Here is a 110149-nt window from a genome sequence, read left to right as displayed (position 1 = left end):
CCATCGGTGATGAAAACAGGGAGAGAACTGCAGAGTCAGAGTCTGCAGTGCTGGGGGGACAAATTAAAACACGCAACAGAAGAAAAGTGGTCACACGACCAGACTGATGGAACATTTCTGACTGACAAAGCAGAAACATTGTGCTGACAAGCATAGTGACAGGCTGAAAGAATATTGAGGAACTTTCTGGCAAAGCAGTAGTCAAGAATAGCCACTTGTGCCAAGTGTCTTTCTTGGTCAAAGCAAAACTGCGATACTGATATTGATAAAAACCTTGATGACAGTCAACACCATTGTCTGCCTGCAGATCTGTCATGGTGGCTAAGGTGATGCCTAAACACCTTTTGAAGTGTTTGAATGTGTGTGGGGTTTTTTGTGGTATGTTTTGTTTTTGTGCGCATGTAGCTGCTGACAGCTGTTGGGGTCAATGACCCAGCAGAAGAAACCCATAACATGGGCTTGTATTTTTCCACGGTTGCTTCATAAACAATATATACACAGCATCACATCTGAGAGTTTCATTATTAAACTAGCCTAAAGTTCTTAACTGACAGTAGATCTGCAGTCTGTTACAAAGCTGCAGTTCTGAAGAGGCGATGGGCATGAAGATGGTTTTAAGAGCATTGTGATAATACAATAAAAATACCCAGTAGTGTGTGTACTTCATAGAAACTCTGTTGGTTCACAGCATTTCGGGCCTCGAGTTGGTTCTGATTTGCCACAAGAACACACAGATGTTTAAGCAACAGCTAAGAAAAAAAAAAAGAAAAAAAAAAGCAGTGTACGCACTCTCACACATATGCAGACGCTCAAAAACACGTGCAAGTGTAGACATCTGAAGAAAAAGTTGCAGTGTAATTCTTAAATATTCAGTAAGACACTTAGTTTTAAAATAAAATAAAAATTGCAGGGGACAAAACAAACGAGAGGTGAGAAGCAGAAATATGTAAGAGATGAAAGACAAAATAGGAGCCAGCCTGTTAGGGATTAGCTGTGGCGGATTTTGCAGGATTAAAGCTGATGAAGTGTCCTGTGAGAGGGAATTATTGGGAATAATGGGATAACTGTTTCCTCACATGACATGCCAGTTCCCTTGTCTTCCCTATTTTTTTCCCCATTTTGGTTTTTCAGTTCGTTTTGGCTGCCTTAAGGACAAAGCGCACACTTTTGTGCATGTATGCGTGCATTTCATTATAAGCGAGTGAGCCCTTTCCCAGGGCCCTGACAGACACACACAGAGTTGATAAACAAAAAGATTCCATCCTGTAACATAGCCCTTCTTTTCAGTCTTCATAACATTGCTATTAGGCCAAATAAGCGCATGTCAGCTGATCCATTCTAGCAATAAGATCCCCATGAACTTTTTCCAATAACTAACACAGCAGGAGCTGTGGGTGTCAGGTGTGTGTACGTGGTAACATCTGCACCTGCGTTTCTTAAAAAGCTGCTGGTGGGGAAAACAAATTCCTGGTGGACTTAACACCAAAAGGAGAAGCAGGTGCACACTACACAGCAAGTAATAATGTGTGCAGTAGTCTGCTGTGACTATGGTATTTAGTGTGTTCTCTTTGTGACAGCGGGACACTGACAGCAGTGTGAATCTCAGGAGAAAGCTAAACTTCTTCCCCATCCAACATAAATGTTCAGTCATGAAACTTACAGTACACACTGGTTTGTTGACACCCAAATTTCCCTCCCTGAATTTCAGCCTTATTGGTTTACTTTTTATCATTTTTTAAGCTGTGCATCTAGTTATTCGAGGACATCATGGAAGAAAAAATACTTTAAAAAATACGTTGATGATGACTTATGAAAGTGTAGAGGGGCAGGATTGTTATAAATAATATCAAGGGGATGGCAGATAACGAAAACAGGTTTGGACAAGCTTTTAGAATAGCACCCTTAATTAAGGGGAACACAGAGCAACAGAGAATGGAAAAAATATGTATATGTCGGTATTAAAAAAACCCTCCCTTTTTAACAACAACAAATAACAAACTAAATGTTAAATAGTAATGCTGGACAACATAAAGCATACGTCTGTGCTGGGAGTGTGAGGTGTGTGAAAGGACTGTGTGCCAAGCGAGGTAAAAATCAAATACATCAGCGCACACAGACCCCATTGCTCTCCCATACACACTCCTTGAAGGTGCCCAGTGACATGCTTCCATTAGCCAGTTAAAAGTATGTAATACTCTCTACATAGCAGGTTAATATTACTGCACTTATCACCTTTGTAACTAGGTTGAAAGCCATTCTATCTTTAGAGGAGGCAGGTAGGACTGTTGTTGGGTGAGGCAGAAGATAATACTACTGTATCTTCTTGGTTAGAGGACACATGTGAGATTACAACGCTAATGGGGCAGAAGGGTGATGTAAAGGCTGTAGTGGCCCAGCGGTGTTTGAGCACCACACTGAGATGAAGGCTGGGGGCTGGGAACCTGGCAGTGAGATGTGTCCATAATCACATGGTTTGGAGACTGCTGCAACTCATGTTCTCTTCCTGGCCACCTCCACGTCCTGGCACTCAACAGCTGACAGTGCTATGAGCATCTGGGCAGCGTAGTAGGTGGCCATGATGATGGCTCGCGAATGGGGCACAGGGAAGCAGAACTTGTTGACTGCAATGGTGAGGTCGGAGACCATGAAGAGCACGGCACCCAGGCAGGCAGACAACTTGGTCCAGGTCCACAGGTCATTTGCCAGCTGCAAACCTGCGATGGCCCTCCAGCCCATGAAACCAATTAGGGCGATGTAGACGGCCACCAAATAGGTGAAGGGGCCAGAGAGGTAGGGGTACAGCAGGATATAGCACAGAAAGGATACAGCAGTGATCACCAGCCCAGCACGCACGTTAATGGGCTTCATCCCAAAAGCAGAAGAGTAGAGTATATGGGTAATGGCAAACATCAGAAGGCCTGTAGAATATTAAATAATACATGAAATCATAATTAGGTTTTAATACAAGTTGCTTCCATTGAGTTTTATTTAGTCTTTCTAATGGTTCTGATTAATGTTTTCAACGGGCTCAAAAGGCCAAGAAGCCAGGGGGAGTCAGGTGATAAAACAATTCCTGAACCAGGGGTTATGTCTGTTAATATTTGATGGCTGTTTACAGAGATGTTTTTAAATGGACACACCTAGACATTTATTGTTATATGGTTGAATTACATCTGATGAGATAATTGTTAAAATGCAGAGCTTTTCCTCACCATGGACAAAGTAGCCCTGCTCCTGCCAGATGAGAAAGGCATCACCCAGAGCAGAAAAGATTAGACCAGCCAAGATCTTGCGGGCACTGGAGTGAGCACAGAGAAAGGTGAAGCCATGAGCCAGCAAAAACACCCACAGGCAGAAGATGGGCAGGCATTTGATCAAGGCGCTGAACCAAGATGGGCTTGAGGTGGGCAGCCACAGGACAAAGTATACACAGGTTGCTTTGAAGAATGGCACCAATTTAGGGCCTTCACTCTTGACCTGAAAGTAAAATGAATAGTTACATTAATAACTGAAATATAGTTGCAAATACATGTGATGCTCTTATAATCATCGACTTAACCTCTTAAGCCCCAAGCCTACCTGATGTCCTGCCTTTTGCCCCCGTATCTGGGGGCGTTGGGGCTTACGAGGTTAAAATAGATGCATTTTCTGTTTGAGCTGCATAGTGTTATATTTGTGAATAAAGGAGGGAAAAAAACAAGTAGTGAGATTTAAAACTGCTGACTTTGTGTGGCCATTAGTTTCTTGCCGTCAGCCATACGTACACGTGTCACTGAAACCAAACTTTGTGGGAAAAGGCTGTCGAAGGAAATGAGAACGCTCCCAAACTGTGACTCCTAGTAACCTTTAAATTTCTCCTTTTTGCAACTAATTTTATTATTTTGTTTTTCTTTCTCGTCTGGTTTACCTTCTTCCTCGTATATGAAGTTACTGAGAACTGTGAAGTGTAATCATCACTCAAGTTCCTCTTTCCAACTGTGTTACCAGTCATATTTATTTTTGTCCAAATAGATGAGGCACACAACACGCATACAAATCCAGAGTATGAAAAAGTTTCACAAAACCCCTGGAATGATGAGCCACCGGTGATTCTGAGAATCACTTTTGAGGCAGGCCTGTGGGATCAAAAGGCAAAAGAAAAAAGAAAGTGGGTGAGGTGGAAGGGAAAGGCACTGAGTGTGGGTTCACTAGAGGTGAGATCGCTGGACGAGAGAAGAGTATATGAATAAGGCGGGAAGAAGAGGAGGAACAATGTGTCACGGCGGGGTGCGCCGATGTGTGCGGAAACAGGACCCAAAAGCAGATGATGACGAGGAATAGTAATGATTAACAGAAAAGTGAACCTTTATTGCGATGACGGCAGGAAATGAACCAAGAGACCAAAGCAAACAGGCAAAACACTAAGAAACAAAACATTGAAGGTACTAAGACCAAAAACTATAACTATGACCAAGGTGGAAAATAAACAGGCTATGACTATGACTGTAACTCTGGTGAGAATAAACAGACGAACTGACAATGGCATGAAGAAAACAAAAGGCTTAAATACAGACATGAGGTGATCAGGGGAAGTGGCGACACATGAGGAAACAGCTGACTGACATGAATCTAATGACAGGACCAGGAGGAGTGAAACTAAATACAATGACCAAAGAACACATGACACTGTCAGAATAAAACAGGAAACACTAAAACTAGACATGACAATACAAACCTAACATACCAAATACGTGATGAATAATGCAAGAACTCAAACAGAAAACCCAGGAGCAATAACTGCCTAAACTAAAGGCAAATAGGAAATAACACAAAACTAACAACATCTCAAAAAATAAGAACAATACAAAGAAAACTCAAAGTGCTGGGTCGGAGACCCAGCCTGTGACACAATGGGTCATAGTGCAGCAAGGAAAAGTTTCAAAAGACTGGGCAAGAACTGCTGGTTTGATGTCCCAAAGGGCTATTTTACAGCGTGTTTTTTTGCATCCTACCCTGATATATTCAGTGGTAAGCAAAATGATGTAAAAAAAACCAAAAAAAACCCCCAAAAAAAGCCCTGGCATGGTTGCAAAGTTCAAAAGAGAAAAAAAAAGGAAAGAAAGGGCAACTAGGACAAAGAGAAAGGAAAATAAGAAGAAGCACAAATAAAGAAGCCTTAGGGGGGGGAAAAAAAAAAAAAAAAAAAAAAAAAAAAAAAACAGTGAATGAGCTGGTGTACCACCATTCAGATGACAGCTGGATGTAGTAGCAGAGGAGGAGTAGGATAGAGACTGAAGGATCTTACAGTTTATTTCTGTGAAGGAAGGTAGAAAGGAACAGACCAGAAATGCACAATTCTTCAAAAAAGTAACAGATCAAATGACAGTACAGGATCAACTGAAGTGTTCAGTTTATTTTAATTCAATTTTAGTTGTATACTGCCAATTTGCAACAACAGTAGAATGAATGAGACTTATATAGCAAGGTAAACCCCTACAATATTAACTGGAAAACCCTAATGATCAGACGATTCTAGACTAGACATGACAATACAAACCTAACATACCAAATACGTGATGAATAATGCAAGAACTCAAACAGAAAACCCAGGAGCAATAACTGCCTAAACTAAAGGCAAATAGGAAATAACACAAAACTAACAACATCTCAAAAAATAAGAACAATACAAAGAAAACTCAAAGTGCTGGGTCGGAGACCCAGCCTGTGACAGAGCCCCCCCCTTAAGGGCGGATACCAGACGCCCTAAAACCTCGAAAAACAAAACCAAAAACAACCCACCAAGGGCGGGCGGTGGGGGTCCAGGACGGAGGGCCAGAAACAAGGCCAAAAAAAACAAAAACAAAACGTCCATCAAAATCACAGGAGCGCAGGGAACAGTTCATGACTCCTCAGGGGGCCGACCCGGAGGGTGACGGTCCAGAAAATCATAGTTCATGTGATCAGGGGGCCGGCCCGGAGGCCGACGGCACAGAAGTCCATGGTCGAACAGTTCCGGGGGCCGTCCGTGCGGACGGCAATGGTGGCGACATGGAAACCGTTCAGGGGGCCGACCGTGCGGACGGCAACGGCGTAGAAACAGTTCAGGTGGCCGACCGTGCGGACGGCAACGGCGTAGAAACAGTTCAGGTGGCCGACCTCGACGGCGGTGACGTCCAGCAGGTGGCCGAAGATTCCCAGGTGCAGAGCGAGGCTTGGGCGGCGGCATAACAGCCGTAGGACCAGGCGACGCTGAAGCAGAGGCCGGACCAGGCGTAGCAGAAGACTCTGACGAGGCCGGACCAGGCGAGGCCGAAGACTCTGACGAGGCCGGACCAGGCGAGGACGAAGACTCTGACGAGGCCGGACCAGGCGAGGACGAAGACTCTGACGAGGCCGGGCCAGACGAGGACGAAGACTCTGACGAGGCTGGGCCAGACGAGGACGAAGACTCTGAGGCTGGAGCCGGACCAGGTGGAGCAGGAGCAGCTGATGCAGAGGCCGGACCGGGCGAGGATGAAGGCCCTGAGGCTGCAGCTGACGAAGCACAGGCTGGAGCTGCGGCTGACGAAGCACAGGCTGGAGCTGCGGCTGACGAAGCACAGGCTGGAGCTGGTCCGGGCGAAGCAGAGGCAGAACCAGGTGACAGTGAGGCAGCCACAGGTGGTGAAGCAGAAGGCGGCCAGACGGGCTCCTCAGGCCCCCCAGCAGACGTGGCGTGAGGCCGGACGGGCTCCTCGGGCCCGCCAGCTGACGTGGCGCGAGGCCGGACGGGCTCCTCGGGCCCGCCAGCTGACGTGGCGCGAGGCCGGACGGGCTCCTCGGGCCCGCCAGCTGACGTGGCGCGAGGCCGGACGGGCTCCTCGGGCCCGCCAGCTGACGTGGCGCGAGGCCGGACGGGCTCCTCGGGCCCGCCAGCTGACGTGGCGCGAGGCCGGACGGGCTCCTCGGGCCCGCCAGCTGACGTGGCGTGAGGCTGGATGGGCTCCTCGGGCCCTCCAGCTGATGTGGCGTGAGGCTGGATGGGCTCCTCGGGCCCTCCAGCTGACGAGGCATGAAGCTGGCTGGATTCTTCTGAACCTCCAGCAGACGAAGCATGAAGCTGGCTGGGTTCTCCTGAACCTCCAGCAGACGAAGCATGAAGCTGGCTGGGTTCTCCTGAACCTCCAGCAAACGAAACATGAGGCTGGCTGGGTTCTCCTGAACCTCCAGCAGACGAAACATGAGGCCGGACGGGCTCCCCGGGCCCTCCGGCTGACACTGAAATTGGCTGCACCAGCTGTACCTCCGTCTCCGGCTCCAAACCGGCCTGGATAGCAGTCCCACAGCATCTTAGCTGAGCCTGATGGCTAGCTTTTCCAGGGCAAACAGTCTCTGTATAGCCGGGTTGCGTTTGTGATACGGGGCGTCGGTGGCGCGCACGCCGCTTTTTCTTAGGAGTGGGAGACGGCGGAGCGATGGGCGGAAGTCCCTGGTAACTCCGAGGTCCCCCGAGAGCCAGTCGAGTTCCCCGGAAAGAGTGCTCGTGCTCCGGAATGAGCCACGGCTTCCACCGGAGCTCCTCCTCCAAGAGAGCGCAGAATATAGACTGGCGCTCGTCGTCGTCCAAGTCTATGGTGTGCGGCGCTTCCTCGCGCTGAACTGTGACAGGAGTATGGCGAGACTGTGATGAGGGTGTGGAAACTGGTGAGCTGAGAGGTGGTGACGCTGCGGCGAATCTCAGCGAACCGACACGAACACACTCAGGTTCCGGAGGCAGCAATGGAGATGACTGATTGTGGGGTTGTTGTGACTGGTGGGTGCTGGAAGCCATTTCCTGACTCGACAGTCCCTGGGCCTGCAGCATCTCCTTTATCCTCGTAAAGGCATCAACTATGGCAGGTGAGTCCGGGAGCTGGAGAAGGCGGGGATCCCTCTCCATAATAGCTTCAGCAGCGTTAATCATTACCAGCTTGCTCTTCAAATCGGGCGCTGTGAGGACGCGGTTGAGGATCGCTTGGATCTGAGCCATCTCCTCCAGACACTCGGTGAGAGCAGAGTCTGCTGGGTCCATGACTGGTCAGTTCGTTCTGTCACGGCGGGGTGCGCCGATGTGTGCGGAAACAGGACCCAAAAGCAGATGATGACGAGGAATAGTAATGATTAACAGAAAAGTGAACCTTTATTGCGATGACGGCAGGAAATGAACCAAGAGACCAAAGCAAACAGGCAAAACACTAAGAAACAAAACATTGAAGGTACTAAGACCAAAAACTATAACTATGACCAAGGTGGAAAATAAACAGGCTATGACTATGACTGTAACTCTGGTGAGAATAAACAGACGAACTGACAATGGCATGAAGAAAACAAAAGGCTTAAATACAGACATGAGGTGATCAGGGGAAGTGGCGACACATGAGGAAACAGCTGACTGACATGAATCTAATGACAGGACCAGGAGGAGTGAAACTAAATACAATGACCAAAGAACACATGACACTGTCAGAATAAAACAGGAAACACTAAAACTAGACATGACAATACAAACCTAACATACCAAATACGTGATGAATAATGCAAGAACTCAAACAGAAAACCCAGGAGCAATAACTGCCTAAACTAAAGGCAAATAGGAAATAACACAAAACTAACAACATCTCAAAAAATAAGAACAATACAAAGAAAACTCAAAGTGCTGGGTCGGAGACCCAGCCTGTGACACAATGGGTCATAGTGCAGCAAGGAAAAGTTTCAAAAGACTGGGCAAGAACTGCTGGTTTGATGTCCCAAAGGGCTATTTTACAGCGTGTTTTTTTGCATCCTACCCTGATATATTCAGTGGTAAGCAAAATGATGTAAAAAAAACCAAAAAAAAACCCCCAAAAAAAGCCCTGGCATGGTTGCAAAGTTCAAAAGAGAAAAAAAAAGGAAAGAAAGGGCAACTAGGACAAAGAGAAAGGAAAATAAGAAGAAGCACAAATAAAGAAGCCTTAGGGGGGGGAAAAAAAAAAAAAAAAAAAAAAAAAACAGTGAATGAGCTGGTGTACCACCATTCAGATGACAGCTGGATGTAGTAGCAGAGGAGGAGTAGGATAGAGACTGAAGGATCTTACAGTTTATTTCTGTGAAGGAAGGTAGAAAGGAACAGACCAGAAATGCACAATTCTTCAAAAAAGTAACAGATCAAATGACAGTACAGGATCAACTGAAGTGTTCAGTTTATTTTAATTCAATTTTAGTTGTATACTGCCAATTTGCAACAACAGTAGAATGAATGAGACTTATATAGCAAGGTAAACCCCTACAATATTAACTGGAAAACCCTAATGATCAGACGATTCTCTGTGCTGAAGCACGCGGAAACATGGAGAAGGAAGAAGGGGGTGAGGCAGTGGCGGCTGGCCCATAGGGGGCGCTCGGGCTCCGCCCCCCCAAATGTGGAGGAGTAAAAATATATATTTTTAAAAAATTCATCAATGATAGTTTTACTATGTGTGTGCCCATATACAGCCAGGCGTATTTTAACATTTTCACCAGCTGACTCATTAAAGTTCAACCAACAAACGGTGTTTTTCTTCTTCTGGGGCGCTCGTCAAAGCGCCCTTGATATGCAGCGAAATAGCCTATCATTAAATGGTTGCCAGGGGAAAATAATAAATATTTGACCTATCAGCGTCGCTGAATTAAATGGTTTGGGGGCGCTTAAAATTGCGCCCCTGCAGAAAACGCGCGAAGATTTGCTGTTCTAGAATTTTACCTCAGTCAGTAGCCTAAGTGAGCTATAAGGTCAGAGAGAGACGATGGCAGCGGTATTGTTAACGGTTGAGGCACAGCCTCCCCCAAATTCGGTTAGATCGCTTCTAACCTACCCTTTTGCCAGAAGGACAATGGCAGAAAAACTGCAAGTTAAAGAGTTGGGACCTGACAAGCCCGAAATTCAACTAACCCAGGCAACGAAGGAGAAGTCAAAAGCATACAACAGGACTTTTTGTCGGAGTTGGTTCCAGCGCAAGTCGTGGCTGACAGGCCACTCAGAAAGACAGACGAGCAAAGTTCTTGTACAAATAAGAACCCTTAACCATATTTACTCTCTTTCTCCATCCCCCTCTCTTTCTCTCTTTAGCCCACCCCCCCAATCAGTTTACAGTTGTTGTTTTCAATAGTTATTTTTCATTCATTCATTCAAAAAAAAAAAAAAATCTGTTCATGTTCATTTTTACAAATCTATACAAATGGCCAGAATATGGTTGTTCATTTTAAATTTAAATTAAAATTGTGTTGTTTGATGTACTCATTAAATGGGTCATTTTAGTCGATATCATAAAAATTGCCCCCCCTGAGATTTTTTTCAGGAGCCGCCACTGGGGTGAGGTTTAAGTGACCGAGTTTAGGTGACACCAAACCTACTCTAGAGTACCTGATAGACTACCAGCAGGAAAACAACAGGGATCTGACGCACAAGTTCATACAGTCATGACCATATTGAGCTAAAAGTAGGACAGCAAAATAACTATTGCCTGGGTTCTCCAGTATTAAAAGCAGGATGCTGAGAAGATCATTTGCATGTTCCCTGAAAGCATGCCAGACTAGGAAGGCACTTTGACCATTTTTCTAAATGTAATCAACAGTCTGCTTCAGGGAGGATGCAACAAACACATTACTTCCAAGGGCTTGTGTGGTGCAAGGACATCCATTGAGAACGAGACAATAGAGGAAAAAGGCAGTAATGTATCTGTCTAAATTTCCTGAATTATATGGTCTCCAGGAAAGCCCTTGCTTGGAAACAGGTTTCCATCAGGTAGATATGCCAGGAGTGTGTTTTAGCACTCAGCTATATGTTTATCCACTGCTTACATGTGTTATATGATCCTCCCAGGAGCTCTGCAGACCTACTAAAGCTTCATACACAACATTATTTGATATTGTTCCATAGTCACAATATAAGTTTTAGCTAATTTTATATATATATATATATATATATATATATATATATATATATATATATATATATATATATATATATATATATATATATATATATATATATATATATATATATATATATATATATATATATATCCATATCCTTAAGATGTGATTGCAGAGTGTATGAAGATACCTAGCACACGCACACAGAGCTTCTGGATACCTAGTGGTCTGCGTGCCAAGATTGGACATTTACTTTTAAACTCACCTCTTAAGCCGCTTCAGCATATGGATTACAATACTAAAATTACCCCTGATTATTACTTCAAATTCTTGCGTTATAAAGTACTTTTAGTTAGATGTATCCTGTAAAAATAAAAGTTGTTTCAGTCATTTTTCTTTGAATATTTAGGTTTCCTACCAAAATGGCAAAAAGAGAAGTAACAATACTTGCTCTGCCACTTTTTCACTCTGACAAGATTAAGATAAATTTCAGCAGTTTTGTTTTCTGCTTTCACAATACATTTAAGATTAATATCAGTCTCCTCTAGGTACAAGTGTAATGCTGTTTTCCACTGCCATCAAACCAGGGCTAGGTATATAATGGGAACTAATGCACTCCTTTCCATTATCCACTTTGCTGTACTTGTACAGTGAACCTATCTATCACATTAAGGCCACATAGGTGGCGAGGCAAGGAGACGGCCCTGGCAACACTCCCAGACTAACCGATATGAAAATTCTACTTAAAAGCCAGGGTTGTCTTACTTCAGGACAGAGCACAAGAAAACACCACATGCCATATCTGTTACACTCCTGGGACTCAAGGATGACTTTAGGTATTCTCATTACACATTTAGCAGTTAGTTCTTATTAAATAAGGTCCAGTGAAAACAGTTTACTATGCTCAATAAGGCAGTGTCAGTTTGATTTCTATCTACAGACAAGACTAATGATTGGTTTGGCACTTAAGAAAGGAAAGGAAGTTGGGAGGAAGTCAGTGACTCCTATAACCTTTAGTCTGTTCTATGCTGGGTTTGAGATACTTTTCAGTTTCGTTTTTTATTCTTTGCCATCCAATCATGGCATGTACACGCTAAACAAAATCCTTTAAGAAGGAGAAAGGCATAACTAAAATAGGATTTGAAACATTTATAACATAATCCTTTAAGTCTTCTAATACAATTAGGCTTCAATTTTGTTACAGTGTTCTATAAAAGAAGTTTCATTTTGCAGACTTAGATATGAATCCAGATTATGATAGTATCAGGAGTTCAAGTATTAATTTCTGTCATATCCTAAACAATTGCTGCTGTAATATTTCCCCACCCCCATTAAAATGTGATTGCACAAATTTTTCCATCAGGAAAGCATAATTGCTTGTGGGAATCCATAAACTGCTTTATACCAGTTTTAATGGGTTTCTTGCTCAGATGATCAGCATTGTTCTCCTGTTCAGTTTCTTGTACTTGACTGAAATTGGTGGAGTTATGTAGCACACTATCATCTCAACTGTAAACCAGTCCACTCTTATTCGTGGAGGCGTCAGTTTGTCTGTGGGAGCACTGAAGACAGGGACATTAGCGATGGCTGTTAGTCCTGTAATAGCCGGCTGTCGCCAGAAAAAAAAAGGAGAACATAATACCTCACTTAAGAAGCAAAGAAAATGAATCATTTCGTCATCATTTATCTGTCTAAATGATCACATTATAAATAAAGGATGTTTGCAAAAGTGCAGGACCATATAAAGCTGAACAGCTACACACACCTGCTCCTGTCCTCTGTTAAACAATAATACTGTTAATGATTGACTATATTTGCATGATTAGTCAATACACATCGACTGACCTTTAAAAGGCACCTCGTATCCTAAACCAAAGAAAAGACAATTTGTTCTTTCTTTTTTGTGTCCTTTTGAAGTACAGAAATATGGCGCCTCTAAAGTCTGCACAGCTGGCATGTGAGTCTTATGACAATGTTATTTCTACGAAGCATCACACAACTCTGTTTTTTCCCATCTTTGAGCTGCTTTAGCTCAACAAAGATGACTTGAAGACATTTGGGGATGCAGACTAGAAAGGAATACAACCTTACTGCTGCACTGTATGACGTCTTGAGTTCCTGACGTAAGAGTAAAAACTTCAGTTTCTGATAAATAAAAAAAACAACAAAACAAAATCCCCCCCACTGTGGGCACTGGATGTGCTGATGCCTCTACAGATGATCAATATAGCCAAAAATAAGCAAATCAAGTTAAGGCAAGCAACGTGAGTCAAAGTCTTTGGGCAGTACAGATTGGTTTCAGACTGCATGTGCTCTGCCTGTTTGAATGGTTCCTTGACATATCTAGATTTAAAAATGTTCATAGAGTCCCTTATAAGGACAACATTCTGCTCACTGTTGTAAAACTGAGTGTAGTACTGTGTTTAAAAAAAACATACCAAAGAATCAAGCAGGAACTGTTGAACTGCATCTAAGTAAAACTGAATAATAGCAGCCTCCAGTGGGACAATAATCACGTTTACTTCTGAACAGGTACTGGCAATTATCAGACACTAACACACCAATATATTATAATTTTTCAGCATCAGAAAAACAACCCTGAATAAAAGCATACATCTTTTTCTCAGCAATGTTGGGACCCTAATAGAAATAAAGGAAAACCAGGACCTGCACAGTATCTTCTTCACTAAGGAAACTAGTCTGTATGGCAGGCATTCCTCCACACAGGCTTACACACCCGGGTTTTCTACAGGCCAACTTACAATGAACCGTCCTTCATGGCCCCAGCAAAGGGGGTAAAATTTCATAGCAGCTCTGCTAGAGCAAGATGATGCTCCACCTGCTTAAATTATTCATGTAGTTATCAGCTTTTTTGTCAAAATGGACGATTTCCAGGTGAGGTCCATTATTGAGCCAATAGATACGCCAAACAATAAACTCTATATAAAGCACAGCTACAACAAGGGAGATGAAAAGAAAGCCAGAATCGACCACAGCTCGGCGCATGCGTTACTGGAGGGTAAGGAACGGGAAAAAAACACAAAAAAGGTCGTGGCATGACAGCTTTTTCTTTTTTGTCAGGGATAGCCTTTCGAAATTTGTGTATGTTCAATACCGAGAAGGAACAAGCGAGCAGCGTCGCTGCTGTGCCAAAAAAGGGAAACGGCTAGACGGAAACAAGAAAGTTTCTGCCTTGTGTCTGCACAAACACATACAGAGGGACACTATTTAATGACGAGAAAATGAGATAGCTGCGTGAGTTACCGCGAGCACCTGACCGAACGGTTTTTCATTTAGCAGACGCGCTTATTTACTGGCAATTAAATAATGAACCAGAGAGCATGCGCTGGCCTTCCGAGATAAAGTATGACAAGATATGAATAACAACGAAAATGCCCCAGTAAATGCTTGAATCGAGGCAGTCGACAATGCACACATTAAGGATGTTATCTTCGGAAGTCTCGTTATTGTATCACTAGCTTAACTAGCCGCTGTTTATTCCTGAATGTTTTAAATGGCCATTTGAAACTGGTACTTACCACTGTTACTGGAGAAACCATTTCTCCCTCGGTGCTGCCCGTGCCGCTTAAAAAGGATACACTGATTCGTTTGAGTCTTCTTGTTTATGTTTTACTGAGGAAGGCGAGATGCCGATTGTTTTTGTCCTCGATCCTGTGGGCGGTCCGACATCAGAGAGGCAGTGACAGGCCTTTCAGTGTTGACCAATAGGTGCAGAGACTGGTCTTAGAGGGCGGGATTAGGCGTCAGGCGACGCCCTGATAGGAGGAGTCGGGGTTCCTTTTACATACCGGAGCAGATGGCCTTTATTTACATTCTACGGAAATGGAGCTTGATTTGTCGAGCTTGGTTTTTGATTGCACATTGACAGTTCAGCGTTAATTGATCATATTGAGCGTTAGAGATGAGAAAACATTACTGCTGTATGGATGATGAATTGAAAGCTATTAAGCTATTAATAACCACTTTTCTGCCGGAGCATTTTCAACTCTGACACCTTACGCTCCTCTTTTTTTTTGTTTTAATTCAATTAAATTCAGTTTTATTTAGTGCCAAATCACAGAAACCGCTGCTTCAATTTGCTTTAAGGTCATTGTCTCCAAACCATACGCCATGACAGGCCTCACTACTTTCTTGTCAACCTTCACTGTTGCTGCTGTCCTACTGTCACAAACCACTCTTGTCACTCCTCCCCACCTGCTCCAACCTGTGTGCGCTCCCTTCTTCAACTTTCTTGTGCACTGTCAATTGCTTTTTATGGCTGACCCCAGGTATTTAAACTAGTCCACCTTCACTACTTCTACCCTCTTGCATTTACTGTAACACCTCTCTTTCTCTAATTCACACATGTATTCTGTTCCAACTTTCATTCTCTTTTCCCTGGAACATACCTCCACCTCTCCAGGATCTTGTCCACCTGCTCTCACTACAGATCACAATCTCACCCACACTTTGAAGTCATCTATCACCCCTACCACCTCACTACAGTCTGGCTTCATACATGTTCTCCACCACCTTCACAGGCATCTCTGCGACTACTTATGTGATACCAGTTTCTCATTTTCTCTAGCTCCACAAAGCTACAGTGCAGCTTCTGATCTTCTCTACACTTCTCTATCAACAACCTCAAAGCAAACATATTTTATTTATCTATCATTTTTTCTCCGCTTGAAGACATACTGCTACTCACCGATTGTCAACTCCCTTCTTAACCAAGCTTCCACAACTGTTTCCTAGCTAGCTAGCTGTCGTGGCTCATCAGCTTTATGCCTCTGTAGCAGGGGCGATTTTAGCCCATTTTGGGGGGTGCTTCAGCACCCCCAAAATGAATCAAAGCACCCCCAAAGATTTCTGCAAAATAAAACGGACTGCTCAATTATCACTGCTCACTCAAGAGTGGAGTTCTCTCTGATATTGGGCCACCGTTCCGTTGCTTTGAACATGTAATTGGTTTTGTTTTCTCGATTGGGGGGCTGAAAAAAATGTAATGCGTATTTGCGTAATACATTTTGATCAATAAACTTTCCCTATTTAAACATGCACTATGGTGGCCTTTCTTTGCTCATAACTCCTTGATGTTGGTAAATACAATAAGTGAGCAATATATATAATATACATATGATAATGCACAGCACATTATGGAGTATGCCCCTGCTGTGAAGTCCTGCCTCCATCTACTTGTCGTTTAATCACTGGACAGCTTGACAGGTTCATACAAAATATTAGATTAGGCCAATTGTCCTATACATATTTTTGACCTAGGGGTGGGATTGATTGTGAACTGGAAAGGGAAAATGCTTAGGAAGCTGAGTACGGCTGCATCGTCACTGATTTGTAGAATCATTTTGATTCGATACAGGATCCGATTCAATTTGATTGGAATCTGGAAAGTTTTGCCTCAGTCAGAAATATTACAATTCTGATCATTTAACAGTATATATCCATAATTTCGTATCTATTAAAAGAAAGCTGACACATGTGAGACTTAATTAGAGATGTAAACAGAGAGTTATGAAACCTGCAGCTGCAGAAGCCAGCGAAGAAAAAAGAGGCAAACACAGCGCGGACCTGACGACGCACCAAAATCTGACTCTGACGCGTCGGGTCCGCGCTCTGTGTTCACGTTTGTATGCAGAATCCGTAAACCTGCTCCCAGTTACTGTTTTAGCTGCATGGTGTTTGACGACATGTTGTGAGGTTTAACCTGAGATGCTGGCGTTTCAGGCATAATAACGTTAATTTACAAATCGACACGGGATTTTAATGAATCAATATCACTTTATTCAATTTAGCATGGATTGTAATCAGAAAAGCGATAATCAAAACCCATCCCTAATCAAGAACTTGCAAAGTAAAAACATGATCAATGTAAGGTAGCCCTTTTGTTATTTACATTTAAAAAGAGGATTAGTGTTACTGTGCGCTGGCTGAGTCTGTTTCTTTTCTTAGAAATAGTTTCTCCTGCCCTGGAGAAAATCCACTTGCATGGAACAGAAGAGGCTGTGGAGTGCAGGAACTACACTGCAAGCTGGTAGATATGCAGGTATTCCTGGGTCCTGCAGACTATCACCTAAAAACAATAAACAAAATGATTTTCTAAACTGTGTAGCAATGTAATGTACGTATAGTGTCAAATACATTTTTGTAGTCTTCATTAGCTTTAATTCACATGGAAGTGTTCCTAAAGTCATATGCTGTAATGATATTTCCATTATGAAAACATGATTTTGGACATTTCAAGTTTTTCACTTCGGCAGATAAAATGAATTGAGCAAAATCAACTCAAAATATTCCCACACGCCATAACGTCCTCTCTTCCTCGCTGGCTCCATATCTGTCAGTGGAATGATCACCTCGTCGCTATCTGTCACCATCAACACACTCCACGAATCCCGTGGATGATTCACTTCCTTATATCTGTTTGAATCAGGTACCGAAGCAGTTACGTGCGTAATGAAGCTTCGGACGTCACTGGTCACGTGACTTTTGCCAAACGAAGCAAGCCTCGACACAGTGCTTCTGAACCAGTGTGTTGTTTTTTTCGACACACGCTCCGGAGCGTCAGCTTCAAGCGGGCCATCACTAGCTGCAGCGGAGGGGAGGTGGAAGTTCCTTGCAGGACATATTAGCTGCATTTAACTTTCGGTTACTCTTTATATAGTTAGGTAGGGGTCAGGCCATGTTTCTTTTTAGCTGAAAAACATTACACCCAGGTAACCTGCAGTGTTGAAAACTTGTTTTCCAATGATGTTTGCTACCCTACAAACCGTCCTCCTCTGTAGTAACATCAGCGATATTTGACTGTCCTGTTGATCTCATTGAAATGTATATAGCCTATTTAAAATCTAAAACTTAACATTGTCCGTAGCCTGCCGTTGTTACCACTGTTGCTACAACTGTTTGAAATGTAATGAGAGAAACTGTTTTTTTTGTCATATGTGTATGTACCGATATTGAACCCTAACTGAAAACCTAACTAGCTAACTGACTAGTTAGTACCTTGGGTAATGTTGGATCAGTGTTTCAATATTTATATCCTTTATTAGATGTACATGTGGTTTGGTTATTTGCCTTTTGGTTGAAAGTACACTGAGAGAGGACTTTTTTATTAGTGATCTTAATAGTATTTTTTTTATCTAATTGAATACAATCTATTTGTGTATGATTGTCAGTCCAAAGAGGGAGAGAGGAAAGAGGGGAGCATGAGGAGAAAGTACAAGGTCAGGAAGAACCAGGTAAGAAAACAGACAGGGAGTACTAACAGACAAAACAAAAACTGTTAAACTGGCAAAGAAAGAAAAAACCCAATTAATTTTACTCATACAATCTGGAAGTTGTGTTCTCTCTAGATTAAAGCTGCTATACAGAATCTGCAAAACAAACTGGGTTGTCAGCCCTGGCACTGCATTACCATATTGGGCTTCAGTCAGAGGAAGTCACGGTTGCCAAAGACTTTTTGAAGCTCAAGAGTGAGGCTGGTGCCATTCCAGATATGTTAACATTGTACAATCTTCTGGATAATCAGATCTTCCCCACACTGAAAACTGTTATTCAGGTTGCCCTAACAAACCCAGTTAGCAGCTGTGGTTGTGAGAGGTCTTTTAGTGTCTTGAGTCAGCTCCATACCTGGCTGAGAAGGACCATGGGTCAAAGCTGACTCCAGCACCTGGCTGTGATGTCAGTTGAGAAAGAGATGCTTGAGAGACTTGACCACCAAAATGTGATAGACAGATTTGCCAACCTCAAGGTGAGGCGACATAGGTTAAAAGAAAAGAAAAAATCTGCAGAGCCATAGTAGTATCTGCAGTAAAGATCTTTTCATACATTATACCATAGGCCAAGGTGTCTCAATTTTCCTAATTTTTTAATAATATTTTGTACATTTCAAGGACTCTTTTATTTTTGGAGTGTATTTTTTATGTATCTGTATTATATTATACATACACTTTAAAAGTGAATCTCTGTCCAAAAAATGCACTCAGTTTACTTTTTACTCACTATGAGCATCATTTTCATCATCAGTTTTTTTTAAAATTCCAATCCATTCTTCTTTAGCAGCATTTAAATAACCTTTATCAGATTTGATGGTTTTGTTACAGACTTGTCAAAAAAGTGTTTTGCTTTTCTTTCACAAATGTGGGGATTAAATTGTGTTAAAATGTACAAAACAGTGATGTCATGTTTTGTGACGAGGACCCAGGCACAGAGAGACTTGATGAATTTAAGAATCTTATGATTTAATAACGAAATTTGCAGACTTGCACAGAGAGGGTAAAATTATGATGACTGATAATGGAGATGAAGACAACAGACGATGAGGACAGGGAGGAACAGGGGTTTAAATGCACCAAGGAGACAGTCAGAGGGAATTTGGGACAACTGGAGACATTTAGGGATGCAGGGACTAAAAGAGACAAGGAAGAAGTCTCATCGTGATGAGTAAAGTTTACCTTGCCTGGATGGGCAGCTCTCTGGGTGCTCAGCACCCCCAAAGCTCTGATCCTTGAATCGCCCCTGCTCTGTAGTAACGACACCTCTGTACGTACGTCACACTCTTGTTTTTGAAAAACAGTACCAATACACTTCTTCTCCATAGGCATCCACTCACTCTCCAAGATTGTTGTATTATCTTTTGTAAGCCTGTCCTCTTTTATTACATGATTTTTATTGTAAATATTTCCAACACTGGAAACAAGTTGTAGCATTCTCTGTGTTCTTTTTTGACCCAGACATAAACGTTATTTATTTATTTGACGAGGAAAGAAAAGACACGTGGAAACAGCTCTGTTGATACCTCGCATCAAATTTCTAGTGTTCTAGATTTCCACAGTAGTGGCGACACCATGTGGTCTGCAGCTGTCAAAACGTGTTCTGGACGGACATTGCGTAAGGAAACTATGGGGCCGAAAACGGAAGTGCTCCTCATACATGTATCCGGCAAGTGTATGGAGGAACTTCTGGAAGTCCCGTTATACGAACAGACAGTCGGTTCCTTTATCCACGATCAAGATGGATCACCGCTTCTCAAACAACGAGTTTCTATAAGACTGCATCTTATAGTGTATATAAGATGCAGTCTATGGGTTAGGAGGACCATGTGACATTTTCAGAGTCATCGTCCTGTCTTCAGCGGACACGCGTCAACAAAAATAAATATTTGTATTTGGAAGTTAATTTGTTGGGTTATTATTTTGTTCGTGAAAATGAATCAAAAACTCGCTCACATATAAAATATTACACGAATACACTTCGGACTAAAACGTTTTCTGACTCGTACTCCCACAAAGCCGGATATACGCACAAGTGAGTCATCTTACTTCCGTTAGTAGCTCTTCGGACCTTTAATTTTCGTTCTACCCAGCTGCTAGTCTCTACTAACACCCGGCGTCGGTTGTGCTCGATTTATTTATTTTTTTGTTATTTGGAGGTTTTTGTCCATCTGTAGGTGCTGAATACGCAAATTTGGATGGGGTTTCCCTTAGTTTGGTGCGTTATCAGCGCAGAGCGGAAGTTCGCCTTTCGGGCTTTTTGGTTAGCTGACGTTAACGTTGCCAAACGTTAGATTAGCTAACTTTGCTAACGCGTGCTATTGTGAAGAAAGTAGGATTAACTACTCTGTTTGCAAATGTCCTACAGTAGACTGTTACTGATACAGTCGTTTGTTACAGCTGTCTGGCTAAGTAAAGTTTGGAAACGCCTGAAAGCTAAACAGTCATTCAGCACTCCTGCTTGAGTCTTCAAACAGCCAGCCTACATCGCCGACCGAAATAATGGATTTTGATAACATATTGAACATCGCCTCACAAAACCAGGGCCTCAGCAGTGTACAGGTGAGTAGAAGGCTCTCACTGGCAGACGTTTTACTCATGCCACTGAGAAAACTTAACATCTGTGGGTATGTGTGTGAAAAAACAGATCAGGGAGGGTCTGTTAATGTAGCCAACTTTCATTGTCGTCATACTGTATAGACGTGTACAAACATGCTACATTTTATTGTGACATTAGATTACCATTTTTGCTATATCATTATGGGGAGGACTGTAAATGTTAAACAAGAGTGTACACTTTCCCCATAAACTACAACTTGTATTGTATGTGTTCTTCTCTTTGAGCAGAAGAGATACAGTTTACAAGCTGGACCCCCGAAAAAGGACCCAAAGTCAAAGGGTGTAAATCCTGCTGCTGTGCAGGCACTTCTGAAGAAGCAAGTCACTGAAAACAAAAAGAAAGGTATTAATGATTTAATAACTGTTAAGTTTCTAATGCAGAATATTGGGATTTATTAGTTATGGACTGTTGTATACAGATTGTTCTTCATTCATTTTGTGTGTGTGTGTGTGTGTGTGTTTTTTCCTAGAATGGGAAATGAAGAAACAGAAAGAGGAGCTATTAGCCAAGAGGGTTGAGTTAAAGTCAGACCGTAAAGCGCGTGCCATGGCCTCCCGAACTAAGGATAACTTCAAAGGCTACAATGGTGTCCCAGTGGTAGAGGTTCCCAAAAAGAGGAGATCAAAACATGATATGCAGGAAGATGACTTGAATGGGGGAAGTTTTAGGAATAATACAGTTGACCCAGAGGATGATGAGGACAACTACGAGTATGAACAGACAGATTCAGAGCCAGAGTCCGAGCCCGAGCCACTGAGGCCTGGGAGAATAGCGGGAAATAGTAGCAGTAGTAGTGGCAAAACCTCTTCTAAAAAAAACAATGGGCCGCCCAAGCCCCCTGCACCTTCCATGAACTTTGCTGACTTGCTCAAATTGGCAGAAAAGAAACAGTTTGAACCAGTTGATCTAAAACCCAAAGTAGTGAAAAAGGAGGAAAGGCTGCGCACAGCAGATGAGATAAAGGAACTGGAGATTGAGCGCAAGGCTAAGAAACAAGACAAAGACAAAAACTCAAAGGCAGACAGAGGAAGAGATGGGAAGTCTCAGTCTGGTTATAGTTCAAGTCAAAAAAACACTTTTGAGAGGGAACAGAAGAACAGCAGACCACAAAAGATCTGCTTAGAAAAACAAAGTGTGCCCAGTGGGTCAATAAAGAAGTCACAACCAACAGTATTTAATGATACAGGCCTCTCTTTTTCCAAACTCTCTGGTAGTGATAGAGAAAGAACCAAGCTGTCTTGCAGTGATAAAGAAAAATCCAAGACAAGCTTGTCTAATTCATCAGGTGTCATAAACAGTAAAGTACCTTCAAAAGCCATGTCATCTCAGGTTTTAGCCAAACAAGGGGCCCCAAAGCCCTCGTCTAGCCACAAATCCAGCACCTTAAGTGACCTTAGCTTCAGAAGAGAAAGCTCGTCATTACTTCAAGGAAAAGTTTCAGGTATTCCTGGGAACAGGCCCTCTGGTACAGCTGGCACAGGCCAGAAGTCCAAACAGGTGAGTTCTCAACAGATTAAGCCTAGTCAGGGTAGCTCCTCAAAGCAGGGACCCACAAATGGAGACCCCAAGTTCGGAAGGGGAGAACCACCACGGTCTGGAATGAATTCTGCAGCAAAATCAGGTGGAAATTCAGTGATGAGACCTTCTTTGAGTGGCCCCCCTAAGGCTGGGAGCCAGCCTCAGTCAAAAACTGGAGGAACATCTGGTAGTGTGCCAAAGGCCAGGCCTGGTGGTAGTGGCCTTCAAGGTCATCCTGGAAGTATTGTATCCCGACCTCAAGGAAGTGGACCAGGTCGGCCTGGCAGTGGAGGACTTGTACCAGGAAGACCAACTAGCAGTAGTGGATTAGGACCTGGAAGACCAAAGTGCACTGTAGTGTCAGAGACCATCTCATCCAAGAATGTTGGTGGACCCAGGCCAGGCATGCCACCTCGGCCGGGGATGCAAGGCATGCCACCTCGGCCGGGGATGCAAGGCATGCCACCTCGGCCGGGGATGCAAGGCATGCCACCTCGGCCGGGGATGCAAGGCATGCCACCTCGGCCGGGGATGCAAGGCATGCCACCTCGGCCGGGGATGCAAGGCATGCCACCTCGGCCGGGGATGCCACCTCGGCCGGGGATGCCACAGAGACCTATGATGAACAGGCCACCAGGTAACAATCAGAGTGAAAATAATGATATGAAATTAAGTTAAGTTAATCATGGGTTCAGTTACGGACACTGTTTAGTGTTTTAGTCACGAGGATATTTAGTAGTGTTACAAATAGCCTGACGAACATAATCCAGAAACACTAAGCACCATACAAAGAACTTCTCTCTACATTTTAAATAACATTCAACATTTGAACTCTTATTGCAATGGTTACCTGTAACAAAACAAGCAAAAAGTATTTGTAGGTCAAATGTATAGGTCATATAAATGGTGAGTATTTCATATTATAGTGTAATATATGTATGTATGTATGTGTGTATATATATATATATAAAAAAAAAAAAAAAACACCCAGCACGCCCCTGCGGGCGGTTTATCCTTCAAGCTCGGGTCCTCTACCAGAGGCCTGGGAGCTTGAGGGTCCTGCGCAGTATCTTAGCTGTTCCCAGGACTGCGCTCTTCTGGACAGAGATCTCCGATGTTATTCCCGGGATCTGCTGGAGCCACTCGCCTAGCTTGGGAGTCACCGCACCTAGTGCTCCGATTACCACGGGGACCACCATTACCTTCACCCTCCACATCCTCTCGAGCTCTTCTCTGAGCCCTTGGTATTTCTCCAGCTTCTCGTGTTCCTTCTTCCTGATATTGCTGTCATTCGGAACCGCTACATCGATCACTACGGCCGTCTTCTTCTGTTTGTCTACCACCACTATGTCCGGTTGGTTAGCCACTACCATTTTGTCCGTCTGTATCTGGAAGTCCCACAGGATCTTAGCTCGGTCATTCTCCACCACCCTTGGGGGCATCTCCCACTTTGACCTCGGGACTTCCAGGTTATACTCGGCACAGATGTTCCTGTACACTATGCCGGCCACTTGGTTATGGCGTTCCATGTATGCCTTGCCTGCTAGCATCTTGCACCCTGCTGTTATGTGCTGGATTGTCTCTGGGGCATCTTTACACAGCCTGCACCTGGGGTCTTGCCTGGTGTGATAGACCCCAGCCTCTATGGATCTTGTACTCAGAGCTTGTTCTTGTGCTGCCATGATTAGTGCCTCTGTGCTGTCTTTCAGTCCAGCTTTGTCCAGCCACTGGTAGGATTTCTGGATATCAGCCACCTCCTCTATCTGCCGGTGGTACATACCGTGCAGGGGCCTGTCCTTCCATGATGGTTCCTCGTCTTCCTCCTCTTTCTTGGGTTTCTGCTGCCTGAGGTATTCACTGAGCACTCGGTCAGTTGGGGCCATCTTCCCAATGTATTCTTGGATGTTCGTTGTCTCATCCTGGACTGTGGTGCTGACACTCACCAGTCCCCGGCCCCCTTCCTTCCGCTTAGCGTACAGCCTCAGGGTGCTGGACTTGGGGTGAAACCCTCCATGCATGGTAAGGAGCTTTCTTGTCTTTATGTCAGTGGCTTCTATCTCCTCCTTTGGCCAGCCTATTACCCCAGCAGGGTACCTGATCACGGGCAGGGCGTACGTGTTGATGGCCCGGATCTTGTTCTTACCATTCAGCTGACTCCTCAGGACTTGCCTGACCCTCTGCAGGTACTTGGTGGTTGCAGCCTTTCTAGCGGCCTCTTCATGGTTCCCATTTGCCTGCGGGATCCCCAGGTACTTGTAACTGTCCTCTATGTCTGCAATGTTGCCTTCTGGTAGTTCAATCCCCTCAGTTCTGACTACCTTCCCTCTCTTTGTTACCATCCGACTACACTTCTCCAGTCCGAACGACATTCCAATGTCATTGCTGTATAGCCTGGTAGTGTGGATCAGTGAATCGATGTCTCGTTCACTCTTGGCATACAGCTTGATGTCATCCATGTACAGGAGGTGGCTGACAACTGCTCCGTTCCGTAGTCGGTATCCGTAGCCAGTCTTGTTAATGATCTCACTGAGGGGGTTCAGGCCTATGCAGAACAGCAGTGGGGACAGAGCATCTCCTTGGTAGATCCCGCACTTGATGGTGACTTGTGTTATGGGCTTGGAGTTGGCCTCTAGTGTTGTACGCCACATCCCCATTGAGTTCCTGATGAAGGCTCTTAGGGTCCCATTGATCTTGTACAATTCTAGGCATTCCAGTATCCAGCTGTGGGGCATTGAGTCATAGGCCTTCTTGTAATCAATCCAGGCAGTGCACAGGTTGGTCAGTCTGGTCTTGCAGTCTCGGCTGACTGTTCTGTCTACCAGTAGCTGGTGTTTTGCACCTCTGGTATTCTTGCCAATTCCTTTCTGTGTCCCACTCATGTATTGACCCATGTGCCTGTTCATCTTAGCCGATATGATGCCTGACAGGAGCTTCCATGTAGTACTGAGGCAGGTTATTGGTCGGTAGTTGGAGGGGACCGGTCCCTTCTTGGGGTCCTTGGGGATCAGGACCGTCCGACCTTCGGTTAGCCATTCCGGGTGTCTCTCGTTAACTAGCAGCTGGTTCATTTGTGCTGCCAGACGCTCGTGGAGTGCAGTCAGCTTCTTTAGCCAGTAGGCGTGAACCATGTCGGGCCCTGGTGCTGTCCAACTCTTCATACTGGAGACCCTTTCTTGGATATCTGCCACTGTGATGGTTACTGGACCCTGTTCAGGGAGGTCGCTGTGGTCTGCCCTCAGATCCACTAGCCACTGAGCATTGCCATTATGGGTTGCGTCCTTCTCCCATATGCTCTTCCAGTATTGCTCCGTCTCCAGCCTTGGTGGTGCTGTTCTCTTATTATTGTTCCCTTGCCACTGAGAGTACACCTTTGCTGGTTCTGTGGAGAACAGCTGGTTTATTTTCCTGCCTTCTATCTCTCTGGTGTACCTCCTCAAGCGGCTGGCCAAGGCTGTGAGTCTTTGCTTGGCAGTTTCCAAGGCCTCAGGTATGGACAGCTTGCTGTATTTCTTATGCACCTTCTTTGTCGCACCTTTCTGCAACTCTGTTAGTTGGCTAACCTCCCTCCGTGCTACTTTGATCTTGCCCTCTAGCCTTCTTCTCCATGGAGGGTACTGCCCCTTGTGGCTGTTCAACTTGTAGCCAAGCATCTCACTGATCACTGCTGCCGTATTGTAGATCAGCCTGTTAGTGTCGGTAATAGTGGTTGTAGGTATTGTCCGTAATGCTGCATTAACATCATCTAGCAGACCTTCTGAGGGTACTTCACGTAATCTTGGTAACCGGCTACGGGAGATCCAGGTTTCAAGCTTGGCCATTATCCTATTTTTCAGGTCAGGTCAGTATATATATATATATATATATATATATATATATGAGAGAGAGAAAAAACAACTTCCCGTAACCCACAAGCAACACAATACAAAGGAAATTGTATTATACATTGTGCACACAGTAATAAACCCATCAGCGTAATATTGTGTTGACTGCTGCAAAACAGCTCTTACCCACTGGAGCATGAACATGGGACATCTGGGGGGTGTTACATTGTGTCTGTGTCAGGACACTGACTGTGGATTGTTTGGACCGTGTGGATTGCAGGGTGGGGTCTGTGTGGAAAAGCATCAATTCCAGCAATCCTAAGCGGCATAGGCTAGAATTATTATATCATATTATATTATATTTAAAATTGCTAACATTTGCTAACAGCCTGAAAAAAAACACAACAGTCTGCTACAGGGCAAAGGGTTTGTTTGCCCAACTGAATGAAGTGTCAGCAACACTCACAGCCTTTGTCCTCATTATTGTGTCGCAGAGCTGCGACCTACCTCAGACAAAACATAATTTCAGTGTCTTCTCCCTACTATGTTTATATTGACAAGGGAAAAATTTGATATGCCGCATTTTGAAAGTAATTTCTATATTCATTATCCAGGACCGATGCTGCCACCTATCACATCTGCATACAAGAGGAAATATGAGGATGAGGAAGATGAGTATGACTCAGAAATGGATGATTTTATTGATGATGGAGGTGAGGTGCAGGAGGAAATTTCTAAGCACATAAAGGAAATCTTTGGCTATGATCGAAGCAGGTAAGGCGTGTCACTACATGGTCTGATGTAAGGAAAAATCCATTTAATTGAACTGAAAATCAAATTCTATATTTGTTTTCAACCTCTGCAGATACAGAGATGAGAGTGACTATGCACTAAAATTCATGGAGAGCAGCTGGAAAGATTTGCAGAAAGAAGAAGCTAGGAGGTAATAAGATTTTTTTGGGGGGGGGGACCTCAGTTTCTTTTTCTGTCTGTGTGCCATTTGTCCATAGTGGTCTACTCCTTTAAAAAAAAATACAAAATAATGTTTTGTTCTGTATTTCTGTGATTTGCCACTTTAGCCTGAGAATGGCTGTGCAGGAGGATCTGGAGGAGGAAAGAAGGGAGGAAGAAGAGCTGAAAAGAAAAAACGTCAAGAGGAAAAAAATGAACTGAGGCCTCATTGTCGTTGAGAGGAATAAAATAAGATCATTTTCTTCATTTTGCTGAGAGATGCGACAAAGGGATATACAAAACCCAGTGACTGTCCACTTTGGGTGCTTTGTCATTGCTTCTCTCCCTGAGATTAGATAAAACCTAGCAGCATCTCAAGAAAACTGGAGAGGAAGAATTTTAGTAAAAGAAGGCTTAAAAAAGACAATATGCACAAATTATTCAGGCACTAGGATTAAAGTTCTCACATTGTCCTTTCTTATTTATTTTACCTGCTGAGTGCAGGGATACCTACAGTCCCATCTGTTTAAAAAAACAAACAAAAAAGATTGGCATCAACAACTACAGTAATGGAAAAGTGTGATTGATTTCTTTCTTTCTTCTTTCTTTTTCCTCTTTTTAAAACAAACAAACAAAACAAAACGCTAACATGTTATATAAATGATGACATGCTATTTTTGAGGCGAAGTTGTTGCATATTTTTCCAGACTTTTATTGTAAACTCAGTAAAATGTAGACGACATTACCATTTGATACTTTGTTTTATCTTTGCAAGGATCTGACTGACAATAATGCATTAAGGCTTTTGTTTAGTTTTATGTCTGCATTTTCAGAGTATGACAATCTAAAGCTTTTTTTGGACTGCAAATGCAATGCAGCAGGTAGTCAATGTTTTGCTTTGTATTTCTGTGGAAGAGAGAGCAAAAACGATTTCCTTCCCTAAATTGTGTCGAGTATTTTTGTTTATTTTATTTAAAGAAACTGGCATGGTCAGTATGTAAGGTTGTGCTCATACAGTGTGGTAATGGCGTTACATATGTTTTTGTACCTGCCACTTTGCCGTAGTTGATGTCACAAGTGGGCGGGATCCGTCGCCCTGTGTCGCCTGACTACTCCTTAAAGTTTGCGGAAGTTTGTTTTTTAGAGTTCAAGTGGAAGCAAAGTCTCAGTCTGGTGGAAATCAAAAGAAACGAGGATTATTTTTTATTTTCTTTCGGGGAGTCGTGCTTTAATAGATGGACCTCACGTCAGAGAAAATCCAGCGGATTCTTTCGAAGGTTAGTGATTTATTACGAGCTGCTTCGAAAGATCCTCTTAAGTTAAAACTCAAAACATAATTGCCGGGTAGTATAGCAGGCTAGGTTAGCTGCTGTCTCCCTTCACTAACTAGCCGAACCAGCTCTGTTACTGAAGTCTGAGAGAAACCTGGATGGCACTGAGACGGGAAAAAAGAACAGAATGGTAACTTATTTAAAATAGTAATGAGACAGGAAGGGCAATTAAAAAGTTCTAAACTGAGCTGCTTTCTACTCGTGTCTAACTTTGCGTGGACTGCAGTATTATTGTGCTTCACTTATTGTTGTTTGTGCCAATGAGCATTTCCATTGTAGGTGTGGAATACAGCAATACGCAATGACCTGTTGGACCCTTCAAGAAAATGTCAATATAAAAGTAATTGTTGGGTGTTTTGTTGTCAGAATAAATGTACGATGACAAATGTTCTTACAGCCACAAATAAATTAATTAATGTAAATAAAAGATTACTGTAATGACCCAAATCTGTAGAGAACTGATGTGGTACAATATACCTCATGTGTGTAATATATAACCCAAATACGAAACAGTTAAGTCTTCCTTCTCTGCCCCCTGATATTAGTACAAATTTCGTGATGTTGCTGTTGAGGAGTTGGAGAAAATCAATCGAATCTATCCTGGGATGACGCTATCCACAGGCACATACAGTAAGTTCTTACATTAAACCCATTTACTGCTGACCTTCGCACACAAGAACATTAAACTTATACTATCTTTACTGATATTTCAGCATTTAGTGACAGCACCCAAAAAGACCTTCTGAAATTAACTGGCACCATCCCGGTCCAATATGAAGGTGTGGCTGACCCAAACTCTTCTCACTTGCCTCCCAATTTTGATAGAAAGAGTTGTATAATTTAATAGCATCACTAATTTGAGCATGAGGTCATAATTTTGTACTGACTGAGGTGTCTCTGTCCAAAGGTCGCTCCTACAACTTCCCCATTCAGCTGTGGCTGTTGGACTCCTTCCCATTCACTCCTCCCATATGCCACTTGAAACCCACTTCTAACATGGTCATCAGAGAGGGCAAGCACGTTGATGCCCATGGACGTATCCACCTACCTGGCCTTCACAACTGGGATCATGTAAGATCTTGTACTGTCTGGTTGAAATTTAAAATTAAAAGCGGACAAGGTGCTGAAATGTTGCTGTTTCGTTTCCTCTGTAACAGCCAAAGTCATCTGTGGTGGGTCTTCTGAATGAGATGGTTACCAAATTTCAGGAAGACCCTCCATTGTCCTCAAAGACCACAACAGACAAGAAAAATCCCCATGAGCTCCTGGCGTTTGTCTCCAATTTCCGTATCAGTGATGGTGCAACTCCTAATATATAGTTTTATTATAACTGATGATCACTAATGAGACAAGTAGTTCATAGTGATGGCTTTACTAAATTTCAGGTGGAATCAGCCATCACGATCAACCAATCAACAAAGTCTCAGTTATTGGGGGAGGAGATTTAGGAATGGCATCAGTGATGAGCATTTTATCCAAGGTAATCACCTGATTTTATTGTATTTTTTTTAATAAACTGTTATGTCATACAATTATTATTTCACCAGCTTCAGATGTTAGCAATTCCTATTTTACTATTCAGAAGTGGTTTATCTTGTTATTTGCTTTTCATCCAGTGTAAAGTGGATAAACTGGTTTTCATTGATGTCGCTGAGAGTTCCACCAAGGGTGGCAGTACAGATCTGGAGATTTTCAGTCTGCCAAAGGTTGAAGTATCCAGAGGTACGTCACACTGCACCATCAAATAACCCAGAGATGCTTCTTTGCTGAGTCACCAGTGATGTCAGTTTGATTAGAAGGGAGAGGACTGGCACTGTGCTTGTGTAGAGAGCATATTTGATGACTCATCAGGAAAGAGGAAAAAGAAAACATTTGAACAAGAATGGGAATGCCACAGTCAATGTTTGCTGAATTAACAATGCCTAAGCTTTGTGTTTTTCCTTTTACAAGTTTTGCTGTGACAGGTCTGCAGGAATTAATTACCATTGTCTCTGCTGTGCTAGATATCTCAGCCTCTGCAGGCTCCAGGGTGGTCGTGGTGACTGCAAACGCATGGAGCAGTGAACAGTCGTATGTCACCGTGGTACAGACCAACGTTGACTTGTACAGAGGAATAATTCCCAGTCTGGCACGTCTCAGCCCTAGCGCAGTGATGCTAATTGCATCACAACCAGGTCGGTAACAGCAGCAGACACGCCTTCTACTGACTGCTCGGCTCATTATATAAATAACGTACGGTCACTCACTCTCTCTCTCCAGTGGACATAATGACCCACGTTGCCTGGAGGCAGAGTGGCTTGCCTCCAACACATGTGATTGGAGCAGGGTGTAACCTGGATTCGGAGCGACTCAGTCATGTCATGGATATCAACCTGAACACACACAAACCAGCCTGGGTCATAGGAGAACTTTCAGATAACAAAAGTGAGCCAGAAAGAAAGGACTGACTATTTAAATATTTGTTGTTGTTTTTTTTTTTCCTTCAGTGAGTTCCTGACCTGTACACTGACGGTTTTTCCATTTACAGATATGTCTTAACCCATTTATTCACCTCACGTGTTTTTCCCCCAACCATTTCAACCATAAGCAGTAATGCTGCACTACCGGTTCAACTTGTACTTTCTTTCTATTCTAAGGACTTGGAAAAAAACACCAGTCACCCAAACAATTACGTTTCTGTTTTTGTCTCACAGTTGCTGTGATGAGTAACTCTGGGTTGAACTCCAGTGCATCACCTGAGATTGCCCAAGGATCCAGCTCTACCAAACCACTGTTAGACAGGTACTGGAATGAATTATAACTTTGAACAAAATGTTATAATAACTGTAAAATATTATAAGTGCATTTTTGATCAATTAAGTAAATATTTTTCTTTTTAAAAAATTGTTTATTTTAATTTGTGCCTGCAGAGCCTTTGAGATCATGAAAAATCGAGGCCAGCGGTCATGGTCGGTGGGCCTTTCTATCGCCGACATTACAAATAGTGTCCTGACAGATAAGAGGAAGGTGCACTCTGTCTCCACACTTGCTCAGGTAGCAACACTAAGTGGCTTGTTATTGAAGCAACTAATTCAAATAATGTGAGTGAGTGTGTGTGAGAGAGTGTGAGTGTGTGATGCTTTCAGGGCATTGTAGGAAAGGTCATTGATTATCTTGTTCTAAAAAAAAGCCTTTTCTGTTTACTTTAGGGTTGGGGTGGCATAGCTGTAGAGGTGTTCCTCAGTCTGCCGTGCATTATGGGAGTAAACGGTTCCACACGCCTAGCTGGAGTGTCACTGGGACAGGAAGAAGACTCCAAACTAAGGAACAGCGTTACCTCCCTTTCCAACCTCATGGCTCAACTTAGGATATGAACGATACGAGCGGTGTGGGCGTAGCTGTGCTACTTACTACCCCGTCCTCAGCGGGTGGACTGTGTCTGTGCTGAGGTTGCATGTGGTTTCTCCATGCACTAAAGTTTTTAGGTTACAGGCGTTACTTCTATTTTGAATTTATATAAACCTAATCACAGCATTTGTTCATCCATTCTCCTCAGTGTATAGCAAATCAGTCAATACTGTCAATGTACAGACAGCATTTTGTGTTCCCAGTAACCACATCTATGACAAGCCGTTCATTTTGTCTGGGTAAAAATGACAATTTGTCACAACTTGATACATGAATGTACAGAAACTTTCTGCAAAAACATAAAAACTTGTGACGCTTGTAGCCTTTAACTGTTTTGTCAAGAACAACCAAAGTTGAAGACAAGAGTGCACTTATACCTAAAATGTATGTTTAACCCATTCCAACAGGAGAAAAATCAGGGTGGCTGCAGATAAAATATGAAGTACGAATATTATACGTACTGTAGGATGCTGGCGTTGAATCAGTGGATTATGTTGGAATGTTCTTTCATATTTAATATTAAGGAACTTCTAAAGGTCTAAATTTAAATCTCGTGCCCTAATGTACTTTGTGTAAAGGAATAAATAAAAAAACTAATTTAAGCACCTTGATATTGAGGTATATACACTATATGATACTGTGGGGTGTGCAATAAATATCTGAAAGCAGTTGTGAATTGTCTTTGCAGAAAAGAGGAGAGAGAAAAAAAAAAAGAACAGATAACCTGGGTTTGTCTCTTTATAAAACTCATAGTTGCATAACTGCACAAAAGCTTTGGTCTGAGCCCAAATCTCACTGATGCCAAACAGATCCATAAAAGGAGTACTGATCCACAATTGGTGGGCAGGTCACATGACAGAATACTCCAGCAAGCCAAAATATACTTGTGTGGGAGCTAAGGTCCAAGTTGTTAGACAAGAATGTACAGTGAGTCTGCAAACCTAGACCAAAGACTTTAGCACTAATTTGTAATTCCATAAAAAAAAAAAAAAACCATTAAGAACAGCAAAGTCTGTAATAACAAATGTCAGTGCAAAAAAACAAAACAAAACCCAAAACTGATGTTTACATACAATGTCATAATTGTAAGAACATAAACATGTTTGACTATACAGTAGTTCCTTGTATTTTATATTATGGCTCAACTTCCATTTCTCAAAAAAAAAAAAAAAAAAGTCCTTATAGCAATTAAATAAAACACTAAAGTCACCAATAGCTCTAAAGTATGTGAAGAAACTCAGATGAATTTTTCTTCCTTGTTTATATCAGTTTTAAACAGTGAGATATGGGATTTGCTCATGTATAAGTCTCTGAATATGTGCACATTCATAACCAAGAATAAAAGGAAGAACTATTAACAAGCAGAAGTAGTTTCCCAAAAAGCATCTCGGTCTTTGAATCTATTCTACCACTGAACACTAGATGGCGCTACTCTCAAATAAAGTGTCAATGGATTTTACTGAGAAACTGCTGATGTGATGGAATAAAACCTCATTTTAGTCTTTCCTTAATTAAATTTGATACATGCATGTTTATATACACAGTACATTATTGCTGTGAGATCAAGTATTAGACAAACAGATAACACTGGAACTATTACTTTGAAAAACAAAAGCATCCAAACAAAGAAATTAAAAAGACAAACAAAGTACCCACTGCTACCTGCCTGGGAAATAGCTGACCTGACCAGGCTTCATGTGATATAAACTTCAGTATTTAAAGCAGAGAAGTATCACATCGTTTCATATTGCTGCTGGTGGATACAGCTTTAAACTCTCTGAAAGGTTTGCCTGTGCACTGCATTAGTGGTCCTTTTTTAAATCAAGTACTGACCTAAAAATTCTGTAAAGAATAATAACAGTTTCTCATTACAGTTTGATATACTGTTAGATATGTGAGCCTGCTCACAGTTTGATATAAATTCAGCATAAATGTACAGGCTTTGGTTGCAAGGTCTCATTTGGCAGCCTCAAAGCCCTTGTGTTAGAGTTGCAACCCTCAGTGCACAATGATAAGGTTAAGACACTTTGTTGGGACACTGTTAAACAGAGAGAAACAAACCAATGGTGAAATGCGCAGGTTGTATGGACAAACAGTCTGAAAATTTCTTATTACAATCCAAAAAACTGAAACCTCATTTTCTCACATGACAACAAGAGCAGGCAAGTTAACACTTTTTCTGTGCAGCCAACAGAATTTAAATACAAATTTGACACCACTGCCCATAAAAGAAGGTGCAAGAATCTAATACACGAAGCATGAGCACACGCGAGCACACACACAACAAATTTAAAACTTACTGGCCTTTCACCTTGAAAATGTCTTTGAAAACTAGACAAGCAGTAACAGAGAATCCCAAGCATATTGTCAAAATCAATAACTCAGTAACATTTGTATAACACTTTAAAATGTCACCGACTTGGGCAACTGATGTCCACTTTGAGGCACCCTGCAAAAGTCTGGACTGGACTGGACCAAAGCTACTCCTACTTCTGACTGTCCTGAGGATCTTAAGTGAGTCGGAGGTGACCCGGTGTACAACAGCGGTGCTGGGAAGGCAGAATGGTCTCTGGGGCCCCTGGAGAAAGGCTTAGAATAACCGGGTGACATGGCTTTGTGCGGGTCTGAACAGCTGGCAGTGGTGCATTGGAGGGGACTAAGTCTGTCGGCAAAACTAGGTGGAGGAGGGGCAAGGATAGGATCCTCCACCCAACTGCCCTCTCCTACATATTCTGGTTCTTGTGGCAAACTGGGAAGGGCACATAGTGAGGGAGGGGAAGCAGAGTGATGCATGTAGACAGGAGGTGGAGGCAGAGGGTACACAGCAGGGTCATATTCTCTGTTGTATGATGGGTTGTTGTGCAGGCTAGGAATTTCCTCAGGAGTGGAGCTCAGCACTCTTTCTAGATTACGGTCATCTTCATCAACCTCCGAAAGGTTGTCATACTGTGAGGTGTTAGAAGGCCGTCTATCTCCTGCAGATACCGGGACGTATAGAGAGACTGGGAACTTGGTTGGCTTTGGGGGAATTCTGGGAGAGGAAGACGAATCTGTGAAGGCACGATTGGGGGAGGGTTTTGAGGGCAAAGATTTTTTCTGCAAAATGTCAAGTGATGTCGGAGGTTTAGGGTATAGTTTTGGGGATAGCTTAATTTGATTGACCAGTGGTGAGGCTGAGCGGGGGGAGTGAGAGCACTGCTGGATACCCGGGCCAGTCCTAGCTCCCAGATGGGGCGAACAACCTCCCAGTGGCATTTGGTCAATCTGGTTAGGGAAAATGAAAGGTGGAGGTGGTAGATCAGGGAGATCCATGATTTCCTCCTCAGCTTCCATTGTATGCATATCCAAGGGAGGGGGCTCATAGGGTGGAGGCCAATCCACAGGTTCTTCTTGGATCTCTGTGACTGAGGTCTCGTTTTCCTCGTTGCCCCTCTCTTGACTAACTGCTGGGAACAATTCCTTAACATCTCTCCTTACCCCTACTTTTGGAGGGATCGGAGGATTTCGACAAGGCCTCAGAGAAGATGGTGTCCCTTGTGTGTGAACCACAACAGGGTCTGGTGAAGGCAAACTAGGTGTGTTTGGCCTGGAGAGGCTTCTTGATTCCTGGGGCTCTTCAAGGGAGGGAGGCTGATGTGGGGTGATGCCAACTGTTTCCTGGGTATCTGTACTGGGCTGGCTCTCAGACTGCGGACTTATTTTGACCTTCACAGAAGAGTCAGGCTGCAATGGGAGAAGGAGAACTGGTCTCTCTTGACCCAGAGGCTTCTTGGGTAACTCATCTGACTTGGCTAAAAAAGGAAACAGAATTTGTGGGTTATTACAAGACAAATGCTGTGGACAAAGAAGCTTAGGATGGGGGGGGGAAAAGGCCTGTAAAAGAACATAGGTGCACCTGGAGGAGGTTGGTCCAGCTTTTTACTGCGTAGTTCAGTCATTGCTGTCTGCAACTGTTCAACTACAGCATCATCAGGCATGAAGAAAGAAGCAGCCAGCTGCTCCTGAAGAAATTCTCTCAGGTCTTCTAACTGAAGTTTCTGCAGGCGCTCTGATTACACACACAATACAGACAAAGGAGGAGCAAAGTAATCTATGAGGATAATCTCCATGAGGTGAGGAATAGAAATGTTACTGTTAAAAAGAGTAGTTAAGCTCAGATGTAATGTTTAAAGATACCAAGTAAAGAGATGCCAAGTAAAGAATTGGCCTGTTAAAGGAGTTGTTTTGCAAGAAATCAACCAATGTGCTGAGCCAGTGCTAGAGTATGCCACCCAATGAAAAATCAGCTTTTGATTCTTCTCCACAGCAACCGACTACTTCTGTTATGTAAGCCATCCAGTTAGGAAGCAGCCAACCGAGAGGAAGCGTGCGATGTAATCCACACAGTAACACTCACTCGTGTAGCAACAGCAGCCGCGGCCGTATCTAGGGATAAAGCGCGGCATGGCACAGCCTCATACTCACTTTTGTGTAACTTGAGGATAGTGTAAGCCATAGCAGATAGCATCTTCTCCCCTTCCAATATGTAGATGTCCCATAAACGCAGGGTGAGGGTGAAAGGTGTCTGTTAATTTAAGAGTCAGTCTCATCAAAACATAATAAAACTGCCATAGGTGTAGTTCTAATTTAAAAGTGAAAGTAAAAGAAAGCATTGTGAGGCACTCATTAATGGGACTAGATATAACCCCCCCGAAAAAACAGTGAAGATCTGGAGGAAATCCAAATACTCACTCTTTCAATGAAGCACTGCAGAAACCATTTTGTGGTGTAAATCCCTGTTGTCATCTGCTCCTTGTCCTGTGGAGCAGGAATGAATGCGAAACTCTGCCTTAGAATTTGTTTTCAGTTATAAATCTCGCTTTCCAAATACTCTGGGATCTAAGATCTGCAACATGCGGTCCTTTGCAACATGAATTAATCAAAAAAATGAGAAATGACCTGATTGTTTGAAATGAGTCTGAACTTCTAAGGTTTCAAAGAGCTCAATTACTCTTGTGGATGGAAGGATGGATGGAAGGCATCAGTCATCAGTCTGCTACTCACCAGGTGTTTCTTGAGCTTAGGCAGCATTTTGGACAGGATTAGCTCATGATGAGCCTGGAAACGGTGCAGCTTGGGAAATCCCGGGATGAAGAACCCTAGCGGGGAGGGAAAAAAATTAGTCAGCAGACTATAAATTGTGTATGGCAATAGCAGAGATGTATTATATACAAATTAAAGAGAAAACGATTACTAAAGTTAGTAAAGCATCCTTATATTTTTAATTGGTTTTAAACAGTACAGTTACTTCCCAGACATTAATTAGCTGTGCTTTCCTGTTTCCCATCTCTGTCTCACCGTGCATGGAATGCTTGTTGTCGGTAAGGAGTTGGGACAGAGCCCAGAAAGCATCCTCCTCATTCAGGTACATGAGCAAGATGGCAGCGATCTGACTCATCCCCTGGCAGTAGCTCACCTCCTGGGGGAAGACAGGAGCAGAAATGGCTTTAGTTAAACAGAACGGGCAAATGAGAGGAAGTATTCATAATTTAATAGCGCGCGCACACACACACACGCACACACACACACACACACACACAAGATGTAGTGTTGGTATTATCAGCACTTCAAACCTGGATTGTACAAATATGTACACTAGCCAATCAAAGACTCTCAGTAATGTCATGCATCCAGCTTCAATTACTGACAATATGACTTCACAATGATTCAGTGACTTAAACTAAACTAGCCCTTGGCAAGCACATACATGCAAGCACATACATGCAAACACAGACACATGCTTAGTATTTGTCCATATTAAGGCTGATTTATTGTGTAGCTACCAACGGACACGACAGAATATCCTTCCAAGGAAAAGCATAAATACAGTTAGGGTTATGGTGAGGTTAAACTACACATTCCCCACATTCTTCACTACCATCACATAGGCAAAAAGAACAAACATGCCTCCCCCCCTCCAACTCTCTCTTCCCTTTTCTCTCTTGGCTCTCCTACTGACCCAGTTTCTTCTGAGCAGTGTGTGAGAAGAGGGGAAAAAGGAAAAAGGGAACGACACATGCCCATTTCCTCTGGCTCAAACACCTCTACCACACAGGAATCGACTACAAAAACCAATCAGAAAAACAGACTTTGGCTTGCCTGCGTGTGGTGTACTCTTCAAAAGTCTATTGCTAAATTTCTGCTAGTTGAAAAGCGTAGGAATATTAAAATCTGTTCAATATGAATGCAAATGATAGATGTAAGTGTTCAGACACAGGATACAAATGCATACGAGTGCTGGTGATTCTGTGCATGTGTGTAAACTCTGAATTTCACCATGCAAAGAGAAACACTTGGAAAAATACACTAAGACCCTCAAGCAGATGCATGAAAAACTCATTATCTCTGCCTTCAGATCCACAACTGTGATTCAAAGACACTGGTGCAGAGACACTGTTAAGATGACTGCTAAGTGAAAAGTAACCAACTTGGCTTCTATGAGAAATGAGGATGTGAGGTTTGTTTTTCTAAAAGCTGCGCTTAGCTGGAAACAAGGCATCCTCTTACATTAAGACAGAATAAAATCTTAGAACAAAAGAGAGTGAATTGGCTTAATATTTGTCCTGAAGCTAAAATATTGTCAAAAGGGGAAGTTGGTCTAATAGTGTGAACAACGGTCTATCTGCTACACTGTGTAGCAATTAGGCCAAGCCAGTCATAAATAAAAGATCTCTCCTAAGGCTTTAAACAAGAGTGACAACAGATGGGTCTGGATAGCTCGGCCTGTTTTCCACTGTACAGAAACTAACACTCTTGATGGATGTGCTGCTTGTTCCTGTGCAGCTAGTGTACACAAGACTCCTCCATATTATGCAACACAATGTTACCGTAAGTACGGACACAGATACACGGACAAATTTGCTCACCGTGTTGTAGACAGAGTAAGCAGCTAGTACGTGAAACAGCGCCTGTTGCCTGGAGAGAGAACAGAGAAGCCACCAGTTAAAACAACCAAACAAACTGAAACGCTGTGTCGGAGTAAAGCGGTTCAATTGAACCAATTATTTTATCCACCCAGTCGCTTAATCAACCCTCAGTATTGTTGCTACACATTTAAGTCTTAATGTGTGACAGGACTTCTTTTATGGCTGAAGAAAAAAAAAAAAAAAAGACCAAAAAGTTAACTTTTATGGTTTTCTTTTCGTAATGACCTTGTGAAGTAGAGAAGTATATATTTTGTTCATGATATGTGAAAATATGCTGTCATATATGGAAAGCCCCACAGATGTTCCAGAAATTACATCTGATTACAACTGCTTCAGACCTTGAACACAGGCGGCCAATGTGTGTAGGCTAATGTGTACAACGTGCACACGGCGTAGGGATAGTAACAGATCTAATGTACGCAGATGTAGATAGGACAATGCCCCCACAGGCTTCTATAGTAAATAGATGTCTTATGGACAGGGACAGAGACAGGAAAGGAGCTTTAAATAGCTGTCAGTTTCTCAGTGTGTGTGAGACAGCTGCTGACTTGCAGGGAAGGAGTGGGCAGCCAGGCAGGATGGAGCGGTGTTTTGGTCTATTTGGACTCGGTGGCTTTGAATTGGAGGGGAAGTACATTACAAAGGGCAAAAACAGAGCACTCAGTTACACACTCAGAGTGAAGAGTAACACATAACAGCGCCTTGCCCCAAGCAAATACAATGAGAAACACAAGAAGGTATTTAGTGTTTGGAAGGTAAGTCTGTGTACATTTGGTGATATAAGTTTCTGTTGTTGCAGTGGTATTACAGTACATGTGACGCCAGCGCACATTTCTGTATAATGCCATTTCCTGTGGGGCTTTGCGCACTGACAGGAAGGCTAATAAAATGCAGAGAGGAGGAAACCACATCTTTGGTTTTGTGTGTGTGTGCATGGCACTGTGTGAGTGCGTGTGTAAGTGGGGAGGGGACAGGGCTACTGCAACGTTTAGGTCAGAGGTCACACCCTGCAGGAACCTCTGTCAGGGGAAACCTGGACATGTGACCTGACAAAACAAAACAAAAAAACCTGACAAGGCCACTTGTAACAAAAAAGAAACAAAAAACAAAAAAACAACAACCAAGGTTTAACAGTTTGTATGTGTGTATAATGTGTTACATGTGGATACAATGAAATACTTCAGCTTCCTCCTGAGTGAAGCTAAGAACTCACTTGACTCCAAAGCGATCCATGAACATGATGTGGTTCCTGAAGGTTCTGTTAACATCCAAGTCTATCTGCTTAATTTCTGTGGAGAAGTTACGAGCCTGCTGCTTCATTTTCTGGATAACAGGGGAATGACATATCTGTGTGTAAAAACCAGGACACAGTTTCTCAAAATCATAGAAAATTGCCAACAATTTTAATAGCTTACCTCATATTTACCATCTTGTTTCACCTTCTCTATGTCTAAAAGCAAGGCCCAAGCTTGTCCTCTAAGTTGGAGAGGAATACCTTTATATACACGCTTCGCCAGCTGAAACAGATGTGACAGAAACACATGAACACAGGCTCTTCATGAGGCGGCAAAAACAGACAGAGGGACAGCGTCACGTTTGAATGCTTCTTGAGGTGTACGCCTTTTAGCTCTCTTGATTGACACGGATTCATCTCATACACTCATGTACTTGTTTTTTTTTTTTTAGCCATCTCCTCACGATAGTCTGGTAAGAGGAGATGGATAAAGGAGTGAGCTGTGCTTAAAAGAGGAATGGAAAACAGATTATAAAAAGAAACAGAAATAGTACATCAGATAGCCAAGCAGAAAAAAGGAAGCATGGGCTAAATTAAGACATGTTGGTGTCTGAATGTTGATGGGTGACTATCGACCTTTTCACTGCTCTTGTATTTGTCCCATTTCTTCACCATCTTCAGCCATTTCTCAACTCGCTCGAGCTCCTGCTGCTTTTGCTGGAGAGAAGAAAGACAAAACAACATGTGGTTCAGTGCATGTGAGAGTCGGACATAAATAGATCACTTGAATGGTAAAAATATGGTAAAAATATGAAGTAGCTATACGTTAAAATGTTCATACCTTTTCTTCAAGCACACTTGGTGTTGGAAGCTCTTCCTCACTGGAGAAGGGCAGGAATACACAATATGTATCAAAGCGGTAGATTAAGAGAGTAATCTACATTTTATAATGATAAAAAAATCATCATAATCTGAGAAGTAGCATAGACAGAACGATGGGACCAATTCAATGCAAGGGAATGTGCACAAATTTAAAATAGTGCAAGGTAGAGACCAAAGCTTCAAATGTACTTACTGCAGGAAGCCAAAGCGGTCTGTGATTTTATAAATGCTGTAGTCAGCATCCTCCCACGGATCAATACTGACACCCTCCTGCCTGCCCTGAAACACAAACAGTTCAAATCATGCATATTTGGACAGATCCATTATTTTCCTCTTTAAACCCTGCGAGTCAGTGCACTACATTTTAAATTAGGAGCCTGAGACATGAGCCTTGACATTTTCTGATGATGTTCTGCCTTCCTGACAGATGCAATTGAGACTTAGCCCATGCAAAGGTAGGGAGCGTGTGAATGCTGATCTGTGTAGTATCCTCCAAATGAAACGTGACAATCTTCTGTGGCTACACCTCTACAAATGCATTATGCTTTGCAAAAATATTCTAAGTGTAACCACAAATTGGTCACTATGGAAATGTTCACAGTCACAGGTTTTCCTGTAAACACCTACCTTGTCATATTTAGAGATGATTTCAGCCCGTTCTTCTGCTATTAATGTGTCTATGTCCTTCTTCATGTCAAAATCTATAAGAAAACACACAGAAATAGATTAAGAGAGTAATCTCTCTTAACCTGTGTATATGCCAATGCATTGGCATATACATTGGGCATGTGGAAGAATATTGACCTAATATTGAGGTAAATATTGATTTACTGCTGATTGGTATGGTAGGATAATTACACACTTGATCCATGATATAAAATGTTGCTTGAATGTAAAAGAGATAACTGTAAGATAAAACTGCTACAATCTCCTTGCATTAAACTTAACGAGATCCCTCCATAAAAATATGACACATACAGAAATTGTGGGGTAAACAGCCTATGAGTGTATGCTGGAGTTGGTAGAGGGCTTGAAACAGCACGAAGCAATGCAGCGCAGCAGCGGCACTGACATGTCAGAGCGAGTAGCAAATTTCGAAATTTAAATGTGGAATATAATGGATGAGGCATGTTACATGTTTATGACGCAGTGCAGTTAGAGTTGGCTGTCTGAATTAGCTTGCATGGTATTGTCCAATGCAATTCTTCACATTGACTTTTTGAAGAGTGTTTGTTTTAAAAAGGTTACACAGGAAATTAGTATAATAAGTCAGCTCTTTGGAATAATACTATGTTATACTGATTCTCGACACATGCAGCCAGCAGAAACCTCAGGCAGTAGATTTTTCGTAGCATGCCAAGCAGCAACAGGTGTGAATGCACCTGTCATCTCACACAAAGACCCTTTAACTTTTCCCTGCAGACCCTTACTCATTGTGCTGACAGGAGACATTGCATTTGAAGCGATCTACAATTCACAAAACGTACAAGTTCAGGATGCAATTTGTTTCTCAGGTGTCTTCCCACACACATAAAAAGGTATCCAGTGCTGCTGAAATATGAGCACTTCTTGGGACTCTCCTACAATTAAGCCTAATAATGGAAGAGGTTTGCCACAGTAGAAACAGGTGCTCAGTGAAACCAGACCTCTGAACAAATGGACTCTGTTGCTCTTTGCTTTCCTTTTCAAAATTTCCCTTTTCTCATCCACCTCAGCTTGAGCCATTTCAGGGTTTTGATGGCATCAGCATACTTTCTGAACAGCTGTGTAAACCGTCTGTGAGGTGAGCTCGGTAACCAAAGTCTTATCTTACCTATATCACATGATCAGATAATGTGGTCTTACTAGTGTATTTATCATAGGCTAAATAAGTCGTAAAGAAATAAATTAATAAAAAGCTGAGCACGTTAAGGCAACTATTGTTGTGATCTGGTGCTATATAAATAAAACTGAATTGCACTGAATACTTTAACTATGCACACAATGTTTTTTAACATCGGAGTTGATGTGTGGAGTGTCATGGCACCACATTGTAAAGCTACATAATTGTTTTTCTTAATTAATCGAATTTTTAAGCCCTCTTGATTTAATTGTATTTTCACAATTATCAAAAGTTTAATTTATGTTTCTCTTCTAAGACATGCACTGAATTTAAGTGAATATCGAGGACTAATCTTATTTTAATGCAATGACTTAGTAGGAACGTCACACAACACGGATGTGTAAGCAAGGTTATGCCAAGAGAACGTGCTCTGTTATTATGAGTTCAGCTTTAATGGTACTGCCAGTGAAACCTAATTCAAATGCATGAGGAGTTAATTGATTTATATGCCAACAACTTTAACACTTATGGTCATCAAAGTGAAGATTGCTTTACTGCATTTTCACATGTTTATAAATGTAAGTTGTAAATGTATAAAATATATATATACACACACTCCGAATATGTATAACATTTCATTATGCTTTGTACAATGGAATTTCACTTTTTAAAAGTCCTGTTTGCTGAGGGAATTTCTTTAAAAATAAATAAATAAATAAATAAATAAATAAATAATTAAAGCATCTATCTGTCGGGCTTCATCATTAGGTCTCAGATGCTTTCTTCCTGTGTTGAGTCTCCACACTGCTGATAGCATTGTTTTTGAGCCAGGAAGAAAAGGAAACTAGTGACTGCCACTCCTTCAATAACAGGTTCAAGGAAAACTACAGAAAGAGTGGGACAAAATTCTTCTTCCTCCAGCCATTAAACAAATATTTCAACTCTTTCAGACTTGGACTGTGTGATCAGCAAGAAAGATTTCAGTAAAACTGCAGTTGATCTGTCTGTGTAGGTTCTCAGTCATCCAGGTCAAAGTAATCTAAGGAGCTTGGAAAGAAAAGCGACCGGACTTCTTTAAGTTTTCTGAAGACGTTTCACCTCTCATCCGAGAAGTAAGATCATATCACACTAATACAACTGGTGATTTGCTTATGACTCATAAGCAAAATACAAGAGAAAACAGCTGAGGCTACATCCGTGGCTGCATCAAAGTAATTTACTTTACTGCCCTTTTTAAGTGGTGAACAGGAAGGTGGTTACTTGTGGTCGGGATCAGGGTGTCAACAGATGGAAGCTCAATGGAAAATCTGATTAAGCAACTGAGAAGGTCACCAAGTGGGAGAAACCTCACACGAATATCACACCTGGGGGAGTTAATATGAACAGGGATGTGTCATTTGTCTAACTGTGTAGAAAACAGAAGGAATGAATAAAGGTTATGTGTTTGAAAGAAACAAAATCGGCCGCTTGAGATAGTGAGAAGATAGTGAGCAAACAGTAAGCTGGAATTTGAGATGGTTAACACCGCTGAACATTCAGAAGAAGAAAAACAAAACAAACAACTGTATGGCTACGTTTTGACAACCATGTTGCTAACAGGGTAGAAACTAAGGCTTAGATGACATCATTTCCTGTTATGACATAGGGCTCTAAATTAGGCTCACATATATAAGCTCACAGTGCACAGTTGTAACCACAAAGAGCTTGCAAAGCATTCTGAGTCACAGTCAGCTAATTACAAGGTCTTCAGCGGTGATGCCGTGATGCGGCAGTCAAAACTTCCTTTACTGATTTATCACTAACATTTCCTATCTCTAAATGTTGCTCACATACTCTAAAATGTCATGGATAAAGCCATAACCAGCCTGGCTTTTGCAAGGAAAAAAATTAAGCCAAGTAGCTTTATTTCAAAGACTTACTGGTAGCACACTTTTAAACAGCTCTCCGCACTGAAAACCAAAAGGCCATTTATAGTTCTATCAGCTAACTGCGGTTCAAAAACTAAAAGATATATTTAATCTCACAGGAAACAGAACACAATTCTCAAATGTTATTTAAACATATTTCTGTTTCCCTTGGTTTCTGATCATCTCTCTTTTGGCTTATAATCAATCTTAATCCGAGCGGATTCCGATTTAAGACAGAGGATTATACAAGCGCCAAGTAAGAATGAAAGCTTGGGATTACAAGTAGTCTGGCAATAACTTACCGTAGGGCCCTGGAAACTAACCACAAGCGCTAGACTCCTATTTAGATAGAGACACGATGACATATTTGCAATATGTGCATGTGGGTTGATATCTTGAACTGAAGCCTTCAAGTCAAACTACCTCAGACAGTTTGTACCAGCACAAGGGCAAAAACACAAGGGAGACGAGCTAAGGTCAAATTTGGAAATACTGGAAAAAAGTTGACCTGAATCCCGAAGGTCAGATTCGTTGTTAATATCTGATATTAATATTGTTATTAATATCAAATTTTTACGTTAATGTATTTTATGTGGCTGTCACTCAAAACACTAACCTCACTGCTGATGGCGACGCAAAGCAAAAGACGCCAGATGTTTCGTTCTTTTGAGCACACGATTAGTCAGCGCTGCATGGTCAGCCAAAGGACACTCAGATCAGACAAGCTTGAACCATGCACCAACTCAGCCTGGTTACCTTGCAGAGTAAACTCTCACACTCACTCTTCAGATGCATATTTTATTATAAACATGTACTGTAAACCACCACTGTTCCTGCAGAGGATCTTACAACCTCACTGTCAGGGTACTAATAAGCATGAAGTGTCAAAGACAAACACATTTTTAATGAGTCACGACTAAGATGTAAATGATCTAAATCTGATGCTTTATCAAGGGTTTCTCACTTCCCTACATCAAATGAAAAAGCAATTCAAATTAAGAATATGGTGGAATTATACATCTGTTGCTTAAGTTTATAATCGTATTAATTACTACAGTCATTAGCAGAACAATTTATGACAATTAAATTGAAAGAATGTCCTGTGGTGCATTCCATTTCCCCCGTCATTACATTAGCTCAGTGGTGTAGCTTTGTGGCGGCTGTGAAGAACAAGTATGTCATTCTAGTTCAGAGAAGGGAAGCTTACAAGCAACCACATGGCTTTAATTTCCACATGAAGAACGCTCAAGTCCCAGATGGCAACAGAGCTCCAGTTTTGTAATGGGTGTCAGACACACAGTGTATGCATGTAAGCACGGATGTGTCCAAGAGAAGCAGAAAAGAGCTGGAAAAAGCAGACAGAGAGCAACGGCCACGAGGTGCCCTCCCTACTTTAAGCAGGGGCGAAGAAAGATGATCATCCAGGGTCAAATTAGATGGTAATAGAGGCCAACTGAGAGCACTATTAAGAGATGAGGAATGTCATAGAAAGCTTAGAACCTACTTAGAGAACAGGAATCATTATTACAACAAACACAAGAGTGACTATTTTTGCCTCTAAAAAAATAAAGTTATGAAACCTCCATTAAAGCAAGACCAAAGCAGCTGAAACAAGATTATTGTATACTCAAGGTGAGTTAATCAGAGAGAATTTTTCCTAAGTACAATATAATGGACATTTAGCTACCAAGTCATATTTTTAGAAGCCACGTTTTAACATGCTCAAAATATGATCACATTAATTTAAAAAACAAGCTCAGATATCTCAGTATCATCAACAGCTTCTATATATGGCTCCATACTAACAAACATGTTTGGCAGGTGTGATGGTGCATGGACAAGAGCCATTTGTTTCACCGTGCCCATGCCAGTAGCATTTTTCTCAAGGCTTGCTCATAGTGGCTACTGACTCATAGCAAAGTAAAATAAACTGTGTACTAAATCTTTTCTTGACTGAGCTGAAGCAAACAGCAAGTCCATACTAGGAATTCAAAGGACAATTTGAGACAAGAATAATACCACCCACCTTAGGCCACTTAGAGAAAATCTTACTTTTGAGAAGCTATGGTCTCCTTAACAAAAGATTCCCTGTCTTCCTTACTGTCTGGGCCCTTTCCCCTGCCGCCCCATCTCACTCACTTTTTTGTAGTGTTTATGCATAGAAAATACAGACACAGACGTTGTGGCCCAGGGGGAAACATCCAGAGCTCAGGGACTGAGAAAAAGCACAAAGGCTCAGAATAGCTTGCTGTCCCTAAGGACTTTTTTGTCCTGCTGCACTCTATATTACCCATGTCCCTCTGCCTTATCATTTTTCCAGAGAGAGCCACACAGAACATAGATTATACCAACATTACTCACCATCCAAATGTGCCCTTTTTCCTTTCATGACAAAGAAAAAAACAAGATGGAGCAGGAGGAAGAGGGCTCACCTCACCTTGTATCACTCAGACTGAAAGCAGTCTCTGTTCATTACTGTGGCTTGAGAGCAGGAAGGGGGGGTCTAATTATAAAAATGACCACACAAAGTTTTAGATGCTAGAGAAGCAAGCCCATCGCAGGCCTGTTTCCCAGAGTGCAAGCAATTTTTTGAGGAGTGGTATGAGGAGGACAAGAATGTCAAGGGAAGAATATTTATAAACACAAAACCTCAGATCCTGCAGAGAAAGCCACATTCTCATAAATGGATCCTCATCTTAGGAAAGACACAGTCACAACATAAGTGGTGTAGCTAGAAAAAACCCCAAAACCCAACGTATATCCACACTTTAAATAACTACTGTTGTGGTAATGTTAGTAAACTCATACGTGAAGCTGAATGACTAATAAACAGAGAAAAACAGGTTTTAAAAAAAGCAATGCTTAAATCATGCTGATGATAGACAGATCTCATATTTAACCATTTACAAAAGCAGCTTGCTGCACAACAAGCGTCCTTCACCAAATTAAGAGCAAACGCTCAGGTCACATTACTAAGTTCAAACGTAACCTCTGATACAGCTTCCACTCTTTACAAACCATTATATTTTGCCCACCACAGCACAGTGCTAGGTTTTGGAAAGCCAAATAGATTAAATAATTCAAGAAGGTGAACACAAAGAGAGGATGTTACCCAATGAGGAAGAGCCGACCACGGCCAAAGTCAAAAGCTGAAGAAAAAAAAGAAAAAATGCCAGGCTTACCGTTACACACGGCGCGTGTGATTCAGTCAGTTTTAAGATTGTTTACAAGAACAGAAAGAGAGGATTATGGAAGGGGGACAGCATACACTGGAAGGACACTTAAAGCAGTTCAGCAAAACGAGGTTAAGTATTTGGGGCAAAAACTAATTTAAAGTGGCATCTAGAAAAGACACAAACAGAGCCAATCATAGAGGGGAAATTCCAAGATGGTCCGTTTTAGCCATTCTACAAATGTCAAAAAACAAACAAACAAAGATTTCAGCTATTATCCCATGAACCGACCACTCGTGTCCTCATGGGTGTAGCAGTTTTCAGCCTGAGTGACAATTTACAATCTCAACAGTGGTGTGACCTCAATTTCACTAATGACGGAGTGTGGGAAAAAGAATTGGGATCATTTATAGACAAACTAGCTCATGCAACTGTCAAAATGAGTTCTCGCAGAAACCTAGTTTCTTGCACCATGATTGTGATAAAGTAACATACTGATCAAATGCTAAAATGCTGTATTTGAGACTTAAGGATTATAATAGTGTAAAGTAATTTTATTACACTGGTATCTATAATCTATTTGCCCTCTTATAACTGCCTTCTTAATATGATCATCCTTGTGTATTAATATAATTTTAAAAGGTGCTAACAATCGCAGTCTTCATAAAAGCATCATAAATGCCCCACTATTCTGAGATATTCACGGACTATACTATTAAGTTCCAATCCACTGGATGACTTTGGCTTTTCTGTGCAGAGTTTTCAAGTTCTTTCTAGGAGTGCAAGCACAGGTTTGGCAAATGAGGAACCCAAGTTGTATGTAGGTGTGAGTGTGACTATGTTTGTCTGTATGTAGCCTGTAAAAACACAGAAAAGCTATTCAGGGTGTGCAAAGGTCTATTACGCAATGCATGGTGACACAAACTCCAGGATCTTGTCACCCTGAAAAGAAAAATGTAGAATACTAATGGCTGGGGATATTGAAATATTTTGAGGAAAATCTTACTCAGTTCTGTCCAAAATAGCTTCTGTGACATCTACCCTACCATAGATTATGATTGAATAATACTGTCAGATGAAGGGATTTTGACCAGCCCATTTGTGATATCTCGACCTAGCATGGCTCACAACACAATGTGCGAGACATTTTCATACAGATCAACAAGCAGTGTTGCAGCTTCTGGTTCTGATGTAGCTCTCATTTGAAATAGGCCGGACAGCTTTATGCACGATACAGTAAATAAAAGAAAAACAAAAAATTAGACATTATTTTGTTGGTTGATAAAAACAGACCAACACCTGGACTTGCCTCAAGTGTGCCTCGGAACAACTTTTCATAAACATAGCTATAGCCTATACTACTAAGCCCCCACACGCGATATGGTACACCTCCCCAGCTCTGACCACGATTGCATTGCAACAAGATGATCAGAGATTACCTGTAGGTGGTTTAATCATGTGACAAGGCCACTGAAAACCTTTCACGGGTTACACTATTGGGGTAAAGTGTTTCTTTTTCTTCTTTCTTTAAAAGGCTGGCAAAAGGCTTCACTATTCGGTGCTTTTTGTGACACTGGCCCATTTGTAAGCCTTTGGAATCTATCATAAAGCCGCCATTCAGACCAACAAAAAGACTATTGTTGCTTCTCTGCTGTAATAATATTATCCCAACAGAAAACAATGCAAACTCCTGGCTGAAAACGAACATGTGAACCATAAACAGACGTAAATGTTGTATCAGAGTAAAAAAAAAGAAAGCGTCTGTGTTTATGGTTTATTTGACTAAAGCCAATTATGATCCTTTCCTCCAAGTGCTAACCAAGGGATTTACTTATTATCTATAATACCGCAGAACATAATACTACATAATTGCTTTTAAGTCTGCTAAGCAGGGATATAAAACAGCAAATTTATAAAAGCTTAATGAACACATCAGTGTTCTAAAAAAGGCAAATTCTAGTGAGTCATTAGGAAAAAAAGACAAGGATAATAAAATAAGGGCTCACATGCTCTGCCTCACATGTGGCTGACATCCTGCTTGCAGTCAGAACAATGTTTAAAGGGAAAAGTTTTACTCACACACATATCCTAAAGTCATCATGTGCTGTTGGACTCTAGATCAAATTGACGGTTTGAAAACGATGAGATCCACGTAATATTCATTTTTGAAAATGCCATGCCCTATCTGTAAGTGCACACAGATTTACAGATTTATTTTTCTCATAAGGGAAAATCTAATATTAAAGGGTGGTTGACTTATTGGGACTTGATTTATTGCTATCTCAAAAGCTTTACAACATAAACCAAATGAAATCAGTTCTTAACTAAAATAATTAGGAACAGATGCAGGAGATAATTAAAGAGGCAGGAAATTGTGACGTATGGGTGGGGTTCTCACAACAAGAAGCAAAAACATAGAAACACCTTTCTGATATGAACAGAAAGCAGCATCTTTAAAAAAACACAGCTGTGAAGTGTGAAGTGTGTGTATGAAAACCTAATATAGCACTGACTTAATACGCCTGTACAATACTTCTCATGCTATTACCAAGTACATATTTAAATTAAAGAGGTAATGTGCACATTAGCAATATGCACATCTGTAATATGAGTCTGCAATCCAACACAGGAGAGCTAGAGCTGCTGGACATCTTTCACTTGAGTCTGTCTGTCTGTAACCTCCCCCCACTCCACATTTGAACCAGCCAGACTCCCATTAACCTTCCAGAGGGGGGACCAAACACGGTGTAGCATGACATACAGACCAGCTACTGGCCTACTTTCGGATGCTGGAGTCTGCTTTCTGAGTGGTGGGATATTCAGAGTAAACCCCAGCTGGCTCCAGTTAAAAAACTATGTCGCTTTTCGGACATAAAACGACAGGACATTGTGTCGAACACAACTATAGTTCCCGATTTTGACACTTCTCTCATACCTGCGAAGCATACATTAACACAATGCGGAACTTAAAGATGGTAAGAGCGAAACTGATTAAGAAATGTCTTTGCTTCGTGAGAAAAAACCCCAGACTAGTGGTGTTCGGGTGAAACGCCAGATAATTAAGGACACCGAGTCATCTTCCCTGTTTTTAAACACTTGTCTTGTCACGGTTAACACGTAATTTAACAGCTGGAAAGCTCGCGAGAGTGATGCAAAATCAGAAATTCCCAAAAATGAATACCGCTCCTACACTTGTCTTAACCACAGAGGGTTTGCGAAGTTAGCCAACTTCTCTCACCATAAACCGTATCTGTTCCCTAAAAAAACCCTAAAACATTCACGAGCACAAACCTTCACTTCCATTAACGGTTAACACGAGCGCTTTCTAACAGCCCTGCACGTGCGACTAGTTTTAAAACGAGTGAACAGGGGTTCATTTACTGATCTCTAGCTGGTTGCGCAAGTTGTGAAAACATAACAGGACAGGAAAAGACAGTAACAAACGGGTCGTTTCGTTACAAGCGCTAATCAGATGGAGAAGACAACACAGTGTGTCAGAGACGCTAAAGCTGTCTCCGCTCACCTTTTGAAGTGACTTCTCTGTTGCCGCGCTGTACAAACTACATCCACTATTCTCATTCTCTCCCTCGCTGCGAAGGGGAGCTGTCACACCGACGTTGCCACCGCGGTAAAGGCTCGTCCACGAGTGTCGACTACCTCCGCTCAAATCGATGTTGGTCAAACGGACAACCCCTCCACCCCTTCCTCCCTCCTCACTCAGCCCTGCTCCACATGCCGCGAGCGAGTTGGCTGCAGCTGTCTGACAGGCTCCACACCAGTGACAGCGTTTGACGCACGCGCATGAGCAGCCGTGGGATCCTTACGTCTCCGTGAATCCAAAGTTTGGACGTGTTTTTCGTGTTTGCACGGAGGAACGTAAAGGCGAACACACGGTAGGCTGTCGATTTTAAGTGTATACAAAATGTCAACAAGGGAGCTCTTGCGTCGTTTCCCTCATATTGCGTTCATGTCCTGCGCGTTCAGAGCGGAAATCTCCCCAGCTCGCGTACTGAGCTTGCGTACTGAGTTGTCAGAGACGAATGATGGAAGCGCTAAGGAAGGCTATAACAATAATGCATCTTAACGCACTGGTGTTCTTAGAGAGTTTGTAGAGTATTTGACTTAAAAAGATCTAGGAAAATGAATGTGAGAAACTCTGTCCAAAAAAAGTCATATTGCGCCCTCTGTTGGATAAACAGTAGCTATGCAGGTGATACTGAAAGCTGAGCTGCATCTCATAAATAAGGTTTGGGTTTTTACATATTTAGACAAGCAGACATTTGATCTTCTAAGAAATGCTCAGTGATCAGGGATTTTATTTTTTCCCTCCTTCGGCTGATACACTTTTTTGGAATTGTTGCTATGGTGATAAAAAGCAGCACCAGTCTCCATCTCACCCTGTCCATATCCTCTTCTGTCACACCAACTCTTCTTGACTTCATTCATGAATCTTCTCAGTGGTGTTCCTTATTTCTTTGTGCTTTGCAACTCAATATTCAAGTATATAGTAAATGGACTGGCACTTGTATAGTGCCTTTCTATTTAATTTGAACATGCAAAGCGGTTTATACTTCAAGTCTCACACTCATGTTCATACAGTGTTTTTTTTTATCAATAACTAAGCAATTTTATTTAACACTCACACTTTGATGGATCCAATGCCAATACTGAAGGGTACTTCGACAGGGGTACTTCCAGATTTATTTTTTTAACCTCCTAGGAACTGGCGTCCACATATGCAGACATCACATTTTGGGTTATTTAGACTAAAATACTCAATTTTGCTCTACATGGGCCTGATATCCACTTACAAGGACATTATACTGCTACTGTTCTATCAAAATTCTAAACGAATATCCTCATATGTGGCTCTTATTTTTCTTAAAAACAAAAATAAGGTAAAAAAAAAATCTGGTAATTCTTTGTTTTTACATTGGCCCCAAAATGCCCAAATATCAAAGAGAAATTAAAAATGCATGCTGTGGAAGAGTTTGGGTCTTAGGAGGTTAAGGATAAATAAGAAAAGTAATAGATGGAAATTTAATTATTTAGATCTGTGGTCAAACAATGCCTCACAATATGGCCTCTCAAAAATGTTGTGGATATATGATTCAAGGGAGGAATTTTTATATTTAATGCTTAAATGTTTATTTCTAAGCTATCTGAAAGAACAAATTAATAATTCCAGGATGCCCAAATGCAAAATGTAAAAAGAAGTTTCCAAGAGAATCCCAAAAAAGGTTTATAATGACTTTTGCAGCTGGTTAAGTCCAAGATTACATCAGTTGACATGTATTAGAAGCATACCAAAACAAAGCCTTTGTTGATGGAACATCAGAGCAGAACTTCAGCAATAGTGAGCTCTGGACAAAGTGTCAGAGATGGCAATGTTTGGCAGCAGTAAAAACACAAATTTCTTCCAGACAGAAAACTTTTCAACAACTGTGACACAATGGCAGAAACATTATAGATTGCAGTTGCTTCATTTCCTTCGGAGCTGGTCAGTAAGCAGACTCTGATGCAGTTGAGGTCAAAGCAGAAATAGTTCTTTAGACTGTAAAATAACTCTAAGCACACTAACAAATTAAAAATTAAAAATGACAAAAACAGATTATAATCCCTTTAACATGGTGCAGCTTTTTGGTAGTCTAGTCTTGGTGTTCTTCTTTATTTTTTCCCTTTTTAACTATGTGCAGGCCTACTATATAGGGCACCAGCTTTACCTTTCTACCAACAACTTTGCTGCACTCACTGCCCAAAGCAAATACGAGCATGCACTAAAATTTTCCTGGACTTGAGTAGAATAAAAACAAAGGATATTTGACATTTTTCACTGTGACATCAAAATTTCAAATCTAAATGGGCTGATCCAACAAGGAGAAGGGTGGCAGAGCATCAAGACACACCTCCTGCTGTTACCTGATGATGCATATCTCTTTATATTTTAGTTTGAATAAATAGCTCAGCAGCAGAAGCTACATTCAAACCTGTGATGGACATGGCTTTTCCACCAGGAACAACAGTAATGAGTCTGTTTAAGACAGTGCCCCAACTACTGCCAATGCTTTATCCAACAAAACAACCCATCCACCTTGTCACCTATACAAACAGTGGGTGGCTTAACATAAATTCATTATCAGCTATCAGTACACTGAGAACTGAAGAAAGCAGTTTATTTCTATCAAACATACACTTTCCCCAACATTATCTCCTCATTCCATGTATTGGATATCAGTGTGGGGCATTGAAGCTTGCCAAGAACAAACAATGAACTCGTAGATACAAGTGGCGTTCCCAGTGTGGAGCAGTGAATGGAATAACATTGTTAGTTGAGAGATATTGAGTAAAGAGCCTCTTTGACCTACAAACTTCATGGAGGAATGGAGTTTGATTTCCTGACACGTTTAAAGAAAAGTAGCTTACATGACCAGGGCAAATTTTCATTTTGAGGATGATCATAAACTAACCAGCTCAAAGATCAACAATGAAGAACTCCACCCACCTCACCATCAAGGGCAAATTCCATATTCTGCACCCCAAACACTCATTCAAAAGCTGAAATCAGAGCTCTTCCACAACGGATCTTACAATTTGACAATTTTATATAAAGATAATTTATAACTTTGCCATAAAATTCAGTTGTACACCTGTCATACTGTAATAAGCATTAAACAGCCTTATCAGCTCTAACAGGATTGCACCATGACATTATATTCAACCCCATACACTACTTAACAGCCCACATTTCACCTGTTATGGCATGGTCATGGTGTCACTGATCCCATCTCCAGCGTAATGTCTTTGCACAGGTTACCAGCTGTCATAGTTTCTGTAGAGCGGGAGTCCTCAGGGGGGCGCTGTTTTAACCACCTTTATATACGGAGGCCGCCGAAAATTGAGATATGTGACGTAGCAAAATGGGCAGTCCGTGTATACAAGTCTGCGCTCTCATTCATAAGGAGTGTTAAACGTTAGCAGTTCCTGCCGACAGCCAGCCAGAGTCACATCCTCCTCCTCACAACTGTAAGTTTTGCTCTTCCACGCTGACAACAAAGCTTTGTGCGTATTTTCTTTTTCTTAGTGCGTAGCGGCCTCTCATGACACTGTTTTCTTTCTCCGTCTCTCTTCTGTGCTCCTTTGGAATTAGTTGGGGAAAATGCAGAGCTACGTGCGCTACGGGGGGAAATATTACAGGCTAGACAAGTGAAATCCGTGACTGTCAATTTGTTGCAGTACCTTGTCGGCGTAGTGTGTGGAGCTGTGAGGTGTTTGCATGGCGTTCAGGCCATTTCCCTCACCCACTCACGCAGCTGCAGGTTTTCTGTGTGGCAGCTTGGCCTACAGAAACCAGAGATCAACTTCAATGTAAGCATCCTGCCTAAACCACTGAAACGGTCCATTGCACTCAAAGCTATTTTAACAGCAGGTCATGGGAATGCATGTCAAAGAGGCCTCTACTGCATATCTGTATGAATATAAACATTTCACCTGTCATGACTTTTCTTTCTTTCTTTGTTTTTGATATTGCTTCTCATGTTAGACTCCCCTGGTGATTCCTATGTTCTTGTTCCTAACATTTATGTCGGCAAAAGTCCAAATAAAGGCCTTTTAGTGGCCATCGCATTATAAAACGCATGTAACTGTAATGTAGAGTAACGCGGACGTGAACCTTAGAGAGCAAATTATTTGATTGCACCAGAGGACACATGTAGTGAAGGGTGTGGGTATAAATGTCACCTACCTGTGAAGGTCAGCAAAAGCTGGCTTGTGGTGTCCTTGTTGTAGGAGCGTGTTTACATTCATAAACTACAATAAAACACAATTTATAGGACCGGGAGGGTTAATTATTTGTTATTATAAATAAATAACACGTACTGTGTTTATGTCCAGGTTACACACTGGTGACCTAATTTCACTTAGAACACGTGGGAGGATATTTGATATAATTTTACAAATGTAACCGGCATATGTGGGCCTAGCTTATGAGCCTGTAAGTGTTCGGTAATGACGGTTGGTTTTATGGGGTGAGTGTGGTGTTTGCAGCCATAATGATAATGCAGACAGTAGTACAGTAACTGCATAAAGACAAGGGCTAGTTGCAATGGTTGCAAAGACCTAAATGTTTATCGCCGGTTATACGACATCCACAGCAAAGGCTATGTTTTCAGTGGCTCCTTTGTTACCACATTTGACTGTGCTGGGTGGCACAGGACGATTCTTGAGTACTGTGTTGCCAGTTTTACGCGGCATCTAAGCGGCGCTGTGCTGCGACCTTTCCCCTAGTTTCTGCAGCACAGGGTGGATCATGTGATGTTGGAAAGTAGCTGGGGGGAGGGGACTGGCTGCTGAAACGCTGCTCTGTGGATGCTGTTCCTTCAGAGGAGTGGAAGAAGCGACGTGTACTGCTTTCAGAGTGCTCTCATTGAATGAAATAAAAGTGGACCCTGTAACAAAAAAAGGAAAAAAGATAGAAATCCTTTAAAAGAAGATGGTCTTTGCAGAGAGACATCTCTTTGGAAATAAGGGCTTCATTAATTTTCTGAATCTGTAAAACCTGAATCATGCTCGTCATTTTCAGGTTTATTCCATGGTAAATTTATGACAAAGCAGATGATCTGTGTATTAGAAGAATTATTTGAGGAAGTCTTATAAATTATGTTTAAAATATAACAGAATTTGTGCACAGCTTGTCAAGTTCATTCATGTTTCTTCTAAGCCAATAAAGCATTTTTAATTCAGTTGCTTTCTGTTTGTAGCAAGAAACAATTAAATCTAAATAAAAAATATATATCCAGTGCCCTAGCAACTGGTTCTCATTTGTTCATAAAAAAGCATCATGTTAATTGTTTTCTTGGTTGCCTCATAAATATACAAACTACAATGGAGTCTTTTATAGTAAGTAAGCTGGAAGACCCACTTGTTCAAATACAATAGACCAGACATTGCTTTGGTCAAGGTTACTTCCCAGTGTTGCCTTTTACTGAGACAAGTTAGTTTCAAATTTTTCCAAAACGAATGGGTGGGGTAGATAATTATGGTAGCTGAAAAGATTTACTTTATTTATTTATGCAGCCATATCTTGACTAGGGTTGACGGTTTTAAAACAAGACAGGCCTCATGCCAAACATCAGTTATGTTGGACTACCAGTATAACCAGTTCAGAGTTCAGACATTTGTAAGGGGTCACCCACCTGTGTGTGGCCTCTGATCTCAGTTTGCAGGAGCCTGTTTAGTTAAAAACATACACATGACTTTCATTTTGTGAAGGACACTAATCCAATCACAACAGTTGCTAAAAGGGATACACAGTTTTTTATGATCCTTACCAAGCTGAGAGCAGTGCCCATTGTGAATTCTTTCTAATGCAAAAAAGTAATAATAATAATTAAAAATGATTTGTGCTTTAGTCACAATTTCTATTTTTGAAGTGGGTTTTTAAAAATATTTGTGTCGGTGCTTCCTCACATGACAGATGGATTGCTTTGTGCTTGTGCACAACTGCTCCACATTTAAAACTAGCACTAGTTTTGCCTTTAAACCTAGATTGTGTGAGTGACTGTGCAGGTGTCAGTGAAACTGCATTCAACTGTTTTAGAAGTCCAGCAGCAACCCTTTTAACCCTGTGGCTGATTCCCTGCAGATAAACAGATTACATCTAAAAATGGTAGATAATCGGCAGTGTTGGACAAATGCTTTCAAGACACTGATAGAAGCTGAGGGATAGTTCTGATATTTGGCTTACACCAATCATTCACAGCCTTGTCTAGAGATCAACACGCTGTGTTGAACCTTGTAGTGTGTAACCACTCTTGAAGTTACTATCTGTGTTTAGCTGTGTGAAGAAGAGTTTGTAGGAACAAGAATGAAGATTTGGATCAGTTGTTGATTGACATGGTCCTTAAATCTTTGGCATAAACTTTATTCAAACTCTCACTTTGCTAATATTACTGTTTGCTCTTACTGTCCTCAGTGACCCTGTACATCAGTAGCCACCATGGCAGAAGCGCACCAGGCGGTGGCCTTTCAGTTCACAGTCACCCCTGAAGGCATTGATCTACACCTGTCTCATGAGGCTCTTCGCCAAGTCTACCTCTCTGGCATCCACTCCTGGAAGAAAAGATTTGTTCGCTTCAAGGTGGGAGGCATTAAAATAACCAAAGAGCAAAGTTCAGAGGTTTTATGTATAGTAATGGCTATGCACACAACATTACAGCTCTTTTCTATTTAACATTACAAGATCCCAAGTAATTCTTTGTTGTTTATTAGGTTGCTCACACTAGAAGGTCATAGACTCTCACACAAACAGTCAGCTGTGACACTAACCTTCCTGCCCGTTCTTTGTGTCCTAGCCTTTGGCCTAGTTATCTGTTTACACACCGCCATAGTGAATGACTCAAACCCAAAGACCTGCTAGCATTTTCACACATTCCTCTTTTGTTTCATGTATGTAATTAATGATTTGTCACATGTATCCTCATGACTCATGATAACATGTTATGAAGTAATTTAATTTTATCTCCTTGGCCCTATATGACCTCTTTAATCCCCAATTTGACTTACATTTCCACAGAATGGGATAATGACTGGTGTGTACCCGGGCAGCCCAGCTGGGTTCTCCATAGTGGTTGGGTCCTACATGGCTTACAATAAATTTAAACAGCTGGATCCATCTTTGGGGCTGTTTACCAAGCTGGGTCAGCATATGCCCATCAGGTAAGCTGATCCCACGAGGTGATATCCTGGTATTATATGGCTTTTTGTACATTTTTTTTCCTATTAAAAAATAATAACTTTTATTAGTGTTTTCTAAAGTAGATTGTTTCTAAGTATAACCCTAACTACCATGCGCATTTCTTTACATAGTGGCACAATGATAAGTGAGAAAGCAGGTAAACAAATGCAGTGGGAATTAGCTAGGTGTTGTTTGGCTGGAAGCAGGTATTTTGCCAAATGCGTTGGCAATGGAGTGTGTTTGACTCATACTTAAAGATGTTACAACATTTGCAATAATGCGCATGCTTCATACAGGTCTGTGTGTTACATGAGTCTGTAAACTAGTCTGTTTGCTACACATTTTCTTCCAGCTACCTGCCACAACTGATTTTATAATTTGCCAACAATGTTGATCATGTTTAGTAATACTGTGCAACCATGTCTTGAACACGCAAAGCCTTTAATGTTTTTCTTATCCACAGTGCTCTCAAGTCAAGTCGGCTGTTCTTTGATGGTGTTTTTTTTTTTTTTTTTTTTTTTTTTTTTTTTTTTAAATTTATTGAAGAATGTCTGAAATATTAAGAGTACTGGAACCTTCTTTTTTGTTTTAGTAACAAGTACAACCTGTTGGTGTTAAAATGTTTGAAACCTTTAAGTTACAAATACAGAAAAATCTACTGCATGATCAGATCTGTCCTCATTAACCTTGGCTACACTACATAACAGCGGTTTAGGACTTTACTGCTGACAGTAAATTCATCAAAATGTTTTAGTCCTCCTATCAGAGCAAATAACATACATCATTTATCAGTCATGAGTCAGTCTGTCTTTGCTGACTTTGGACATCGCCAAGTCAGGAAGTAGCTGTGTGACAGTAATTGCCCCATGTTTTCACTACGCTGTTGTAGTGTAGTGCAGTCTTAGATTGCTCATTTGGCCAAGGTTGATAATTAATTGTTTATACAATGACTTTGAACATCATAGCACTTTACTTATTCTTCAGTTAGATTACTAACTTACAAAAACATACTTAGTCTTGTAAAGCCCTATTAAGCAAAACCATAATTTGTGTCCACTCTGCAGTTAAAATTTTAACATTATATTGTCCTTCCTCCTGTTTCGTTCTCTGTCCACAGCCGATATATGTCCACAGACAGCCAGAGGATAGTCGGAGGAATTCTAGTGGGCACGAGCCTGTGGGTTACCATAATAATGATTATGAGGACTGTCCTCAAGTCCTTGCTGTCATGGCATGGATGGATGGGAGAACGTCATGGCTCCTTGTCCTGGTCGAGTCGCATTTGGATGGTGAGATAATGTGCTCCATTGTTCCAGTCACTGAAGAGGAGCTAATTGGTAGAATGTCATAGAGATTGACCTTATTGCCTTGAATAAACAATGCTGTTTTTGCAACAGTGTTATTAAGCACTTGTGAGTGTCTTCACTGGTCATATGCTGAATAAAATGTTCTACATTAAACAGGGCTGAGGTTTTATACTATATTTTAAACATTATTATAATCATGTGTGCTTGTTTTACTTATAAGATGAGTTCTAAACAGCAGGTAATTATTGCTAAATTATAATGCTATTAAGGTTCAAAAATTAGTCACTTGCTATGACAATTAGGTCCAGGCAGAGATACAATGCAAATCTTGTGGAGGCCATACTCAAAGTGCTACTTGTGTCATCTTGTTATTTACTGCTGGTTATGTCTTTGGACTTTGCCTCGTACCTTGCTGGTTTCCAGGTGAAGCAAAACATCACTTCAAACTGCCTTATCTCTCTGCTTATCCAGGTTCTAGTGAAGGTGTTCTCTGGCCGGAAACCAATGCTGTACAGTTTCCAGAACTCTCTGCCACGACTACCTGTTCCTTCTATCAAGGACACCTGCAAAAGGGTAATTTCTTATCTGGTGTTTTTATCTACATTGATGATCATGCTGATAAAGGTGCTAGGCTTTGGACTGGCACCAAAGTTGCATTTTGAAGAGCAAAAAACTTCTAGGTTTTCATTGAGGATACCAGTTAAGATTACCCCCCCCCCCCCCCAAAAAAAAAAAAAAAACCAAACATGCAATATACTGGAACTGCATGTAAACAAAAAAGCCTTAAAGGTACTGATTTAAATTCATTTACACATTCCCTCAGGCTTTGACTCTGTGGTGCAGGGCAGTGACTGGAAAGTGATCTTCTTGCCTGTGATTGTCTGTCTGAGAAGACACTGTGTGCTCCTTTTTTTTTCCCTGCCCTTTGTGCTCTTTGTTAAGTCAGATACTCTTTGCTTCACTCTTTCTTACCTTGATTTTTCTGGTGTTTTCAGTACTTGGAGTCAGTGCGCCCACTGATGGATGATCAGCAGTTTGAACGAATGAAAGGCCTGACTCAAGACTTTGAGAAGAATCTGGGTCCGAGGCTGCAGTGGTACCTTAAACTCAAGTCCTGGTGGGCGTCCAACTATGTGAGTTCCTCTTCTCTGACTTTTCACACTGTCATGATTCTTAGGTCAGTCTTACCCTGAAAAGCAATGCATTGAAAACTTCTGTTTGTTCCCCCCCTTCTCTCTGCCTGTCACAGGTCAGTGACTGGTGGGAAGAGTATATTTACCTGAGAGGCCGTGGACCTATCATGGTGAACAGTAACTATTATGCCATGGTAAGGCAACTCCACCTCCGTTAGGTAATAGTGAGGTAGTCTCCTCATGATGGTCTGAGTGTTTGAAGGCATTTTGTGTGTGGGTTTTTATTTTTTTCCCTGACACCTGGCTAAATCCCAAAAGCTCCAATTTGAGCAGTTTTCATTTTAACGTGACCCGTTTATCACCACTTTGACCCCCAAAAGCGTGGATGGTTGTGAATTGCATACAAACCCTTTTAGCCTTTTAATTATTAACTCTTTGTGTGTGATCTTTAAGTTTTGCAGAGTAATCAGCAGTTATCTTGTGACATACTTGTTACACAATGTTGTAAAAGAAAAAAAACTGTAACGCAAACACTCGAGCAGCTTCACGGCACTATCTGCAAAACGAAACTCAACATTTGAGACTAATTTATTTATTGCTACTATATATATACTGGATAAGAACAGCACAAATAACAAAAAACTACGACCTCTGAGTTTATGATTTTGAATGAATGGAACGGACACTTTCAGTTTGTTTCTACGTGTGAACTGTCTAAAATGTAACTCAACTGTCTTCCTTTAACTTCGATTTTCATATTTGGCTTTTGAATGAGAGTATTTCTGTGCTACACACATAATCTAATTTGTAACTTAGAGTTTAATAACTTGAAATCTTTCTATGTACCCTAATGATATGCATTCTGCAACATTAACCCTCGTGTGTCCACGAGTAATAATATACTTTATTATAATTTCTCAGGGCAAGTTATAGCTGAAGTCTTGTAGTCTTGGAGTTAAAGACGTCAAGTCTTCAGAATCCTGGCAGCCAATCACCTAATTACAGCATCTGTACTTTGTGGATGGGTTGACTGGCCGCAGTGTCTGCATAAATCTAAACCTCCCATTTTTTTTACCTGGATCAGTGACAAAGTCAGGACACTGCAAATGTGTCAGTTGTGTGCAGTTGTTAATCGTAAATCTGTCACTAAAACCGGAACAAAAATGGATCCATGCTCTTGCTTACAAACCCTCTTTATACTCTATGCAAATTGTCTTTGACCAAAATAACTACAATGAATCAAAGGCCAGATTGCATTTGTATCAATTCTAGCTTTTACCTGTTGTAAGAACAACACATTATCTGAGGTTTGATTTAAGCTAGCTGCAGACTTCAAGTTCAAAGACCAATTTGCAGACTGAGTTGTACAATCTAGATCACACCTAAGATCATTTTCTTTGGATTTTCTTTTTTAAGACAATACAGTATGAATAAGCAAAGTGTAAATTGACATAAAAGACACATTTTCTCATCATCTGACATAGTAAACAACTCATCCTCTTAATTAAGTCACAACTCCAGTGTGTCCAAAAATTAAAACCACACGTGCTGCCAGATGTATAGTTTAGTGGATAACACATTCGGCTAACATCTCGAAAAGTCTGTGGTTTGAGACAAGTCGAAGCGCAAATTGCTGAAAGTGTTGGAAACGAAAGGCATCTAGTGAAAAAAAATTGTCAGATGTGTAGATTATTCTCTTGTGAGTAAGAGAGCAAGAAGGAAGGAGTTTCTATACTGTCCCTGTTCCCAGATGAACCATCTCAGTCTTTAGGCTTACATATTTGAAAGACTAATGGTGCTACAACAGGTTAAAACAAAACAGAGCTGCAAATGTTTATGGTATTGTTGTAATATTTAGAACAACATATTACTCAATAAATTAATCAGCTATCAAAAGTACAAGTGCACAGCTTTAGATAAGACGTTGGCAACTTGCTTAGTGTGATCTATCGGTGGAACTACAACAATAACAATGCCAAGAATTTAGCACAGGATTCACTGCACTACGGTACACACCTCACTCCACATTGAGTGCACCTTCAAAACTGGTCACACATTTGTGTTTACCAACGATGAACAAAGATTCAGTTAAAACAAAGCAACAATCTGACTTTTTTTAATGCACAGGTTAAATGTGCAGCTTAAGTGGTAGTTATTATGTTTCTGTTGCCTCACAAGCTGTAGGAAGATGTGAGAACTTCTTATTGATCATCTCTGTTTCTCCAGGATTTCCTGTACGTGTTCCCGACCTCCGTCCAGGCTGCCAGGGCAGGTAACGCCATTCATTCTATCATGCTGTACAGGAGAAAACTGGACAGAGCTCAGATCAAACCTGTGAGTACAGAGCTCCTCTGTTTGACATTTAATGATTTGTTGAACTATGTGAAGCGTACATAGTTGTAATATAAATTTCCTACTCATTCACACTGGCTCCATGTAAATATTTAACTCATACTTTACTGATTAATAGGTATTATCTCAGTGTGTTTTCCTTTTAAGTTTACAATGAAAAGCTGCTTATCTTTTAACGACCATTTCTTGTGTGCTTTGATGTAAGTTTGTTATCCACAGTCTCACGAATTATTATATTTATACTCTGTCACCCTCAGCTCACCGTAACTAACCATGCACTGTGCTTTCTGCTTGCTTGTTTGAAGTGCAGTTGTAATTACCAACAATGCAATATCACAGGCATTTTCTAAAAGCTTAGTAAAGAAACTAACCCACCCCAGTGCCATTTATTCCTGCATCCCCGTCAGCCCCTTGCCTTCACCAAGCTGCATGATGCCTAAGTGCAAATTCTTACACTTGCACAATAGCAAAATATGTTGTGAAAATGCCCACTTACCTTTCACCAAATCCAACTGTATGCATTTATGCAAAGACCATTGCATGAGCTAGCTCTGTTACAGACTCACACTCGATTGTCTCTGTTTTACTGTTTTGTGCCGGACGCTGCGTTAGATATACTTGCTGGCGAACAAGGTTCCTCTGTGTTCAGCTCAGTGGGAGAGAATGTTTAACACCTCCCGCATCCCCGGTGTGGAGACAGGTAAGAGGAGGGCACGTCTCCATCGTGCCCTCTCCCCCCTCTCCCCTGTGACCCTGGTCATGTTCATTGCAATAGCCTTTGGAAACCCTGATTACTATACTCGTTCTCATCAGCACAGCCCTGTGCTGTTATTGGCTTTAATACATAGGAATGTTCACATTTGTTTAGGTGATACATTATGTCACAATATTCTAAAAGCTTTCAAATTTCTCTTAAAAAATACTGTTGCATCAGGGCTTTGCTGGTGTATTTGAGATAGTAAGCCACTGGTTTCTGGACTCCGCTCATGTCTCTTTCCCTGGAAACCTTGCTTATCAAACCAATCCTCATCACTCCCAGTCTCCTGGTCATGTAGGTGTGTGTCTGCTGCGGCTCTCTCTGGGATTTTAGTAAATTAGTTTGTCATCTCTTTGTGTTTGACTCTCCCCTTTTGCTTTTCAGCTCATGCTCCTACACACTATTCCCATGTGCTCAGCCCAATACGAGCATATGTTCAACACGACTCGTGTCCCAGGTGTAGAAACAGGTAGAGTCTTTAGCTGGCGCCTCCTCTACTCCAACTGTACTTTTCCTCAGGACATTTGTCCATCAGTTTGAGTTGGAAGTCTGACCTCTATGAATTGATAATGCATGTGTGCTGCTGTGTGCACATTCTAGGACTAATTTGCATGTCACTGAAATATAGTTCATAAGTTTTAGAAGACAAACAGTCTTAGATAAATAAATAAAAGAAGTATATTTTTCATGCAAATAAAATATGCAGAATATGTATTTACTATAATACACAGTTTACGAAAGAATTATAAGAATAATGTTTTCACAGTCCTGGAAAACATTAAGTACACTGTTACTGCTGCCATAGGAATTAAAGGAGTTAGTAGTAGACAGGTGCAGTTAATCAAATGTGATTAATTTGTCATTAACAAGTGTGATCACCTGTATAAATTTAGAACTTGTTGTTTTCTTTCTGCTTGCTGGTCTGGAATATTCTGCTGTGTGTTAACACAGTCTCACAGTCTTCCCAAGAAGGGATGCCTCAGCAAATTAACCCCAAGATAAGAACGTGCAATGGTCATAGAAAGTGCAAAAAGACACAAGAGCTACATCTCAGAGTCTACTCTTAGTTTGCATGTTAAATGTTAAAATTCATGACAGTGCAGTTAGAAAATAAATATGAAAATAACTGTTTTTTTTTGCTGTGTCAGGACCCAAAGAGAGCTATACATTAATAAAAAATCCTGCAAACTGCAATTAACTAAAACAATGCTGTCAAAAACAGTGGGATGTATTCATTTGTTTTAAAGTACATGACTTTACCTGTTTTTAAAATGACTTAATTGGAAACTTTATAAAAAAATGGATCAGATTACATTGTTCTGGCCTTGTAGATTGAATTTCTGTAATACATAAAATTATTCTTTTTAAACGTAATTTAAGAAGTAAAGTAAAGCAGTGAAAATCAGCAAGTGTTTACTTTGATTCATTCCAAACTTTTTGAGGTGCCGTGTTTACAGGCACAATGACGTGCACGCAACTACTACAAAAAATATAAGCTTCTTAGAAGAGGTAAAAATCCTCTAATCAAGATTACGAGCAGTTAAGTTTAAAAACTCAAACCTGAAAGACTCGAGGCCAAGACAATAATAAATGTACAATAATAATAAATTGTGTTGCTTAGCAGCCACATGGGACCCAGCAGAAGGTATTTAACGCTACCTTTTTAGACTGAAGGCATTTAAAAAATAGAAAAATGTAGTGTGCTTTTAAAAATAAATTTAATAAAATAAGTTGTATTCAGTGTCTTTGTAAGCAGAAAGATCTGAGTTGCTGCAGTGATTAGAACGGCTTTCCAATTCAGCCCTGTGGTATACTGGGCCCAGAATACTCATACTGATGGAGGTCCTTACTATAAGAAACTACAGTAGGCTAAATATTATTATTTGGCTTGTTCTTGGTGTAAGTATTTGTTTCCCTTTATCCTACCAGTACCAAGTACATTGCTTGTTTGAGTGCTCAAGCTCCAAATTTGTAGTAAAATAACACAGTAGCAATGAGATTATGCAAGTAAAGCTTTGAAACTGGCTTCCCACATTTGTTCACATTGTTGTTCAAACAAGCATTGTGTTCCCAACTACATTCTTGTTCCCAGTCCTTCCCTTTTTCATCCCACTTGCTGCACTCCTCATTTCAACCCGCCTTAGTTTTTGTATTGTGTAAATGAATTATGTTTTTCTTTTAAAAGAAAACTGGATATCACATCTTTTTACTTCTGGGGCAAATTACTGTTCACTAACATCTGTATTGCTACCAGAAATAAAATAATGCAACATCCACTTGATATTTGATATTTCTATAGTTATTTCTCCTTTTTCACAAAGATGTTGGCATTAAACAACATGCATTTCTGATTATACACACAAGTCACCCACATGATGTGTGGTATGCAAGTTCTTTTATTTAAAAAGAAAAAACACAACACATGTACAAATATAAATATACCCTTCTCCCCCACAACCACAGATTTTCTTCATCTGTCTTTCTTGTTTTCCTGTTTTCTCTCTTCCTGTCATTGTTCTTTCTCCACTAGACACCCTTCAGCACGTGAATGAGAGCAAACACATAGTTGTGTACCATAAGGGACGTTACTTCAAGGTGTGGATGTTTTATGATGGCCGGCTGCTGTTGCCACGGGAGATCGAGCAGCAGATGGAGAGGATCTTGGCAGACAAGTCGGAGCCCTTGCCAGGAGAGGAGAGACTAGCAGCACTCACTGCAGGGGATAGGTGGGTATCATTGCAGAATAAGCTGGAGCCAGGATTGATGAGGCCACACAATTTTACTTTTTAATCTGTAGCATGACAGGAAGTACAGCAATGTAGGCAATGCGTGGACATTTACAGTGGTCATAGGCTGAATCAGTGAGTTTGGTATTCTTCAAAAACTCCTGGTAGAACTTAAACTTTATTTTGAAAGATATATTTTAAGAAATTAAAAATGTGATTGCAAATTGCTATTTGAAATAAAGAAAATAAACCTGAAATCAAAGAGACATCAAAGTCATGTTAAAATAGGCTAATAATATGGGCCTGGGCATGTATCATATTTCAAGCATGGCAACAAGATTAACCACTAACTTGTTTTGTTTGAAGTGCAGCTGTAATTAAAAAGCAATTTAATTAAAAGCGATTTCACAAGCATTTTCTAAAAGCTTAGTAAAATACATTTTTACGGAGTAATAAAGAGTGTGGTATTGACGGCTCACAGTTTTCTCATACTGACAAAGAAAAATGTACGCGTATTTATGTAAAATGACACTTAGCTCCAGCTTTTATATGCTTTCTGTTAGAAAGATTAAAAGAACATATTTTACACTCATGCAGTTATGTCTATGCTTTACTTTTTGAACATATTTTTTGTTTTTACCTTGTTAGGACACCGTGGGCAAAGGCCCGTGAGATGTTCTTCAGCCGTGGAAAGAACAAGCAGTCTCTGGATGCTGTAGAAAAGGCAGCCTTCTTCCTCACCCTCGATGATACAGAGCAGCGCTACGATGCAAAAAACCCAGTCAAGTCTCTGGACATTTATGCCAAGTCCCTGCTCCATGGAAAATGCTACGACAGGTGGAGATAAACTTTATAGATTTTATGGCCAATTTTCAGTAGGTTTGTGGCATTAACCTGTTTGCAAATTAACCTAATAATATTTTGTAACCCTTCAGGTGGTTTGATAAGTCCTTTAATGTGATAGTTTACAAGAATGGTACGATGGGACTGAATGCAGAGCATTCCTGGGCAGATGCTCCGATTGTTGGCCATCTGTGGGAGGTAAGTCACTGGTTTTGTGGAAAAAAGTAAATACGGTATCTCGTAATATCACAAGAAATATTATATAGTTAAAGCCGTAAATATTTAGGCACAAGTTTTGTCATTTTAACTCTGCACCACTACAGATCAAAAGAATCAGAGCAAAAACTTTAAAAGTAACCAAACCAACAGTCTGATGCATTCATGTCTTAGTAAATGAGTAATTTACTGGTGAGCAACACCAAAACACCTGGACGACTACTAAAGACAACCAGTACAGCCAAGTCAGGAGGTAGACGTGTTATTGTTAAAATTGTTAAAATCTACCATCTAAAGATGCCTTCATGAAGGTAAATGCAGAGGATTTGCAAAAAGTGCACTTGTTATACTTAAGAACAAGGTCAAGTTATACTTGTACGTCATAAAACATCTAAAGGACCTGCACATTTCTGGAAAAAAAATGTAGACAGATGAAACCGAGCTTAACTTGTACCAGAATGATGGGAAGAATGGGAAGTATGGAGAAAGAGAGAAACAGGTTATGATGGACATGTATGGCAGCCAGTGGAACAGGGTTACCTGACTGCTGAATTCAGCATGCCCAGGATACCTTTCTGTTATCTGGATTCACTTACTCTAAGCCTTGGCAATCAGGATAAGCATTCACATGAAGCTGGTTATCAGCTTGTGGTGCTGCTGGCAGCATCTAACCAATCTAAGAGTCATCATATGATTATTCTTCTACAGAAAATGATCCCTATGAGTGTCACCTACAAACTTACTACAATAGCTGCAATTCCAGTAGTGTAAAAGAGACTTGGCAGCAGATTAGAATGAAGCAGAAGAACATTTTCTAAATCAACAGATTAATGCATGGACATTCCTGTGACAATGTGACGCACAGTTTGTGCTTTGTTCAGAAGTTTTATTAAGACTTCACAAGCTGCATATATATAATATATATCCCCAGCAGAGAATCTATATCACACTTAAACATGCTGTGAATAAAAGAATAAGTGCTTCCAGATGACGGAGTCTCTGCAGACTGCAGTGACGTTTGGCAGTAAAGTTTGAATATGAAAACAAAATTCAAACATAGGCTTAGTTTACATGCAAATTTGATATGTCCCTTTTTAGGATCATATGTTATAGAAAAACAAATTACTATTGCAAAACTGTGGCCAACAAAGCTGCTTCTGAATTTATTACTGATGCTCATCAGGGAAACAGACTTTAGACACTACTGAAACACTTTAGACCCTCCTACACTCCCCGCACTGTCCAAGAGACTTCTAGGAATGGTGACGCTATTTTCTGGAGAAAATTGTTCAGTAGGTGGTGATTTCATACCTGCTGGTCTGGAACAGTTCACAGCATAAGTTACCATGGCAATATACCCTGCAAGAAGTGAACTACCGTAGATCTCAGGCCGTAGATCTCAACTTAATAGAGCGTGCTTTTAAGCATGCAAGCCGCATCTGAAGGTTACTGCTGCAGTAAATGCCTAACACAGCATCTTAAGTGACTCAGTAACTCATTCAGTTATTTACTGATTTTTTTTTTTTTTAATCCAAGTGTTAAAAAGGATTTTTAATTTAAAATTAGTGTACGTGGTGGTGTACAGAAGCAAAATTGCAAGAAGACATTGCAAGAAAAACAGCAGAAACTTTTGAGTGAGATGAGTTAAAGTGTTGACTCTCTTGCAGCATGTACTTTCCATGGATCCAAAGCTGGGATACACTGAAGATGGTCACTGTGTTGGGAAGCCCCATCCTAACCTGCCCGGCCCTCAAAGGCTGCAGTGGACCATCCCTGCTGAGGTAGAAAATCTTTTACTTTACACCATAATTTTATATTAGCAGAACTTGGATTCCCTCTTGTGGAAGCATAAGCTAAGTACACCAGAGTGGATGTAATTAACTATATAGATGTTTGTTTATTGGATGTTATTTTTTGGATTTAAATCGCTTCTAAAACTAATCTAATAATTTAATCATCTTGACGTTTCTTCATAAAATGCATATATATAAATAGATATTTATTCCTCTAGTGCCAGGAGGCCATCGAGAGTTCTTTGACAGTAGCCAAAGCTCTGGCAGATGACGTGGACTGTCACATTATCCCCTTCACTGACTTTGGAAAGGGGCTGATTAAGAAATGCCGCACCAGTCCTGATGCCTTCATCCAGATTGCCCTGCAGCTGGCCCATTACAGAGTAAGTTCCCGCATCCTACCATTTTTTTTTCCTGTTCATATCCTTATCTGAAATAAGTTTTTTTATATATATATATATTATAAAATCAATCTCATATTTAAAAGTGTAGATGTAACTTCTCAGAAGCCAGCGCTTTCCAGCCGCATGCAATTAAATTAAGTTCCAGCAGAGGGCAGTCACAACTAGCTGGCCAGCATAGATTTGTAGGCAGTCAAGCAGTGTTTAGTGGATTTAATAGCGAATTAAAACTTTTATTTTTAATTATTCATGTTGCACTTTAATTAATAATATGACACAAAACATTGGTGTTGCACGTTAGTTGTGGTATGTTTCTTAATTTGTCACACCATTTTAATTAATAGCTAATAATAATACATAAACCTCCTAAAAGCCACAGGCCTTTGTAATCATTTCTACTGTTAATGCATAAAAAAATATATTTACATAAAATGTTTTCTCTTTTTAATCGTGATTTAATTAAATGTAATTCTACTCTCTCAACAGGACAAAGGGAAGTTTTGCCTGACTTATGAAGCCTCCATGACTCGTATGTTCAGGGAAGGTCGAACAGAAACGGTGCGCTCCTGCACCGTGGAGACTTGTGCCTTTGTTCGTGCCATGGTCGGAGATGAGACAGTAAGTCCCCTCCTTTCATTTATGTGCTACCGATTTTTTTTACTTATTGTTTTTTCACTTTATTATTGTTATTGTGTTATTAAACTATTTGTCATATTTCACTTCTATTCCTTTCGTATTTCTTTCTACAGAGAGAAGAGCGTCTCAGGTTGCTCAAGCTGGCGGCAGAAAAACACCAAAGCTTGTACCGTTTGGCAATGACAGGACAGGGCATCGATCGCCACCTTTTCTGCCTCTATGTGGTTTCCAAATACCTCGGAGAGGATTCACCCTTCCTGAAGGAGGTATGAGCTTCTTTTCACAAGTTTTGTGTGTTACAGGTACTCGAATAATGCCCATAATTGCTCTTATAAACTTTTTCATACATAGAAAAAAGTTACGAGCGAACGACCAATACAATAATGTGTCTTAATCTGTGGATTTCATAAATCTTTACATTTAGGTCCTGTCTGAGCCATGGAAGCTGTCCACCAGCCAGACTCCTCTGCAGCAGGTTGAGCTGTTCGATCTGGTCAGACACCCAGAATATGTGTCCTCTGGAGGTGGTTTTGGTCCAGTAAGTTGTCCATCAGCTTTCACAGTGTCTTTAACAGCTGTTTGTGTTAGTTTTCCTGCAACAAAACACATAAGGTTGTATAATCCTTAAATTAGAAAAAAAGTTGAAATATTAAAGCAATAAAAATGTATTACTGTGTATGGGATAAGCTCAGAGTCTACTCTCTCGCTTTCTTTGCCCACAAGGTGGCTGATGATGGTTATGGCATCTCCTACATCATTCTTGGTGAGAACCACATCAACTTCCACATCTCCAGCAAACACTCAAGCCCAGAAACTGTAAGTTCACTAATTTTCCATTTTTTTTTCTTCTTTAATGGCCATTTTAAATGAAAAAGCTTACTGGAATCTTCTGCATTTCTTTCTTCTTTTGTTTTTTTAGGACTCGCATCGTTTTGGGACCAACATCAGACAGGCCATGCTGGACATCCTGGGTCTCTTTGAGCTCAACAACAAAGCTTCCAAGTGATGGCTGTCTTTGCTGGTGGAAGGCTATGAGTAACATATATTCAAAAAAAGGTTGTATAGAGTCACTTGTTGGTTTAGAGGTTATATTTATGTTAATTGATGTTACAAAAATAAGGATGATTGAAAGGAAGCATTATCGTTAATACGTTTGCAAGGCACTTATGTAAGCTGTATATTTAGGCGTAGCGAGTAACCGGTGGTGTTGGGTACAGGTAATGCACAGATCAAAGTTGGTTTTGGTTTTTTTTCACAAGACTGTACATACCGGTGCCTTACTGACCCACTAATGTAAAAAGGGCAGAAAGGGCGTCTGAGATCAAATCTGCATTAACATATTTCAGCTAAAGGCTTGTTCAGTGGCATCATCAAATACTTGAATTGCATTTTAAGTTGCATGATGGTGCAATATCTTTATTTCTGTTCCCATCCAATGCGTTAGCTTTGTCCTTAAGTTTCTTTAATGTCTTGCAGTTGCAGCTCCTGAAGCACTGACCAAAGCAGCAAACTTGATGTTGAATTTCATTAAATTTGCATGCTGTGTGTGCTCTCCATTATTTCATAAAGTGAGGTTTAAAGAGAGGATGATTCTGAACGTTTAGCAGCTATACCCAGTAATTTCACACAGACAGGAGTAAAGTAAGGTGTCTGTGATTGCAAAAGTTATAAACATTCAGCTTGGATCAGAGTAGCGAGCCTTACATCACTGTAATGTTGAATATCAACACGTTGCTACTGTCTTTTCTTATTCCAAGTGCACAGCCAGTGTTTTTGTTCAGGTTTGGCGTCTATGACTCTTATTAAGTGGCGACAAAGGCACATGATTTTTTCTTGTTCGTTGTTTTCATACTCAGGTTTTGCTAACTTGGCCTAGTGTCCTAGGGTGCTGGCTACAACACTGAAAACGAGTGCTTTTGCTAACATGTAAATGTGCAACACTAGACGTTGAAATGCAGTACAATGCCAATGTGATTCCAGTGAGATGGTAGATAGCATAGCGTGAAGTTTGCTGTTGAAGTGAGAGTTCGTAAGACAGGGAGGTGTGCGTCTGGATTGAATCTGACAGCGTGAGGTCAACAGTGACTTTACTTCTTTTGTGAGGGGTTGAGGGGGGGAAATCGCCAATTAACTGTACTTTAGCTCTGTTGCGCACTCCATCTCTGACCCTATCGTTCAAACCTAGGAACTCCAGACTACCCGTACAGCCTTTTGTCACCTCAAAAAAAATTCTGTAAACTTTTATGAGCAATCGGATTGTTGGTTATATCAAAGCAGTGTTGCAGCTGTTGTTTTTAAGTCAAGAAAATCACATGGTCGGTTTTTTGGTCTTATCAGTAAAGTTGGATATCATTTCTTCTCTTCAGCTATTTTTTAAGAAATGCATGTTTCTAGTCATGTATAGGAATGCATTTTTTAAATAATGTATATGTTGTCAGTCCATCATATTTATTTTTTCAGGTTTTAGCTTCTGTATTTTAACACATCTTGGTTATTTGACAGCGGATCGTCACAAATGATGACCCCTAAGTTAAGGTTTTGCTGGTTTAAGAAAAAACATGGACAAAATGCTTCCTTTTCTTTTGTCATGACAGTTTTGTTATCCCAGACTAGTTTTATCTAGACCTCATGTTTACACTGCTGCATGTTTTTGAAGATGAAGCTGTATATGTTTGCCTTTAATTTAAAGAATTGTTAAAAGACAAGCAGCTGATATACCAAATTATGTTTGAACAATAAAGTAAATGTCAGATGGCTGCATCACCTCTGAGGTGTCCCTTTTTGCTTATTACGCTTAATACATATCTCTCCAAAGAAAAGCATTTTACTCACCACACAGCCACTGTGGAGGCTGCGAAACAGTCATTGGAATTGTTCGATTTATGGCCAAAGACATGGCATCAGTTTTTAGAATCAAGTAAAATAAAGACTAATAATCTTTGTGTATTTATTCCTCAGCATAATTTAGCTTTAAGGAGTTTTTGGAGTAGATTTGCTCATTTTAGTTTAGCTTTTATTTCAGTATTTAGTCTTTTTGTAGTGTGAGTGCTATTGTTGGTTGCTCTCTGAAGTTGTGTGTAATTTACTCAGCTACATACGGTCACGGGTCACTTTATTCAGTATACCTGTTCCAGTACTACTTATTAATGAAACTAATGAATCTAGAGGCTTAGTGTGGCACAAAGCATCTTATCTAAAGAATGTTTACTGCATGATCACAGTAAATCGAATTGAAAAGCACATTCAAATGTAGGCCAATTTTTAGCAAGTATTTTTTTTTTTCCCCCACTCAGGTGGGAAAAATACTTTCTATATTTTTAAATTTCTATATTAAAATTCTGAGCATATTTGATACAGTGTATCAATATTTACTGTTATTACTGTAACAGCGCTAATGTTTTAATTCTCCCATTAGACAGCACTAAAACATAGCAGTACTTTGAGGTAAACCCTGTACACATTCATAAAGGTTTTACTTACTTGTCTTCTATACTGGACATCATACACCACTAGTAGTGCAGGAAAAATGTGTATTCCTCAGCTGGTTGGTGAGGTCGGTTCCTGGAAGTTGCTGGAACGAGGAAACCGGTCACAGAAAGAGCAGTGCATCAAAGCTACTACTACTAATTAAAAAATAGTTATCATATTCAGGGATTTCCAAAAGTTATTGTGTTTTATCCTCCAGCGACCATGGATAAATAAAGTCATAAAAGTGTATGTGTTCCTAAAGTGATATATTTGTAACCTATTTCAAAATCCCCCTAAGCCCAAAGGTCATGTACTTTGCACCATGACGATTGTTTATCCCTTGTTTGCATTTTACTTTAACTGCAACCGTCTCACCCCCATCTGCATCTAAAGGTCATAGCTATGTTCATCAGCTTTTCTTAGTTCTGACAATTTGTAAACCTCTTGAAACTGGTCTGGTGTGAAAATGAGATCTTTCCTTCCTTAGCTTAGTGTTTACTTAATAAAAAGGAAGCTGGGTGATGGCATTAGCCTGCCATCTGGACAGGTGGTTGAGCTCAAGTGGATGGCACCCAGGAATCAGTTCCGTCTCTGAGGGTATTAATAAGTCCCTCCACTAAGGCTGTTCAGGGTGCATTCAACAATTAACCTAAATTAAATTGAAGACAGTTAAAGGCATTGCATGGTGACAGATTTCCAAAGAGGGGCAGGCAAGAAGGCATTACACATGACGGTTTTCTTTCTCTGTGCACCTGCCTTAAAAAAAAAAAAGATTTCGCTTTCAAAGCCACTTCTTTGTCTTTTTCAAAAGTGTTTTTTAAAAGCATAAAGTCTGTGCAGACTTCCTGTGCATAAAGGAACATCTGATTAGTATTCTAACAAATGAAAGAAGGACTTTCTTCTCTGCTCAAAATACAAGACCCTCACTCAATCAATTACAAAACCATGAAGCTTTAACCGCTGGCTTACCTAATTGGCAAGATGGAAAAGCCATTCACTCGGGAACAGACACTGACACCTAAAACCTTGACTTGCACTTTCTAAAAGTAGACTTTGAGAAAGATCTGTGGCCTCTGCTTGTCACCATGTGCCACTTGCGCCAAAACACCCTCAAAGAAAAGAGGGGAGCCAGCGTTGCCTATCCTGTTTTATAAGCTATTTATGCATGCAGGGGTAGAGATGATTCCATTTTGTCTGGCGGTAATCACTGGCAGTTGTTAACAGTAGAGAATAACATTGTTCTAATTGCTGCTACCGTATGTAGATCATTCGTGTCATTCATGATTTGGGTTTTTGGCAGGACAATTTGTTTTTCCTGCACTGCTCAACAACTTACATAAGGCTTGGTTATGCCCCAAACTAATTGGGTTGAATGTTAAATGTTGATTCACTGACCAAGGAAAAATATAATAATTGGACCTCCTGCTAAATGTTAGTTTAAGGGTGGATGTCTTTGACCACAGGATTTCTGGCAGGATCTGTACTATTGTTCTGTGAATTAGCATTAAACTGGAACTGACGGTGGGAAATCCACTGTTTAGAATGACGGATCAATATTGAACATATATGAAATTGATTTATTGTACACACAACTTGAATTCTTGAAACAACTGTCTAGTAACTGAAAATAAGGAACTTTATATTAAAGTTCCTTTAAGGTTTAGCAAAGAAATTAACTCTGTAACCTCTGCTGTCCCTTGGAGGAGAGTCTTCTCAAGTCTCTAACACTGCATCTTCATCACCTCACAAACCATGGAGCCATACTAAAACGTCTTGTGAATTTTAATCTGGCTGAGAACTGCACCCAGACTTTAAAAAGTGCCACATGAATCTGAGTGTTTAAAGTGCGGGTGTAAACGGAGATGGTGAGTTCGGTGGCCGGCTTGGAGGGACTCTGAATGTCTCCATTCAGCTGCACCTGTCTAACTGCACTAAAGGAGCCGGGACTGGGGCCCCAAGGTGGAGCTCAGCCAAGTGGCAGCAAGAGAGGAAGGTAAGGAAACGGAGCTCAGCGGAGGCTGGGCTGAATGTGAGTCCCCTGAGAATCTCTTCCACCGCCTACTCGCCAAGGTTATAAATAACTTTTATTAGGTTTACGTGGAATTAGCGCAGATGTTATTTGTCAGTATCTGCTCACAGATATAGACATAGACCTGCTGGCATGGGGAGAAGAAAGAGGGTAAAGGGTTAATATCAGGGCTTAGCATAAGATTACATGTGTGCAAGATGACAAGGATATTTGTTAAAAATAATACATTTGAATTCTGAAATTAAAAATGTGTTCATTTTACATATTTATTATTGTTATGTTTAATTGTGGTTTTGAAGCATGCCCCAGTATCCCTGGCATGTAAACAAACAAAAAACAATCTATTGACCACTATCCTAAAATGATGTTGTTTTATCTTTTGTTTCAAAACAGCCCTGACCTATTGAGGCATGGTGTCCACTTGACCCTTGGAGTTGATGTGCGTGGTATCTTGTATCTTGCACCTTTAAGCCCTGTAAGTTGCGATTTGGGGCCTCCATAGATTGGACTTGTTTGTCCAGCCATTGGGTTGAACTATAGGAAATCTGGGTCACAAAGTCATTGTTGTGATCTTCAAACCATTCTTGAACCATTTTTGCTTTGTGTCAGGGTGCATTATCCTGCTGAAAGAAGAATGCAATATCGTTTCCATGAAAGGTTGTAATCAAAGTCTGCAACGATGCTGAGGTAGGTGGAACGTGTCAAAGTAACATCCACATAGATGCCATGACGCAAGGTTTTCTAGAAGAGTATCACACTGCCACAGTTTCCATAGTGCATCCTGGTGCCGTGTATCGCCCAGGTATGCAATGCACCCATAACTGGCTGATCATGTGATGCAACTCCTACATGAACCCTACCAAAGCATTTCATAATGTGATTTGTTAGTCCACACCCCCTTATTCCATTGCTTTGGGTCCAGTTGATGCTCACATTGTAGGTGTTTTCGGCAGTGGACAGGGGTCAGTATGGGCTCCATGTCCACTTACCTGTCACTAGTTCACTGCTGTTGCTTCCTTGGACCACTTTTCATAGATACTAATCACTACAGACCAGGAACACCCCAGAAGCACTGCAATTTTACATCACAAGTTGGACAAGTCTTCCTGCTTCTTCTTTGAGGACAAATTGTTCACTTGCTTCCTAATATATCCCTAACAGGTGCCATGATGAAGAGACAATCAGTGTTATTAACTTCACCTGTTAGTAGTCATAATGTTGCGCCTGATCGGTGCAACTGCAGATTGCCACTGCCTGCACAGTCAAACACAAACCAGCATCAAGACAGAAAAAAAATGTGCAAACTTCAGGATTGGATTTGAACTAAAAATTCTGAAGTAATAATAATTAAAATCTGGCAGCTCCACTTGAATGTGGCCTCCAGTATGTCATGAAGTAAATGCAAACTTGATGAGTTAAGTAAGAAAATGTAAACTTTATTGCAACTTTGTCATTCTATGTTATCTGATTTACAGAAGAGAGAAAAACACTTGTAATGGCACAGTCATTGTATTACGGTCATTGCTGATACTGCAATAATCTAGACACCTGTGTCGTCCAGATTTGTGGCATATTAAGGCACATGGCTCACTCAGTCTGTAGAGGGAAGGAATAACACAACAAAGCTTTTCCTGCAACTCCTACATTAACCTACCAAAGCATTCCATAACAGCATTATATAATGGGAAAAAGAAAAGCTCCGCACATGAAGGGCTATGGGAAATCACAGTGTGTCCATTGTACATTCTGCCCCAGGAGACATTAAGACGTTAATGTGTTCACAACATACTGCGTTGCACTAAGACATCCGGTGATCTGATAGGAAACTTCATTAGACCTGAGTGTTTGAGCTGATACAGTCAACTTTTTAGATCAAAGTTACACAATCAATTTAGTTGAGATAAATGTTAAGTTTCCAGAGTTTGTATCCTCACTGTTTGCCATTTAAGATTTTCCTTTATGGAACAAATTGATTTAAAAAAAAAAAAAGCAACACTGACAGTTGACTATAAAGAGCCGAGCTTCAGGGTATAAAGATTACGTCTCTTCTTGGACTGATTTTAAACATAATCAAAAAATAGAATCAGTCTCATTTACATTTCATTTGCTTAGAGCATTAAGTCTGGGTTCAAACAGCTTTTACAAGTAAACAACTAAACTTAAGAAAGTGATAGAAGTGTAAAGATAGTCCAGAGAGTAGGCTATGTAATGGTACACATGAGGAGAGAAGCTGAATTACTCACGAAGGTTTATGTCAGGTGGGCCTCTGCACATCTGTGCTTTCAACAATTCCAGCAATTTCAGGTGAATCCTTCACAAATACTTTGTTTCTCTCCAAAAAGCCAATTTCTCATATGCAAACATGGTATGCTTACAACTGAGAGCATTGTATTTATTTGATGTGGCTCAACATTTGGAGAAATATAAGTTTTGTACTTTATTTTTATGGTGAGAGTAGTAGTAGGTAGAAAAGTACCATCATATGACACATCGATCATATGTCCCTATCAAGTAATTATAAACTGAAGACACTCAACGTTTGCATAGAAATTGGAAAATAAATTTACCGGTTTCAGTAAAATAGGCTTAAGAAATAACAAAAATACAACTTTTTGTTTTTCCATTTCGGTTTTTGTACAGAATAGACAAATGAGAAATCTCCAAAAGAGTGATTTTTAGCACAATTGGAAGTCAGATTTTGCATCTTTTGGACCAAACTATCTTTATACCTGGTCCAAAGTCTTTCACTGAGCCTCACAGCTGCTGCTGGTGGATTCATACTCATGAATGGGAGTGATATCACAGTCAGATTATCAGATAAAAAGGGTCTGATTACATGTATTTATACAAAATCTCCTTTTCACCCATGTGGTGCCATCAGCAAGGTTGTCTTTACAACTTAATTCGGCTCACATGTAAGAACACATCAACAGTCAGTAAAGAAAGAGGCACTCACTTAAAAGCGCTTGATACAGCAGGTTAAACTCTAATCTAAAATTTAAATATATGCAAAGTTACGATGAAAGTGGCTTGGCCTCAAGTTCATCAGCATACAGTACAAAGGGACATTCATGGATGTCTATGACTTAACTATTCTAAGAATATGAACTATGGGGTGATAGGCTGTTGTGTCTAATGACTTTGTAAAGCAATTCATATACGTTACTTGAGGTACATTCATCTTTCATAAAACATCGGCCCTTTGGCCTGATGAGTTCAAGTAAGAGCCTTTCCATAGAGTGAGCAAGACATATGGTACCATGGTGCTTGTATGTAGCTTCCTGTGTTAATTTCCCGCCAGTAAGTGTTTCTCTCAAAAGGCCCTTTTAACCGCCTTCCTTGTCTTTCTGCATCTTCATTTGGTCTTCTTGAGAAATTCAGATACTTTTAAGCAAACAAGGAGCTTGCTTTGTTCCTCCTTATGAAGAGAGCCAACAGCAGCTACAAATTTAAAGACTGTAGAAATGCAGTATGTAAACACACATACTTCTCCAGAACCATTAAAAAAAAGAAAACAAACAAACAAACAAAAAAAGCAGCAGAGTGGATGAAAAAGTCCAGAAACAAATCACTAAGAGGTAAAACCATTCAGCATAAAAAAAAACAAATGAAAAGAAGACAAATAACATAAAGGAAAAAAATATTTTGAACCATAAAGTGCAAGTATAAAAAAAAAAAAATGTATATACATGTATGTATATATTTCTACAAATCGTCTCAAGGCAGCACTTGAGGCAGGGTCAATGGTCTTTAGTAGAAAAGTGCAAGTTAAGAACAGCACAAGTACCTAAAAAAAGAATTTGATTCAAAACAGTAACAGGATAAATCACGTGACTCTGTGGGACAGTCATCCGAGTCAGCTTCTCCGTAAGAAAACAGCCACCTCCGTCAGGGGGACAGGGTAGTCGTGCAAGAACGTCCCCCCGTCAAACACCCGTGCGTTCTGACTGTCCTGCCATTGAAAGCCCCCGTCAGGTAAATATATATCCCTCTGCACTGCCCCCTTCTCCACCACTGGTGCCACTAAGACCTGAAAATAAATACGTATAAGGGAGATTGCACATGCGTGACATCAGGATACGGCTGAAGTTGCTAAAACATGCCAAGTGCATTAGATCCCACATCATCAGAACTCCATTAACTGACCTCATCTCCAATGAGGAACTGGTCATTGATGGTAAAGGTCATGGAGTCAGTTGGATTGAGCCACCACATTGGGCGATAGATGGGGTTTCCCGTCACCTGCCACTCCTCTGCATACTTTTCAATCAGCGGTGCCACATCCCTCTGGTGCCTTGTTAGGTAGTTCCGAGTTAGGTTTAGCACCTATGGATTACCATTTGAGACACGAGAACGAACATTATTGTGGATTACAGTAAAAAGAAAAAGAAAAAACAAAAGAAAACAATTAGGATTATAACAATCGAATTAAAATCCATCGTTGCCTTTTTCTTGGGCAGTATTTTCATTCAGAACCACTTAGGCCTTTTTCACATCGTTCATCCAAAGAATCTATTTTCAAGAAATCTGGATCAACAGAGTAACTGAAACCAGTGACCAGCCCTTTCCTAAACTAAATCATCCACCGCAAGGATTTCAGTACAAGAAAAATATTGACAGTGAGGTCTGCTAAGGACATTTGTGCCATCTCTACACGCAGACTCAACTCAACAGTCACTCATTGTTGACTTAGTGGGTTTAACTCTGCCAAAGCCTTTGTGCTGTCTCCCTTTGCCCAAACGACTTCAGCATTTCTGGAAGGGTCACATCCTCTTCAGAGTCTCACGACAAAAACAAAACTTGACCGCCTCTATAAAAAAATTTATTTTTATGACTTGGGATTGAGACCATTTGTAGGAATGAGCCACTGGTTTGAGTGAATCTTTCCCTAATTGAGAAGCCAGGCATGTGTGTGGCTTTGAGGTTTTGCTGCTATTCGATTCCAACGTATTTGCTGCTGTGACCTGTCTGTGACCGACTGCAGTCTCACACATTCTGGAAATAAAGGTGCACCACATTTAAAACTGTAGTAAAAATGTCTATAAAAGAGTCATTTATCATGGGCAATGCAACAGTCTATCTCCACTAAAATATCTCCCCGCTCTCACTTCATCTGGGTTTATGAACTGAAGACCATGCAAGAGACCAAAATGGAAAACATTGCTGCTGTCAAATGCCTCGCCGTCCAAAAAGGCCTATTTTTATCTTTGTCACACAACACAAGTCACAACTAATATATTTTGCTGCTTTAGCTCCCTCCTAGTGGAAAAAAATTCATTTGATCACTCCCACTCTGTCACACTTGTCAATTACTCATGGAAATCTTAATTGCCACAATAAAGTATTTTTCCAAGACTTGTCCTCAAATTCATTATCATTCCTGCTGAAGTGGCCCTTGAGAGTGAGAGCGAGCCATAAATCTAGAATAGGGATTGTAATTCAGACCAGATGGACTCGTAACCACAGGTGAATGAGATGAGGAAAGGCGGGAGGGGAAGGGGGTTAGGGAGGGCATTACCCTTCTTCCTCTGCAGGAGCATAAAGCGTTTTTTGTTCAGGAACCTGAGCTCTGGTAACACATTGTCAAAAGCATCAATACCTGTCATCAGAGACTTAAGGCTTTGTTTTCCTGCTGTGCATGGTGAATAGTGTGTTCCTCATTTCCCATGGAGAGGTTCATGGTTCAGTCCTGCCCCTCCTGCTGAGGGGAGAGTCAGATCTGAGTTTTGATAGATCAGGTCTCAGCAGTCCTCTAGCTCCTCTGCAAAAGAATCGGTGGGAACTTCTCAGCGCTTGACCCTCAGAATTGAGGGCTGGCTGTTGGGCCAATGAACCACTTTTTCAACAGCAGCATGTGGGAAGGAAGGATAATCTCCCACCCCCTTTTAGAACATCTAATTGGCAGCATTCACACCTCACTACACTTGATCTCTCCACAGTAAATCTTCACAAGCGAAAATCTGGTTAGCAAGTCATGAGTAGAATGTGAACCTGCTAGGTTGTCACTAATGTGGATGACACAGCTGTAATGGCACCAAACGCAGGCTGCTGCCGGGTGGCTACACGAGGCAGACCGGTAGTATACCTGGCCCTCCCCGAAGATCCAGGGTGGTGTGTGGAAGCTCATAACAGGAAGAAAGGCTGCAATCTCCAGCCAGCGGATGAACAACTCCTCATCTGTGACCAGGTCTCCAGACAGAGAGCCACCTGTGCAGAGGCAGAGAAAAGACAAAAACAGTTAAACAGTGGGTACTCGTGTGGCTTTTTTAATTTGCAGATTTAAGACAATGCAATATGATGTACGTTGGCTTCTCTATTTTGGAAAAAGATCAATTTATCCTTTTAGATCTGGTTCATGTTAATTACTGGTGTTTTGCAAGCTAGTGTGGGCTATAACATTGTACTAAAACTATCTTGATACAACTCATACCTCATATCTAATGAACAATTTAAGATGTTTCACGGCAGTTATATCAGGCCCATGTTTTACTGACAGCTCCCAGCTTTGTCCAAAGCAACACTAATCAAGTGCTTTTTTCAGTTCTCACAAAAAGGCAAAAATATCACTATGTGATAAAAAAGGGACCCATAGGTTCTCGTATTACCTACTGCATCAGGAATGAGGAAGTTGTATCCCAGCAAAGTGTGGTGCAACAGGTTGGGAATGAAGGCCTTAAGACCCATCGGGCTCCAATCAGACTGCAGGGGGGTCATCCTCACAAAGAGTGGCTTGTAACTGGACCTGAGACACAGAAAAAGTCCTAATAAACACAAATGTGCCTTACGGGAAGCAATGTCATTGTGCATTAGCTGACAGATTACCGTGTCCCTGCAGTCATAATGGTGGAATCTCCTATCCTGGTGGCCAGGTCAGCCAGCAGGCTGATGTACTTGTCTCCACCCAGAGCTTGCGGTGGCCGCAGTGCCTGCTCCTCAAACAGATTCCCCTCGCCCCCTTCCAGCATGATGTACTCCATCCCTAAATGGGTTTGAAGGGCTCCTACCCTGTCCAGGAACCAGCTCACTGCTCCTGGATTTGTGATGTTCAGCTTTACACAGAACTTTCCTCGCCACTGACTCATCACAGGGATCTGGGTAGAGGGACAGAGGCAACTGCATTCTAATTGGTGTTTATTTTACACTGCTATTATTTTCTCTGTGGATAATTGACTAATTATAAACCGCAGTGCAACTGCTGCTGCAATTATAGATTTCCTGGTTTAGTCCTACTGCGTTTGCATTGCATTGCTTTTTTAATTTGATCAAACTGGAGCTGATTAATGCAGAGAGTCTGCAATGCAGGAGGAAAATATCCCCAAATCTCTGTCTGGTTTCATGTTTGACCGAATAGAGTGTTTTAGTAGCGTGAGGAAAGTTAACTGTCAGGGAAAACTGTACTTAGCATGAAATAAAAATGTGGTGGGTTCTTTATACTGCCTCCCACAACAACAAACTAAATGAAAATACATAAATCTCAGTTCAAAGTTCAAATGTGGATTACTGTGGACGCAACTAAGTGGTTTACAATATGATAGTGTGTGCCTCTCATGCCTCACCAGCTGTCCCTGAGGGGCTGAAGGGAGACTGAGCCAGTAGGCCTCAGTGCCATCAATAAGGGAGGTGTGGAACTGTGTGGTGTCCACCCCCAGGAAAGGGGACATGGTGATGGAAATGTTAAGAAGCTTGACAAGTGGGAGGTCCCTGGTCAGTCTCTTGGACATCCCCCTTTTCCTGCTGTTGAGGTAGTCATGGTCCTGCAAAGTAACAAAAAGACAGACAACAATTTTAAATTAATAGTTTAATGGTGCTACTAGCATACACCTTTGCAAAGTTGCTTTGCAGAATTGTAGCTTTGAGAATGCAACTTCTGTCAGAACCATTTGACATTTGCTAGAGTCCTTTGGGAACTTTGCATTACATAACTGTGGAACAAGACAAATCATATGTAAAATAGCTGTGGGAGGAAAGGCTATATTAGCTCATATTGTTTAATTTCTTAGATCCCCCCCCCCACTAACCATTCATTTCTTCTGCTTTTTTTTAATCCAGAAAGAAGTAAAATGCAAAGAAATTCAAATAATGTGTTAAAATTTACTTTAATTTCTATGTAATAAAATTAGAAATAATGCAAACCTATTAATAACCAAATCACTTTGATGCCAGTTCTTGCAGAGTAAAATGGAAACTGTAAAATAAAAATTAACAGAGTGACTGAAAATGTATGGACTCTTGTAAAACTGGAGTGAAAGGGGATCATTGTTGCTAGCCACACTTCTACACAGCCTAATGTGTTAATTCTGTAAGTTTCCATGCAGGATTTTATGCTTGGCTGGTTCTTTATTGAAGTATGAAGGGAGTGAAGTGAGGTGGTACCAACAAAACTGGTGATTAATATCCTTAATATCCGCCATCCATCATGATTGCATATTATTCTGTATTATTATTTTGTTTCTGTTCTTTCACAACTACTGAAAATGCAATGGAAACATTACCAGTGTGTACGTATATAACAGGATGTCTGGAAATAACCTTTTATGGACTGATTGCATTTCTGCCTGCATGGTCTTCTGCTGTACAGTCTGGGTCATATCTGAGCATCAAGCTGGGATTACTTGCTCTAGTTGGCTAAGGTTCCTTCAAATCTCAGCACACCCAGTTCTTTGCCATCCTGCAGTTACCACACTCAGAGCAACCTAATACCTATTAGGAAAGGCTCTGTTTGTCTTCTCTCAACTATATTTGTTTTGTAACGGAACACCACCAGGTTCTACCAGGTGTTGACACGGATTGACTTGACTGTGGTCCGGTGGTGTCGTTACCAGGCAGTTTGCAATAGCATTTAGGGAAGGGAACTGTATGAATGTGCAGCTGAAAGAATATCTGAAAACATATTTGATGATGAAGTGCCCCATTTACATGCTGTAAGGCATCACAAAGTGTCCTGAAGATTTGATCGGCATTTTGTGGAACTAAGTTCTGTTAGGCAAAAAACCCCAAACAAACAAACCCCAAACAAACAAACAAACAAACAAACAAACAAACAAACAAACAAACAAACAAACAAACAAACAAACAAAAACAAAACAAAACAAAAAAGGAAAAACAAACCTAATCTGGCTTTTGTTTTTCTATGTTGTAACATTTCACTGAACCTGTCCTCCCTCCCTTGTTCCCTGCCTCCAGTGCTCTGGAGATCCACTTAAGAAAACTCCTTCATCTCTATCTCTGACCAGTTGTGGGCCTCTGACCAATGAACTCTTACCAGATTTACTACCTGTCAGGGTTCCTGGGTCGTTGACTTAGTGATTTCAGTTTGTTCATGTTCAGTTTAGTTCGCCACATTAATGTTCTCACTTCCTGTTTTTTCCCATGTCAGCTTGTCTCTTGTGTCATTAGTCAGATTATGTTCAGCCCTGTACTCACCTGTTTCCAATCGTTGTCATCATTCAACCTGTGTATTTAAGTTCCTCGGTTCCACCAGGTCTTTGTCGTGTCATTGATGTTGTGTACGCTGTCCGTGTTTCCAATCCAATAAACCACCAGGCGTCACCTACCAGCGAGTCCTGCGTTTGGGTTCCTTCTTCCTCGCCTCCACACAAAACCTGACAGAATGACACGACCCGTGCCACGAAGACACGATTGGAACCCAGCGGACTCGGACCTCTATGAGCGGCAGGAGGCAGCACTTTCCCGTTGGGCAGAGGAGTTCAGGGGAAAACAGCGGAGAGAGACCATGTCTTCGAGGGGACTCGCCTGGCTCTGGGCAGGCCTCGCAGACGCCGCGTTCCCCCACCTGCTGCCTCACCTGCACCGGAGCATTTGCCGCGGAGAGTGGGCGTTTCTCGCCGTGTTTCAGCCGCTCCTTCTCTTGCCGCTCCGCTCCTCGCTCACACACCCGCCGCCTTATTCACTGGACCTCCAACCTCGCCATGCCACAGTTGCTCTGCCTCCCAACTCTGCTCAACGGAGGCTCCCGCGCCAGAGGCTCAGTTGTTTACCCTGCAGGTTTCCTCTTCCCGGAGAAAGCGGCGCGCACGCCTCCATAATATGGACCATTTTGAGCAACTCCCGGTGGTGAGTTCCAGTGATTGTTTTTCGCACTCTTCGTCTGACTCTTCACTTAAAAAAATAGACTCATCTCTGATTCATGGGGGGTTTCCCTCCTGGACGATGATGTGGACTGGGAAGATTTTTTTTTTCTGCTCCCCCAAGGACTGTTCAGTCAAAGACTGTGAATAGTGGTGGCAGAAGGACCAGAATAATCCCTGATAAACCTGGCAGTATCACACACCCAGTCATTATTTCCACCCCTATCAGTCAGCCTACACCCAAACCTGTGCCAGCTCCCAGGAGGAGGGCAGCTGCGTCCCAGTCCACTCCTGCACCCGTCCGTGTTCCTCGGGTGGGTGTGACTGGCGTCCAGTCACCTTCCATTCTTGTCCCAGCACCCAGGCTGAGGGCAGCCAGAACCCAGCCTGACCTCCCTAGAGGTTCGGAAAAGCTAGCCTCTCCCCCTACTAGTCTACCTCTTCATCCACCTGATCCAGCTTTCCCTGGTTAGGCTAGCGGACCTGTCCCCTGCTCGGGCACCAGCTTTACTAGCCCAGGCTGCAGCTTTATCCCCTTCACTAATTCAGTCGTTAGCTCAGCCATTAGCCTCACCAACCTCTGTTGATCCTTTAGCCTCCCCAGTCCAGACCCCTGTAGTTAAGTCTCCTGTAGTCCAGTCTCCTCCTGTCCAGTCGCCCGCAGCTCAGTCGCCTCCTGTCAGTCCAGTCGCCTCCTGTCCGGTCGCCTGTAGCTCAGTCACCCATCCTCCCACCGCCTGTGGTCCAGTCAGTTCAGCCTGTAGTCCAGTCTCCTACCCAGTCACTCATTCACCATCCTGTTCAGTTTCCTGACCTGCAGCCACAGCATCCAAAGCCAGCTGTGAGCTCTCTAGCTCCTCAGCCAGGGGTTTCCGCACCCGCAGTCGCCTGCAGCCGCCCCACGCAGCCGCTCCTCCGTCACCGCCGTCGCCTACAGCCGCTCCTCCGTCACCGCCGGCTCCTCGTCCTCGACGGATTCGGCCACCTTCCAGGCCGCTGACTGGACCTCGTCGCTGGCGTGGCCGCCGCCGTCTTCCTCGCGGCCGCCCACCGGACCTGCTCAGTGGCCGCCGCCGCGGCCGCCCACCCTGTTCCTTTTTTTTTTTCTTCTTCTTCTTTCTTTTGGGGGGGGGTACTGTCAGGGCTCCTGGGTTGTTAGTGATTTCAGTTTGTTCATGTTCAGTTTAGTTCGCCACATTAATGTTCTCACTTCCCCCCCCCCCCCCCCCCCCCCGTGTCAGCTTGTGTCATTAGTCAGATTATGTTCAGCCCTGTACTCACCTGTTTCCAAACATTGTCGTCATTCAACTTGTGTATTTAAGTTCCTCGCTTCCACCAGGTCTTTGTCATTTCGTTGATGTTGTGTACTGTCCGTGTTTCCAATCCAGCCAGTTCAGTCAAGGCTGGACTGGGACAAAAAATCGGCCCGGGCATTTTGACTAGAGACCGGCCCACCAGGATAAAGATTGAAAATGTGACGTCATTCAGGGATAAAACCGCAAAGGATTCTGGGAACTTGTGGCAAGAGGTACTAGCGCACGCAGGCTTTCAATTGAACTCAGTTACACAGCGATAAAAAGAAACCCAAAAAATGGCAAGAAGCTGTTGTATTATTATTAACTGCAATAGCTGGTCGCATGACAGCCACAGGAAGCCGACGGGTAAAGAGATCGTTTTTTTTTTTTATCGGATTATGTCGTTGAAGTGAAATTTTTTAAGCCATGTTTCCGAAGTAAGAGCCGATGGATGGTCTGGATATACCAAATATAACGTCTCAGAACACCCCAGCTCACATGTTAGTCTGCTCCAAGCATTCCCACAAAGGTCAGAGTTTTGTAGTAGTTAATACGTCATTTTTCTTAACATAATTGGTGATATAGGTTACAAGCAAGTCTGGCGCTGAACAGAAATGAATTGTTCTGACACAATATTGCGTTTCGCTTCTGTTATAACCATGGTACACTGACAAAAACATATACTTTTATTCACAGGATAAAACAGTTGTTTTGTATCACTAATTGTCCATTGCGATTACAATATACAATATTATTGTCACTGCTACATTTCTGTAATGCTACTGTAACCGGTTTCTGCTTCATCCCGCTGCAACAGTTCGGCCCAAACAGACTCCTCGACTCTGCGTTGTGTAGTGTTTTTAAAAAGACAGTCTCTGATCGATCGTTGCCACTTTATTTCCTAAATGGAAACAACGGTGTATTATCAGTGCACAGGCTCGCCATACACCACTCCGCACAGCACACTCTCGTATGGCTACGGCAGACTGGCAGCGATTACTGCAGCAATATTACAATTTCTAATATACAATAAAATAACAGCAACAACAAATGATGTACCTGAATGGAAACAACGGTGTATTATCAGTGCACAGGCTCGCCACACACCACTCCGCACAGCACACTACGGCAGAACATCTCATTAGCATTCCGCTTTAGCATACAGTTTCACACATTAATAAACAAATGAAAAGTACATAAAACTGGTGTTGGACATGTGTCCACTAAGCACTTATTACACTCGGTGCTCGTCAGCTAATCAAACATGTTTTATGTGTCTGTACTACTTAGCTATATTGTGTGCGGAACAATACAACTCACCTCTCGTATGGCTACGGCAGACTGGCAGCGATTACTGCAGCCAGCCACACCGAGAGGGGGGGGGGGGCGCTGTTTCCCCATTACACTGATATTTGTGGCAAGTGGAATAATACCACATAAACACTGTTACACTACCAGAAATTATTTCCACTACTAATTAATTACCGTTGAGCTGAAAGGTCCTATTAATAAACTGTTAATGAATGTGTATTTATGAAGACGATTTGTGAGACTGGTAAACTTATGATATGTACAATAGTCTTTCGTTCTACACGGTGCATTTCAAGGTCCTGCACCCATCCGTCGGTAAACTGTACCCGGGCATGTTGCAGTGACCTGAAGTTACTAAAGTTCATGAGTGTATGCACTCACTCCAAGAAGCGTATAATTATAAATCTGAGCGTGGTGAAAGTTGGGCAGCACGCTGATGTCTTTTGTCCACTCTTTCACTCCTTTGATTTTTTTCCTCGTATCTTTTCTTTGTCTTTTCGTCGAGTCTGTCTTTGTACGGACCGGCATTGTTCTCCTTTTGTTTTGTACATTCCTTTTTTGTGCGGCAAAGAAAAAAAAAGAAGGTATTGGAACCGGAGAATGAACGTTTTGCGGTGCTGCAAATGTTTGCATTTGATGCGGTACTTGGATTGTTTTGCCACGAGTTCCCGGCATGCAATGCGCGAAAATCACGTGATTGCTAAAGAAGGGGGAGGGTGCAGCCAGCCTCCTCGGCTGTAATTGGTCCAGCCCAGAGTCGATCATGACCAATTGGCCAATCCAACACCTTTCATTATATATACCCTTCCTAAAAAAAAAAAAAAAAAAAAAACCCCATCGGCCCATAAAAACAAAAAATCGCCAGCGGCCCACCGGGCAAATGCCCGGTATGCCCGATGGCCAGTCCAGCTATGAGTTCAGTCATTTCAGTTCAGCCAGCTATCTCAGTTCAGTCAGCCCTCCGTTGCATGTCCTGTTTCATCCGCTCATCATAGTAAACCACCAGGCTTCACCTACCTGCGAGTCCTGCGTTTGGGTTCCTTCTTCCTCGCCTCCACACAAAACCTGACACAACCTCTGTAGTTGAAGCAGTGGATTATGAAAATCTGCAGCTATGCAGCGGAAGAAATGAAGATGAATGAAAAAAGAATAATATACACATCTTAATTCTAGTCACTGGGTTAACAAACTTTTCTAGGCTTAGTAAAAGAAGAGAGCTTCTACTGAAAATAGAAACTCCATGAACTGGCTTCTCATTTCAAGACCTCGTATCAACAGACTAGTAGAATTGAACATAAAGCATGGCCCCTGCAGCCAGCTATAATGTCAACACACTATATTTGTAATGTTTAAATAAAAATTTAAGCTAAATACAGCTGATGCCTGCATCCGCAAAACTTCTATCTCCATCATTTGATACCTGCAATGGCAAATGGCAGCAGCACCGCAGCAGGTGGCCCAATCCACCAGGAATGTCCACTTCAGTGCGATAAAGCAAAGGTTGCATTCGAAAATGCTGAAAACAGCAACCTTTTATGATGCAGTGCTGACTTTTTATAATCTATTTATTAATATGAGAGCTCACACCTGCCATACAAAAACTGTCAAGACACTGAGTGTGTTACCAATCCTTATCCACTATTTGTTAAATCCTGTTGGTGGGTTAATTTTATTTTTTATTTCATTTAAACGGTTTAACCAGTGGGATTTTTATCCGACCCAGATTGGGTTTGCCTTAGCAGAATATTTTCACAATGAAAACTTAACTCTGTCACAGCCTTTAAAGGCTGGGAGAAGACACAGCACAGTTCAGTAGTCAGTGTGTGTCTGCATCATGTACCATATCAGAAAGGAGGGTGGTGGAATGTTCATTGAGGCTGATGACTCCCTCCCCAAGCTGGTGTCTCTTCAGACGATTCGAGAAAGTCCTCATCTCCCGCTCCACCTTCGGCCCTGAGTCCATGTTGGCGAGCAGCTTCCAGAATGGCAGCCTGCGGCACACACACAGGAATCAGACTGGAACAGTTAAACACAGTTGGCTCGCGAGACTAAAGTTTCAATCGGTGCTCACCAACCACACCAGTGCACCGCTGTTATAATAACCAGAAGTGAAGCAGAGTGAAATTTACATCTGGTCTAATCTAAATCTAAACTGAACTAACCGCAGTGCTTTCATGTTGGGCAGCTCCCTGCTGTGCTCCGAGAGCTGTTGCACTGCTTCCTGGTGAGCAGCTTTTACATTGTGGGCCACACACACAGTGTACTGCAGAGGGAGTCGCTCCATACTTGGAAGTGACTGTAGGCAGAACTGCTGTCTGCTGTCCAGCCCGAGCTGCAGGGGGATGTCAGGAGATACAAGCACTGCGACACCTGCATGGTAGGAAGCACACAGGAATGGGCGTCGGTCATTAGCTTACATTATGCTTGTGGATGAAACCTTGCTTTAAGGAGTCAGATAAACAGCTGCAATATAAAGTCACAGTCTAGGTCATACACTCATGCGAAGGAAAAGTCAGGTAATTCAAACAGTTATGATTTAAAGAGGCAGAGATCAGCGCAAATAAGACAGTCCATTGCAAATTCCACTTATATGACATAGTGCATGAGTGTTACTGAGACCAGTATGAGTATGACGGATGGAGTGTTGTGGGAGGTAGAGTGCAGCCTGTGTCAGCTGATATTGCTCCACTCAGATGTAAGAAAAACACTCCCCAGAATGAGATATAGCAGCACACAGTTGGATGAGTTTACCCTGAAACTACTGGCAAGTTCTAAGTAGGTAGGTTACACTGCAGACCAGTGAAATGAGATTCAGGTAGCCTGGAAAGTAACACTGAGGGCAGGGTTAGAAACATTTTTTATTTGTCCATTATGCTTGCTTCTGGGCAAACACGAGCATTGAATGTCCCGTGCATGTTCCCTCTCCGAATAACAAAACTTACCAGAAATATTGAAGATTTGAAGATGATTTTTGTCTACTTTATCCTTCTAAAACCTTGCAGTTAAGGGGGCCTCTTTAGATTTCTGCTACTGCATGCACATACAGTCCATCAGATGGCTTGCATAATGACAAGATTATGTGTAGCTGAAAATTGTATCTGCAGATGTAGTTGCCCTGGAAGGAATGCCCCATTCATCTCAGGTTACCCTAACCCTAACCACTTCTCCCCTAACCTGACTCCCACCTTCTCCCTCCCAGCTTTAACAACCTTCAGTTCCTCTGTGCTCTGCTTGGCTATGTTTCTGTCCCATCTAATAAACTGAGCCATTAACACAGACCCTGACCTCGTATTGAGATTTTGCAAAAGCTGCTCAAAGTAACCAAACTGGGGTTTAAGATTTGTGACCAATCAATGGACAGATTAGACAGTCTGAGAAACTGGTGAGACCTTGGCTCATTTCAGCTGCTCTCTCTAGTTTCAGTGGGCTTACTGTTCTCATGGAAGCAGGGACCAGGAGCAGGCGGGATACTCGTGTACCAGTTTATAATCAGATTAATAGTTTCAGAGATCAGTATTTAAAAGCCTTGTGAGGAGCCTTCAGCCTCAGGGTAATTCCCACGTGTTTGCAATGGATAATGTCAAAGAGATACTGGTAACACCTCAGCTGCCTCTCACAAGGTATTAGGTCAACATCCACGTGTTTGTTACAAATTTATAAATGGCAGATAAATGCAGATTTTATTTAGGAAATATTTATGATAAACATTTAATTTTATGTATTTCTGACATACAGAAATATTTTCAATAACAAAGGAGTTGAATGGACGCGATAGAAGAAAGTTGATAAGGCAAAGGTGCTTTGAAAGAGTATGGTGGTGTATGATGTGGTTTGCAGAGAAAATTATAAAGATTTATAGAAGGATGGAAGTGGAAAGAAAGTAGTGGAAACATACGCAAAAGGACTACACCAGACAGCAAGAAGCCTCGTAGACTAATGTGCTGCTGAAGCTGCAAACAGTGGCTTTTACTAAAGTGCATACAGAGTGGAAAATGGAGTTGAATTTGCCTTCTCAAGTCATAATAAATTTTTGTTGGAAATGACACTGCAGAGCCTCAAGGAAATGAGACAAACTGATCCTAAACTGCTGTACCTGTTATTCCATCTCGGATTAAACGTGCATTTTTGAAAGTTAAGTATACCAAATCCTGTCGTCTGTTTATAAAATCTTACTCAAAACACTATGAACGCACTGGTGTGCCTTTTTTCCTGTCAGGGAGCTTCTCATTTAAAAACAACCCCCCACCCAAACCATTCTAATCCTGTTTATTTATTACGCTCTATAAGATGCAACGTATGCTAGCAGGATTTATGATCATTTTAAAGAAAATGAACAAGATTTGAAGCCTTAAGTTGTTCCCATAGTGGTGTACCCAGGAGGTGAGGGAGATTTTTAAAGCAGCTTCTTAAAAATTCCCCAAAATTCAATACATTTTCTTTTTTCTTTTTTACTAGCTCTCAAAAAGTGACATTTTGTGACTGGTGGAAAATATGCTCTCGCCTCGCCTCTCGTTAATTTAAAGATTACACACGTTTGCTGTACAGATCTGATTGACGTTTCTCAGTTTTGTAGCTGTTGACACGCAAATCAAACAACTATCAGATATATGTGGACATACATGAATTTTCACGTACACGTCTCTCAGGCACACCTTGTTCAATGTGCAACTGCAGCTTTCCAAGAAAAACAGTGCTGAGCTTATAGGACCATAAAGACTCTTTGCTCACTTTCACTCAGTCTGACCTCAACATCTGTAGGTGGTAGCAGACCCTGTGCACCTTCACCAGGGTCGGTAAGGTTTTAATGTGGCGCCTAGGATCCTTGAGAGTGCTGGTCTGAAGGAAAATGCTACTCTATGACTCCCTGCTGCTGTGGACCAGATGAACTGCACTCGTTTACCTGTCATAGTTTTACTGTTCTTTCTGACAACCGTGCAAACTTACAGACCTGACTAGGGGTTAAAAAAATGTGCATTCAAACACTAACCCTGTGTGTGCGAGTTTGTGTGTGTTTGGCATGTACTTCTTTAACAATGGAAATTTCGTTTTTGTGCCCAACCTCAAGAAATTGATGGCCACAAAACTGGGACATTGCCATTGTAGTAAATTTCCAATCCCACTTATTGAAGAAATAATGAAACACTAAAGAGGCTCTCTCTGCTCTACTCCTATCATCAATCAGTTTTATTGTTTCAAGGGTGAGACACTGTGTTCTGTACAAACATTACAGATGTGTCCTTTTCACTACCAGCAGATTGGATTAGACAAACTCTAAAAACTGTGAGAGCTGATATAATACTTTTTGTTTGGCTTCAGTGGTGACGTTAGCAAACCGTTTAAACTCATATTCTGACATTCTCACTTGAACAAAGATTTCACTAAAGCTCAGGGTTAAAGTAAGGAAAGGGAAATGACCTGAGCAACCACAGACAAGTTACGTGTCTATATGAAGAGTACAGAAGCTGTCCCGTTGTTACACCCTTTAAAAAGTCTTTCTTCTGTTTCTTGCCTGTTGTCCTTCATGGAAAGTATAAGAGGTCAACTGTGGAAAATGTTGTGGGGTGATTTTCATTCAGTAGTTCTCTCATACAGGAGATGACAGCTTGCTTTTAACAAAGCTTCAGCTGGCTAACGGTGTCATTCTTGAAGTGTTTCACATCTTACTTTGCAGGAGTGTCGAGGTTTCGGGGCAGCTGCCCAGGGACCTCGTCGTGACCTATTGAGCAACGCAGATGAGTGTTTTGGAGCAGTGTCCTACGTTTGGCATCTTGATCTCGGATTGGTTTAAAAACCAATAAGAAAATCATCTTTAAAACATTTCCAACGAGAAGATATTTAGTAAAAATTAAGAACACAGTTAAGAGAGCTAGATTTCTTTTCTGATTTCTTTTCTGATTTCTTACTCTTTGGTACTCCGTAAGCCTTATTTGCGCTTTCAATTACTGGTTAGGAGAAAGCGAGTGTATTTAGTCTTTGCATCTCCAAAACATTTGTAAAAAGCTTATAGCTTGGATACCTTGCATTCAGATTGCTGAATGACATTAAAATTTTTTGATAATTATCTGTTTTTCTTTTGTGGTTTCCTTCCTTCCTCTTCTATTGCTTTCCATGAAACTGAGTAATGGAAACATGTTTTAGCTTTAACTGTTCTATCCCTTGTCAACATAAAGCTCCGTTATATTAGAGACAGAAGTCACGTGTGCATGTGGAGGAAGTGGTGTAATATCTTAAAGAGTTGTTGTAAAGTTGTTGCGAGGAATCTTGGAGAAAGCGTGTTCTGTGTGTTTCTCTTCATGAAAAAAAAATCTATTAAGAAAAACTAGATTCATTACTGGCTGGCTGAGCACAACAGGAGGGGGACATTTAAAGTAGTTACACAATCACATTTTTAAAAAACTAACAGGTTTGCTCTGAACTTTCGTTTGTAATAACAATTCGGAAACTCACGATGCAAGCCAAACTTCAGCTCAGTACAAAGCATTTGGATACAGGCCATGGAAAAATGAAGTCTTTTATATATGAGAATAGAATTTCTGGCAAATAATTCACCTCTCACTTGTGTGCCAACATCCAACAATTATTTTACACATAAATCCTGCCGTGTTAATTAGTCACACACGGGACAAAAATGGCTACTTTGCTTTCAAATCAATGTGTTTCAAATAATCGTTTCCGCCGCTTGTATTCCCATTACTGCTAAAGATCTCATTATATTATAATCTATTTCATTTTGTTTGTTATTTTAGGAGACAAATAAAGAGACAGTTTTCATCTGTTACTGGTTTGTCTACTTAGTATTGTTTTAAGCCCACAGGCAGCACACAATAACAATCTTTTTGAACACATGCAGTATTCCCATGTCAAGCCTTCGGACCTCTAGCTGTAGCCCTTTTAATATGCCATTATAATGCATGTGATCTAGGATGCTACTTTGCTAATAGCTAATCTGTTCTTACTAGTCCAGTTGTGTTTTTGAATGGATAAAGACAGGTGTGGCTGTGATAAGTTCCTCCAGTTGGAAACACTCTCAAATGTCACTCTGCTGCATGGTGGCATGCTGTATCTCTTTCATCCAGTTTCTCTACCTTGGCTTTACTTTGCTACTCTTTACCTCTCTTCTTGATTCTCTATTTAATATGACCAATTACCATACATATATGCTCTGTTATCACAAATATTTCAATCTGTCTGCCATGGTCTTTAACTATCCCAAGGAGTCCTCTTAAGTTTTTAATGTCAGCCACAGCTCTATACTGCCCACAACATTTATAACTCTAGCTATGACTAACTAGAGTCAGTGTAGACAGGCCACTTGCAACGATCAGCGGGTTCAAACAGCTGTGAAGCCTAATGTTACGTTAAAACTGCATTAACTGTATGTTGGTTCCTCCAAAGCAGATTTATGAAGACAGCTCAGATGAAAGTGTTGTCAGTCCATTAATAATAAATAATATTAACCAAAAGTAAAGACATGTGGCGATTATTTTACTTTTTTTTTAAAATTACTATTGGAATACTGCCTTCCCAAAATCTCCTTTTTTTAAACGAAAAACAACACTGGAGTTCTTGTTTTAATACACATTACAATACACATTTATTGGCGCAGACATATCGCTGCATTTCAAATACACATGAACAGTGTGTACTGTGTGTCTATGACTGCATACGGTGCTGTGTGCATGCAGCTAACTCCTATTGAGAAGCACTATCCTAATCACGGTTTGCTGAGTGTTGGTGGACACAGCTGGATTTAAAAGCAACTTTTCTTGAGAAGAAACTGTTAGCACTTGGAAAGGGGTGAGGAGCTGTGCATGCTAATAACCAGTGATATATGATATAATTTCTTCTCTATATTTCTGTAAGTATTTTTCCATCTGCATTCAATTAGACTTGATTAAGTGCAAAGAAAGAGAAAAAAAGCAGGAACAAATCACTTTTCTAATTAAACTTTCACACGGTTGTATAACCTCACAAATCTCTATAATGATATCCACACATGAATGTGGATTTTCTTTGCCACAAAAACTTCTGTAATTGTTTCCTGTCCCAATACTATTATCCATAAAAATGAAGCAGTTATGACTCAAACACATTATAAGATTTATAGCTGAATTTTCCATAGTTTTTTTTATTTGCATTTCATTTATAGTTCAGTTCTGGCTTCCAAGCTGAGTTTGCTTATTTTTTAATAGTATGACAGGTATTTGTCAGTGTCTCGACTTCAATAACACTGGAATACACGTGACATTACAGCCATAATAATGTTAAAGCAGCAGATTCTATTAATGTAGTCATCCCAAAACCTTTGCATTTGAATTTATCTCTATATTCTTTGATTAATGTATCAGACGTTTACACTTAGCCTGGCTTTTTAGTTCCATTTTAGTTAACTGGAATGTTTTTCCACGCTTTTACTTTGGTTTTGGTTAACTATAATAACCTAGTTCACAGTCATAATCACATTGGATTTTAATCTGAGATATCATGTGGTTCTTTGAACTGAGCTGCTGGGCAGATAAGGAAGATAAACGCAGCTAATGAAGACTGACAAAATGCTCTTTCTATACAGATGAGAATAAAGTGTTGTTATTTTGCCCGGAGCAGCAAAATGAGCACAAATTCATTTTGATGCATGTAAAATGCAATATTTTTGTACAAAATATAAATGTAAATTCAACATGTAGAGAGACTATAACAGGGGTCATGCAAATAAAGGGTAGATACTAATAGAGTATGCAAACTACTCTGGAATTAAACCATAACTGGATATTAACTCCATTCCTCTTCTTTCTGTGTGGAGTGTGCATGTTCTCATTGTGTGTACTCTGTGTACTCTGGCTTCCTCCAAAAGTCCAAAGACATGCAAGATGAGTTGGTTGGCGACTCTAAATTGGCACAAGTGTGAATGTGAATGAATGCCTGTCTCTCTGTGATAGCCCTGCAACTGACTTTTGATCCTTCCTTGGTGTACCCCACCTCTTGCCCTATGACAGCTGGGATGGCTCCAACCCCCCGTGAGACCTGAATTCCATTACTAGAAAAAATGAATGTCTGGCTGGCTGGCTGGATGGATGGATGGATTGATTTGTCTGGCATGTGACGTGATGTGGTCTGAGAAGGTGTCCATTTGCTGTCAGTTCTGACAGTAAAACACAGTACATCACTGGACTGCCTCTGAAACTCTGTCTCGTATGCCTTTTGTAAAAGTGGCTGCTAATTCACAAATGTACCAAGTTTACACCGGAGAGAACAGCTCTTTCGTGCAGTTCAAGCAGGTGTAACATTTCTACTTGCAGCACAGGACCACACAAGTCTGAAGGTTAAAGCCCTTGTTGGTGATGAAATGTTCTGTAGGTTACACAAATTACTTCTTTAACTAAATGGACCGAGAAGCTACTAGTTTGTCACACATCAGACTGATTATGTTGTTGGCAAATAAGGAAAATACATGAAACTTATGTTCTTGTGATCTGTTGGACTGGTGTCCAATATCTGAAAGCAAAGTGAGAAGTGTTGAAATGCTTGGAAAATGTCTTTGATCATGGAAAAACATTTTCTCTCGGGCCTAATGTGCACATTATGCAAATCCTGGAGCCAAACAAAGACATCCTTGAACTTTAAAGCAGGATATCATGTTAAATATACCTTTAATGCTCCAACAGGCATCATTGTCATTGCTGAGCATCAGTTTGCTATGTTTGGGGCTATGTATCTGTGAGAGGTTACTTGGCAACAAATAAACAGTTGATCTCATTGGGATCTCATGCTATCTCTGGCTGCATGTGTGTGCATGTGTGTTTTCCTCTCTGTGGAAAGCTAAGCAGATAAACAAAGGGTTACGGGGGTCCTAATAATTACTGGCATCCTTTCACAAGGTGGAAAAGGGATTTAAGTCATGTGACTCTCAGGCGAAGCCTGTCACTGTTACATAGCAAAAGATATATGTGTGTATATGCGGTTGCATGCGGTTCCATCAGCATGTAAATGACTGAGTGAAGCTAATGCTAACAATCAGTGAAGTCAATGATTATTTGTGTCGCCTTATTGGGTGATGTCACTGCGTTCCCTGTGGCAGGTTATTTGAGTTTTGTAGTTACTCACAGCTAAATCCTAAACCATTTACAGAGCTCAAAGATATTCACTTAAGGCCCTACACCTAAGGCCTGCATGTAGAAATGAGAATATGTGAATATTAAAGATTTTTTGAACAATGTCAGTGTGCTAATAATAATAATCATGATCTCAGATTGATATCGAAATTCGATAGGAACAAAGATTAGTTTATTTAAGCAGTAGCTCAGAAACCAACCCAACACAAAGACAAATTGAATCTCCATAGTCCATGAGATTTGTGTAAACGCACATGCACACACTCTCTGCAGACATTCTTCATCAGTCATATTAACCATTCACATCCGCTAACAGCCCCTGCCTCTCCCCTCTTTACCCCCGAGGATAAAATCTAACACCCTCAAAATAACCTGGTGAGTTATAAGAGTCAGCAGGGCCTCCATCCAACCTGCTCTTTTAATAGAAACAAAAGACAATTACTCTGGTATTCCTAAGAGTTAATTTAAGATGCTACAGGTGGCTTGATTGCCTTTGTACTCTAATCTCTGAATTAATAAACTGACATGCCACAGCCAGCATCGTGTTACACTATCTATGTGGCGAAGCCAACTTATCTAGTATGTTGTGTGTGTTTTAGGGACGCTGCTTTAGTACCATTTTTGCCAGCTAAAGCATAAATGCTTACATGAGGGGCTGAAAAGGGTAGGACAACACAACAACATCCACAGGGCTTCCCTCGCGCCCTGGGATTCACGCCACACATGGTATACCCACTCATGTGGGATCAAGTTTCAAGAGTCCTTGTTCTTGTTCTAACGCTGCACCAATAGCAAGCGTGGCAAACTGCCAACATCCTTACTGAGGAGACCTTTTTTCTTGTAATAACATAGCCGTGGAGAAGATTTCTAAATCCATTTCTAACGACGAGATCGAGAGCAAATCCCATCAGTGACCTCTTACCCGATGAGCCAAGGAAGTAGCGCTCCAGGGCAGAGCCGAACCCAGAGGGATTGTCCTTCAGATCACTGACGATGAAGGGCTGCATCGTGGTGTTCTGATCGTTGATCGGCCAAGTCTGACCCCGAACACTGGCACCCCCGTACCAGGATATGTTGGCCATGGAGAAGCAGTCCTGAATAAAGACACGCATGTGCAAATATACATGCAATCACACATTAAAGGGAAAAGGGAAAGAAAACCAGAGTGAAATGTTTGCAAACAAGAAAAAATAAAAAATAAAACAGTGATTAACTAATTCGATTAACTTTATAAAAAGTCATATATTATTAAAATAGTAGCTGAATTAAGTATGGAAAGAGTAATGTTTGTGAGGAGAGGGTAAAAAATTTCTTTTGGTTTTAAAACACTTTAGCAACCTCACTAAAGGGCACCAACATTTTGTCAGTATTTGACAAAATAATAAGAAAAGAAAAGAGAATAGAACAGAAAGCTTTTGGTTGTCATCACTGTTCTGTGGTAAATATAAGGAAATTAGAAGTACAGCAGTTGATGCATTAGGGCAGCAACTCTCAAGAACAAATTATTTAAGAGCATCTAAATATTTTAGGAGACTTACAGTCCATAATAAATTTAATTTCTGTTCTCAAATTAGGATTTTACTTTAATTTAAACAGCTACAAATGTAATAACATTATTCATAAAAGCATTGTATTAACAGTTTTTTGTCTGGATGAGTTAATGTAATATTTGAAATTCAGTGTCAGTTAAGGTTGCATCTGGTATATCAGTGAATAAAATGCAGGGATTGAGCGTCAGAGAATTTTATTTTATTTTTTTAAACAAATGCTTCCCCTTCTGTCTTCAAGAGACAAATACGCAGAACTTAAGTTTATTTTTTCACGTCAGCAAATCTGGGCTCCATTAAGCAGTTTCAAAACAGGTGCCAAGTAGTCACCTGAGAGGCTCTGGGCAGGATTTTTGGAAATTATGAAAATAAATGTGACTTTGGTTTAGAAGATTTTCTGTGAGCAGTCACACCACATGACAGGGAGTTATGTCGAGGAATGTTCCAGTGGGGACAGATTAACCTACCCAAACTTTGCAACAGTTAAATGCTTCTGACGATTAAGGCAGGGGAAAGTACAGTAAGTACTTCACTCAGTGTAGTTAATTAAATGGCTTTAGAAAGAGACAGGAAGAAGCATAACAAGTCACCTACAACGATTTGACAAAATTTTTTGTCCCCTTTCTGATTTATTTATTTCTTTATTGTCTATTTGTCACACTTATGTTTCAGATTATCCCAAAAAATTAATATTAGACAAACAAGCCCCTCTTACTCTAACTCTAGTCCCACAGAATGAGACATTATCCACAAATGGAGAAAACTTGAAGAAGAGACAGGTCTACCAAAATTACGATGAGAGTGCACTGACAACTCATCCTGGAGATCACAAAAGAACCCAGAATAGCATCTAACTTGCCTCAGTTAAGGTCAGTGTTCATTATTCAGCAATAAGAAAGAGATTAGACAAAAATGGCATCCAATGGAGAGCTTCAAAATGAAAACCACCGCTGACCAAAAAGAACAAAAAGACTCATCTTGCATTTACAAAAAAAAAAACATTTTGGCAATCCCCAAAATTTTGGGAAAAACATTCTGTGAACTGATGTGACAAATGCTTTTTGCAAAGTTTGCGTCCTGTTACATGTGGCTTGAAAATAGCAGAGTATTTCACTAAAAGAACATCCTATCAAGAGTCAAACATAATCATGAGGGTCTGTTTTGCTGCTTTAGGACCTGGACGACTTGCAGTTATTGATGGAACCTTGAATTCTGCTTTTTCAAGAAAACCTCTACCAGAAAATCCTGAAGGAGACTGTTCGGCTATTCACTGAGGCTCAAGCACAGAATGACCAAAATACACAAGCAAATCCACCTTCAAATGACTACAAAAAACTAAAAAAAATTAAGGTTTTGGAGTGACCTAGTCAAAATCTGGACTTTAATCAGAGTGAGACACTTTGGCGTGACCTTGAAAAGTCAATTATGCTCAAAAACTCTTCAATGTTGCTGAATTAAAACAATTCTGCTCAGAAGAGTGGGCCAAAAACTACTAGGACGACTAAGACTTATCACAAACACTGGATTGGAGTTCTTGCTGCCAAGGGTGATACAAGCAGTTATTAGGTTTAGGGGGCAATTACTTTTTCACATAAGGCCAGGTAGGTTTGAACAACTGTTATTTGCCACACCTTTTTTGTGCTTAATAAATAAAATCATCATTTTAAACTGTATTTTGCATTTATTCATGTTATCTTTGTCTAAAATATGTGAAATTGTAAAACTAGCTTGATTATCTGAAACAAGTACCAAGTGTGACAAATATGCAGATAAATACATTTTAAAATGGAGGAAAAGAACACTGTATGTGCACATGTTTGTTTCACGTAGTTTAACATAATTCCGTGGCCATACACTGGAGATCAATATAAAAATCCAGTTAAATTTAAAAAAATTTATACAAATTTAAAACATTTATCCGGTTTTTTGAAAACGATAATCACGTATGCCGCAAGAAACACATTTAACTTTTTCTAAAAGGAGATTTCTACCATTTTGAAAGCTTCTCTTTTCCGTTAATAAGTTATATAAACAGATTGTGAGTGAAATACATTTTTTCTTCTTGATTATTGATATAAAATATATACTTTTAAAGTTCTTATTCTATAATATTTGACGGAGAAACTTTGCAAAGGGACCTGCTTATAAATTGTTGCACACTGTGCACCAGAAATAGGCTGTTATCAAAGCAAGGCAATGTCATTCCGCAAACTACAAACTACAAAGGGGGACATTAATGTTCCTAGCCTGAAGAAAGTGCAAAACTGGGTTTGCACTCCACATTTTGCTGTGATTTGTGTATTTCGTGTGCACATAAAGAGAAACATTACCTTCAGCTCCACATGACAGTGTACCGGTGCCCAAGTCATGCTGTAACACTCCGTCTCCGTATCCTCATTCGCTTCGAGCGAGATCTTCACCTCGGCCACCGAGTCCCAGGTATAGCAGAACTCGGTCTTATTGAGCCAGCACAGGTTCCTCACGAAGGGAATCTCTATATCGGGGTTCCCTACGTTCCCGACGTCAATTTCCACGTAGGTCTTATCCTCAGTCAGGGTCTGTATGAGCAGCGAGTGGGTTTTTCTCTCCCAAATCAGTCCGCTGAAAGTTCCCCTAAGGATCCAGTTTTTGTTGGGCTGGTCCACCACTTGCCAGTATATGATCCCGATGGTCATTACGAAGAAGACGGCAACCCCGAGACAGGCTATCGCTCCTTTCCAGGTCTCGTTCATCTCCTTCAATCCCGTATCCCATGTTACCTCTGGGATGGGGCTAGGGTTCCTATTTCGAGCGTGGGGCATGTTGTTTTTGAGATCAGCAAAGAGTCAAAGAGTAAAAATGCTGCAGAAATCTCTGAGCGTCAAAATCATCTGTTGCTTCATCATGTCATGGTGTTTTCAGTGAAGCTACAGTGTGAACCATTCTACTCTTTATCATTACACGGTTTACACTGCTGTTTTGGGTTTTTGCGCAATTGTGCCGGCAACAGAGACCTGTCATGTGAGGAAAGCTGTGAGAAAAAAAAAGCCCAGCGCAGAAATAAAATGATATGAATGAATAACGGACTTACCACATACTGCTGATGTTTTAAAAGGATTGGATTTGTAAATAGCATTGGGTGCAGTGAGCTCTTAGGCAGCCTCAAGTAGGGTTTGGCAGCAATGCCTGCGAATAGCTCATAAGACGCTGTCTTGCTTGTCCTGCACTTTCTGACGTAACGCCGGGTAGTTTCTTCAGAGGAAAGGTAGAGAGGGGGAAATAGGGGATCAAGGGGGCCTGGCAGAGTCTTGGAAGTGCCCGCCGGGGTGAGGAGGCCACGGGCAGCCTGGAAGGGAGGGACCCCCATGCGTGCTCCCAGACTCTCCCTGCGCTCTCCATGCGTAAAGTCTGAGCACACTTCTCAACTCTTGGTTTGGTAGACGGCGAGGAGCGTCTATTGGAAATGGCAAGGTCGGGGAACATGCCATACCTCATCCAAATGAGATCCCCGGGTGTTTCAATGAAAAGCAAAGGGTAATGTCAAGGACTGATGGTGAAATCATGAAAGAAGCGTTCAAACATTTAGGATCAATTATATTCCAAATTATTCAAGCTTCAAGCAATTAAAATAATAAATACAAATTTAATTTCATTTTGTTTTGGTGGGTTTTTTGTCGTTGTTTTTTGTTTTGTTTTGGGGGGTGGGTGCGCGTTATCTTTGGGCTCATTACCACAATGGCCAAATATGTTTTTTTCCTCTATTTTTAATGACAAATAATTATGTCACTTGTTGACTGGCTCTACAGACTTTGCAGGGATTAAAATGGTTTTTGACAATTTGTTAGTTTTGCTGGTTACAAAATGAAATGAGGCACCTGTTATTTATCACACATCTCTGCTGTATCTCCAGGGCCAAAGTCATATAGCTCAAAGCAAATACATTACAGTAAACCTACTCCTTTGTGCATTATGTGCATAAGTTATACCAAAAAGCTATATTTTGAATATATAAAAAAACATCAAAAATCAAATATCAAATGCTGGTCTAGGTGTTCCTCCTTAGTTACATATATATATATATATATATATATATATATATATATATATATATATATATATATATATATATATATATATATATATATATATATATATATATATATAAACTACCACACATAAGAATATTAAAATAAATGCATGGCACAAAAAGAAAAGCCAGTACAGAGCAGACAATGCAAAACAAGATGATGGCAATGATTAAATGAGCTTGTGGCTTTTACATCCAGATGTGCCTTTCTCTGCTCTTTCTGTTAAGTGTCACTTGTTTTGAAAATGATCTGCATTCCAGCATGTGACAACAGCTTGCACTTAAAATAAGTTGTTTAACCAACATTCTACGATACAGTAGCCAAAATGTTACAACCAAGTGTTTTGTTTAACGTGTTGCTCTTTAGTATTGTGACTTTTGCACATTTTAGATACAGCACTGTCACAAAAAAAGGAATCCATGGTAGATTCCATGTGTGTTTTGATATTTAAAGACCTGTGTGTCATTAAGTGTGTGAAGTTTAGTTTGTTGTGTGTGCTTCCGTTTCATGTGATGGGCAAAAGACATCTGAGGACAGAAATGCTGCAGGTGATGGTGTGATTGATTGAAGGTGGGATTCTGACTGTCAGCATTAATTTTGCCTTGAGTTATAAAGTCAGCATAGATTCACTGGACTTCTGGTCAACCCATACTTTTATATGGTGACTAATCTCAGTGGACACTGAGATTTGTTGATGCTGAACGCTGCTCTCACTGAAGCATATTTTCTGTTATGCAGTAACTTTTTGCAACCCAAGCTGTACACTGCTCATGTACATTTTAATTTATCACTCTCTATTTATTTCAACACAGCTCTTATTGTAACATGTTTATGGCTCTTTTGGTATCAAACAAAACTTTTATTGGACGCAAAAATGAGACGAGAGGAATCACAGATCAGGAACAATGTTGTTACGTTTGTAGGCTGAGGTCTTCTGTGGTGCAGTGCACCAGATATCCCAAGAGTGTTGACTGACATACCTTGAAGATCAGTTGCCCCTGTCCTCATTTATGCATGTCAGCCACTCCTCCTACCCCCCCGGTCTATCACATAACTCTGGCAGGGGCAGAGACACTGGATAAGTCTGTGGGAACCCGTGTGAGCGCTCTACCTAATCACCTTATTCCAAATGCAGTCAATTTAAAAATCTCTGGAAAACTGCATGCAGCTTTATGATTACATATTACCATAGGAATGTAGAAGAAGATTGTCTTGTTTTATTTTTTTGCAGTGCTTCTATAGGCACCTTGTTTGAGAGACAAAGAAGCTGAACAGTCAGTTGATCTTTCAGCTTACGTCTTTCTTACAGTGACTGAATGCAGCAAGTATTCAGGACCTCGGGTGACATATTTGAACTGCTACCTGTCTCAAACTGTTTCAGATTCTGCATTTTTAGACTGTGTCTTTTTGCATGTGTGCATGCACTGTACTTGAAGATTGCTCATGTGTTTTTGTGTTTTCACGCTTGCATTCGAAACCCTGAAATTCAAGTTCAGCGGTGGCCCTGTCGCAGCCAGGCTCTTGGGTCAGAGGTCAGGTTGGTAACTTCAACGGAACATCCGGGAGGGGGGAAGGGTCTACATTTACACGCTATCCAGATTGCCCATGACACTGGTTGCTATTTATAGTCAGAGGATTGCTGCACGGCATGCACCCAGTCCATTCGAGTGTGTGAACATGGGACAAGAAAAAAACATAGGACTCTGACCTTAACTGGCCACTACCTCTGACCACTCATTTAGTGTTGATGGCACAGGGGCAAATGTTTAATTAGGTGTAGGATGGACAGGCTAATGATTTATGCTTGCGGTGTCAAGTAGATTTAGTACTTTGCTTAGAGTTGAAATGATTTAAACCTTCAGTCATGTTCTTCAAACATAAAATATAAAACATCAAATATGAGATTATGTCAGAAAAACAGGAAATATCAGGAAACAGTGGTTGTGCACAATAGTTACTTATTTGGCCATATATATGTGTATATATATATATATATATATATATATATATATATATATATATATATATATATATATCGTCATTGTGGATGTTGGGTATCGAAGAATGTTGGGTGTCGAAGAAAAAAAAAACAAAAAAAAACACCCAGCATGCCCCTGCGGGCGGTTTATCCTTCAAGCACGCAGGGGCGTGCTGGGTGTTTTTATTTTTATTTTTTACATATATATATATATATATCACCATGGTAATAATTTATGTTCAGTCATTATCAGTTGAATTCCCTGATTTGCTACTTAATCAAATCAATCTAACAAGACAACTCTATGAGCTTAAGAAGTGGTTGTGGGTGCTACATGTCACAGTCAGCTTGCTCTTATGTGTATTAAAACATGTGATGGTAAATATGATTAATTCTAAAGTTTTGTATGTTGTCATTACACCAGGAACAATGACGAAAAGTCACTGGAATCTATGGCAGGCCCATCTAGTAGTTGTTAAGATATTTTGGTGTGAGCTGTGGCGGTGGAGCACCTTCTACCTGTGCCACAAACAAAATGTCAGTATAGACTGGACAACTTGTTAACTGACCACTGATGGATGACAAGCCACAGTGTCTTACTGTGTCGTATCTCAGAAACATCTGCTATAAATTGTCAACAGGTGATGAAAATGCTATTATAAACAGCTGCTGCCAAAAATGATAATTGGTTCCCCTGATACAGTTTTGCCTCATCCCTGAATGTGGTGCATATGTAGCTGAGATATAATGTACGAATTGTGAACATTCTCAAAACTGTATTGTACATAGGTTATACTTTTTTATTGTGTGAAATTTATTTTTGTGGAACTAAGGTTCCGTGTGTTATTGTTGAAGTGGGACATTAATCAGTGTAACGCCACCTGCGGCCACATTGCGGGTGTGGGGTTTCCTAGCCAGAGCTGTACGGACTCCACACTGGGTGAGGAGAAGCCTGCTGCTGCTGTGTGACACTGATTTTGCTGCTGCACTCTGTTTTATAGGAATAAACCCTGTTTCCAGCCAGTCCGTGTCTGTTGTCACAACGCAGTCGACCATTTCACATCTGCTACATAAAAGTGGTGCCGTGACCCGGATGCATCTGATCAGCCGCTGCCGATCGCTGAGGTTGAGCTGAACACTTCCGACACCTGTAATATAAGTAAAATTATTCTGTGGGTCAGCAAAAAATTTCCAGTGTTCTGTTAGTAGGCATTTCTGCCAGTTACACCTGTTAGAGTCTAACTGAGCCGTGTTTACTTGTGTTGTATTTTTCTGAGTGATAGGTATTTTTGTATTCCTTTTGTTTCTGATCCCCTTTGTAGTTATTGCTAACCTCCTGTAAGCAACATGGCTGGTAGGGGCCAAGACTCCTTTAACCTTTTCACGCCAGTCGCTGGGAGAGGTTGGAGACTGTCTGGGGCAGATGAAGTGAGAGACAGGTCTATAATGTCGCGTGATGAGCCAGCAGAGTCAGATGACATTATTGGAAATAAAGCTCATGAGCGCCAGTCCTCAACCCCTGCTTTGAGCGACGACAGCACACACAAAGAGCTACGTGAGCTCATTGGTGAATTGGGAACCCAGATAGGTGAATCAATCGCTAGCCGGCTACTATCCAGTCAAGTCCCACTTGGTCCAAACCAGACAGCTCCAGCCGAGTCCCCCAAAGTTAAGAGCCCTGACACCACTCTCGACCTCTCCAAAGTGAACTTAGTGGTCCGACAAGATATCAAAGACCCACCTATGTACAGAGGTGATGATGCGGATAAGTACTCTGTTCATGAGTGGATAGACATGATGGAAGTGTACTTAGAGAAGAGAGGGTTGTCTAGAGCCGTGCAGGTGGATGAAGTCTTAAACCACCTCCTCGGCAGAGCTAAAAACATTGTTAAGGTGGGTTTGAAAAGTAACTCATGTTCTGGTGTAGTGACCAACCCTGAGACCATCTATGCCATACTCAGGCGTTATTTTAGTGATAGTCCTGGCTCCTGTCAACCACTGGCTGACTTCTATGCCACCCAAGCAGTTGCAAAAGAGACCCCAGTAGACTATTGGGTGAGGCTTAATATCGCTGCTGAGGCAGCTGACAAGCATTTACAGCGTCAGGGAGGCAAAATGGAGAACATGGAGGCAGAGATAGCCATGATGTTTATCAGAAATTGTCCTGATCCCAGCCTCGCCTGTGTTTTCAAATGTAAGCCCATCAGTAAATGGACAGTAATGGAGGTTCAGGAAGCCATTGATGAACACCAAAGAGAGTGTCATGCAAAAAAGAAGAGCCTGGGCTCTGCCAGACCCCATCCCCTCCTCGTGGCCACTGCGACAACCACAAGCGAGTCGCCTGAGTTTGAACTGAACCATGCCCAAGTAGGTACAGTAAAATGTTCCCAGGACAGCCCGGGTAAGGCTGCTGGAGCTGCCGCTTCAGACCCAAGTGCTCTAGACCGCGTGCTCAGTATGCTGGAGAGGGTGTTAGAGCGCTCCAACCAGCCTGTCCACCCCGTAATTAGACCACAGCCTCTAGCCTCAGCCAGGTTCCCTTCGTGCCAGGTTTGTGGCAATAGCTCACATTCCACGCGCACTCACTGCATGAGAGAGAGGAGATGTCTAGGTTGCCTGGAGGTTGGGCATCAGAGGAAAGACTGCCCCAGAGCAGCTGAGCCCATTACCCAGCAAAATAATCCCCAGGGAAACTAGGGTGCTTGCACTTGAGAGGGGACAGTGTGAGCGAAGAGTGTGAAACCCTCAATCCCAGTGATGACATACAGACTGTATACAAAGAAAGCCTGAAGTGTGCCCCACCTGGTACTGTTGTACTTTCCCAGAATATAGTAAGACTTGATGAGGCAGACAGCCTTTTTTACACGAATGCATTGGTGAATGACAAAGTCTCTTTGCAGGCCCTTCTTGATACAGGTTCCATGGCGTGTACCTTGAGCGAAGAGGCGGAGCGAGAGTTAAAGAGCGCTGGGGTCGCATTGGAATTAAGCGACACTCGTACCGACATTGTGCTAGTGGGCTGTGGTGGAGTTCAGGTTAAACCCAAGAGTATATGCGAGTTGAAAATGGAAGTGTATGATTGTACGTTCAGAGTGCCTGCCCTAGTGGTCCCCGGTCAGAAAGATCAGTTGATTTTAGGGACAAATGTTATCAAACACCTCCTCAGACACTTCAGGCTGTCCCCCCATTTCTGGCAAGTCCTGAGCAAACCCGAATCAGCAGAAGCGCCTGAAATAGTGCAGTTTCTGAATATGCTGTCTGGCATTAACCGGTGGAGGGGTGACAAAATGCCAGATGTCATTGGCACTGTCAAACTAGCTCAGGCAGTGACTCTACTCCCCAAGCAAGAGCACCTTGTATGGGGCAGACTGCCAGCGTCATCACCCCTTTCCGAGGGCAGCGCCATTCTGGTTGAACCACCAAAATCGCAAACTCATAAAAAAGGTGTCATTGTCTGTAGAACTGTGGTTTCTATGAGTGGCGATAGGTGGGTCCCTGTTCGAATCCTGAACACATGTGATAAGCCTATCACATTGAGACGAAACGCTAAGGTAGCAGATGCTTCCGCTTGTGTAGC

The 110149-nt window shown here is 41.2% G+C and overlaps 5 protein-coding genes across 8 annotated transcripts; 3 read left to right on the top strand and 2 right to left on the bottom strand.

The window, feature by feature from the left end:
* The first annotated feature begins 20239 nt into the window (after positions 1–20239).
* On the top strand, positions 20240–27718 carry spty2d1 (SPT2 chromatin protein domain containing 1). Its single transcript, XM_085359061.1, has 6 exons — positions 20240–20735; positions 21021–21135; positions 21263–22948; positions 26747–26906; positions 26998–27075; positions 27212–27718. Exons 1-6 carry the CDS (start codon positions 20676–20678, stop codon positions 27303–27305), a joined length of 2193 nt encoding a protein of 730 aa, XP_085215187.1. The 5' UTR covers positions 20240–20675; the 3' UTR covers positions 27306–27718.
* Positions 27719–28143: 425 nt separating this feature from the next.
* uevld (UEV and lactate/malate dehyrogenase domains) lies at positions 28144–32019 on the top strand. Its single transcript, XM_085357261.1, has 12 exons — positions 28144–28360; positions 28960–29044; positions 29128–29193; positions 29322–29485; positions 29572–29713; positions 29800–29894; positions 30031–30136; positions 30418–30588; positions 30674–30838; positions 31108–31195; positions 31324–31447; positions 31603–32019. Exons 1-12 carry the CDS (start codon positions 28319–28321, stop codon positions 31765–31767), a joined length of 1413 nt encoding a protein of 470 aa, XP_085213387.1. The 5' UTR covers positions 28144–28318; the 3' UTR covers positions 31768–32019.
* A 1372-nt stretch (positions 32020–33391) lies between these two features.
* On the bottom strand, positions 33392–51440 carry LOC146627642 (uncharacterized). Its single transcript, XM_085359060.1, has 14 exons — positions 51308–51440; positions 41510–41583; positions 41076–41161; positions 40842–40881; positions 40637–40717; positions 40182–40283; positions 39980–40089; positions 38707–38755; positions 37139–37259; positions 36845–36939; positions 36533–36598; positions 36266–36365; positions 35697–35849; positions 33392–35592 (listed from the first exon to the last, which is right to left on the bottom strand). The coding sequence occupies exons 2-14, from the start codon at positions 41573–41575 to the stop codon at positions 34205–34207; spliced, it is 2457 nt and encodes an 818-aa protein (XP_085215186.1). The 5' UTR covers positions 41576–41583; positions 51308–51440; the 3' UTR covers positions 33392–34204.
* A 109-nt stretch (positions 51441–51549) lies between these two features.
* cpt1ab (carnitine palmitoyltransferase 1Ab (liver)) lies at positions 51550–73431 on the top strand. 2 transcript variants are annotated; one of them, XM_085359059.1, is made up of 19 exons: positions 51550–51677; positions 57755–57919; positions 58355–58497; positions 59634–59805; positions 60295–60396; positions 60819–60956; positions 61073–61150; positions 63183–63290; positions 64450–64534; positions 66596–66791; positions 67440–67628; positions 67727–67832; positions 69518–69631; positions 69862–70026; positions 70531–70662; positions 70794–70946; positions 71105–71218; positions 71404–71496; positions 71600–73431. In XM_085359059.1, the coding sequence occupies exons 2-19, from the start codon at positions 57779–57781 to the stop codon at positions 71684–71686; spliced, it is 2316 nt and encodes a 771-aa protein (XP_085215185.1). In that variant the 5' UTR covers positions 51550–51677; positions 57755–57778; the 3' UTR covers positions 71687–73431. The 2 variants fall into 2 exon arrangements, with proteins under 2 accessions (XP_085215185.1, XP_085215184.1); XM_085359058.1 differs by lacking the exon at positions 51550–51677 and adding an exon at positions 54748–54807.
* A 4191-nt stretch (positions 73432–77622) lies between these two features.
* Positions 77623–103921, bottom strand: LOC146627640 (SITS-binding protein). Of its 3 annotated transcripts, none has more exons than XM_085359056.1 (11): positions 103598–103921; positions 102858–103520; positions 99903–100074; positions 91034–91241; positions 90712–90862; positions 83734–83931; positions 83000–83268; positions 82783–82919; positions 82263–82384; positions 80324–80503; positions 77623–80207 (listed from the first exon to the last, which is right to left on the bottom strand). In XM_085359056.1, the coding sequence occupies exons 2-11, from the start codon at positions 103326–103328 to the stop codon at positions 80034–80036; spliced, it is 2082 nt and encodes a 693-aa protein (XP_085215182.1). In that variant the 5' UTR covers positions 103329–103520; positions 103598–103921; the 3' UTR covers positions 77623–80033. The 3 variants fall into 3 exon arrangements, with proteins under 3 accessions (XP_085215182.1, XP_085215183.1, XP_085215180.1); XM_085359057.1 differs by having other exon boundaries at positions 102858–103308; XM_085359054.1 differs by having other exon boundaries at positions 102858–103921.
* Positions 103922–110149: the final 6228 nt, after the last annotated feature.

Source organism: Diplotaxodon limnothrissa, linkage group LG7 (genome assembly GCF_057381915.1).
Source record: "Diplotaxodon limnothrissa isolate DT_005_m linkage group LG7, D_limnothrissa_male_GT1.1, whole genome shotgun sequence".
NCBI classification, from domain to species: domain Eukaryota; kingdom Metazoa; phylum Chordata; class Actinopteri; order Cichliformes; family Cichlidae; genus Diplotaxodon; species Diplotaxodon limnothrissa.
This window is presented reverse-complemented; position numbering and strand designations above follow the sequence as displayed.

Bases quoted from the DNA above. Each gene is read 5' to 3' on its own strand.
- LOC146627642 (XM_085359060.1), bottom strand. From the start codon at position 41,575: ATGAAGAAGGACATAGACACATTAATAGCAGAAGAACGGGCTGAAATC. The intron at 40,718-40,841 runs GTATGAACATTT...TCTTCTCTCCAG, and splicing joins CAAGTGTGCTTGAAGAAAAG to CAAAAGCAGCAGGAGCTCGA. The intron at 36,599-36,844 runs GTGAGTAGCAGA...CCTGCTCCACAG, and splicing joins CTAAGCTCAAGAAACACCTG to GACAAGGAGCAGATGACAAC.
- LOC146627640 (XM_085359054.1), bottom strand. From the start codon at position 103,328: ATGCCCCACGCTCGAAATAGGAACCCTAGCCCCATCCCAGAGGTAACA. The intron at 83,932-90,711 runs GTACATGATGCA...GTTACTTTGCAG, and splicing joins CCACCCTCCTTTCTGATATG to GACCATGACTACCTCAACAG. The intron at 82,920-82,999 runs GTAATCTGTCAG...TCTGTGTCTCAG, and splicing joins ATTATGACTGCAGGGACACG to GTCCAGTTACAAGCCACTCT.
- uevld (XM_085357261.1), top strand. From the start codon at position 28,319: ATGGACCTCACGTCAGAGAAAATCCAGCGGATTCTTTCGAAG. The intron at 30,589-30,673 runs GTCGGTAACAGC...CTCTCTCTCCAG, and splicing joins GCTAATTGCATCACAACCAG to TGGACATAATGACCCACGTT. The intron at 31,448-31,602 runs GTAGCAACACTA...TGTTTACTTTAG, and splicing joins CTGTCTCCACACTTGCTCAG to GGTTGGGGTGGCATAGCTGT.
- spty2d1 (XM_085359061.1), top strand. From the start codon at position 20,676: ATGGATTTTGATAACATATTGAACATCGCCTCACAAAACCAGGGCCTC. The intron at 20,736-21,020 runs GTGAGTAGAAGG...CTCTTTGAGCAG, and splicing joins AGGGCCTCAGCAGTGTACAG to AAGAGATACAGTTTACAAGC. The intron at 26,907-26,997 runs GTAAGGCGTGTC...CAACCTCTGCAG, and splicing joins TTTGGCTATGATCGAAGCAG to ATACAGAGATGAGAGTGACT.
- cpt1ab (XM_085359059.1), top strand. From the start codon at position 57,779: ATGGCAGAAGCGCACCAGGCGGTGGCCTTTCAGTTCACAGTCACCCCT. The intron at 58,498-59,633 runs GTAAGCTGATCC...CTCTGTCCACAG, and splicing joins GGTCAGCATATGCCCATCAG to CCGATATATGTCCACAGACA. The intron at 67,833-69,517 runs GTAAGTCACTGG...ACTCTCTTGCAG, and splicing joins TTGTTGGCCATCTGTGGGAG to CATGTACTTTCCATGGATCC.